At 48.3% G+C, this 144,179-nt stretch overlaps 2 long non-coding RNA genes across 2 annotated transcripts; one reads left to right on the forward strand and one right to left on the reverse strand.

Moving 5' to 3' along the window:
- Positions 1 to 14,948: 14,948 nt before the first annotated feature.
- Positions 14,949 to 50,709, reverse strand: LOC140409581 (uncharacterized). The gene is made up of 3 exons (XR_011940405.1): positions 50,656 to 50,709; positions 42,662 to 42,726; positions 14,949 to 15,179 (listed from the first exon to the last, which is right to left on the reverse strand). It is a non-coding gene; the product is annotated as an uncharacterized lncRNA (long non-coding RNA).
- On the forward strand, positions 43,272 to 120,842 carry LOC140409580 (uncharacterized). The gene is made up of 2 exons (XR_011940404.1): positions 43,272 to 43,628; positions 120,257 to 120,842. It is a non-coding gene; the product is annotated as an uncharacterized lncRNA (long non-coding RNA).
- Positions 120,843 to 144,179: the final 23,337 nt, after the last annotated feature.

A 144,179-nucleotide genomic window follows, 5' to 3' on the forward strand; every position in this document is an offset into this window, starting at 1 on the left:
AGGTTTCCCAATGGAGCACCGGATGAAAAACAGGATCGGTGACAGGCGCCAAACCCATTCTGATGTTCCGATTCTGTGCCGGCGACAGCAGCGAGCTACACAAATCGATCTGATTAACAGGCTGGAAACGCGAGTCTCCATCCCCTTGTTATGCACTGAACCCCACAGTCGGAAATCCTCCAGGCGGGGTTTGGTGCAGGTTTACCCAAATGTGGCCCTGATGCGGTGGGCCCCACAGGGAGTCAAGGGGGTCAGTGCATAACTGAGTTGGCCCCAAAGTCCATCGGAAGGCCCCCTCACCCCAACAACAGAAATCCTGACCCTTCCCACCGACGCGGTGCTGGTAGAGCGTTAAGGCCGCCAGCAGGTATTGGGAGGCGCCAAAACCGTCTGCCAGTCACTATCCACGTTGTTTTAAAAAGCCACGGAAAACATATGTGATCACCTTCATGCGGCGAAATCCGGTGCATTCGTGCCGTGCAAGGACACAGAGAATATGTAAAGGAAGTCAGTCAGTTGATAACAGTTTTGCTCATCCAGAAAGTCATGGGAATAAAAAGGTAAGACAGGAACCCAGAAAGATTGAGGAGGTTAAGGAGACAAAACCTTGGTAAAGTTAAGGAAAAAAGCAAACAGAGACAGGGCGCAAAACAACAAAAAAACTCGAGTACTCAAACCAAAATCTATGAGGCTGTTGGATTGGGGTTCACCCGATAAAACAAGGCAAAAAGAATCCAAAACATACGCACCTCTGCCTCAATAGTGACGCAGTTCTCCAACAACAGAAAATAACCAGAAATGAATGGATGAAAACACGCTGGTCGTGATGAGAGGCAAGTCAATGACAAAACACTGGGCAGAACACCTGATGCTTTTTCTACACTTGGACCTCTTTCTTCTTCCCTCTCAATGCTAGGCAGCTTTATAGTGACCTCATTCCGGTTTACCAGTCACAGGTTTGAATAGCCTCCAGTAACAATGCCACCTCGTTGTTCAGAAAGATGGACCAGCCTCCAGTAACGCTGCCACCTGGCTGTCGGGGGTCACTGATTGGCCTCCCGTTTCTAATAGTGGCTTGTAACTCTCCCTTGTCCCTTTCAAACCAATTGACAAATTCAGTCATAGTATCAACATCCTGAAGTTACCTTTGACTAGAAACTGAACTGGACTAGCCAAATAAATACTATGCCTATAAGGGGAGGTCAAAGGCGAGGAATACTGCGGTGAGTAACTCATCTTCTGACTCTCCAAAGCCTGTCCACCATCTACTAGGCACAAGTCAGGAGTGTGATGGAACACTCTCCACTTGCCTGGATGAGTGCAGCTCAAACAACACTCAAGAAACCCGATGCACGATCAATCACTACTGAAGCGAGATTGTAGTCCAATTGAAGGCTTTAATGAACAAGTAGATACCCCAGCAGCTCCGGTACAGAATGACTGCTGTGGGTGAAACACAGACTCTTATGCTCCGCCTGCTGGGCGGAACCAGCAGGCAGGTTCCACCACTCATACTACAGTATAAGCTACATCCCACCTAGGTACCGCGATATCCCTAATATAGCCTTCAACACCATCCAGGGCAAAGCAGCCCGCTTGATTGCTCTTCCTTCCACAAGCATTCAAACCCTCCACCGCCGACGAACAGTAGCAGCTGTGTGTACCTCTATAAGATGCGCTGCAGAAACTCACTACGGTTCCTTAGACTGCACCTTCCAAACCCACGGCCACTACCATCTTGAAGGACAAGGGCAGTAAATACCTGGGAACACCACCAACTGAAGGTTTCCCTCCAAATCACTCACCGCCCTGACTTGGAAATATATTGCCATTCCTTCACTGTCGCTGTGTCAAAATCATGGAATTCCCTCCCTAAGAGCACAGTGGGTGCACCTACACCTCAGAGACTGCAGCGGTTCAAGAAGGTAGCTCATCACCACCTTCAGATGGGATGGGCAATAAACGCTGGCCAATCCTGTGATGTCCACATCCCATAAAAATGAATTAAAACAATATATTGAGTGTTGTGTTCTTTATTATTCATGTTTGATTGTCTGTAGCATGTTCACTGTGCAGTGTGCTGTTAGTCAAGCCTGTGGGTGTGGCAAAACACAATATTATAAGTCACTATTTTTAAGATGCTCCCTTGCGTTCAGATTATTAACAAATTCTGGGGACTGTTACTCATCACAAAATTTAGTCTGACCTGTCTGCTTTTGTTTCTAAAGCATATCGCTCTAAAAAAAAACATCCGGAAAACATTTGAGAAATTCATTGCCTTTATTAGTTGAACTGTTTTACTTCTCCCAGTCATGTGAAAATAAAAGTTGACCATTATAACCAAATTATTTTAATTAATGCTTCCCAACTCTTACACAGGCCTGACTACATCACTTCACTCAGGTGGGCTGTAGACAACTCTTAGCAGAGTCTATGTGGTCTCTCAGACATTGACATCACCCTGCACAACATTGTTTTGTGTTCATGTCACTATCCAATTAGAACCTTGCATTTGCATAGGATTTCTGCTCTTTTGCATTAATGTCACTGTCCACATGGACATTCCCATGTTGAGTCTTTGAGACCTGGGTCGCGGCGCTGGAATAAAGTGAGAAGAAGGCAATCCTGGGACGGGTTTATGAGCCTTAGACTGTTTCGCATCATGTTGTTTTGTGTAAATGTCGCTTTTTCCAGGTAACAATTAACAATGTTAAACGACTTCCGAGACACCAATTGATTAATTAAACCCCCCCATTAAAAGGTGCATTAGAATAAGGAAGAATATTATCCTCGTTTTGGAGAGCACAAATCTCTGAAATAGCAAATGGATTGTGTCACGGATTTAATTTATCTTGTTGTCTTAATGTCCATGATCAATGTTTTTTGCATGTGAGATGTGTGTATTTTCTTAACCTCCAAGTGGTTGGCCCAATTTAAATAATTCCAGCAGAAAGCTCTTTAGAGATTTTTAAAATGAAGGTCATTTATGATCACACACTTGCCCCAAGGGTTTATAAACACAACATGTGGAATTTTCCCATCATTTGTCAGTATCAAGCTCTGACTGAAAACCAACATATATCTCTCCAGATGCACAGACGAGTTTTCAGGCCAGATTTTCAGCCATTCTGAGCAAAAAGAATCAGAGGGCGTGGTTTATGATGTCACTCAAATAAGGAGAAGAAAACTGTACACAGTACTCCAGGTGCAGTCTCACCAATGTCTTGTACAGTTGCAGCAACATTTCCTTACTTTAATACTCTTTTCCTTTAACTATAAAGGCCAAAATTCCATTTGCCTTCCTTATTACCTGCTATACCTACAAACTTGTTTTCTGTGATTCATGCTTGAGCACACCCAGCTCCCTCTGTACCGAAACACTCTGATGTTTCTCTCCATTTAGATAATTAGTTGTCTTTCCACTTTTCCGACCAAAATGGATAACTTCATATTTATCCACGTTAAACTCCATCTGCCAAATTTTGGCCCACTCAATTGACCTAACTATATCCATTTGTAAATTTCTTATTTCCTCATTGCAACTTGCTATCCCACCTATTTTAGTGTCATCTGCAAATTTAGCTGCAGTACCATCTATTCCTACATCCAGTTCATGAATATATATTGGGCGGGATTCTCCGTTGCCTGACGCCGATATCGTAATCGGTGATCGGACGGAGAATCGACTCCGATGCCCAAATCGGGGCTGTCATCGTTTTGATGCCGGTCAGCCACGCTCTGCCCCCTCGGAAATGGCATAATCACGTCACGTGCCTTTGCAATGGTGTTGGAGCGTCATCTGCTGGCCCTCCCTCGATGCTCCGCCCCCGGTGGGCCATCAGCGGTTGGGAACCCGGCGTGGCGGCTGAGGACTGTGTTCAGTGCCGCCACACTCTGCCGGGACCCGTGCCACTGGCCAGGGGGAGCTTCCGCGCGGACTGGCGGGACTGGTGGAGGGCGACCAAGGGGTGGCCTGTGGGGTCGTGGATGCCGGCGCCATGTTGTACGGCCCGACCACTGCAGGTCGTCAGCTGAGCGCATGTGCGGCCTGGGTCCCGATCATTCTCTGGCTGTTTTTGGGGAGGGAGCTGGGAGTTTCACCTGGCGCTGCCAGTAGCCTCTCACTGGTGCCAGAATCGGTGAGGGGTCGACACCGATTTTTTCATCGAGTTGGCACATGGCTGCTGAAACGGGGAATCCAGCCCATTGTAAATAGTTGGGGCGCGAGGACTGAACCCTGTGGTACTTCACTAGTTACATTTGCCAACCAGAAAAAGACCCAGATATCCCGACTCTCTGCCTCCTGGCGGTTCGCAACTCTTCTATCCAAACTAATAAATTACCCGTAATCCCATGTGATCTGGAGACATGCAGGACAATGGGCGATGGTGGGGTTGGAGAGTAGGTAGAAGAATAATGGGAACTTGGGGGACAATGGGCTATGGTAGCCAGAAATATAAAAACAGAGTTTATAAATATTTTAAAAAGAAAGGAGTTAACAAAGTGAACATCGGTCCGATAGAAAGTGAGTCTGGAGTATTGATAATGGAAAACAAGAAGCTGACAGATGAATTGAACAGGTATATTTCATCAATCTTTACTCTGGATGATACAAATAACATCCCAGAAGCAGCTTTAACCAGGGAATGGAAGCAAGGGAGGAACTCAGGAGAAGTGACACTGAGTAAGTTGTTGGTGCTGTGGGCTGTCTAATGCTCGGGTCCTGATGGATTTCATCCTCGACTCTTAAAGGAAGGATCTAGTGAGATAGATTTTAATTATCCAAAACTCCCTGCATTCAGGGAAGGTCCCATTAGGTTGGAGGATAACAAATGTAACTCCTTTGTTCAAAAAGTCGGGAGAGTTGGAAAGCAGGAAACTACAGGCCAATTAGCTGATCATCTGCCATGGGGAAAATGTTAGAGGCTATTATTCAAGAAGTTATAAAAGGGAACTTGGGTAAGCGCTAGGTAATCAGACCGAGTCAACATGGTTTTGAGAAAGGGAAATCATGTTTAACCAACTTATTAAAGTTCTTTGAGGAAGTAACCTATGCTGTGGGATAACATATTGCCATGGATTGATGATTAGCTGGTTAACAGGAAGCAGAGAGTAGGCTTAAATGGGTCTTTTTCAGGTTGACAAGATGTAACGAGTGGTGTGCCACAAGGATTTCACTGTTTACAATTTATTTCTTGGTAAGGAGGTGGCGTAGTGGTATTGTCACTGGACTAGTAATCTAGAGACCCAGGGTAATGCTCTGGGACCTGGGTTCAAATCCCATCACAGCAGGTGGTGAAATTCTAATTTGAAATTGAATTCAATTCAAAAAATGTTGGAATTAAAAGTCTAATGATGGCCATGAAATTCTCTTCCTGAAAAGGTGGTGAAAGTCTTTGAGCTATAACTTCCTCAGGGTGGATTGCCACTCCGTACCCACTTACCTGCATTACATTTCTTAAATGCCTGCCTCACCCAACCTTTCTCACTCAGGCTGGGTGAAATTCAGGCAGCGTAACAGATCACCAGGACCCACATTGGAGTCCAAAAGGAGCGAGCGAAGCAGGACACATCCCTTCTTTATGGCACTAGCTGTTGTAAAGGAGATGAGTTTAAATGTCCCATTGAAAATAGTAGGGCAGGGAGAATGTAAGTGTCTCAGATAAGTGGATGGGTTTTGTGGGAGGTGGTCAGGGCGAGTGGAGTTGGGTCGGGGTGGGGTGGGTGTCCAGCCAGGTCAGGTCGGGTTGGGGGGGTTCCAGCTGGGTCTGGTCAGGTCGAGGGGTGGGGTGGGGAATCTCATGCGGATGGGGTGGCGAATACAATGGGGGAGGTGCTTAGTGGAAGGGGGCGGTCGGGGAGACCCCTGGGGGTTCACGAGTGTGGCTCAGTCTGGATCTTCAGTTAGAAGTGCTTTTATTTCTTCTAACTCTTTGAGAGTAACTATTCGTGTAATATTGCCAGAATGATCTGAAGGTAGTTGTCATAATATACACCAGTATATCATGGTGCAGACACACACTGATGGACACACAGTGGGACCAATCAACATACACAACACCGCAGCCAATCACCAGTGAGAGCACACGTACTATAAAGACAGGGAGCATCAGAGTTCCCGTTCATTCGAGTAGCAGCTAGCTAGGAGCACAGAGCTCACAGCCTGCAACACAGACATTCACCATGTGCTGAGTGCATCAACTGGTTAGGACAAGGCAAAGGTCTTGAGTTAAAGCAGGTATCGTTTTTACCCACAGTTCAAGTATTTTTAAATAGTTAACCTTTTAATAAAATAGTGTTGCACTACTTCAAGTGTTGGTGACCTGTATGTGATCCAGAACACCCAACACATCATGATACCAGAAGTGGTTGCATACTAGCACTTCTTAGACCTACCTGCAAGTGATCTGCCTTCCGCCAGCATTCCGTCATTCTGCAACATGGACAACATCAGCCCGCCGCCGCTCCGCATCGCCGGCAACCTCGGGGCCAACTGGAAGATTTTCAAACAGCGCTTCCAGCTCTACCTCGAAGCCACGGACAGGGTGGGCGCCTCGGACACCAGAAAGATTGCTCTTCTCCTCTCCACGGCCGGGGACCATGCCATCCATATTTTCAACTCTCACCTTTGCAGATGACGAAGACAAGACGAAGTTCAAGACGGTTCTCCTCAAATTTGACACACACTGCAGCGTTGAGGTGAATGAAAGTTTTGAACGCTACGTGTTCCAGCAGCGTTTGCAGGGTAAGGACGAACTTTTCCAATCCCTTTTAACGCACCTCCGCATCCTTGTGCAATCTTGCAGCTACGGGCCCACCTCCGACTCCATGATACGCGACCAGATCGTTTTCGGTGTTCAGTCGGACACCCTACGTCAGCAGCTCCTCAAAGTAAAGCAACTCACCCTAGCGACCGCCATCGAGACCTGTGTTCCACATGAAAATGCCACCAGTCGGTACTCCCATATACAAGTGGCTGAAACGGCGCGGCAAGGTCCCCACGAGGCGGAACGGGTCCAAGTGATTGAACACCTCCAGGGCCTCAGCCTGGATGAGGGCAGCCATTTCGCATGCTTTTCGCGGACTCCCGTGCTTGTACGCACCAAACGAGGGGCGGCGACATGGAGGAACATAATGCGCAGGCGCGCACCACGCAGGACCGCACGGCGCAGCGAACGTGCTGACGTCACGACGTGCGGCAACTGTGGCTCCGCCCATTTAAAGCGGCAATGCACCGCAAAATCTCGACAATGCCTGCGATGTGGAAGACTTGGCCACTATGCTGCCTGCTGTCAAGCAGCTCAGCCTTCCAACTCATATCGCTTCAGCCAGCCTCGCAGGAATGTTCGGGCAATTCAACCCACGGTCACCGAGTCCGATTCCGACCTCCCACACAGCATTGACACCAAGGACCTGAAGGCGCCTTTTCGAGTCGGTGTCGTAACGAAAAACAGGCTGTCCCCGAAGCAAAGACACCAGCCGCTGTTGGTATACAGCATCGATCCAGACGATGAGTGGTGTGCCACCCTGACGGTCAACCGGTCCCAAATACGATTCCGCCTGGACACTAGTGTCTCCGCCAATCTCATGGCGTGGTCTGCTTTCCAAAGCCTTCGTGTCAAACCAACCATTCTCCCATCGGCCTGCCAGTTATTGGACTACAATGGCAACATCATTCCTGCTACTGGCTCATGCCAACTCGAAGTGATGCACAAGTCACGAAAAGCCATCCTTCCTTTCGAGATCGTGGGCTCCTCGAAGGATTCTGCTTGGCGCACAGACATGCAAATTGGTAAACCTCGTTCAAAGAATTCATTCTCTCCTGATGACACGTCTGCCTTCCAGGATGCTGACTTCAGGGCGCAACTCAACGCCATCATCGACCAGCACCGCGACGTCTTCAAAGGCATGGGCACGCTCCCATATACTTACAAGAGCATACTCAAACAGAACGCCACGCCTGTGGTGCATGCACCTCGCAGAGTCCCAGCACCCCTCAAGGACCGCCTCGAGCAGCAGCTGCAGGACCTCCAAGACCAAGGATGATCTCCAGAGTTACGGAACCAACCGACTAGGTCAGTTCCATGGTGTGCGTAAAGAAGCCTTCCGGCGAGCTCAGAATCTGCATTGATCCAAAGGATCTGAATCGCAACATAATGAGGGAGCATTACCCAATCCCCAAGCGCGAAGTGATCACATGCGAGATGGCTCGGGCCAAGCTCTTCACCAAACTTGACGCCTCAAAAGGATTCTGGCAAATTCAGCGATACAGATACAGCAGGAAATTGTGTACCTTTAACACCCCTTTTGGCAGATATTGTTACAACAGGATGCCGTTTGGGATCATATCGGCGTCAGATGTATTCCACAGGATCATGGAACAAATGATGGAAGGCATTGAAGGTGTTCGCGTCTATGTTGACGACATAATCATTTGGTCCAGGTGGAGCATATCAGTCGCCTCCAGCGCGTGTTCAAACGCATACGGGAGCAGGGCCTATGCCTCAACAGAGCCAAATGCTCCTCCGGCCAGACGGAACTCAAGTTCCTCGGGGACCACATCTCCCAGTTGGGTGTGTGGCCGGATGCGGACAAGGTGGCTGCTATCACAGCCATGAAAAAGCCAGAGGACAAGAAGGCGGTCTTCCAATTTCTGGGCATGGGCAACTTCCTAGGGAACTTCATCCCTAACCTCGCCTCTCATACCACAGCTCTCAGGAACCTGGTCAGGAAGACGACAGACTTCCAATGGCTTCCTGCCCACGAGCGCGAATGGAGAGAACTTAAAACCAAGCTTACCACGGCCCTGGTATTGGCCTTTTTTGCTACAGCGAAAGAGACAAAAATTTTGACCAATGCCAGCCAATCTGGCATTGGGGCAGTGCTCCTGCAACGCGATGAGGCCTCATCATGGGCCCCCGTTGCATATGCGTCACGCGCCATGACCCCCACGGAACAGCACTACGCGCAGATAGAAAAGGAGTGCCTGGGCCTGTTGACTGGTGTCGTCAAATTTCATGATTATGTGTACGGCCTTCCCCAATTCACCGTCGAGACCGACCATCGCCCGCTGGTCAATATAATACAGAAAGACTTGAACGACATGACGCCTCGCCTCCAGCGCATTCTGCTCAAACTCCGGCGATACGACTTTCAGCTCGTATACACCCCGGGCAAAGACCTGATCATAGCCGACGTTCTGTCCAGGGCAGTCAACACCCCGTGTGACCCGGCGGGATTCGTCTGCCAAGTTGACGCCCATGTGGCCTTCGTGGCCTCCAATCTACCGGCCACGTATGAACACCTCGTCCAAATTCGCCGCGAGACTGCGGCTGACGCCCTGCTACAGCGTGTAATGCGCCACCTAACAGACGGGTGGCTCAAGGGCCAATGCCTGCAGTTCTACAACATCAGAGATGATCTGGCAGTAGTCGATGGTGTTCTCCTGAAACTGGACCGCATTGTGATCCCGCACAGCATGCGCCAGCTCGTCTTGGAACAGCTACACGAGGGCCATCTTGGCGTGGAGGAGTGCCGCCGACGGGTCCGAGAGGCAGTGTACTGGCCCGGCATCAATGACGACATCGCCAACACAGTGCTCAACTGCCCCACTTGTCAGCCGTTCCAGCCAGCCCAACCACGTGAGACCCTACAGCCCCATGAGTTGGTCGCGTCTCCTTGGCCCAAGGTCGGCATCGACCTGTTCCATGCGTTGGGCAGGGACTATGTTCTGATTGTAGACTATTTTTCAAACTACCCGGAGGTGGTACGTTTGCACGACATCACATTGTCGGCAGTCATCCGTGCCTGTACGGACACCTTTGCTCGTCACGGCATCCCACTCACTGTGATGTCGGACAATGGCCCCTGCTTCGCGAGCCAATGGTCCAACTTTGCCAGGAGGTACAACTTTGTGCATGTGACATCCAGTTCCCTGTACCCCCAATCCAAAGCGGAGAAGGGCGTCCACATAGTCAAACGGCCCCTTTGCAAGGCTGCCGATGCGGGATCCGACTTCTACCTCACCCTGCTGGCCTATCGCTCGACCCCACTGTCCACTGGCCTTTCGCCAGCCCAGCTGCTCATGGGTCGCACCCTGAAGACGACGGTGACGTCCATTCACGTCCCAGACTTCGACCACGTTCCGGTCCTTCAACGAATGCAACTGTCTCATGCACAGCACAAGGCGGCTCATGACTCCCGTGCAGCTGATCTCCCTGCTCTGGCTCCAGATAACAACGTCCACATCCATCTTCCGGATGGTGGCTGGTCTGCAACTGCTGTGGTTCTTTGGCAGGTGGCTCCCCGCTCGTTCCTGGTTCATCTACCGGATGGTTCCATTCTGCGCCGTAATCGGCGTGCCCTTCATCTCATTCCACCCTCGCCCCGTGATCCTGGTGATCCGTGATCCGGGGCTGGTTTAGCACACTGGGCTAAATCGCTGGCTTTGAAAGCAGACCAAGGCAGGTCAGCAGCACGGTTCAATTCCCGTACCAGCCTCCCCGAACAGGCCCCGGAATGTGGCGACTAGGGGCTTTTCACAGTAACTTAATTGAAGCCTACTTGTGACAATAAGCGATTTTCATTTCATTTCATCCTCCGCCAGTGCCACGCCCTCCTGTTGTCCCTGACCTGGACTATGCAGAGATTCCGGTCGCTCTGCATCCTCCTCACTCTGACGCAGTCCAGCCCATTCCTCAGCTAGTGTCTCCTGACCCACCCTTGAGGCGGTCAACCAGAATTTGTCGCCCACCTCAGAGACTTAATTTGTGAACTTTGTACTAATGGACTCTCTGGTCTGTTCTGTTCTTCCGTTTAATCATTCAAGTGGTTTGCATATAGTGTTCATCTCGTTATTTGTGTGACACACTGTTTTTTTCTGCACCGGGCACCTTCCCATGTAAATAGCTTAGTTTTATGTACATAGTCCTGTAAATATTTCGCACACACGTAGTCAGGAACATTCACCACACACTATTTATTGTCACGCAGGCAAATTTTTTAATATAAAAGGGGGGATGTCATAATATACACCAGTATGTCATGGTGCAGACACACACTGATGGACACACAGTGGGACCAATCAACATACACAACACCGCAGCCAATCACCAGTGAGAGCACATGCACTATAAAGACAGGGGACATCAGAGTTCCTGCTCATTCGAGTAGCAGCTAGCTAGGAGCATAGAGCTCACAGCCTGCAACACAGACATTCACCATCTGCTGAGTGGATCAACTGGTTAAGACAAGGCAAAGGTCTTTAGTTAAAGCTGGTATTGTATTTACCCACAGTTCAAGTATGTTTAAATAGTTAACCTTTTAATAAAATAGTGTTGCTCTACTTCAAGTGTTGGTGACCTGTATGTGATCCAGGACACCCAACACATCAGTAGTGATTTTAATCGCTTTGCCAGATGTTCTCAGCACAGCTCAATTGTCCAGGGGAAGTTAGCTTCTGGACAATTGCCAGGTAAACCTTACCTGAGATCTTCTGAGAGGGATTCCCCAGCACATCTTTGGGGTGGCACAGTGGTTAGCACTGCTGTCACACAGTGCCAGAGACCCGGGTTCAATTCCGGCCTTGGGTGACTGTCTATGTGGAGTTTGCACTTTCTCCCAGTGTCTGTGTGGGTTTCCTCCGGGTGCTCCCGTTTCCTCCCACAGTCCAAAGATGTGCAGATTAGGTGGATTTAATTGATATAATTGCCTCTTAGTGATCAAAGGTTAGATGGGGTTTGGAGGATAGGGTGGAGGAGTAGGTCTAGAGTACTCTTTCAGAGTGCAGACCTGATGGGGCGAATGGCATTCTTCCGCATTGTAGCGATTCTATGATACCCTCCAAATTCGATGCTGGGGAACCAGGAAGTTACAGACCAACTTTGAATTTTTTTAGGGGACAGATGGATAGATTTTTTGTATGCAAGGGGGTTCTAGGTTATTGTGTATAGAGCAGATTTGAGCTTACTCTCAGGTCAGCCTGACATTATTAAATGGTGAAGCAGGCTGAAGGGCAGATGGTCTATTCCTGCTCCTTGTTCTTGTATTCGCAAGGTGGGGTTGGAGAGGGTGTGGAAGGATGACGGAGACATAGGGGACAATTGGCTATATTGGGGCTGGAGGGGTTTGGAGAAAGGAGAGATGGGGGGCGATGACAGGCAGCGAGGAGACCAAGGGTGGGAAAGCTGGAACCCGACATGGAAGACTGGCGCGCATGCACAGAAGGGGGTTGATGAGAAATGAAGTGCATGAATAGGGATTCCTCCCCTGCCAACTCGGTGACTTCCTTTTCGAATTTGGAGAGCTCCTGTATGTCGGCCATCCTTCCTCCAACTGGGATCTCTCCCTCTTGTTGTGGCCCCGATTGTCCTGCATAAAGACAAATGGATCAAGTGTGATGAGGTGAGATGGAGGAGAGGTTGGGAAGCATCCCGTGTTGCTGAGACCTCCCCATAAGGACTGGGGGTAGAATTAGTTCGGCATGGTAAATTAGATTTTTGGTGATTTAAAGTGCCCTTGAGGCCCCGTTGACTGGTGGGACCAGAAGATCCCACCGCTGGCCAATGGCGAGCCACTCCCGCCATCATCAAACACACTGCGAATTGCGCAGAAAATCCCGCCCAATATTTTTGGGTGTCATTTAAATATGGTGCTCGGTCCTTTGACCACCATTAGGTAATGAGGTGGTGGATGAATCAGTACCTGTCCCACCATGTGATTTAGAGAGCTACTCGCTGATGCATAATTAATTAGCTTCCAAACTGAAATCAGGCATGAATTCCCACCACACTGCCCAGCGGGAAACACACCACAGAACCCCACTGCCATCGCACTTCGCCTCAAAAACAGAAAACTCTTGTCAGTCGCTTCTTAGATGAGTTGATTCTTTTGGTTGACGTGAAGGTCTTGTAAGGAGAGGTTTCTCAGTAAGCTGCAATGCTTCTTGTAGTTGAATTTCCAGGAGGTAGGTTCCCCAGTGAAACCTAAATGGGAACAGTCCGCAGAGTCCTTTTCCCATTTTCAAGGTATTGATGTTTATTACCTAGCCTGCTTAGTTGACTGCAGCTGATTCAATGGTTTTCTGATGGTCTCGCTGTCTCTGCAGAGATTATTCTTGCCGCTTTAAAAGTAGGCACCAAACATGGCTGATTCACCCATGTGACCTGTTGCAAGTCCAATGTCCTTTTCCAAATAACGTGGGTGGTCAGATCAATAAACATCCTGGACGTCATTCTCCGCCGGCGGGAGTCTCCGTTTTGCCGGCGCCCGGGGGTTTACCGACGGCGTGGGGCTGTCCCACAATGGGAAACCCCATTGACCGGCCGGTGTTACGGAGACTCCCGCCGGCCGGTCGGCGCAAAAATGTGGCGGGGTGGGTAGGAGAATTTCGCCCCTCGTTTTGTCAGTTGACCCTTTGAAATTTTACTCAACCTAGGTTTGGATGAAGGATCACCATAATACAATGGGAGGTTGATGAGGATGCCTTCACATTCGTCTAACATATATTAAGTTTTATGTGTCTTTTGTCCATGTGAACCAAAAGGATGAAGTGGCTGGTTTGTTGCCCTTCCATCCTTAAAACAAAGGGATGTGCAGATTTCCCAAATGGCTGTGATGGTCCAAATGTAATAAGATAACATCAGCTTTCGTCTCAGGACTGTCTGGAGCTGATACTGCCAAAGGTCACATGATTGGCAGCAGCCATTTGAACAATCTGTTTGTGTTCAACATTTTAAAGTATTGTGTGAAAGTTCATGATATACTGGAACACGACAATCGGAAGATCTATTGGAAATAAAGCTAACTTTAACGATACTTGCTAAATTTTTCTTTGCTTTTCATAAAAGTTAATTTGATATAACACTTAGATTCCCAATATTCTTTTTTCCATTTTAATTACAAAAGCAAGTATTTTTACAGATTTCTTGGGCGCGATTCTCCACTCCCGCGCCGGTTGGGAGAATCGCCTGGGCTGCCAAAATTTCCAGGGATGCCGGTCCGACATCCTCCCGCGATTCTCCCAAGCGGCGGGAATGGCCCGGTCAAGTTCCGTGGGCCGCAGGCCGGAGAATCGCCGGAGACCCCCAAAATGGCGATTCTCCGGCACCCCCGCTATTCTCAGGCCCGGATGGGCCGAGCGGCCAGGCCAAAACGGCGGGTTCCCCCCGGCGCCGCCCACACCTGGTCGCTGCCGTCGGGAACAACGCGCGAACGCTGGGGGGGGCGGTCTACGGGGGTGCAAGGGGGGATCCTGCACCGGGGGGTACCTCAAATGTGGGGTGGCCCGCGATCGGTGCCCACCGATCATTGGGCTGTCCTCTCTGAAGGAGGACCTCCTTCCTTCCGCGGCCCCGCAAGATCCGTCCGCCATCTTCTTGCGGAGCAGACTTAGAGAGGACGGCAACCACGCATGCGCGGATGACGCCAGATATGCGGCGCCGGCCGCGTCATCTATGTGGCGCCGCCTTTACGCGAGCGACAAGGCCTGGCGCGTGTAGATGACGCGGCCCCGATCCTGGCCCATTGTCAGGGCCTGAATCGGTCAGGATCGGGGCCGTTTTGCGCCGTCGTGAATTTCGACGGCGTTCACGGCAGCGCGGCCACTTCGGCGCGGGAGTGGAGAATCCCGCCACTTGTGTCTTGAATAATTATACCACATGGTGTGTAAAGTGCAACTTTGAAAATATTGTTACTGGATTCCATTGCGTAAACCTCAAAACAAGGTGGCACATTATGCTTGCTATCAGAGAAATCTATTGGTGGTTAGTTATAGCCCTCTACTTCTTAAGAAATCTGGCGACCTCCTCATCAATATAGTCAGCAGATTGATTACTAAAGACACGTGCCAACTGACTGGGATGAACCTTGAATGTAAAGCAGTAACCAGAAAATATAGCTATAACAATGAACTTTATCAATATCAATATCTCAATTCCAGTGATGCAGGTCCTGGCAGAATCCCTATCTCTGGTGAGAAATAGGTAGCTTAAAGTTACAACCCATGACTCCAGTGGTGAAATGTCATTTCCAGTCTAGCAGGTGGGATTGTTCATGATAAGAGCTGCTGCATAGCCGTTTGCTAATAAAAAATCTGATCTCTTGAAAATTTCGACTGACTCAGCATCCACAACCTTTCAGTGCACGAATGCTGCAATACCATCACCGTCCAGATTTCACTCCTAAATGGCTCCAATTTAAAAACAGATATTTTTATTGAAAAGCTTTTCCTAATAAACGGAATAATATTATAATATTATAATATAAAACAGATACTTCAAATTACACCGTAAAGAGAACACAATCACCAATCAAGAACACATCCAACCTTAAACCCCCCCCGCCCCCAATATTAACCTAAAACTTCCTTAAAACTGACAGTGACTAACTCTTTGAAAAGTAAATGAATGGCTGCCAACTTAGGTAGAAGTTGGGCTATAAACGAGGCAAAGGTAAGGGCATGCGCCTTTACCCTCATCTGATACCCCGAAAATGGCCACCAGGGGACATGGCTCCAGTTCGACATTAAGTATCTCTGACGCGGTGTTGAAGAAAGAGACCCGAGGGATGGTGGTGGTGCCAAGAGAAAAGAGCAAAAAGCCTTACGCAAAAAATCATGAATCTGAAAATATCTAAACAGATTGGTCCCAGGGAGTTGAAATTTTTTCGACAGCTCCTCAAAACTGGCAAACCTTCCCTCCACAAACAAGTCCCCAAACCTCGCCAAGCCTGTCTCCCCACACGTCAAGTCTAAGCCTGCTGGCACAAAGAGATGATTACTACAGATGGGGGCCAACAACAACATGGAACAAAGTTTAAAATGCTGTCTGAACTGCTTCCAGATTCTCAGGATGGACACCATTACTGGATCCGAAGAAAATCTCGCAGGAGCGAACAGAAGCCAGGCAGTTACTAAAGCACCTAAACTCGAGCCACGACAAGGATTCCCCTCCATTTGTCCCAATACGGAACTCGGATCACCAAGTGACCCCGGCACTTTCTCAATATTGGCTGCCGAAAAATAATATAACAAATTGTGTAAAGCTAAACCACCTGACTGTCTATCCCTCTGGAGAAACACCCGACGGATTCTTGGGGTTTTACCCACCCAAATAAAAGAAGACACTAATTTGACAGAGAAGAATTTGGGGAGAAAAGTGGGGAGACACTGAAAAAGAAAAAAAAATCTCGGGAGGACATTCACTTTAATAGTCTGAACCCTGCCAGCCAAGTACAGGGGGAGGAGGCTATCCCATTTCTGCAAGTCAGATTTGACCCCATTCACCAGAATAGCATAATTTAGTTTATGGAATGAGGCTAAATCGTGGGCCACCCAGATTCCCGGATAATGAAAGTTAGATCTGGCCAGACGAAAAGGCAACATCCCTAGATAGTCTCCCTTCCCCTGGGGGGTTAACTGGAAAGTATTCGCTCTTGTCCAAATTCAACTTATACCCAGAGAAGGAGCCAAAATTCCTAAGTAACTTCATAATCGCTTCCAGAGTGGATACTGGGTCCATAATATGAAGAAGATCATCTGCATACCAGGACATCCGATGCTCCCTCCCTCCCCAATTTATCCCCTTCCAGTTACTGGAAGATCTTAGCGCTATGGCCAGCGGTTCAATTATTAAAATAAATAGAAGTGGAGATAATGGACATCCCTGCCTCGTATCCCTATTCAGTGCATTCATGCGAACACTAGCAGTGGGGGCTCCAAACAGTAAACAAATCCAGGATATCAGCTTTTGCCCAAAATCAAATCTCTCAAGAATCCTAAAGAGATATCCCCTCTCCACCATATCAAATACTTATACGGCATCCATGGAAGTAATCCACTCCGGTTCAGGCACTGGAGAGGGGGAAAGGACAGTATTTAATAGCCAGCATATATGGGCAGCACGGTGGCACAGTGGTTAGCACTGCTGCCTCACAGTGGAAAAGTCCCAGGTTCGATTCCCGTTTGGGTCACTGTCTGTGCGGAGTCTGCACTTTCTCCGTGTCTGCGTGGGTTTCCTCCGGGTGCTCCAGTTTCCTCCCACAAGTCCTGAAAAACGTGCTTGTTAGGTGAATTGGACATTCTGAATACTCCCTTAGTGTACTCGAACAGGTGCCGGAGTGTGGCGACTAGGGGCTTTTCACAGTAACTTCATTGCAGTATTAATGTAATAATAATCTTTTTTTGTCACAAGTAGGCTTATATTGCAATGAAGTTAAAAAGCCCCTAGTCGCCACATTCCGGCGCCTGTTCGAGTACACAGAGGGAGAATTCAGAATGTCCAAATTACCTAACAGCACATCTTTTGGGACTAGAGGGAGGAAACCGGAGCACCCGGAGGAAACCCACGCAGACACAGGGAGAACGTGCAGACTCCACACAGACAGTGACCCAAGTCGTGAGAAGAGATCTACCCACCACAAAAAGTCAATACCTGAGTAAACCTGATGGACATGGGAGAAAAAAGAAAAGTCTTTATCCCTCGCGTGTAGAAAATGCCATGGATCTGCCCCCCATCTGCTCCATGAAAGCCAACAACACCTTTCTATCCCTGATGGAGTCAGAGATTTGGGCCTGGATCGATCCATCCTGGGCTCCAGAACACAGTTTAGGTCCCCCCCCACAAGATTAGCTGATGCGAGTCCAAATCAGGAATGGAGGCAAGCACCCTGTTAATAAAACCCATATCGTCCCAATTTTCTTTTCCAATTAAGGGGAAATTTAGCGTGGACATCCACCTACCCTGCACACATTTGGGTTGTGGTGGTGAGACCCACGCAGACACAGGGATAATGTGCAAACTCCACATGGACAGTGACCTGGGTTGGGATCGAACCCGGGACCTCAGCACGGTGAGGCAGCAGTGCAAGCCATTGCGCCACGGTGCCATCCTATATGTCCCAGTTTGGAGCATAAACATTAACCAGGGGGCAGCACGGTGGCACAGTGGCGATGCTAAATTGCCCTTTAATTGGAAAAATTTAATTGGGTACTCTAAATTTATAAAAAAATAAAAATAAACATTAACCAGGACAAACGAGGCACCCGCCAAGGACCCACTAAGAATCACGGGTGGGATTCTCCGACCCCCCCGCCGGGTCGGAGAATCCCCGGGGGGCGGCACGAATCCCTCACCGCCGCTCTGACGGCGGCTGCCGTATTCTCCACGGCGGTTTTTGGATGGGGGTGGGGATTACGTCACGCCGGTCAGGGCAGTTGGCAGCGGGCCTCCCGGAAGTTCTCCGGGCCCCAATGAGCCGAGCGGCCTTTTTTCGCCAGTCCCGCCGGCGTGGATTGGACATGGTCCCACATGGCAAGACCTGGCAGGTAGATTGGGTGGTGTGATCCTCGGGGGAGGCATGGGGGGATCCGACCCCGGGGGGGGGGGGGTCCCCACGGTGGCCTGGCCCGCGATCGGGGCCCACCGATCCACGGGCGGGCCTGTGCCGTGGGGGCAGTTCTTCCTTCCGCACCGGCCCCTGTAGGGCTCCGCTATGGCTGGCGCAGAGAAGATACCCCGATGCGCATGCACCAGAACATGCCGGCGTTTCTGCGCATGCGCTAACTCGCGCAGTCCCTTTGGCGCGGATGTGCGGAGAATTCCTCTAATTCCGGTCGGCCCGATGCCGGAGTGGTTCGCGGCGTATATTACGTTGGCGTCGGGCCATTGCGCCAATTCGGGAGAATCCCGCCTCACATGTCTACCATTAGAGTCCACCAAGATCTCAGCAACCGAATGAAACACTTGTCTCACCCACCTTTCCTCCTGTCTGGTCCCTGACCCACAAATGAGTCTCCTGCAGAAACATCACATCAGCATTAAAACTTTTAAGGTGAGCAAATACCCTCAACCCTTTCATTGGGCTGTTCAAAGCACTTACATTCCAGGTGACCAAACGAATTGGGGGCCTCTCGCTGCCCCCCCTCGATCTGGAGTCAGCCATTCCCACCAAGAGGGATTGTTACTTAGAGAGTACAGACACCAGGCCCACCCAAGATGGCCACCAGCAAGACAAAACAAAGAAAAACCTGGAGTCACCATCAGCAAACTATCCCTGCCCCCATCCCCCTTCCCACCACCTCCCTGCCCTCAAACAATACCACACCCAAATATACACACAAAGAACAGTAAGGTGAACAAAACCATTAAAACGTACTTCGACTGACACTAACCCCAAACAAAACAAAAATACTAAGCTCATTATCTAAAACAAAACGAATATAATGAGCTGCAGTCACCCCCATTGCTCCGCTCCCATTAACTAACTCTTCGGCTAGCAGGGAGGCTCCTGCCCAGAGTGAAGAAAGTTGTTAACAGGCACAAAGTATTCAAAAAAAACTTTAAACATGGTACTCCAACAGGGAGCTATATATTTCTCATAACAGTTATAACACGTAGAACAAAACCCCCCCATAACTTTAAACCCCCCACTCAAATCCAACTTTTGAAACACTCAATTCACACAAGAACAAAGAGATGCAAACATGTACATGGAACCCCAACAACTCCTCTTTTCCACATGCCGTCCCCCAACATCCAAACATCTCAATCAACTAGCACCCAACCCAGGCGTTTTTACATATGAATCCGCCTCCTCCAGCGCATCCAAAAAATAATAATTCTCCTCAAAAGTGACTCTAAGCCACACTGGGTACATCACCCCAAATCGGACTCCACTTTTATCCAGATCCACTTTGGCCTTGTTAAACGTTGCCCACTCCCTTGCCCACGTTTGCTCCGCTCCAACATCTTAATAAAACCTGATAGCGTTGCATTCCCATTTATAGTCTCAATGTTCCTTAGCCCATCTCAGGATCCGTTCTTTTTCCTGGAAGCTTTGAAACTTCACATTGCTGTTCGCGGTGATTCATTGGGACGGGACTTCTGTCGGAGTGTCCGGTGGGCTCAATCCAGCCCAGGAGGGGATGTAAATACACCTTCTCCCACCATCTTCCCAAAGAACTTCTCAAATATTCAGTGGGAGTTGGGCCTCCCATCCCCTTTGCAAACCCCACAACTCGAATATTCTGCCTCCTGGAATTATTCTCTAAATCATCCACTTTGGCCTTCAGTGATTTATTCACATCAGCCATCAGAGACATCTCAGCTTTTGGAGAGGCAGTCATTCATTATGGCTCGAAAGAGTCACCGCCACACCCTGAATGGCAGCATCATGTACTTTTGCCATCTCGTTGGTCTTCTCTAACCCCAAGTGAGCCAGGACCTCCTCCATCGATGTACGGAGATCCCCTGACACAACCCGCCATTGCTTTTCAAATTCCACCACCAAGATGCCGTTAAGCATCTCGGCCGTTAGCGTGGTGGCTGGAGCCCCAAAAGCTGCCTCTGCCACTTTCTCCATGGAAGAGAAGAGAAGCCTCTGATTCAATCAACAAACCTCTGCCTTTAAGTTTCTTTGCCTTGGTCATTCTGGGCATTTCTCTTGCACCATCAATCAAGTGGGTTTTTAAACAAAAATAGACCCAGAAACTGAGCAAAAAGGGCTAAAATACAGAACCCTAGCGGGAGCCACCTTGTGTAGATCTCCCCCCCCCCGCCCCCCTCCCCCCACCCCACCCGCCAACATGCCGCCTTCAGAAGTAATGGCTCTAATTTTAAGATCGGGCCTCTTGATCTGGATTCTCTCATGAGAGGAAATAATTTCGCCCTCTCTATTTTATCAATTCTCAATTAAATCACCCCTCATTCTTCTAAATTCAAAGGAATACAGCCCAAGTGTATTTAATCGTCTTTACAATTTATTCCTTTAAACATTCGCATATTTCAATTATATCTGTGCTGTACCCCTTCCAGGACCAATATAATCCTCCTGAGATGCGGCAGAAAGCACTGAGCACAGTACTCTAGACATTAGATTGAGTATCGAAGACACTGTTGCAATCCATTTCTTTGCAATGAAATCTAGACAAATGAAACCCTCTCCAAACAAAACAGACAAGCTCAAGGAAGAAAAGCAGAGGCATGTGATTAACATAGCACATTAATTATGCTCTAATTCAGAGTTCATACCTGTTCATTTAATTCTGTTATTGCAAGTAGAGGCAATACTCACAAGCAATGTGTCTTAACGTGAATTTCAGAAGAGCTTCTCATATAAGTGTGATAATATCAGTTCCCAAACCAATCATCTTTGTGGCCAGTTCACAATGGAATCGTTAGGTTAGCAGCAGTAGCTCTGTGCTATGTCTCAACACTTGGGAAAACGCTGCAGGGAAGAGTACTGGCCAAGTGCTAGTGTTTCCAGTTCCACCACCATCCTCCACCAACCCCATACACACATTTTTATTTTGAACTCAATCGAAGACAATGACCCCAAATACTCTCGGTTTGAAAGAAACAGCGCAGTACAAAAACTCAAGTATTTATTTAAAATTGCAAATATGAACCAATTTAATATCGCATGAGGTTATCCCTCCTTTTTGAAAGTCACCATCAAAGTATAGATGATGGTGCAAGGGAATAGAATTTGCTTCAAAAGCTGCTTTGGACACTAGGCGTAGCTCTGGTCTTGGTAGGGGTAGATCTATAATTAAAGGCTGGACACCCAGGAGTGAAAGAAAAATATGATTCCTCTTGTCAGTATTCTAATTTCTCTTTATTAACATGAGTTGACTTGATACTGAAAAGTAATCATTTGCATTCCGCATGAAAAACCAATGGAATTACTGTGACCCTCTAGGGTAGATGCTGTGTAATGCACGATAGATGGGAGTGGGACTAGCAATCTAATGTGGACCACAAGTATGAATTTTAGCCCCACCTGACAGGAGTGTTTCAGGTTTGCAGGAAACAGCTTTCATCATCCAAGTTCTCCATTGTTTATGCCCCCAGGGAAAATATGTAATTATTGCTCAATTTCTGAACAACACCATGGTCTCGGCTGCTGGAAAAGGCCTACATTTTAAATTCTGATTCGTTATTTGCCTTCCATCAAATGAACGATATTTTTAAAACTGCAAACAGCTAAATAAGTCTTTCTACTTTGTGAAATTCACTATGAAAGTTATAGATGAGAGTTTAAATTCTGATCAGCAGCTCTGTGTTATCATCTGATTCAATATTTCTCACTGATTCCGAGATTTAGAACTGAAATACGTCAGGGTGTTAACAATACAGTTCAAAACAAAATTAACATTGAACAATCGGCACAATATGTTTTGCAAGTCAATCCACCTGCATGAATTTTGATTGGTCTCTCCAATGGAGAGATAATTTTACAGTCTTCTAAAAGATAGCTCCTTCTAGGATATACTTTGCATTGTTTGCATCACTTGCATTAACACTAATGAAGCAGGATTAAAAGCATTGGCAGAGATTAGGGAACATAGTCGGTTAGTATACTTCCTTTTGTGGTGGAATCTGAGACTGAATTCAGCTCACAACAATGTGAAAAAAGTCTGTTCTGTTTACTAGTTGTAAAGTTCCTAAAGTAAATGGGTTTGGATAGATTGGGCAGCACGATAGCACAAGTGGATAACACTGTGGCTTCACAGCGCCAGGGTCCCAGGTTCAATTCCCCGCTGGGTGACTGTCTGTGCGGAGTCTGCACGTTCTCCCCGTGTCTGCGTGGGTTTCCTCCGGGTGCTCCGGTTTCCTCCCACAGTCCAAAGATGTGCAGATTAGGTGGATTGGCCATGATAAATTGCCCTTGGTGACCAAAAAGGTTAGGAGGGGTTATTGGGTTACGGGGATAGGGTGGAAGTGAGGGCTTAAGTGGGTCGGTGCAGACTCGATGGGCCGAATGGCCTCCTTCTGCACTGTATGTTCTATGATTGAATCCTGTCCTTTTATAGACATGGCTCCATGAAACAGAACTGTTCACAATTTGATATTAAATTGATCATCGCCCCCATACAGCCCATAAGGATGTGCAGTGATAAAGTATCCACAAGATTTGCCGAATTTCCCCTGAACCCACCCGTATTTTCATTCTTCAAGTTATTACTAGCTTCCTGATGTTCTCCTGCACAGGTCTACCCCATAACAAAGTCTTGCACCTAAAGGCACAAGAGAAATACAAAGCCAGATACATGCCCAAGAGGCTATCTGTAGCAGTGGTGGCTATGGACTGGTGCCTTCTGGATGCGATACAAAAGCAGCCGCTGGAAGGTCTCCTCCTAGGGCGGCATGGTGGCACAGGCATTGCTGCCTCATAGCGCCAGGGAACCGGATTTGATTCTGGCCTTGGGTGACTGTGTGAAGTTTTCATGTTCTCCCCGTGTCTGCGCATGTTTCCTCCTGGTGCTCTGGTTTCCTCCCACAGTCCGAACATGTGCAGGTTAGGTGGATTGGGCATGATCAATTGCCCCATAGTGCCGTAAAAGGTGAGGTGAGGTTACAGGGATAAGGCAGGGGTATGGGCTAGGTAGAGTCCTCTTTCAGAGAGTCGGTGCAGACATGATGGGCCGAATGGCCTCCTTCTACAGTATAGTGTTTCGAAACCAATAGCACTGGCTTTTTGGAAAGGAAGTTTCTACATTCTTGATGGCTACAGGTTTGTACCCAGGTTCTGCTGGGAATGTGGAATTTAAATAGACTTGGGACCAGGAGTAAGGTTCACTTTCAATAGATGTCCCTACTTTTCATTATCCAATCAGCAGAGACCCAGGAAAATTAGGCAGTGAGATGTTCCTGCCCGCTTTTCATACCAGTTGCACTACTTGTCAGAGCGAGTACTCTGCTTTCCCCTTTTTATACCCTTCAAAAGTCCCCTTCAGCCAATAAGTAGTGAAGTCTTAGGTTAGATTCTCAGGTAGGATGGCAGCAGAGAATGAGAAGAGAAAATGTGGCAAGGTCCACTACCACCTCATTACGTGGGTGTGCCAGCCCTGACTCAGTTGGTAGTGCTCTGGCTATTTGAAAGCTCTCCAAGTGCTCTCACTCCCTTGTTCTTTGAAAAAACGATCCAATTTGTTCACTATGTGACGCTTTTCCTAAATCCCTGTATATTTCTCCATACTCAAGTTACATTCGCGCCACACAATTGCCAGGCAATAACCATCTCCTACAAGAGAGGATCTAACTATTGCCCCTTGACATTCAATGGCATTACCATAGCTGAATCTCCCACAATCAACATCCCAGGGGTTACTATTGATCAGAAACTGAACTGGACTAGCCATATTAATACTGTGGCTACCAGGGCAGGTCAAAGACTAGGAATCCTACGGTAAGTAACTCACCTCCTGACCCCCCCAAAGCCTGTCCACCATCTACAAGGCACAAGTCAGGAGTGTAATGGAATACTCTCCACTTGCCTGGATGAGTGCAGCTCCAACACTCAAGAAGCTCGACCATCCAGGACAAAGCAGCCCGCTTGATTGCTCCCCCTTCCACAAACATTCAAACCCTCCACCACCGGCGAACAGAGGCAGCCAAGTGTACCATCTACAAGATGCACTGCAGTAGGGTGCTCTTTCCAAGAGCCGGTGCAGACTCAATGGGCCGAATGGCCTCCTTCTGCACTGTAAATTTAATGATAATCTATGATTAATCTAGGACAAAGGTTCGGCACAACATCGTGGGCCGAATGGCCTGTTCTGTGCTGTATTTTCTATGTTCTATGACTTATCAAGGTTCTTTATACAGCACCTTCCAAACCCACTACCACTACCATCTAGAAGGACAAGAGCAGCAGATATCTGGGAATCGCACCACCAGGAGGTTCCCCTCTAAGTCACTCACCACCCTGACTTGGAAATATATTGCCGCTCCTTCACTGTTGCGGGGGCAAAATCCTGGAACTCCCTCCCTAACAGCACAGTGGGTGTACCTACACCTCAAGGACAGCAGCGGTTCAAGAAGGTAACTCACCACCACCTTCTGAAGGGCAACTAGGGATGGGTAATAAATGCTGCCCTAACCAGTGATGCCCACATCCCATAACTGAATTTTAAAAAATGATCTAATCCCTTTTGGAAAATTATTATTGAGTCTGCTTCCACCATATGTTCTGACAGTGCATTCCCAATCATAGTCACTGCTATGTAAAAACAATTTGTCCACACCACCCCCATGTTCTTTGGCCAATAATTTTAAATCTGTGTCCTCTGTTAATGTCACCCTGGCAGTAGAAACTGTTTCTTCCTATTTACCTTATCAAGATCATTTTGAGTATCTCTATTAAATCTCTCCTTACTTTTCTGTTGTAAGGAGCACAATTCCAGCAGCACTAGATTCTCCAGATAACTGAAGTCTCTCATCTCTACTACCATCCTAGTCATTCTTATCAGCACCTTCTCCAAGGCCTTACATTTCTGATCTTCAGGACATTTTTGTCCCTTGAGCGGCCCAACATTAATGCTGCAGAAGAAGTCATATTGGAGCCGAAACATTGGCCGAAATTTTCCGTCCTCTTTCGCGGCTGGGATTTTCCAGTGCCACTGAGAGGGAATGGAGTTTTGGCTGGAAAGTCAAGTTTTCCGTTCTCGCTCGCAATGGGTCCCGCCACTGACGAGTCCGGAGAATCCCACCCATGAACTCTGTTTCTCTCTCCACAGATGCTGCCAGAGCTGCGACGATTTTCCAGCATTTTCTGTTTTATCTCCTTTTCCTGCATCTAGTCATGTGATCCATGATTTGAAAGTTGTTTTGGCCAAGGTCAAGTCGAAAAGAATGTTTCATTCCCCTCTAATATACCTCACAAGTAAAACAAAGTCATAATTTGTAAAATTTAAAACTATTCAGAAACCATGGGGGATTATTCTACTCCATAACCTTTCAGGACTCTCAACAAATCTCCATTCTGTCATGGAAGAAAGACTCTACCGGAAGTATGCACATCTGCGTTAACTGAGGAGGTTGAGGGCTGTATCAAATTGAAAGAAAAGGCATGTTGCTAGTTTTGTAGTAGGCCAAAGTATTGGGAAAGTTCTAGAAACCAGAAAGGCGTGACTAAAGAAAAAGGAAGAAATTGGAGTATGAGCGAAAACTAGCAAGAAATATAAAAACTGGCAGTAAAAGCTTCTACTCATATGTAAAAAGGAAAAGAAAAGCTAAAGTAAGGAATTTCCCTTGGAGGATGTAACTGGGAAACTAACCAGGGGAAATAAGGAAATGGCAGAGAGAAAATAGAAAATCAAGGGGCAAAGGGGAGTGAAGACTTAAAATAATCACTATCACTAAAGAAACATAATGGGAGCATTAGTGGGGCTTAAAGATGACACATCCCCAGGACCTGATGGCTTGCACCCTCGGTTCTTAAAAAAGGTGGCTGCAGAGATAGTGGATGCATTGGTTGTAAATTTCTAAAGTTCCCTAGATCCGAGAAATTCCCGGTAGATTGGAAAAAAGCTGATGCGACCATCAATTCACACGAGACGGAGAGTTGAAGTGAACAGTGGCTTTAATCAGCTGGAACTGTGTCGGCCTGCGACTGCTCTGCACTGAGAGCCGCCTGCAGGGCAGCTATCTATATACCTCCCCCAAGGGGGCGGAGCCCACAAGGGCACCAACATGATACAATGCAGTGTAATACAATACAATGGTCCATAGGTGGAGTCCACAAGGGCAACAACATAGTACAATACAATACAGTGGTGAATGGCTCCCATAATACATTCACCACATTCACCCCCTGTTAAAAAATTGAAGTCCAGCGGGAGTGAAGTGACTCACAGGTTGAGTCTGTCCGGCGCCCTGATCGTGCGCTGCAATCGCCTGAGATCTGGTTTCGCTGTGGGCACGGGTGTTGAACTTGACTGTGCGGGCATGGGTGTTGAACTTGTCGATGCGGACATGGGTGTGGAATCCGGGAGTATCTCTTCTGGAGCTTCATCCCTGTAGGTCGGCGATGGGGGGAGGGGGTGTAGGATTGGCGGTGGAGGCTACGTAGGGGCGGGGGTGGTGTTCAGTGCAGGTTGGTGGGGGGGAAGGTGATGGTTATAGGGGATCCTGTGGGTGCCAGGTCCCGGAGGGAGACTGTATCTTGTCGGCCGTCGTGGTGCGCTACGTAGGTATACTGGGGGTTGGTGTGTAGGAGCTGGACCCTCTCAACCAGGGGGTCGGACTTATGGCTCCTAACGTGTTTTCGGAGGAGTACGGGCCCCCGTGTCATCAGCCAGGCTGGAATCGAGACCCCGGAGGTGGATTTCCTGGGGAAGACAAATAGGCGGTCATAAGAGGTCTCGTTCTTGGCTATGCAAAGAAGTGATCTAATGGAGTGGAGTGCGTCGGGGAGGACCTCCTGCCAGTGGGAAACTGGGAGACTCCTGGACCGTAGGGCCAGGAGGACGGCCTTCCATACCGTTCCGTTCTCCCTCTCCACCTGTCCGTTTCCCCGGGGGTTGTAACTGGTAGTCCTGCTCGAGGCGATGCCCTTACCGAGCAGGTACTGACTCAGTTCGTCGCTCATAAACGAGGAGCCCCGGTCACTGTGGACGTAAGTGGGGAAACCGAACAAGGTGAAGACACTATGTAGGGCCTTAATGACGGTGGTCGCGGTCATGTCGGGGCATGGGATTGCAAAGGGGAAGCGGGAGTACTCGTCAATGACATTAAGAAAATACACGTTGCGGTTGGTAGAGGGGAGGGGCCCTTTGAAGTCGATACTGAGGCGCTCGAAGAGCCGGGATGCCTTCACCAGGTGGGCTTTATCTGGTCGATAGAAGTGCGGCTTACACTCCACGCAGATTTGGCAATCCCTGGTCATGGCCCTGACCTCCTCGGTGGAGTAGGGCAGGTTGCGGGCCTTGATGCAGTGGGGAAGCTGGGTAACCCCCAGATGGCACAGGTCATTGTGGATGGCGTGGAGTCGGTCATCTTGCGCGCTGGCACATGTGCCGCGGGACAGGTGTAGCCATCTGGGATGGCCACTTTCAGTATATAAAATGGACACTCGCAGAGCATACAAAGAAAAATGGACAATGCAAAGCAACAAGCAGGCACAGAGCTTGAATGTATATTTGGAAGACAGACTGTAGACGGAACCGAAACCCTGGGCCAATTTACAAATTGATGGCCCATCTCCGAGGAACGAAGAATTAGTACTCAGGTAGCCGATACTGTCCCAGACATTCCGGCGCCACTACCCCAGCAAGAAGAAACAAACAAAGCAAGGCCAATGGCCACTTAGGACACGCCCAGCCATCAAAGCACCCGCCCCATTATTGGCTCAGATCGATGGCAGTGATCAAGAGGCTGCCCAATTAGTTGGGACCAAGTTTAAGGCCCGCCTAAAAGTGTGCAAAGCCCCTCCAGGTATAAGAAGGAACCCCCGCAAAAGGTTTACTCTCTTGGATTTGGCTCTCAAGCGGAGAGATCCTTCCATCTGCACCACCAGAAGCAAGTAAGTTCAAGTTCAACGCTCGCTACCAGACGGACGACCTTATCTGTACTCCTGTTACCTCTTCGAACCCAACAGCCTCAGATCCGAACAACGGCCATTGCTCCTCTGACCTAAGTGGGCATCCGAAGTTAAGTATAGATGTTAGTGATAGATATAGTTTAGCCTGTAGTGTTATTGTGCATGAGTAAATCATACTGTGTGTAAATAAAGTAGTATTGACTTTGAACCAACTAACTGGTGTATTGGCTCTTTGATCGGTATTCGGTCGAACATTGTGGCGGTATCGAGAGATACCTGCCGACGCTGAAAGCATACTCATAATTAGGATTAAGAAAGGCGACCTTATTAACTGCCATATTTATAGCAAGTAAACATAGCAACATTACTGGCGACTCCGCCGGGACTCGACCTAGAAGTGACTGTCACTCCGAGAGAACCCAATTGGAAAAAGTAAAAACCACAAGCGTAAGACTGATATCGATCAAACCTCCAAGATTCAGAAGTGTGTTATTTGCATGTGTACTAACAAGATATAAGATAACCTCGATATATTTTGTTGCGTAAAACTGTCAGGAGTTTTGTAGATCGGAAAATAGCTTAAGCCGTACCCATGTTTGCATCACCGCTTTATTCCTCCCGTTCCAAATTTACGGCAGAAACCCAGAGATTACAGTAGAAATGGCAATGAAGGCAATGGAACGCCTTATGAACCTCCAAGAATTTGTGGTCGCAGCGACCAATAGAGCAGAGCAGTGTCCCATATGGGAAAAGGAAATTCGGAAATATCTAAAAGGGGAAGGATGGCCCCTTTGGAGTGAATTTTGTGCAAATGAGGAAACAGGTCCCAGAGGTATAGGACATACTTGGTGGGAGAACCTGACCGAGATTCATAAGAAAAGCTTAGGAAAAGCTCGTAAGCTGATAGCAATCGTGTCCTGCTTGACACAATTGCGAGGCACAGAGGAGGTCATGAAGACGCTCCGCAGAGATTCAGGACAGAGAGAAGAATAGTGAGGGAGACGTTAACGAGTGCGAGAAAGTTAACAGGCAACTTAGAGAGCAGTTAGCGGCGAAGGACAAGGAGATGGCTGATGTCAAACGGGCACACCAATCTTGTCTCGCTCACCTAAGCAGCTTTCAGTCACAGTATGATAAGGCCTACCAAGTCATGCAACGCGCGGTGTTGGTACGCAAAGAGACAGAACTTCAAGTTGAGCAATTAAAGAAACAATGCCAGGATTTAAAAGCGGCCCTACGAGCACTCCACAGTTCCACGACGGAACAAAGGCAGAGTTCCGTGGACCACGCCAAATGCCGAAAGCAAATTGCAGACCTGCAATCCCTGCTCTCAGTACAAAACGGTTTCCAAAATACATTCAGACCTCAGTTAGATCAGGAAAATGGCCCCGATTGGCAGGGGTTAAATGAAATTGCCCACTGCTATGTACATGGAACATATACTCAGGATAAAACCCAGAAAAGGAAAGCACCCCCATCCCCGACTGCACAGGTAGAGCACAATCCCATGATCCCTGTCACCACACAGCACAGGGCCACAACAAACGGAGACCCCCATTTTCTGTACACCACCCCATTAACCGTCACTCAATTAAGGGACGCGTGCGACAAAATAACACCGTTCCTACCCACATCGGACCCACACCATTATTTTGCAAAGGTTAAACAACAGACGACCATGTATGGCCTGGACGAAAGCGAGCAAGTTATGCTCACAGTTTTGAGCCTCGACCCCTCAGTCGTGGCAGTCCTTCCCGACCCACAAAATGTAGGAGGTGGCACCCTCCAAGAAATGCTTGCAGCGATCCTAGATGCAATTGGCTACAATAAGGGAGATCCCGTAGAAGGACTCAATAAATGCAGGCAGAAAAAGACTGAGCACCCAACAGCGTTTGCTGGACGCCTGTGTGGACCCACTTCACAGCAGTATTTGGAGAGTTAGCCCGCGCCAATTTGACACCAGAAAATATGGCCAAATGGACTTGAATCCTAGTCTCCCACGCGACCGAAGCAGGACAGAGAGCTTGCGCCAATTATGACCCCTCAGACGATGCACACAATGAGAAATGGGTTTTAAAAAGATTATCCTGAGCTTGGGAACAGTCCCTTCAGGAAAAGTCAGAATACGGAAAAGCAGATGAAGAGCAGGCAGATGCTAACATGCATCCAGTCAGGTCACATCAAAACCCCGCATGGGTAAACGAGGGAAGAAACAGCCCACAGCAGCCTAAATCACAAGAATGCTACAATTGTGGTCAGTGAGGACATTACGCACGAGAATGGCAAGCCCCCCTGAAACAGCAACGGAATCAGCCCACAAATGTCCCCTGAACCAGAAATGACACCAACAGCCCCAACCCCTCACCCAGGGAACCATACCCAAGGGAGCAATACCCCAAAGAACCTGCTCCACCTTACGTGCCCTAGGAGTCATGTTACAACTGTGGGCAGTCAGGACACTTCACCCGAGATTGCAGGAGACCCCCACCACCAGCTAGACTAGCCCCCAGATATGAAAGAGAACACCACCCGCAGCAGCTACAAGGTCCCAGATGCCCCATGCAAACTGTGAGCGCTTACCCACCACTTCCCATGGCAGGGACACCTCAGCAACTCCACTTCATTTTTGTTTCTCTCCTCCTTCCTCTCTTCTTCGGTCACACTACACTGACTCCATATGCTAGTTACACTCCAGTCCAAATGTGATTTACGGTGTCCTTCTTTCTGATGGAGCCTGCCCGATTTTGTTATTTTAGTTTGCTATTTATAAATGTTGAATCTTTGTATTGTGTACGACCCTTTGATAAAGTTTATCCATGGCCCCACGCCACATTTTGATGCAGTCACAACTACTCTTTTGATGTCACATGGCAGTTAAAGGAACAGGTTTGTCGGCAGACACCCATTGATACAGTCATAACCACTCTTCTGATTCGACAGCGATCATAAGAGGCAGTTTTTCCAAGACGAACACAAATTCTTTCCGTTCTTGTCCGGTCATCCAGGCAGTGGTGTAACGGCACTGGTCCCCGCCCTGCCTAAGGACTCCCATCTGGTCAGCTACGCTCGGGTAGTGCACCTATGGCACAGGTCACCGTCCTACCCAGGGATTCCACCCATTCTTGCCCCGCCACGGCCCATATGCACCCCATTCGGAGCTTTTGGTTCGAAACTCTTTTACTGTTCTTTTAGTCTGTGGTTTAAAGAATGCTCTTTGCCACAAGTTTTGTTTGTTTTCCGTAGACCCTTAGGCCGCTATCCCACATGCTATTTACATCCTCAAACACTTGGATGAAACGCTTTGCTGCTGGATGGAGAAAGTGTCCGCCCACTCAGCACATCGACCACACAGGCTGCGAGACTGCTCGCACTGTGACAGTATTTCTTTTTCGGATGTCTTGTCCCCAAAAATATTTGGTTTAAAAAATAAAATGAGTGAGTCACATATGGTGACAATTCTAATGGGCAATTGATAATAAAAAGAGAGACAGACAGACATATGAGATCTTAAAGAAGGTAATAACAGATATTATGCTTGTGTCCACAGGAAATCCAGAACAACAGAAGACAAAGGAAGACCAAGAAAAAAAGAGAAAAATGAAGACGGACATCATGACCTACATTTGGATCTTCGTGGGATCACTACAGTTGCGCGTGGACACGATCCCCCTGACCCCTACCCCACAGGCCGTGAATGTTTCCCACCCCTGCCATACACCACACCCAGAGACAGCCACTGACACACCATCCTGCTGCGACACCCTTGTAAAATGGTATTCCCTTTCATACATCGTAGAAGCACTGTTAGTCACAGCAATACTCTGCAGTGTCATCCAGACACTGAGACTTCGGAAATGGTGAAGGAAAGCCTCCCGCACTCCGGTATATACACTCAGACTCCCTATTTTTGGACTCCAGCAAACCCCCCACTCTCTCTAAACAAATAAAGTGCATCGACTAATTTTTTGTTTGTTCTAATAAAGAAAGATGTGAAATTCTGTACTTGACCGCCAAGATACAGAGAAATATAATGCTGCTATTATATAGTTTATACTGTTTGTAAATTATTTTGATTGACTAAAGATAGTTTAGAGAAGGATAGTTAGAGGTTCACGTGTTTTAAATAAAAAAGAAATGTAATGCATGCTTGAATGTTATAGCGCCCCTTAGAATCTTGTAATGATGTGATGTAAATAAAAGCAATTTAGGTAAAGGTTCCAATCCATAGGACAGAGTAGGATAGAACCTGTCCTTGATTGCGGGTGCTTGACTTAGGCAGAGAACAAAGAAGATTCAGTAATGTGATCCTTCACGCTTCGTGTTGAGGATCATAAGGAGGGGGTGTAGCCATCTGGGATGGCCACTTTCAGTATATAAAATGGACACCCGCAGAGCATACAGGGAAAAATGGACAATGCAAAGCAACAAGCAGGCACAGAGCCTGAATGTATAATTGGAAGACAGACTGTAGACGGAACGAAACCCTGGGCCGATTTACATATTGATGGCCCATCTCCCAGGAACGAAGAACTAGAGCTCAGGTAGCCGATACCGTCCCAGACATTCCGGCGCCACTACCCCAGCAAGAAGAAACAAACAAAGCAAGGCCAATGGCCACTTAGGACACGCCCAGCTATCAAGGCACCCGCCCCTTTATTGGCTCAGATCGATGGCAGTGATCAAGAAGCTGCCCAATTAATTGGGACCAAGTTTAAGGCCCGCCTAAAAGCGTGCAAAGCCCCTCCAAGTATAAGAAGGAACCCCCGCAAAAGGTTTACTCTCTTGGATTTGGCTCTCAGCTGGAGAGATCCTTCCACCTGCACCACCAGAAGCAAGTAAGTTCAAGTTCAACGCTCGCTACCAGACGGATGACCTTAGCTGTACTCCTGTTACCTCTTCGAACCCAACAGCCTCAGATCCGAACAACGGCCATTGCTCCTCTGACCTAAGTGGGCATCCGAAGTTAAGTATAGGCGTTAGTGATAGATATAGTTTAGCCTGTAGTGTCATTGTGCATGAGTAAATCATACTGTGTGTAAATAAAGTAGTATTGACTTTTAACCAACTAACTGGTGTATTGGCTCTTTGATCGGTATTCGGTTGAACCTTGTGGCGGTATCAAGAGATACCTGCCGACGCTGAAAGCATACTCATAATTAGGATTAAGAAAGGCAACCTTATTAACCGCCATATTTATAGCAAGTAAATATAGCAACACGGGGCATCTGGGGGCTCATTGAGCTTCCCAGGACGATACACGATATCGTAATTATAGGTGGAGAGTTCGATCCTCCACCTCAAGATTTTATCGTTCTTGATCTTGCCCCGCTGTGTATTGTCGTACATGAAAGCTACCGACTGTTGGTCGGTGACGAGGGTGAACTTCCTACCAGCGAGGTAGTGCCTCCAATGCCATACAGCTTCCACAATGGTTTGAGCTTCTTTTTCGACTGAGGAGTGTCGAATCTCGGAGGCGTTGAGTGTACGGGAGAAAAAGGCCACAGGCCTGCCTGCCTGATTAAGGGTAGCGGCGACGGCAACTTCTGAAGCATTGCTCTCCACCTGGAAGGAGGTGGACTCATCCACCGCGCGCATCACGGCTTTGGTAATATCTGCCTTGATGCGGCTGAAGACCTGGCGGGCCTCAGCCGCCAGTGGGAAGATGGTAGCTTTGATCGGCTTTGTCCGCATAGTTGGAGACCCACTGGGCGTAATAGGAAAAGAACCCGAGGCATCTATTCAGGGCCTTGCGGCAGTGGGGGAGGAGGAGTTGCAGGAGGGGGCGCATACGGTCGGGGTCAGGCCCTAGGACTCCGTTTTCCAACACAATGGCCGAGGATGGCGAGTCGGGTTGTGCGAAAAACACATTTCTCCTTGTTATAAGTGAGGTTGAGGGCTTGGGCGGTTTGGAGAAACTTCTGAAGGTTGGCGTTGTGGTCCTGCTGGTCGTGGCCGCAGATGGTGACGTTGTCCACGTACGGAAATGTGGCCCGCAGCCCGTACTGGTCCACCATTTGGTCCATCGTTCTTTGGAAGACCAAGACCCCGTTGGTGACGTCGAAGGGGACACGGAGGAAGTGGAAGAGGCGGCCGTCTGCCTCAAAGGCCGTGGTAGTGGCGGACCTCCAGGCGGATTGGGAGCTGGTGGTATGCAGACTTCAGATCTATCATGGAGAACACCTGGTAGTATGCGATCTGATTCACCATGTCCGCTATCCGGGGGAAGAGGGTACGCATCGAGTTGCGTGTACCGGTTTATGGTTTGGCTGTAGTCTACAACCATCCGGTTCTTTTCCCCGGTCCTGACGACCACCACCTGAGCTCTCCAGGGGCTACTACTGGCCTCGATGATCCCTTCCCTCAAGAGCCGCTGGACCTCGGACTTGATAAAAGTCCTGTCCTGGATACTGTACCGCCTGCTCCTGGTGGCAATGGGTTTACAGTCGGCGGTGAGGTTCGCGAAGAGCGGGGGAGGGTCGACCTTCAGGGTTGCGAGGTTACATATGGTGAGGAGGGTAGAGGCCCGCCGAACTTCAGAGTGAGGCTCCTGAGTTTGCACTGGAAGTCCATTCCCAACAGGAGAGGGGCGCAGAGATCGGGGAGTACAGATAGTTTAAAATTTGCGTACTCGGCGCCCTGTATCGCGAGGTTCACGACACAGTACCCCCGGATCTGCACTGAATGCGATCCGGAAGCGAGGGTGATTGTTTGAGATGCAGGGGAGATTTGGAGAGAACAGCGCCTTACCGTGCCTGGGTGTACGAAGCTCTCCGTGCTCCCGGAGTCAAACAGGCAGGGCGTTTCGTGCCCATTGACCCGAACGGTCATCATGGAGTTCCTGAGGTGCTTTGGGCGTGACTGGTCGAGGGTGACCGCGCCGAGTTGCGGGTAGCCGGCATGGTCGGAGGTAGTGGGGAGGTCCCAAGATGGCGGCCCCCGATGGTCGCACGTGTCGGGCGGCGTTGAAGATGGCGGCCCCCACGGACAACACGAGGCGGATGACGCGTCCGAAGGGGGCGGAGCCGGCAGGCACACAGCTATGCTGCGGGGTCTGCGGGCCTGTGAGTCTGAGAGTCAGGCCTGTGATTTGGAGGACTTGGGTCTGGCCAGGCAAACTTTGGCAAAGTGTCCTTTCTTGCCGCAGTCGCTACAGGTCGCGTTCCGAGCCGGGCAACGCTGCCTAGGGTGCTGGTGCTGGCCGCAGAAATAACAGGGTAGCCCCCCGGGTTGGGCGGGCAGCCGCGCGGCACAGACCTGGGGTACTCTCTGGTCGGGTGTCCACGAGAGGGTCGCGTGGTCGGAGGGGAAAGCGTTGAGGCTCTGAAACACTACTTCTAGGGAGGTGGCTAGTTTTACCGTCTCTTCTAGATCAAGGGCGCCCTTCTCGAGCAGGCGCTGTCTGATGTAGTTGGACCGGACTCCAGCCACATAGGCGTACCGGATAACGAGTTTCATGTGTTGGGAGGCCGTGACGGCCTCGTAGTTGCAGCTTCGCGTGAGTACTCCTCCAGCGATTCCCCAGGGCATTGGCGGCGATGATGAGGAGATGCCGCGTGAACACCTTGTTCACCGGCCTCACGTATTGCCGCTTCAGGATCACGACTGCGTCTGCGTATGTGTTTGCTTCCTCGATTTGCACGGAGATTCGATGGCTCACCCGGGTGTGGAGGAGGCTCAGATTCTGTTCGTCGGTGACGAAAGGTGAGGAGGAGGCGGCGAAGTAGGCCTCAAAACAGCAGAGCCAGTGCGAAAAAATCCCTTTGGCTTCAGCGGCCTGTGGGCCGAGTTCCAGTCAGTCAGGTTTGAGGACTGTTTCCATCGCGATGTTGTAGCTGATTAAATTGATGCGACCAGTGGCTTTAATCAGCTAGAGCTGTGCCTGCCTGCGACTGCTCTGCACTGAGAGCCGCCTGCAGGGCAGCAGCTCTATATACCTCCCCCAAGGGGGCGGAGCAAGGGGCAGGGCCCACAAGGGCACCGACATGATACAATGCGGCGCAATACAATACAATGGTCCATAGGTGGAGCCCACAAGGGCAACAACATAGTACAATGCAATACAGTGGTGAATGGCTGCCATAATACATTCACCATAACAGCAAATGTAGCACTTCTATTCAACAAAGGAGGGAGACAGAAAGCAGGAAACTAAAGGCCAGTTAGCCTAATATTGGTAGGAGGTAATAGCAGGACATTTAGCAAATCAAAATACAACATGGTTTTGTGAAAGGGAAATCTTGGGTGGAATTCTCCCAGCCCTGCGCCGGGCCGGAGAATCCCCGCGAATGGGCCACGCCGCTGGCACTCGATTCTCCGTAGTGCGGAGAATCGTCGCCATTGGCGCCGGGGTGGTTGGCGCGCCGCCGGCCGCGGACTTCTCTACGCGGCCGGCCCGCCGATTCTCCGGCCCGGATGGGCCGAGCGGCCGTAGGAAAAGAGCCGAGTCCCGCCGGCGCCGTTCTAATCTGCTCTGGGTCAGCGGGACATCGGCGTGTAAGGGTCGAGTGGCGGCCTGTGGGGGGGAAAGGGGGTCCGACCCCTGGCGGGGCCTCCGATGTGGCATTGCCCGTGTTCGTGACCCACCGATCGGCGAGCCGGCCTCTGTGGCTGGAGGCCTCCTTTCCTACGCGCCAGCCCCTGTAGCCACGCACCATGTTGCGTCGGGGCCGGCATGTTGAAGGTGGTCACTGCGCATGCACGTGTTGGCGCTGGCGCAACTGCGCATGCGCGGATCCTACTGTGCACAGTTCATGCCAGAATCTGCAGCTGGAGTGGCGTAAACCACTCCAGTGCTGTGCTGGCCCCCTGTAGGGGCCAGAATTAGACGTGGGAGCGGCCCGTTCACGCCGTCGTAAAACGCGACGGCGTTTACGACGTTGTGGACACAGCCGCGGGATTGGAGAATCCCGTTCCATGTTTGACAAATTTCTTAGAGTTCTTTGAGGATGTTCTTTGTGGATGGAATGATAACTCGAGAGCCTCAAAGAATTATTCTATCCTCGCAGGTTCGGTCATCCCTACGGGTTAAGTAAGGCCTCAACTGTTCGCACCTCTCATGGTGCCAAACTATTTGTATTATTTGTTTCACCTTGGATTATACCAGATCTCACTCGGTTCAATTTTGTATATGCCTGGATGACACCAGCAAGGTGTCTAAGAAGTTCAGCGCCAAGAGGATTTCTCAGGGGACTGGCGGTGGCACCACCTGTTTTGATAAAGGGAGTCGACTCAGTGCATCCGCATTAGAGATTTGGGTGTCAGGCCTGTTTTGGAAAGTATAATTGTAGGTCGCTACCAGCTACGCTTAATGCTGCACCCTGGCGGAGGCAATTAAGGGGACTGCCTTGCTCCCTCTCAAAAGACCCAATAGAGGCTTTTGGTCAGTTATGGTGAATCGCCAACCATAGACATATTGGTGAAACCTCTAATCACCATGGGTGACAGCCAGTCCCTTCTTTTCGATGGTAATTTTGCTCCGCGTCTGATAGGGTTCTCAAGACAAAGGCAATTTATCATTCTGATCTGTCCTCCATCTTACGGGTTAGAATGAAAGGCGTCACATGTGGGAAAAATTGGCTTCCCAGATTTGAAATTAACTAAGAAGTTCAAAGATTGCAGCGCTTAATTTACTCAACAAAAAGCTTCCTTTTGCTGCTCCTTCCATTGTGAACGTTGTTATTTCCTTCGTATCTGATGAATGGTGCCAACGTCATGGCCAGGTATGGAATGAATCTGCCATAGTAGTTCACCATTCTCAGGAAACATTTCAGCTTGGCTATATTCCTAGGTTCTGGCACCTCTCATATGGCTTTGGCTTTTTCTTCGTATGGGTTTAGACCTGTGACATCCACTCGGAAACCCAAGTATGTGACTTTCGTAGGCTGGCTACATTCCTGGGTTCTGGCACTTCTGAGCCTCGTGAATGCCTCCCCCAAGCTTGACATGTGCCCTTCATGTGTGACTCCAATAACTAAAACATCGTCGAGGTATATTTTGTGATACCCTGAAGGAGATTTTCCATTGTACACTGGAAAATAGCACAGGCCGAGGAAATGTCAAAAGGTAGCCTCGTGTATTGAGTTACGTCCTTATGTGTATTGATCATGGCGAACAGACTCCTCATTTAGCTTCAACTGCAAGTATGCAGGCTGAGATCCAGCTTAAAGTAGGGAGCGCGGGGGTGTTTTTGCTTGCTGCAAAAATAGTATTGGAACCCCCCCCCCGGAGATCACTGGCTGCCGCATAGCGCAGGCATATTGGGTGGGTAGCGCCCCCGCTGGGGCGGCTGCATGTGGGGCCCATGAAGCGTAGGAGGAGTGGGCCGCGCGATTGGGGGCGTAGGACTGGACATTGCGCAGGGCGACCGTCATGGAGAGCGCTAGTGTTTTAGTCTCTGCGAGGTCGCCTTCTAGGAGCTGCTGCCTGATAACATCAGAACCAATCCCAGTTATAAAAGCGTCCCGCATAAGGAGATCTGAGTGCTCCTTAGTTGTAACATCCTGGCAGTCACAGTCCCGAACTACTGGGATCAGGGCCCTCCGGGAGTGCTCGATTGACTCACCAGGTTGTTGAGTACACGTTGCGAGCGCATGTCTGGCGAAGAGCATGTTCGTCTTCTGTTCATAATTTTCTTTGAGTCGAGTCATGGCATCAGCGTAATTGGGCGCATCCTGGATCAGCAGGAAGATTTTAGAGTTGAGTCTGGAGTACAATATTTGGATCTTCTGAGCCTCTGGAACAGGGGTTGGCGCCGCGTTGATATACGCTTCAAAACAAGCTAGCCAGTGCTGAAAGTCCTTTCTGGCGTCGCTTGAGTGTGGATCCAGCTGCAGGCGATCTGGTTTAATCCGGAGGTCCATCTTCTGAATCTGATACTAATAAATTGAGGCACGATCAATTTGACTGGAGACGAAGTTGAATCCAAACTGAGGCTTTATTACTATCAGATGTGTGGCCTCCCACAGCAGCTGGCGAAATGGCTGCGAGCTGGAGGCCACGCATATTTATAACCCGCCTCCTGGGCGGAGCTAGCATGCAGGGGCCACAGGTGAACCTGTAATGCAGGTTCTACCGTACAACCTCTAATATCAGAACACAGTGGTTTACCACAATCATCGCCCCCGTCTTTCTCAGTCCCTCTGACAGAGGCACTATTGGTGATGCCAGGTCCCCGTAAGGACAGCTTCCTCTGCAGGGATGTTGGCAGAGCAGTCCCAGGTGAGGCCCCAAAAGGTCCCTCCAAGATGAAGACAGGTATCTTGAGCTGCGAAGCCAGAGATGTGAGCAGGTTGCTCAATGTAGCGCACAAAGACTCCGTGAGACGAATAGAGTGAAGTCGATGAGGCTTTATTAAGCGTGTCTGTTCCCCCGCAGCTCGATAGTAGAATGGCCTGCGGGGGAGGACTCCGGCTTCTTATACTCCGCCTTCAGGGCGGAGCTAGAGGTCAACGGCCAACCAGGACCCGGGATCTGTCAGCCAATGACATTAGGGCTTCCAGTCCCACATGACCCCTAATACATACTACCACACTCAACCTCCTCCCAGGTAACAAGGAGAGCACTACATGCAGGAGTGTCCAAGGGCATTTTTCACCGGTGACATTGGAGAAAGCAGGCAGTAGTCCATCTCTCTGTAATGGTAAGCTTGCATCGACTGGACAGGGTTTGTCTTTCCCGTGCCAATGTATGCTTGCTGCATTCACAGCCACGTGGTTAGTCCCGCAGGCCTCAGAGTTCATCTGCTGATAATAATGTGCCTCGCTTTCTGGACAGACCTCATTGTGACACCCCCGGCCTGGCACTTCCAGGGTCATTCAAACCACATCATGCAGCAGAAGGCTCCCCCTCCACATCCCCTGCCCAATCTTCTCCCACGTCCTGCTCCTCCTCCTTCGATGACATCAATCCCACGGTCTTCACCTCTTGAAAGGCCACTCCCCTTTGCTGGACCATGATGTGAAGCATAAAGCAGACTGTGATCACCTGAGAAACTCTGGCCGTTATGTATTGCAGGGCACCATCTGAGTGGTCCAGACAGTGAAAGCGCATCATGAGCAGCCTGATGAACTGATCGATGAAGGTTCCGATGAGCTGTCAGCATGATGCCTTTGGGGCTCTTTTTGAAACACTCGTAAGTATTGGGGAGCCATCACCTCGGAGGGGAGCCATCCTTTCGAATCAATCCTGAGGGAGTGGGTTGGAAGAGCAGTGGAAGGCTGATCTGGCAAAGAATGAATGTGTCATGGCAGCTTCCAGGAAAGCACACACTGCCATGTTTTTATATTGGTTGTAGACCAGCATTATCTTCATGGAGTGGTAGGCCTTCCTGTTGATGAACCTCTCTGGCCTCTCACTGGGCATTCTGACGAGCTCATGAGTGCAAGAAATTATGCCCTGGACTTTTGGGAACTGAGTGACTGTAGAAAATCCAAATGTCCTCTGAGTCTGGGAGGCCCCCTTGGTGGAAATGTGATGTGGTCTCCAGCCTTAGCAAAGAGCGCATCAGTGATGTAGTTGTGTGCAGCCGATTGTGAAATGCAGCAGTGATCCGCAATTGAATCTGGAAATGGTCCACAGTCAGAGAACTTCAAGGCCACAGTTACCTTGACTGCCTAACTATGAGTGGAGTGAGGTGTGAGCTCTTCAATGAATGATGCCTGCGACCATCTGCCTCAAGAGTGGAGGTCACCTTCAGCATGTCCAGGTAGCGTTGCCTGTTCCAGTAAATTCTGTGCTCCAGCTATTACCTCCTTCTCCTGCGTGGCCTTCACCCCTCTGCTGCAGCCTCCTAGAGCCGTGAAGAAGGCCTATAGTGTGTTAGCGTTTATTAACAGGGGACTTGAGTTTAAGAGCCGTGGGGTTATGCTGCAACTGTACAGGACCCTGGTGAGACCATATTTGGAGTATTGTGTGCAGTTCTGGTTTTCTGGTGAAAAATGCCCTTGGACACTACTGCATGTAGTGCTCTCCTTGTTGCCTGGGAGGAGGTTTAGGCACCTGCTCACATCTCTGGCTTCGCAGCTCAAGATACCTGTCTTAATCTTGGAGGGACCTGTTGGGGCCTCACCTGGGATTGCTCTGCCAACATTCCTGCAGAGGAAGCTGTCCTTATGGGGACCTGGCATCACCAATAGTGACCTCATTATAGGAAGGATGTGGAAGCATTGGAAAGGTTGCAAAGGAGATTTACCAGGATGCTGCCTGGATTGGAGGATAGGTCTTATGAGGAAAGGTTGAGGGAGCTAGGGCTTTTTTCATTGGAGCGAAGGAGGATGAGAGGCGACTTAATAGAGGTTTATAAGATGATGAGGGAGATAGATAGAGTGGACGTTCAGAGACTATTTCCTCGGGTGGATGTGGCTGTTACAAGGGGGCATAACTATAAGGTTCGGGGTGGGAGATCCAGGAGGGATGTCCGAGGTAGGTTCTTTACTCAGAGAGTGGTTAGGGTGTGGAATGGACTGCCTGCTGTGATAGTGGAGTCTTTAGGAACTTTCAAGCGGTTAATTGATCCGGCACATGGAGCACACCAGAATGACAGGGAGTGGGATAGCTTGATCTTGGTTTTGGACAAAGCTCGGCACAACATCGAGGGCAGCACCATTTCCAGGGGCACTCTTATTCTTGATCAGGTGATGTTCAAGAAGCCTGATTCAATGACCCAATGCCCAGTTGATGTTAAGTTGGTACCCAGACCGAGGGTGACAAGGAGTTCACCCCTCAACCTTTCCTCATAAGATCTACCCTCCAATCCAGGCAGCATCCTGGTAAATCTCCTTTGCACCCTTTCCAATGCTTCCACATCCTTCCTATAGTGAGGTCACTATTGGTGATGCTCACCCCTGCCTCTTCTCTTCTCCCTTGATGAGCCCCTGCAACTTCTCAGTCCGTTCAGTGAACCCTTTTTAGCCAGTTGAAAACTGCCCAGAACTTCAAATGTTTCCCTGTCTTCTGACTGGGTTCTGTTTGTATTCCTGTTTGCCCCCTTGGGTCTAACTTCTGACTGCCCCCAATCCTAGCTGCCTACTGCACAGTTTCTTTGCATAGAAAATTGGACCTTTTATTGAGACCTTAATGGCTTTAATTGGCTGTATAATATTCACATGCTGCTGGAAATAGCCACGCTGGAAATGGAGACCATTTTGTTCTTTGCTCCACCTCCATTCCATCCCACTTTGGGATGGGGAAACCTAGCCCCTAGTGTTTGTCACATTTTATTGCTAAATACTTCTGAGCACTATAGCTCAATCTGACGAGCTGATGTAAATACTATTGTAATTAAGTACTAAGTTACTGTTCGCAGTCTGGTGTAATTCGAGTTTAATGGGGACTGGAGACTCACCTGTTACATCTGTTTTACTGATTGAATATATTATCAGGCCTTTTTTTTCTGGATTCAGGTGCTGCCTGTAACATTAGAGCAGGGAATTAGCCTCTCATGACAAGCAACCAAAATAGTAATCCTGACAGCTGTTCTTCTGCAGCTATAATTGCCATATTAATTCCCATAAATACATTTTATACAGATAAATGTGTGTGTGCCAGGATTTTTTTTCAACAGAAATCCAGTTCCAGGGACATCAGTGTGGATTCAACAATTCAGCTGATCGAATCCATGTGGCTCGCGGGTCTGCAAAAGCACAGGGGGTGTACAATACCAATAGGCTACACCATCACACGCACATCTGTGTCAACATGGTGTTGACTTCCCTTATGGCTGGAGTGCTAGCTTTTCCAGACTTTTTATCAATGTTTGTGGACGAACTCTGTTATCACAATCACCATCTGAGCAACAAAATATAACATTCTCAACCTCACCATTCTTCCTTTCTTTCCTTCCCTCAAATATTTTTGGAGGATATCCTGAGGATATGAATTGTCTGGTGGAAGTGGAGCTGTAATCTTTCTTCCTGGTTCAGCTTCAGCTGCTATACCCTGCTTGAAAAATAAGCTTCACATGATGGTGTTGCTTCACAGCTGACAGGAGCTCTCAGCTCCATGATGCTAATCCAACCAGGAGCGCCAGCACACGCTTTACTGTTGATAATGGAATCTGAACTGAAATCCTGAAGTACTGTTGATAATCGACGTACGTTCTGGCCCAGATCTTCCGATCAGTGCCCGAACTGCTTTGCCTGACGCTGATCAGGCAGAAAACTCCCCACTTACTCGGATATGATTTTTCTGGTCAAAATTCCAATCCCTGACGCTGAGGAATTCCTTCAGCACAAGATTCCACGAAGAGAACTGTGAAGAGAATGAACGCAGAAGCCAAGCCCATTTTGAATGGCACCAGCTGCCATATTCTGGTAAGTGTTTAAAGGTCCCCAAGCTTTTCAATGTGCTAGTGAATGATTGTATGAGTGAATGGGTGAGTGTGAAATTGGGTAAGGTGGCTGGGTGGCAAGGCGGCTGGTGGGTAATGTGGTAGATGGGTGAGGTGACACAGTAGCAGGTCAGTAGGGTGGAAGGGTGGGAGGTGGGTAGGCTGAGAGGTGGGTGAGGTGTAAGGGTGGCAGGTGGGTAGGGTGAGAGGTGGGTGAGGTGTAAAGGTAGCAGGTGAGTAAGGTAGCAGGTTGGCAGATGCGGTAGGGTGACAGGTGGGTGAGGTACAAAGAACAAAGAACAAAGAAATGTACAGCACAGGAACAGGCCCTTCGGCCCTCCAAGCCCGTGCCGACCATACTGCCCGACTAAACTACAATCTTCTACACTTCCTGGGTCCGTATCCTTCTATTCCCATCCTATTCATATATTTGTCAAGATGCCCCTTAAATGTCCCTATCGTCCCTGCCTCCACTACCTCCTCCGGTAGTGAGTTCCAGGCACCCACTACCCTCTGCGTAAAAAACTTGCCTCGTACATCTACTCTAAACTTTGCCCCTCTCACCTTAAACCTATGCCCCCTAGTAATTGACCCCTCTACCCTGGGGAAAAGCCTCTGACTATCCACTCTGTCTATGCCCCTCATAATTTTGTATACCTCTATCAGGTCGCCCCTCAACCTCCTTCGTTCCAGTGAGAACAAACCGAGTTTATTCAATCGCTCCTCATAGCTTATGCCCTCCATACCAGGCAACATTCTGGTAAATCTCTTCTGCACCCTCTCTAAAGCCTCCACATCCTTCTGGTAGTGTGGCGACCAGAATTGAACACTATACTCCAAGTGTGGCCTAACTAAGGTTCTATACAGCTGCAACATGACTTGCCAATTCTTATACTCAATGCCCCGGCCAATGAAGGCAAGCATGCCGTATGCCTTCTTGACTACCTTCTCCACCTGTGTAGCCCCTTTCAGTGATCTGTGGACCTGTACTCCTAGATCTCTTTGACTTTCAATACTCTTGAGGGTTCTACCATTCACTGTATATTCCCTACCTGCATTAGCCCTTCCAAAATGCATTACCTCACATTTGTCCAGGTTAAACTCCATCTGCCATCTCTCCGCCCAAGTCTCCAGACAATCTAAATCCTGCTGTATCCTCAGACAGTCCTCATCGCTATCCGCAATTCCACCAACCTTTGTGTCGTCTGCAAACTTACTAATCAGACCAGTTACATTTTCCTCCAAATCATTTATATATACTACAAAGAGCAAAGGTCCCAGCACTGATCCCTGTGGAACACCACTGGTCACAGCCCTCCAATTAGAAAAGCATCCCTCCATTGCTACCCTCTGCCTTCTATGGCCTAGCCAGTTCTGTATCCACCTTGCCAGTTCACCCCTGATCCCGTGTGACTTCACCTTTTGTACTAGTCTACCATGAGGGACCTTGTCAAAGGCCTTACTGAAGTCCATATAGACAACATCTACTGCCCTACCTGCATCGATCATCTTAGTGACCTCCTCGAAAAACTCTATCAAGTTAGTGAGACACGACCTCCCCTTCACAAAACCGTGCTGCCTCTCACTAATACGTCCATTTGCTTCCAAATGGGAGTAGATCCTGTCTCGAAGAATTCTCTCCAGTAATTTCCCTACCACTGAAGTAAGGCTCACCGGCCTGTAGTTCCCGGGATTATCCCTGCCACCCTTCTTAAACAGAGGAACAACATTGGCTATTCTCCAGTCCTCCGGGACATCCCCTGAAGACAGCGAGGATCCAAAGATTTCTGTCAAGGCCTCAGCAATTTCCTCTCCAGCCTCCTTCAGTATTCTGGGGTAGATCCCATCCGGCCCTGGGGACTTATCTACCTTAATATTTTTTAAGACACCCAACACCTCGTCTTTTTGGATCACAATGTGACCCAGGCTATCTACACCCCCTTCTCCAGACTCAACATCTACCAATTCCTTCTCTTTGGTGAATACTGATGCAAAGTATTCATTTAGTACCTCGCCCATTTCCTCTGGCTCCACACATAGATTCCCTTGCCTATCCTTCAGTGGGCCAACCCTTTCCCTGGCTACCCTCTTGCTTTTTATGTAAGTGTAAAAAGCCTTGGGATTTTCCTTAACCCTATTTGCCAATGACTTTTCATGACCCCTTCTAGCCCTCCTGACTCCTTGCTTAAGTTCCTTCCTACTTTCCTTATATGCCACACAGGCTTCGTCTGTTCCCAGCCTTTTAGCCCTGACAAATGCCTCCTTTTTCTTTTTGACGAGGCCTACAATATCACTCGTCATCCAAGGTTCCCGAAAATTGCCGTATTTATCTTTCTTCCTCACAGGAACATGCCTGTCCTGTATTCCTTTCAACTGACACTTGAAAGCCTCCCACATGTCAGATGTTGATTTGCCCTCAAACATCCGCCCCCAATCTATGTTCTTCAGTTCCCGCCTAATATTGTTATAATTAGCCTTCCCCCAATTTAGCACATTCATCCTCGGACCACTCTTATCCTTGTCCACCAGTACTTTAAAACTTACTGAATTGTGGTCACTGTTACCGAAATGCTCCCCTACTGAAACATCTACCACCTGGCCGGGCTCATTCCCCAATACCAGGTCCAGTACCGCCCCTTCCCTAGTTGGACTGTTTACATATTGTTTTAAGAAGCCCTCCTGGATGCTCCTTACAAACTCTGCCCCGTCTAAGCCCCTGGCACTAAGTGAGTCCCAGTCAATATTGGGGAAGTTGAAGTCTCCCATCACCACAACCCTGTTGTTTTTACTCTTTTCCAAAATCTGTCTACCTATCTGCTCCTCTATCTCCCGCTGGCTGTTGGGAGGCCTGTAGTATACCCCCAACATTGTGACTGCACCCTTCTTATTCCTGATCTCTACCCATATAGCCTCACTGCCCTCTGAGGTGTCCTCTCGCTGTATAGCTGTGATACTCTCCTGAACAAGTAGCGCAACTCCGCCTCCCCTTTTACATCCCCCTCTATCCCGCCTGAAACATCTAAATCCTGGAACGTTTAGCTGCCAATCCTGCCCTTCCCTCAACCAGGTCTCTGTAATGGCAACAACATCATAGTTCCAAGTAGTAATCCAAGCTCTAAGTTCATCTGCCTTACCCGTAATGCTCCTTGCATTAAAACATATGCACTTCAGGCCACCAGACCCGCTGTGTTCAGCAACTTCTCCCCGTCTGCGCTGCCTCAGAGCCACACTGTCCCTATTCCCTAGTTCTCCCTCAATGCTCTCACCTTCTGACCTATTGCTCCCGTGCCCACCCCCCTGCCATACTAGTTTAAACCCTCCCGTGTGACACTAGCAAACCTCGCGGCCAGGATATTTATGCCTCTCCGGTTTAGATGCAACCCGTCCATCTTATACAGGTCACACCTGCCCCGGAAGAGCTCCCAGTGGTCCAGATAACAGAAACCCTCCCTCCTACACCAGCTGTTTAGCCACGTGTTTGTCTGCTCTATCTTCCTATTTCTAGCCTCACTGGCACGTGGCACAGGGAGTAATCCCGAGATTACAACCCTCGAGGTCCTGTCTTTTAACTTTCTGCCTAGCTCCCTGAACTCCTGCTGCAGGACCTCATGCCCCTTCCTGCCTATGTCGTTAGTACCAATATGTACAACGACCTCTGCCTGTTTGCCCTCCCCCTTCAGGATTCCCTCTACCCGTTCGGAGACATCCTGGACCCTGGCACCAGGGAGGCAACATACCATCCTGGAGTCTCTTTCACGTCCACAGAAGCGCCTATCTGTGCCCCTGACTATAGAGTCCCCTATAACTATTACTCTTCTGCGCTTTGACCCTCCCTTCTGAACATCAGAGCCAGCCGTGGTGCCACTGCTCTGGCTGCTGCTGTTTTCCCCTGATAGGCTATCCCCCCCGACAGTATCCAAAGGGGTATATCTGTTCGAGAGGGGGACAACCACAGGGGATTCCTGCACTGACTGCCTGCCCTTTCTGGTGGTCACCCATTTCTCTGCCTGCACCTTGGGTGTGACCACATTTATATAACTGCGATCTATGACGCTTTCCGCCACCTGCATGCTCCTAAGTGCATCCAATTGCTGCTCCAACCGAACCATGCGGTCTGTGAGGAGCTGCAGTTGGGTGCACTTTCTGCAGATGAAGCCATCCGGGACGCTGGAAGCCTCCCGGACCTGCCACATCTCACAGTCAGAGCACAGCACCCCTCTAACTGACATTGCGTCAATTAATTAAAATTAAAATTTGTCTTTTTTTTTTTTTATAAATACTTTTTTAAAATTTCAAAGTTACTGTCAACTATCTTTGTCCTAGCACTAGATTTCTAATAGAAATGCGATAGCTAACTATAATATTCTCCGATCTCTGGCTTAGATATCCTCTAAATTATAATTAAGTTATTATGTTTAATTAGTTCCCAAATACTCAAAAAAATTTAGGTTAGAATCCCAACCAGCCACTCAGGTCACAGCTTTTCTGTGATGTCACTTCAGTTTCCCCCCGACACACACAATTTGAAAAACAGGTATAAAAGTAAAAATCACTTGCTTACCTTCTGAGATGTTCTCAGGTTCTCTCGCTGACAGAGACTGCTCCTCCACCTCCAATCCTTGACCTGCACAATGCTAATAATATAATATGGCACTTACCTTACACCAATGGGTCTTATTATTAGGTTAGAGGAGGAGGGCGGGTGGGAGACACTACACGTGTAGTGTCTCGGGTTTCCTCTCCACCAGAATTTATTGGTTGGGGGGGGACTTGCCAGAGGTCGAACTTCCGGTTCCCGCCGAAATCCAAAGGGCTGCTCCTGTAAAGGTAAGTGCTTTTAAACTAACTACTCACCTCCCAGAAGGCCCCTGCGCACCGCTGCCGCCGAAATCCAAAGGGCTGCTCCTGTAAAGGTAAGTGCTTTTAAACTAACTACTCACCTCCAAGAAGGCCCCTGCGCACCGCTGCCGCCGAAATCCAAAGGGCTGCTCCTGTAAAGGTAAGTGCTTTTAAACTAACTACTCACCCCCAAGAAGGCCCCTGCGCACCGCTGCCGCCGAAATCCAAAAGTAGTAGGATAGTAGGTCGGTATACTAGCAGATGGGTAGGTCAATGGGTGGGTGAGGTGCCATGGTAGCAGGTCAGTAGGGTGGTAGCGTGATGAGGTGTAAAGGTGGCAGGTGAGTAGGGTAGCAGAGTGGCAAGTGGGTAGATTGGTGGGTGGGTGAGGTGGTAGGGTGATAGGTGGTCGGGTAAGGTGGAAGGGTAGCAAGTAGGTGAGATGTTTGGGTGGCTGGGGGGCAGTGTGGGAGGTGGGTAGGGGGCAGTTGACTGAGGTGCCGGGTGGAATGTATGTAGGGAGGTAAGGTGGCAGGTGGATGAGGTGGATGGGGTATAGGGTGGTGTCGGTTCAGCTGTCGGGGGAGAGGAATGGCGGGGTGATCAGATAGTGGGAGCATGTCAGGTCTGATCGACAGGGTAGCCGGTTGGTGGGGACTAGAAGTTGTGGGGGTTTGAGGGGGATATCGGAGAGGCAGTGTGAGTGACTGGGGGGTCAGCTGTATAGTTACCCAGGAGTTACACCAGGATTTTTCTGTCCAACTATTCCTGGGTAACTATACGCTTAAGTAAGCTGGAACTGTCTTAACTCTAACTCTGAGTTGGACACTTTTCTGCAGGGTGCTGGGGAGCCAGGGATTTGGTTCAAACTTCTCAGGAAATTCCCACAGACTTTCTTAGGATACATGATCCGGGTATTGAAAGATCTGGGCCATTAAGTTTATCATTTAGTGTAATTTATTGTGTTGTTGATGTGATTAGCTCAAAATCGGCAAGGTTGAAACAAGAGTGCTGTACACATTCAGTGGGCCAGGCACCAACAGGCTGTCATTTCAAGTGTGGGTCCCTGGTTTCTTGGATTTGCTTTTTTTTAAAATTTAGAGTACCCAATTATTTTTTTTCCAATTAAGGGGCAATTTAGCGTGGCCAATCCACCGACCTGCACATCTTTGGGTTGTGGGGGCGAAACCCACGCAGACACGGGGTAAATGTGCAAACTCCGCACGGACAGTGACCCAGGGCCGGGATTCGAACCCGGGTCCTCAGCGTTGTTGGCAGCAGTGCTAACCACTGGGCCACCGTGCCGCCCCTATATGTGCTATTTTTATTTTCGTTTTTTAATTATCTGCAAGACTGTGGCTATCTCTTCAGTTCCTTCCAGGCAGTGTACACTGAAGGCATTGTTTCAATTACCCTTCCTGAGACTGCCCAGGCTGGCTTAGTGTAATGGTACAAAACTTTGGTGCCCTGATTAATCCTTGGTCAAGCTCAAAACCCTGCATCTATCACACCATTCAATGTCTATTTTTATAGCATAAGGGTATCTGGCATAGCAAGGGTTAATGTGGGGCTGGGAAACAGCACCGCCCACAGTATGATGTAAAGAGTCACGTGACCTGAGACTAGAGAAGGATGTGGACTGGACAGAGACCTGTGTGGAAGCAAGTACGGAGATAGCTCATAGCTTGGGCTGTACCCTGTATGTGTACATAGGTATATGTTATTAAAAAACACTGGGCGAGATTCTCCATTTGGGAGACGATGTTCTCCTGCCAGAGGTGATTTCCAGTTGATTTAAGTGCAGGTCAGGAAGCGATTCACTATCCCTTGCAAATTCTGAGCAGGCAGCCCAATAGCGGGGTCCCATGGCTGCCCCCCCCCCTCCCCCGCATCACAATTCAGCTCCCGCATTGCAATTCAGCCCCCACCCTTGGATTTTCCAGGCATCCCCTTCCCTGAAGTACGAGGTACCCGACCTGTCCCCCCCCCCCCCCCACCCACCGAGATCACCTAAATAAAGGGACACCCCAAGAGACCCCCTAAATGAGGAGAATCCCCACAGATCCCCCAGCAAAGAGAAACCTGTCAGGAATCTGTCCCCCCCGCCCCTGTCTGGAAGCTAGAGAGAAGTCCAGACAGGCTGTGAAAAACATTACTGCTGTAACACTCACCTGGTCAATACACCTGCTGGCTCAGACACTAGCTGCAGCACATGTCAATTCCTGGAAAGATAAATCAGTAACAGTGCTTAAATCCCTTAGATCCTTGAGCTGTAAGCCATTCGTTCATTTCCCTTACTGGGCTGTGATTGACAACTTCCACACACACACACACACACACACACACAGTTGTCAGTCTTGCTTCATTCATTTTCCTTAACCGTTGAAGTGTTCCAGCCACAATGTTTACAAACATCAGCCACTTCAAAGACAGTTAAGTGCTGTCAATTTCCAGCTGAGCACTTCAAAATCATTCAAGCATGATGGGGGGGAGGGGGGGGGGGTGATTGGAATGCACTGAACTCTCTTTGAAGTGATTGTTTATGTTCATATTGAAAGGCAGAGCAGGCTCGAAGGGCCGAATGGCCGACTCCTGCTTCTATTTTCTTTGAATGTTTCTATAAATATTATGGTCTTGCATTATGGAGGGGCGGGGTGATGGCCCTCGGATGGATTTTGGGGGCACCTCCCTTGAGGCCCACTGCGAGCACCACCACATCAGAGCCATGTTGGGAAATACCTGTAGTAAATCCTGCCCATGAGATTCCCAGCCCAGAGGACTGGAGAATACAGTGCCCGGCCTGTTGGTGTGGGACGTGAACCTTGATCCCGCTGCCAGGGAGAGGGCCCAGAGCATCAGAAACGGGTTGGCGCCCCAGCACTGATCCCGTTTGCTTCACTAACACGGGATTCTCCGCCTCATCTGGAAGTCCGCAAGGCAGAGAATCCAGCCCACTTAATGTTCAACCATACAAGGCTTAATCTCTTTGTAAAACCTACTGAACATGCAACAATTTTCACCTCCCCAGCAATTCCTGGTTACCATCTCAACCTTTTTGCCACAGAACTTTCAACCAACCATACCTTCATTGCCTCTGGCTTGATTGTTCATTACAGCCTGTAAACTGATCTCCCAGCTGAGCTGTCAAGTTTGAATCTACACAGGTGTGGAATGCTGCAACTGCTATCTTGCATTCACTCTTGGACTCCTAACAGCTCTACCCTTTTTGATTTCTATTGGCTGTTCATTTCCTAGTACATTGACCTTTTGAATCTTCGTCTTCATTTTAAAATTCCTTCAAAAACATTCAATTCTCCTTGCTCTTGTGCACTTTGCCAATTCAACATTGGAGAACAAATCTCCAAAGTGCCATATTCTTTGGGCGGGATTCTCCATTTCTGAGGCTAAGTGTTGACGCCAGCACAGAATTTGTGAACTTTCATGACAGCAAAACCGGCGCCACACCTGGACCGATTCCACGACTGCAAAGGGGCAAGCACCGGCACCACGTGGAACACAATCGATCCTAATGAGATACGGTGCCGGATTCGCCAGTTTCGCTGCCATCTTTTTGGCTGGGATGGTGTGTTTGGGGAGAGCAGTGTGTATGAAAAATGAAAATCGCTTATTGTCACAAGTAGGCTTCAATTAAGTTACTGTGAAACGCCCCTAGTCGCCACATTCCGGCACCTGTTCGGGGAGGCTGGTACGGGAATTGAACCGTGCTGCTGGCCTGCTTTGGTCTGCTTTAAAAGCCAGCGATTTAGCCCAGTGAGCTAAACCAGCCCCTGCGGCTGCAGCTTGTCAACCTCCTGTAATAAATCCTGCCTATGAGATTCCCAGCCCAGAGGACTGGAGAATACAGTGCCCAGACTGTTGACGTGGGACGTGAACCATGATCCCGCTGCCAGAGTGCTTGTTCGGATCACTGAGAGAGAATTCAGAATGTCCAATTCACCTAACAACACACCTTTCGGGAATTGTGGGAGGAAACCGGAGCAGCTGGAGGAAACCCAAGCAGACACAGGGAGAACATGCAGACTCTGCACAGACGGTGACCAAGGTCGAGAATCAAACCTGGGACCCTGGCGCTGTGAAGCAACAGTGCTAACCATTGTGCTATAGTGCCTCTTGGACACAGTGGAAGAGAGGCTAATGACCTTGTATCCGGCCTGTGAAGGAGGCTGCCAACTGCCGCCATTTGGAGTGCCTGAGCGCAGGCCTGGGCTCCCCACGCTTCCCACCGACCGTCCCTACTGCCGTCACCCCAGGGATCTGATGGGACCGTGTGATGGAATGGCCAGCTCGCATGCAGGGGTCACCTAGGTGGAGGTTGGAACGTGCTACCATAGGAGGTCAGACATTGTCAAATGATGTAGAGCACCAGAGCTCATCACAGAGCGGGTTGTCATCATCCTCAATCCTGGGACCAGACCCGCTGTTACTGCCAACCCAGGGCCCCCAGCTCTTAGCGCTGCAGGTATGTATCACAGAGGGGGTGCAAGCGAGGGGGTGGCCAGGAGGTGAGGGGGGGGTGCGTGGGTGGAATGCGGTGTCCATGCCAGTGTCCTCCCATCCCACCCCCACACCCAGTCGGTGAAATGAAGGCAATCAGAGCGTCCCGTGCACATTGGCCCTGGCGCACACAATGTGCGGCCTCCCATGACTGGTTAGGCCCCATGTCCTGCCCACCCTTGCCCTCCACCACATCCTCCTCGCCGGACGATGGCTGATTTTCATGCTCCTTCTCCAGGATATTGCCCCTCTGCCGCGCGATGTTGCAGACCACCACCACGATGCAGGCAACCCTCTCAGCTTCATACTGGAGGTCCAGGCACCTGAACCACATCTTCAGGAGACTGAAGCACCACTCGATCATTGACCTGGTTACTGCATAGGCGTCGTTGCAGAGGTTCTCCGCATCGGTCTGTGGATTCCGGATAGGCGTTATCAGCAACGACCGCAGTGGATAACCCCTGTCACCCAGGAGACAACCCCCCAGCCAGGGGGGCACCTCAAACATGTCACGAATTGTCCAGTGTGCCAAGTTGAAGGCGGCATGCACACTGCCCGGGTATTGGGCGCAGACATGCTTGATGCGCAGCTGATGGTCACATAGCAGTTGCATGTTCAGTGAGTTGAACCTCTTTCAGTTTGTATAGCGTGGCCTGTCATCTGCAGGTGGTCGTAGGGCGACATGCATCCCACCGATCACCCCCTGGACCGAGGCATGTCGGCAATTGCGACGAACCCCGCTGTCCAGGCATCCTGGTGGGCTCGGTCCGCATTGAAGTGCATGTATTGAGCTCCAGGGCATATAGGGGCTCTGTGACGACACGGATGCACCTGTATACCGAGATCTGTGAGATCCCGGACAGGACCCACTAGGCGCCTGGAAGGACCTCGTGGCATAAAGGTTCAGGGCGACTGTAATTTTAACGGGCGCTAGAAGCGGATTTCCTCCCCCATACCCCTGCGGTGCCAGGTGCGTCATGATCTGGCAGATATGTCGCACTGTGTAACTGCTCAGACGGAATCTTCAACAGCATCACCAGTCCGGCAAAACGCCGAATGACAGGCGGTGCCGGTTCGCGCCGCCTCGTGCAGCACCTCCTTGTCACCTCCTCCCCCTCGGCCTGTTGAGCAATTGGTTCTCCACCCTGGGCGGCTGCCTCCTGTTCCTCGGGGTGGGCTCCGCTGCTGCAGCTTCCTCCCCCTCGAGCAGCTCCCACTCGTACAGCTGCAGGGCATCCCCCAGGGCTGTGGTGACTAGCAGGACGGCCACCATTGTTGAATTACAATAACCATTGTTTACAGGGGTGAAAGACCAACATGTTAGCATGGTGTGTAGCCCGTGCCCAACCAGGTCCAACGGGCTTTACCGTGGCCCTGGGTGGCACTGTGCGCTCTGTCCACGTATGTTCCCTCCCCATCTCCACACACCTGGCCACATCGTTACCCAAAACCGTGGAGCCTCTGGGCCTGGCGTTTGTCCCTGCTGCCAGGGGAACCATAGGCTGGCACTGCCAATGCCAATGGTATGCTCTGCAGCCCCCGCCCAGCACCCCCATAGGGCCTACAGTGAGTGTAGTGCTGGATGGGCCACCTGATCCCTGCCAGAGGGTGGCGACTGGGTTGGGGGGGTGGTATGGTGGAGGGTGGGTGCGGGGGTGGGGGGCGGTTGGGGCACCCATAAGGTCGGTCTCTTTCTGCAGAACCACGGGCCAAGGTGGGTGGTCAATGGAGTGCACAGCAAGAAGGTGCAGGCCGCGGTGCATGACCCTGCTCCTGTCACTTGGGGGGTCACTCAGGCCACTTGGCCTGTTCCTCTTACCTCCCTCTCCCCCCCGGCTCTGGCAGGAAACCTACCCCAGCCAGCCCAGCCAGTGTCCGGCTGCCTCTCTGTGTCCTACCTCCTCTGTATCCCTCATCAGCCACAGTGCCAGTTTCACGATTTTTAAAAGTGAACTACGCCATCGGAGGCGGAGAATTGCAGAGGCCCCGGAGAATACTCGGTCAGGCCCGCTAATGATATGCAAACAGTGTTTACAGTACGTGCGTTCCGGAACGCATTGATGCCGCTGTCGAGCTGATGAAGATTTGCCGGCAAATCAGCACCCGTCGCAATTTTGGCATCGGAACCTATTCTCCAGCCAATCATGTTTCCCGATTTTGCCGTTAGCCAACAGAGAATCCAGCCCTTTGTCTGCACTTTCATTTGTCTCTCCTAATACCCTCCCTTTTTCTGCCTGGGTGACTATTACGCAACCCCAAAACCCCACCACCACACCCCTACATCCCCCTTCCACAAAGTGCACAGTCACATTCCAACACATGAAAAGCATTAGAAAGCTAAGTTGCAGGTTGTTGTTAAGAAAGAGCTGCTGGCAACTTGTTTGGTTCGTTACACTTCGCCATTCAGTTACCTTGCAAATATCTACTGATAGGTCAGATTTTTAGATTTAGGAGATTTTGAAATGAAGATTTAATAATGTATGTTCTTGACAACACTATTAGAAAATCTGCAAGACAAGCATTAAAAAGTGTTAAAAGCAAATTAAATATGAAATTGGTCTAATACTAGTCTATAATGAAGACTGCACAGTTACTAAATTAATGATGCCATTAACAATCATTCCCTGTTGCTAAGTTAGTGCCATAATAGGCCAATACCTGTTGCTAAGCTAATAATGTGCATTGTGAGCTTAAATTGCTACGTAAGGCATACCTGACACAATGAATAGGTTATGGGAATTCTGACTCTAGCTGTAAATAGTAGAAGAATTCTCAATATGGTAACTTGAACGTTCCAAGATTTGTGAACAAGGATAAACTCTTAGTAACCTTATATTTCAGCCTTCCGACTAGTCTGAGCCAATGCCTCTTGCTAGACGTAAGCAGCACAAATAAACTTAGATGAATTAAATAGCAGGTACCCAACTCAATTTGCTGCATATGAAATGCAAGCTAGAAAGATGTGTCTCAGTCACCCCCTTGTCTCCTGTGCTTTACAGCTGCTGGTTAGAGGCAGCTTGGAAGCAGCTGTGTTGTAAAGAGCACCCCCGCAGGTGACAGAATGAAGTTTCGCTTCAGTGATACATGAACGGGGAACAATGGGTTGTGGGCAGTGTTCCTCATTGTGACTCCACAATGGTCATGTATCAGGTTCATGCTGAGAAACAGATTAGTGCAAAAGCAACTACTCTCAAACGAGTACACTGAGTAAACAGTGCCTGGCCCTGGGCTTTCTCACCCTGGGGTTCCGGAGATGTTGGCTCATTCCCACTTGGGCACTCATTGGGGTGTTTATCATCATAACACACAGAGTTTACTTCTGCAAGGTAGCTATAGGCTATCCCATCTATCTTTCACTGTCATAGGATTCATTAGTATTGAATGATTGCTTACTTCATATGTTGTCTTACATACAGTATAGGCACATTTTACCATGCTTTGTTTATTTTGCTCAAATAAAAGACTTAAAATGAAAAAGTAAAAAGAATTGCCGGGCGGCACGGTGGCGCAGTGGTTAGCACTGCTGCCTCACAGTGCCGAGGTCCCGGGTTCGATCCCGGCCCCGGGTCACTGTCTGTGTGAAGTTTGCACATTCTCCCCATGTCTATGTGTGTCTCACCCCCACAACTCAAATATGTGCAGGGTACGTGAATTGGCCAATCTAAATTGTCCCTTAATTGGAAAAAATTATTGGGTACTCTAAATTTATTTAAAAATGAATTCCATCAAGGTCAATGCTTCAAGGTCAAATGTAATTCACTTCTAGCACAGAAACACCATTGCTCAATGGGTGTTGCACACGCCTTTAGTGCACATTGCTGACCATATTTTAAAGGAGACATTAATTTAAATGAATTATTGGCACTTCTGACGCACACTGAAAATATACAGGAATCAGAAGCCGAAACATTCAGCCTTACCACACCACCTTTTTAGTGGGATGTTGGTCACAAACAACAGAATTGACTTCATATTTGAAAAATTACAATTGCAAGGTAACATAGAGGTACTTATCGGGAACATATAAACATATTGTCACGTGAGAGTACCCTTTAAGAAATGGGGGTTTAAGAAATGTACCTTTAAGAAATGGAGCTGCTCATTTACTGGAGTGATGTCAGAGTGTGGGTGGAGCTGAGCTCCACTTCTGCTTTTTTAGTTTCAGTTTGAGAAAGCTTGGGAATGTCTGTGAGCTGCACTGCTGTTGATCTAAGCCATTCAAAGACTATTTATGGATCATTTGGAGAACTCAGAATTGTAAAAAGGTCTCAGTATTAAATATAAATCTAATGTGCTCCTGTTTGAAGGTTTGCTAAGTCGTTTGGATGGTAAAAAGGACATCATACAGGTTATTTAGTGTTGGATTCTTTGGGGTGTGTATTTGATTTACTGGTTGCTAAGATATTTACTGTTTGTATTAAAAAGGTTAACTTGAGTTCATAGAATAGACATTGTTTTGTTTTAAAAACCACTGGTCCATTTTCTGCTATACCATACCTGTAGAGTAAGCCGCCTGCTCCCCATACCACAATCTATTAAAAGTTGTGGGTCAGGTTAACTCCATGATACACTTTGGGGCTCTCTAAACCCTGGCCCATAACAATTGGAGGCTCGAGGGGTATAAAAGCCTATCTGTTGGATTGGCTTAGTGAACTTAAAGACAGTGAGGGGTGAGCATATTGTGGTTGCTTTTCAGGTGTGGTTTTTTAGTTTAAGTGGGGAGTGTGTTGTGGACAATGGCTCTTTCAGAGGTTCAGAAGTTTTTGGGGGTGGAGACGGTCCCATGCAGTACCTTACGGACAGAGACTAAAGCAGACTGTTAGATTTGGCAAAAACAGTGCAGTTATCATTAACTGACAAAATGCGAAAAGATAAGGTAATTATGGCGGTGGCTAAGCATTTAAAGTTGCCTGAGATACAGTTTGACTCATTGGAAATGGCAAAAATTCAGTTGCAAACTAAACAAATGGAACATGAGAAAGAATTAAAGCAGCTTGAATACGAAAGAGAGAGAGAGAGGAAAAAGAAAATGAAAGAGAAGAAAGGAGAAAAGAAAGAATAGCCCCAGCAGTACAAAAAGAAAGAGAAAGGGAGATACAGATCAGGAAAAAAGATAAAGAGAGAGAGTTTGAACTTCAGAAAATGGCCATGAAACACGACAGTCAGTTAAAATTGGCAGACGTAAAGGGAAACATACAGTTGGATGATAGTGATGAGGATAGTGAGAAAGAGCTTCAAAGTCGAAGGCTTGGTGGGAATCTATTTAAATATGTCCAAGCATTGCCAAGGTTTGACAAGAAGGAGGTGGAAGCCTTTTTCATTTCATTTGAGAAGGTAGCTAAACAAATGAAATGGCCACAGGACATGTGGGTATTACTGATTCAAACAAAGCTGGTAAGTAGAGCTAGTGAAGTGTTTGCATCACTACCGGAGGAGGTATCTGGGTCGTATGAGGACGTGAAAAAATCCATCTTGGGTGCGTTTGAACTAGTGCCTGAAGCTTACACTCAAAGGTTTAGAAATTTAAGGAAAGAATTTGGTCAAACATACATGGAGTATGAAAGGCTCAAACAGAGTAATTTTGATAGGTGGATAAGGGCTTTGAAAATAGACCAAACGTATGATGCTCTCAGAGAAATTATACTTTTGGAGGAGTTTAAAAATTCAATTCCTGATGTAGTGAGAACTCATGTGGAAGAGCAGAGGGTTAAAACTGCGAGATTCGCAGCAGAAATGGCAGATGATTATGAATTAGTTCATAAATCAAAGTTTGGTTTCCGACATCAGTTTCAGCCTGTGAGGGAGAGAAACTGGCGACATGAGAAATACTCAAGTGTTAAAGGTAAAGGTGATCTGATAGGAGATAATAAGGAGAGTGTACCTCAGATTAAAAAAGAAATCCAGGAGGGTGGAGTTTGTTAAAGTGGCAAAGGAAAGCCCAAGTGAAGCGAAGGAGGTGCGAAAGATCGTACAGCCTGTTCAAGAGGTGATTGATAAGAAGGTGCAAGATGTTTTTAAAGAATTTACTTGTGTGGGTAAAGTTTACTCATGTGTATCAGGAGGAACAGGTAAAGAAGTCACAATGTTAAGAGATATGGGAGCTAGTCAATCTTTAATGGTAAGAGATGAGGAATTATGTAGTTTGGGAAGAATGTTGCCAGAAAAGATGGTAATATATGGAATTCAGGGTGAGAGGAGTAGCGTTCCATTATATAAGGTAAGGTTGGAAAGTCCAGTGAAGAGTGGTGAAGTGGTAGTAGGAGTAATAGAGAAGCTATCTTGTCCAGGAATACAATTTATCTTAGGTAATGATATAGCTGGATCACAGGTGGGAGTGATGCATACTGTGGTTGATAAGCCAGTGGAAAATCAGACAACTGAAGTGTTGAAGGACGAATATCCTGGGATTTTTCCGGATTGTGTAGTAACAAGGTCGCAAAGTCACAGGTTAAAACAAGATGAGAAATCAAAGAGTGAAGAATGAAATGAAATGAAAATCGCTCATTGTCACAAGTAGGCTTCAAATGAAGTTACTGTGAAAAGCCCCTAGTCGCCACATTCCGGTGCCTGTTCGGGGAGGCTGTTACTGGAATTGAACCGTGCTGGCCTGCCTTGGTCTGCTTTCAAAGCCAGCGATTTAGCCCTGTGCTAAACAGCCCCTATAATAATCGCTTATTGTCACAAGTAGGTTTCAATGAAGTTCCTGTGAAAAGCCCCTAGTCGCCACATTCCGGCGCCTGTTTGGGGAGGCCGGTACGGGAATTTAACCCGCGCTGCTGGCCTTGTTCTGCATTACAAGCCAGCTGTTTAGCCAACTGTACTAGTGTACACCAATGAAGTTGAAGTGCAATTATCAGAAACGATTTTTGATCAGATGGTTGAAAAAGAACAAGAACAGGTGGAGGATGAGGCGGATATTTTTAGTTCAGGAAAAGTGGCGGAGTGACAACAAAAAGATCTAGAAATAAAACGGATGTATCAGAAAGCATACATGGAAGAGGAATCTGTGTGTATACCAGAGTGTTATTACCGTAAAAGTAATGTCTTGATGAGAAAATGGAGACCTTCACATATGCAGGCGGATGAAAAGTGGGCCGAAGTTCATCAAGTAGTATTGCCGGAAAGGTATAGAAAGGAGGTGTTGCGAGTTGCACATGAGGTACCAGTGGGAGGTCATTTGGGAATAAGGAAAACTCAAGCTAAAATCCAAAAACATTTTTATTGGCCTGGACTACATAAAGATGTAATTAAATTTTGTCAATCATGTCACACATGTCAAGCGATAGAGAAACCTCAAGCAGTGATAAAACCAGCACCCTTAATGCCCATTCCAGCATTTGAGGACCTTTTACAAGGGTCCTAATTGATTGCGTAGGACCACTTCCTAAAACAAAAAGTGGGAATCAATATCTTTTGACTATAATGGATGTGTCTACTAGGTTTCCAGAGGCCATTCCAGTACGTAATATTACAGCTAAAAAGATTGTGGAGGAGTTACTTAAATTCTTTACTAGATATGGACTACCCACAGAAATACAATCGGATCAAGGATCAAATTTTACCTCAAAGTTATTCAAAGAATTTATGGATAGCTTAGGAATAAAACAATTTAAATCAACTGCGTACCATCCAGAATCACAGGGAGCGTTAGAAAGGTGGCATCAGACATTAAAGACAATGTTGAGGGCGTATTGTCACGATTATCCAGAGGATTGGGAAAAAGGAATTCCATTTGTACTGTTTGCAATTAGGGATTCACCTAATGAGTCAACCAAATTTAGTCCTTTTGAACTAATTTTTGCTCATGAGGTAAGAAGACCACTTAAATTGATTAAGGAAAAATTGGTGAGTGAGAAATCTGAAATTAGATTATTGGATTACGTGTCAAATTTTAGGGAACGATTAAATAGAGCAGGTGAATTGGCTAGACAACATTTGAAAGTTGCACAAAATGTGACGAAATGGGTCGCGGACAAGAAATCCAAAGTTCGTAGTTTTGCCAGTGGAGATAAAGTTTTAGTGTTGTTACCAGTGGTAGGTGAACCTTTGAAAGGTAGGTTTTGTGGACCGTGTCAGATTGAAAGGAAATTAAGTGAGGTGAATTATGTGGTAAAAACACCAGATAGAAGGAAGACTCGCCGAGTGTGTCATGTGAATATGCTTAAAAGGTACTTTGAAAGGGAACGCGAGAAAAAGGAGGAGGTTTTAATTATTCTAACTCAAAGTGATGAACCAAATCCAGATGACTGTGAATTTGACATACCTCAAATTAAATTGGAAAACGAGGATGTTCTTAAAAATTGGGATAAATTGTTGAGTTATCTTCCAGAGGAAAAATGAACTGACCTGAAAGAGTTATTGATACCACATGGGCAAGTTTGTAGAGATAAATTAGGAAGTACTAAAATAGCTATACATGATGTAGATGTGGGAAATGCTGTTCCAATCAAACTACTTCCATATTGACTTAACCCTTTAAAATTGGCACAGGTTAACAAAGAGATTGAGAGTATGCTTAAAAATGGCATCATTGAAGTGGGTTGCAGCCAATGGAGCTCACCCATAGTGATGGTGCCTAAACCAGATGGTACCCAATGGTTGTGTGTGGAATATAGAAAGGTTAATGCAGTTACAAGAACGGACTCTTATCCTACCCCACATTTGGAGGATTGCATTGAGAAAGTGGGACAATCAGTTTTTATTTCCAAACTGGATTTACTTCAAGGTTACTGGCAGATACCTTTATCTGAAAGGGCGAAGGAGATTTTAGCGTTTGTGACTCCAGATGGTATATACCAATTCAAAGTTATGCCATTTGGCATGAAAAACGCACCAGCCACATTTCAACGGTTAACTAACAATGTCGTTTCAGGATTACCCTATTGTGCGGTATACATCGACGATCTGGTAAATTTCAGCCAGACATGGAAAGAACATTTAAAACATCTGATGAAGTTATTCGATCGACTTGGTGATAAACCTAGCCAAAGGTGAATTTGGAAAAGCCCAAGTCACTTTCCTTGGCCAGGGGATGTGAAAACAAAAGGGAGTTTCCGATACCCTTGACACGAAGGGAAATAATGCGATTTCTTGGTATGAGTGGATTTTACCGGAAATTTGTACCCAATTTTAGCAGTGGGGTCGCTCCACTGATGGACTTGCTCAAGAAGCGTAACAAATTCCATTAGACAGCAGAGTGTCAACAGGCATTTGACGGCCTGAAGGCGGTGTTAACCACTGCTCCTGTGTTAGCCATCCCAAATTACACCAAACCATTCAAAGTGGCGGTTGATGCGAGTGTTGTGGGTGTAGGTGCGGTGCTTCTACAGGACAACGACGAAGGGCTAGAGCGGCCTATTGGTTATTTTTCAAAGAAATTGAATTCTCACCAGAAAAAGTGTTCCACCATTGAGAAGGAGACTTTGAGTTTGGTGCTGGCTTTGCAACATTTTCATTTATGTAACCAGCAATCCGTCTGACACCGTTATATATACTGATCATAATCCGTTGACATTTTTGGAGTGATTCCGGAATAACAATGCAAGGCTGTTTTGCTGGCGTTTACTGTTACAGCCACTTCATTTAAAAATAGTATATGTGGCAGGACGAGAAAATGTGATAGCTGATGCTTTGTCACGAATGTGATGAACGGAAGCAATTTCAGTTGGAGGAAGAAGAAGGGAAAAAATGGACTATATTATTGTACCTGTTTGCGTGTGTTGTTCTTTTGAAACAAAAAGTATATTTACTGTGTGCATTTCTTAAAGGATAGTGCAAAGGTGAAAAATGAAACCATCTTGAAGTTGATGGTTTATTTTTTTCTTGGTGGGGAGGTGTCACGTGAGAGTACCCTTTAAGAAATGGGTGTTTAAGAAATGTACCTTTAAGAAATGGAGCTGCTCATGTTCTGACACACTGATGTCAGAGTGTGGGTGGAGCTGAGCTCTACTTCTGCTTTTTTAGTTTCAGTTTGAGAAAGCTTGGGAGTGTTTGTGAGCTGCACTGCTGTTGATCTAAGCCATCCAAAGACTATCTATGGATCATTTGGAGAATTCAGAATTGTATAAAGGTCTCAGTACTGATTATAAATGTAATGTGCTCCTGTTTGAAGGTTTGTTCAGTCATTTGGATGATAAAACGGACAGCATACAGGTTAGTTAGTGTTGTATTGTTTGGGGGGTGTATTTGATTTACTGGTTGCTAAGATATTCACTGTTTCGTTCATAGAATAAACATTGTTTTGTTTTAAAAACCACTGGTCCATTTTCTGCTGTGCCATACCTGTAGGCTAAGCCGTGTGCTCCCCATACCACAAACTATTAAAAATTGTGGGTCAGGTGAACTCCATGATACACTTTGGGGTTCTCTAAACCCTGGCCCATAACAATATGAATTAGGAGCAGTAGCACTCGGTCCCTCGCGCCTGCTCCACCGTTCAATGTGACCATGGCTGATCTAATTGCAACCTCAACTCCATGTTTCCACCTGCCCCCGGTAACCTTTCACCCCCTTGCTTATCAAAAATATACCTATCTCTGCCTTAAAAATATTCAAAAAAGTATCCCAGCCTTGGTCTCACAAGTGCCCTGTATAACTGAAGCATAACCTTTCTACTTTTGTATTCTATTCTCCTCGCAATAAACAATAACATTCTATTAGCTTTCCAAATTATTTTTTGTACCTGCATACTAACCTTTGCGATTCATGCACTCGGACACCTAGATCCCTCTGCATCTCAGAGCTTTGCAATCTCTTACCATTTAGATAACACAGTTTTTTTCCTAATCTTTCTGCCAAAATGGACAATTTTACATTTTCCCACATTATACTTCATTTGCTAAATCTTTGCCCAATCACTTAACTTATCTATATCCCTTTGTAGCCTATAAATGTCCTTTTCAAAGCTTATTTTCCTATCTATTTTTATATCATCAGCAAAACCTCTGTCCCTTCATCCAAGTCATTGATATAAATGATAAAATGTTTAGGCCCCAGCACTGATCCACGTAGCACACCATTTATTATATCTTGCCAATTGGAAAATTGACCCATTTATGGTTACCCTTTGTCTCCTGTTAGCTAACCAATCTTCTATCATCAAGCTAATATGTAACCCTTACACCAAGAGCCTTTACATTCCACGATAACCATTGATATCAAATGCCTTCTTGAAATCCAAGTATAGTTCCCCCTTATCCACAGTCAATATTACTTTTTTAAAATACTCCAATTTTTAAAAAAAATTCATTTACTGGATGTTGGTTTCGCTGGCTAGGCCAGCATTTATTGCCCATCCCTAGTTACCCTTCATAAGTTGGTGGTGAGCTGTCTGCTTGAACCACTGCAGTCCCTGAGGTGTAGGTACACCCACAGCACTGTTAGGGAGGGAGTTCCAGGATTTTGACCAAGCGATAGTGAAGGAACGCCGATATATTTCCAAGTCAAGGGGCAGATTCTCCAATAATGGGCCTATGTCACCATGCCAGTGGCAAAACGTGATTCTCCACCCTGCAGGGGGCTAGCAGGGACCCGGAGTGCTTCTCACAGCTCTGGCTGCGGATACGGGCCCTGCACTTCCGGGGTCGGGAGTCCGCATATGCGCACGGCGGCCTGTGGCGGCCGCACCGTGCGCGATGGCGGACCCGGACCGGAAGGGGCACCAACAATGTTGGCCCCCTGAGATCACGCTCACCCGCGGATTGGTGCCGCCCGATCGCCCCCCTGGCCGTCCATGAGGCCTCCTGGTGAAGGACCACCCTGTCCCCCACCAGGGCAGCCGCAGACTGAGCCCACAGCCGCCACCTGCCATTCCCGACAGGCAAAACGTGGTTAGAACCACGCCATCGGGAACTCGGCCAGTTGTCCCCGGAGAATCACAGCGGGGGTCTCTGTCAATGGTCCCCTATCCATGCTGCGTAGATCGCGCGTGGGCGATTCGCAACGATTCTCCGGTGACTGGTGAATCGCGGGAACGGCGTTGCACCGGATTTTGGCGTCAACGGCCATTCTCCGCCCCCGCGCCGATCGCGGATGTTTAGTGACTTGCAGGGGATTCTCCAGGTGGTGGGGTTCCCAGGTATCTGCTGCTCTTGTTCTTCCAGATCAGTGTTTTTCAAACTATTTTGCCCGGGACCCATTTTACCAACCGGCCATCCTTCGGAACCCACGCCGGCCGACCTTCGGGACCCACGCCGGCCGACATCCGCGACCCACCATTTACTCTTACTTTTAATGCGAGAGGTGAGCCTGGGCTTGTATTCTATAGTCTAGAGTAGTGTAGAATGAGAAATGACCTCATTGAAACAGGCATTAGTCTCTCAGGATTCTACAGAGCTGATGCAGAATCTAAGTTTTCCTCAGATGGGTGGTTTACAGCCTGGGGGTATCATCTGCAAATTACAATGCGACGATTTTAGACATAGATGAGGAGGAATTACTTAACTCAAAGCATTGTGAATCTTTTTAATTTCTAAAATTCACCATCAAAGAGAGGTCTGCAGGCTCAGCCATTGAGCAGGAAGACTGAATTTAATTTTTTAAAAATCTTCTCCTTGGTCAGTGAGCTGATGTCAGGAGGAGGCGGTGTTTCTCTCTGGGCTCCGGGCATGAGCACTGATGAGCGAGCATGCATGCGCAGCGCGCCCGCATTTTTAAAGTCGTTTGCAGCCGGCATTTTTAAAACCCGGCTGCTACGGCCGTTGCGCCTGAATTCCTGTGATTGGGAACACCGCGATGGATAGCTCCATGACCCTCCCGACTGCTGCCCACTTTGAAAATGCCTGTTCTAGATGGTAGTGGTCATGGATTTGGAAGGTGCTGCCTAAGGAACCTTCGTGAGTTACTGCACTGCATCTTGTAGATGATACACATGCTGCCATTGTTCATCCGTGGTGGAGGGAGTGAATGTTTGTGGAAGGAGTAGCAATCAAGCGGGCTGCTTTGTCCTGGATGTTGACGAGCTTCTTGAGTGTTGTTGGAGCTGCACTCATCCAGGCAAGTGGAGAGTATTCCATTACACTCCTGACTTGTGCCTTGTAGATGGTGGACAGGCTTTGGGGCTGTGGGGTGGGGGAGGTGGGGGGGGTGGGGGGGGGGGGGGGGGGGGAGGGGGGGGGCGGGCGGTGTCAGGAGGTGAATTACTCACCGTAGAATTCCTAATCTTTGACCTGCCCTGGTAGCCACAGTATTAATATGGCTAGTCCAGTTCAATTTCTAATCAATGGTAACCCACCCAAGTTGTTGATTGTGGGAATTCAGCAATGGTAATGCTATTGAATGTCAAGGGGTATTGGTTGGGTCCACTTTTGTTGGAAATGGTCATTGCCTGGCACTTGAGTGCTGCGAATGTAACCTGCCACTTGTCAGCCCAATAATTTGATTGAACATGATTTCCCTTTCACAAAACCACATTCACCCTGTCTGATTATCTTGAATTTGTCTAAGTGCCCTGCTATAACGTCTTTAAAAATAGCTTTGAACATTTTCCCGATGACAGATGTTAAGCTAACTGCCTGTAGTTTCCTGCTTTCTGTCCCCCTCCCTTTTTGAATAAAGGAGTTACATTCTCTATCTTCAGCTGATTCCTCAATGACCTCCCTTCCATCATTAGGTCAGAAGTGGGTGTCGTGTTGGGTGCTCTGCTACACAGACGAACCAACACGGTTGCGGATGGTACAACTCAGTTTTATTACGAACAATATTTACAATGGTAAACTGGTTACTGTGGTTCGTTCATTACCCTTGAATCTGTGGACCTATCCCTAACACTATCTTGGAGTGGCATTCAGCACATGGTGGATGTCTGAGTGGCTTGCTGTGAGCTCTGTGCCTGAGCTGTCTCCTGCTGGAATCTGCGGGAAGTGTCGTGTTCCCCGTTTTATAGTGTGTATGCTCTTGCCTGTGATTGGCTGTTTTGTTGTGTGTGTATTGATTGGTCAGTTGATCTGTCCATCAGTGTGTATGTATGTTTGCACCATGATGTTTACCTGAATATCATGACAGTGGGGATGTTTGCGGATGACTGCACAATGTTCAGCATCATTCGCAACTCAGATAATGAAGCAGTCCATGTCCAGATGTAGCAAGACCTGGACAATATCCAGGTTTGGGCTGACAAGTGGCAAGTTACATTCACGCCACACAATTACCAGGCAATGACCAACTCCTACAAGAGAGGATCTACCCTCCGCCCCTTAATATTCAATGGCATTACCATCGCTGGATCCCCCACAATCAACATCCTGGAGATTACCATTGATCAGAAACTGAACTGGGTTAGCCACATAAATAGTGTGGCTACCAGGGCAGGTCAAAGGTTAGGAATCCTACGGCGAGTAACTCACCTCCTTACCCCCCAAAGCCTGCCCATCTTCTACAAGGCACAAGTCAGGAGTCTGATGGAATACTTTCCACTTGCCTGGATGAGTGCAGCTCCAACAACACTCAAGAAGTTCGACACTATCCAGGACAAAACAGCCCGCTTGATTGGCACCACATCCGCAAACATTCAAATCCTCCACCACCGGCGAACAGTGGCAGCCATGTGTACCATCTACAAGATGCTCTCCAGTAACTCATCAAGGTTCCTTAGACAGCACCTTCCAAACCCACGACCACTACCATCTAGAAGGGCAGGAGCAGCAGAAACCTGGGAACGCCACCACATGGAGGTTCCCCTCCAAGTCACTCACCACCCTGATTTGGAAATATATCACCGCACCTTCACTGTCGCTGGGGCAACATCCTGGAACACCCTCCCTAACAGCACAGTGGGTGTATGTACACCTCAAGAGCTACAGCGATTCAAGGCTTCTACTTCCAGGCACTTGCAGCTGGAGCTTGTTACTTAGTTAATTGGATTAGGCCAGTTTTTCAGAGGCTAGATTCACAGTATAAAAGTGATCCCCTACAGTGCAGACTTTGTTTGCACTGAGTGCTGAATTTGGTGCTTTTTGAGTGCGATAGTGAGAGTTTGGTGACCGAGGGAGTTAGGTGAGGAGGGAGTAAGGGGCTCCTTTCATTTTGTTTCCGACATTTCCGCAAAGAGTGCGAAGAGAGCCAGGAGTTTACAGGAAGTGTAGCTGACTGGGAGCAGAGTCGGAGGGCGGAGATCTAGTTAGTCCACACAGCAGCTATATTCTGTAAGGTAAGAGGGGATGGAGGCTAGGCCAGTTACATGCTCCTCCTGTAGGATGTGGGTGGTGAGGGATACCACCGGTGTCCCCACTGACTATACCTGCGGGAAGTGGACCCAACTTCAGCTCCTCAAAGACCGTGTTAGAGAACTGGAGCTGAAGCTGGATGAACTTCGGATCATCCGGGAGGCAGAGGGGGTGATTGAGAAGAGTTACAGGGAGGTAACCACACCCAAGGTACAGGACAAGAATAGATGGGTTACAGTCAGGGGGAAAAAAACAAACAGGCAGACAGTGCAGGGATCCCTCGTGGCCGTTCCCCTTCAAAGCAAGTATATCGTTTTGGATGCTGTTGGGGGGGATGACCTACCGGGGGAAGGCCCTAGCGGCCAGGTCTCTGGCGCTGAGTCTGGCTCTGGGGCTCAGAAGGGAAGGGGGGAGAATAGAAAAGCAATAGTTGTAGGAGATTCAATGGTTAGGGGAATAGATAGGAGATTCTGTGGTCGCGAGCGAGACTCCCGGAAGGTATGTTGCCTCCCGGGTGCCAGGGCCAGGGATGTCTCGGATCGTGTCTTCAGGATCCTTAAGGGGGAGGGGGAGCAGCCAGAAGTCGTGGTGCACATTGGTACCAACGACATAGGTAGGAAAAGGGGTGTGGAGGTAATAAACAAGTTTAGGGAGTTAGGCTGGAAGTTGAAAGCCAGGACAGACAGAGTTGTCATCTCTGGTTTGTTGCCGGTGCCACGTGATAGCGAGGCTAGGAATAGGGAGAGAGTGCAGTTGAACACGTGGCTGCAGGAATGGTGTAGGAGGGAGGGCTTCAGGTATTTGGATAATTGGAGCGCATTCTGGGGAAGGTGGGACCTGTACAAGCAGGACAGGTTGCATCTGAACCAGAGGGGCACCAATATCCTGGGAGGGAGGTTTGCTAGTACTCTTCGGGAGGGTTTAAACTAATTTGGCAGGGGAATGGGAACCGGATTTGTAGTCCAGCAACTAAGGTAGCCGATATTCAGGACGCCAAAGCATGTAATGAGGCAGTGGGGAAGGGAACACTGACAAAGGAGAGTATTTGCAGGCACGGAGATGGGTTGAAGTGTGTATACTTCAACGCAAGAAGCATCAGGAATAAGGTGGGTGAACTTAAGGCATGGATCGGTACTTGGGACTACGATGTGGTGGCCATCACGGAAACTTGGATAGAAGAGGGGCAGAAATGGTTGTTGGAGGTCCCTGGTTATAGATGTTTCAATAAGATTAGGGAGGGTGGTAAAAGAGGTGGGGGGGTGGCATTATTAATTAGAGATAGTATAACAGCTGCAGAAAGGCAGTTCGAGGAGTATCACCCTATTGAGGTAGTATGGGTTGAAGTCAGAAATAGGAAAGGAGCAGTCACCTTGTTTTCTATAGGCCCCCCAATAGTAGCAGAGATGTGGAGGAACAGATTGGGAAACAGATTTTGGAAAGGTGCAGAAGTCATAGGGTAGTAGTCATGGGCGACTTTAACTTCCCAAATATTGAGTGGAAACTCTTTAGATCAAATAGTTTGGATGGGGTGGTTTTTGTGCAGTGTGTCCAGGAAGCTTTTCTAACACAGTATGTAGATTGTCCGACCAGAGGAGGGGCAATATTGGATTTAGTACTGGGTAATGAACCAGGGCAAGTGATAGATTTGTTAGTGGGGGAGCATTTTGGAGATAGTGACCACAATTCTGTGACTTTCACTTTAGTAATGGAGAGGGATAGGTACATGCAACAGGGCAAGGTTTACAATTGGGGGAAGGGTAAATACGATGTTGTCAGACAAGAATTGAAGTGCATAAGTTGGGAACATAGGCTGGCAGGGAAGGACACAAGTGAAATGTGGAACTTGTTCAAGGAACAGGTGCTACGTGTCCTTGATATGTATGTCCCTGTCAGGCAGGGAAGAGATGGTCGAGTGAGGGAACCATGGTTGACAAGAGAGGTTGAATGTCTTGTTAAGAGAAAAAAGGTGACTTATGTAAGGCTGAGGAAGCAAGGTTCAGACAGGGCATTGGAGGGATACAAGATAGCCAGGAGGGAACTGAAGAAAGGGATTAGGAGAGCTAAGAGAGGGCATGAACAATCTTTGGCGGGTAGGATCAAGGAAAACCCCAAGGCCTTTTACACATATGTGAGAAATATGAGAATGACTAGAGCGAGGGTCGGTCCGATCAAGGACAGTAGCGGGAGATTGTGTATTGAGTCTGAAGAGATAGGAGAGGTCTTGAATGAGTACTTTTCTTCTGTATTTACAAATGAGAGGGGCGATATTGTTGGAGAGGACAGTGTGAAACAGATTGGTAAGCTCGAGGAAATACTTGTTAGGAAGGAAGATGTGTTGGGCATTTTGAAAAACTTGAGGATAGACAAGTCCCCCTGGCCTGACGGGATATATCCAAGGATTCTATGGGAAGCAAGAGATGAAATTGCAGAGCCGTTGGCAATGATCTTTTCGTCCTCACTGTCAACAGGGGTGGTACCCGGGGATTGGAGAGTGGCGAATGTCGTGCCCCTGTTCAAAAAAGGAACTAGGGATAACCCTGGGAATTACAGGCCAGTTAGTCTTACTTCGGTGGTAGGCAAAGTAATGGAAAGGGTACTGAAGGATAGGATTTCTGAGCATCTGGAAAGACACTGCTTGATTAGGGATAGTCAGCACGGATTTGTGAGGGGTAGGTCTTGCCTTACAAATCTTATTGAATTCTTTGAGGAGGTGACCAAGCATGTGGATGAAGGTAAAGCAGTGGATGTAGTGTACATGGATTTTAGTAAGGCATTTGATAAAGTTCCCCATGGTAGGCTTCTGCACAAAGTAAGGAGGCATGGGATAGTGGGAAATTTGGCCAGTTGGATAACGAACTGGCTAACCGATAGAAGTCAGAGAGTGGTGGTGGATGGCAAATATTCAGCCTGGATCCCAGTTACCAGTGGTGTACCGCAGGGATCAGTTCTGGGTCCTCTGCTGTTTGTGATTTTCATTAATGACTTGGATGAGGGAGTTGAAGGGTGGGTCAGTAAATTTGCAGACGATACGAAGATTGGTGGAGTTGTGGATAGTAAGGAGGGCTGTTGTCGGCTGCAAGGAGACATAGATAGGATGCAGAGCTGGTCTGAGAAGTGGCAGATGGAGTTTAACCCTGAAAAGTGTGAGGTTGTCCATTTTGGAAGGACAAATATGAATGCGGAATACAGGGTTAACGGTAGAGTTCTTGGCATTGTGGAGGAGCAGAGAGATCTTGGGGTCTATGTTCATACATCTTTGAAAGTTGCCACTCAAGTGGATAGAGCTGTGAAGAAGGCCTATGGTGTGCTCGCGTTCATTAACAGAGGGATTGAATTTAAGAGCCGTGAGGTGATGATGCAGCTGTACAAAACTTTGGTAAGGCCACATTTGGAGTACTGTGTACAGTTCTGGTCGCCTCATTTTAGGAAGGATGTGGAAGCTCTGGAAAAGGTGCAAAGAAGATTTGCCAGGATGTTGCCTGGAATGGAGAGTAGGTCTTACGAGGAAAGGTTGAGGGTGCTAGGCCTTTTCTCATTAGAGCGGAGAAGGATGAGGGGCGACTTGATAGAGGTTTATAAGATGATCAGGGGAATAGATAGAGTAGACAGTCAGAGACTTTTTCCCCAGGTGGAACACACCATTACAAGGGGACATAAATTTAAGGTGAAAGGTGGAAGATATAGGAGGGATATCAGAGGTAGGTTCTTTACCCAGAGAGTAGTGGGGGCATGGAATGCACTGCCTGTGGAAGTAGTTGAGTCGGAAACATTAGGGACCTTCAAGCAGCTGTTGGATAGGTACATGGATTACGGGAAAATGATATAGTGTAGATTTATTTGTTCTTAAGGGCAGCACGGTAGCATTGTGGATAGCACAATTGCTTCACAGATCCATGGTCCCAGGTTCGATTCTGGCTTGGGTCATTGTCTGTGCGGAGTCTGCACGTCCTCCCCGTGTCTGCGTGGGTTTCCTCCGGGTGCTCCGGTTTCCTCCCACAGTCCAAAGATGTGCGGGTTAGGTGAATTGGCCAATGATAAATTGCCCTTAATGTCCAAATTGCCCTTGGTGTTGGGTGGAGGTGTTGAGTTTGGGTAGGTTGCTCTTTCCAAGAGCTGGTGCAGACTCAAAGGGCCGAATGGCCTCCTTCTGCACTGTAAATTCAATGATAATCTATGATTAATCTAGGACAAAGGTTCGGCACAACATCGTGGGCCGAAGGGCCTGTTCTGTGCTGTATGTTCTATGTTCTATGTTCTATGTAAGAAGGCAACTGACCACCACCTGCTGAAGGGCACCTACGGATGGGCAATAAGTGCTGGCCTAACCAGTGACGCCCACATCCCGTAACTTTTAAAAACAAATTCTAATCTAATGGAACCTTCCCCGAATCTAATGCATGGCCAGCAGCGCGGGTTCAATTCCCGTACCGGCCTCCCCGAACAGGCGCCGGAATGTGGTGACTAGGGGCTTTTCACAGTCACTTCATTGAAGCCTACTTGTGACAATAAGCTATTATTATTATTATTATTTTAGAAAACTAAAACTAACGCATCAATTACCTCACTAGCCACTTCTTTTAAGACCCAGGGTGAAGTCCATCTGGAACCGAGGACTTTTCAACCCGCAACTCCAACAATTTGCTAAGTACCACTTCCCTGGTGATTTTAATTTTCTCGAGTTTCCCCCTCCCTTTTTTTTAAAATATCTAGATCGTAAGGAGAAAGGTGGACCTTTTTGGAGCAGTGTGCACCCTCAGAAGAATAAGCAGCCTTGGTGGAAATAGTAGAGTGAGTCAGTCCGCCGTAGCAGAGCTTTGGCCAGGGAGGAAGGAGGGTTCCAGCATTAACTGAAATGATTAGACCCTTGAATATCGGAGAGATACCTTTTTTTCTTTAGGTAATTGTGGCCCCTTTACTGTGGCACATCAACCAAACCAAAGTGAATTTGAGCTGAGACAGAATTATTTCTAAATTATGATTTGCAAGAAAGAAGAAAGACTTGCATTTATACCTCACCTTCATGACAATTAAATATGTTTTCTTTCCTTTGGCCCCTACTACAATCTCCATTACCTAGTCACTGACGCCAGCTCTCTCACTACCCTCTTTGAGGCTGAACCAGATTTTTAAAATAATTTTTTTAGTTTTATTTTCCCAATTAAAGGGCGATTTAGCGTGGCCAATCCACTGTACCCTGGACATATTTGGGTTATGGGGATCAGACCCACGGTGAGAATGTGCAAATTCCACATGGACAGTGACCCAGGGCCATGATCAAACCCGGGTCCTCGGCGCCATGAGGCAGCAGTGCTAACCACTGCACCACTGTGCCGCCTGAGAGGCTGAACCAGACTTACTTGAACTGGAGTTGAGCTTTCAACACCATATCTTCTCTATCTCCTAGACCACTTATTTCAACCTGCATAACATTACCAGTCTCTGTCCTTCCCTTAGCTCATCTGTTGATGAAGCCCTATCTGCTTCTCCTTCTAATTGGTAATGGTCTTGGATTTGGAAGGAGAGTCTAAGAAAGCTTGGTGAATTACTGCAGTGCATCTTCTAGATGGTGCACATGGCTGCTACTGTTTGTCGGTGGTGGAGGGTTTGAATGTTTTTGGAAGGAAGAGCAATCAAGTGGGCTGCTTTGTACTGGATGGTGTTGAGCTTCTTGAGTGTTGTTGGAGCTGCACTCATCCAGGCAATTGGAGAGTATTCCATCACACTCCTGACTTGTGCATTGTAGATGTTGGACAGGATTTGAGGAGTCAGGAGGAGAGTTGCTCACCGCAGGATTCCTAGCCTTTGATCTATTTTTGTATTTATATGGCTAGTCCAGTTCAGTGCCTGGTCAATGATAATCCCTAGGTTGTTGATAGTGAGGGAGTCAGCGATGGTAATGCCATTGAATGCCAAGGAGCAATGGTTAGATCCTTTCTCGTTGAAGATGGTCATCGCCTGGCAGTTGTGCGGTGTGAATGTTATTTGCCACTTGTCAGCCCAAACTTGGATATTGTCCAAGGCGCTCTGCATTTGAATAGGGACTGCTTCAGTATCTGAGGGGTGGTGAATGGTGCTGAACATTGTGCAGCCATCAGCGAACACCCTCACTTCTTCACCTTCCTTCACCAGGTTTGGCACACAAGTAGTCCAATGTTGTAGCTTCACCAGGTTGACGCCTCATTTTTGGTATGTTGGGCCATGAGGGTACAGATTGTGGTTGAGTACAATTCTTCTGCCGCTGATGGCCCACAGCACCTCATGGATGCCCAGTCTTGAGTTGCTAGATCTGTTTGAAGTCTATTACAGCACAGGAACAGGCCCTTCGGCCCTCCAAGCCTGCTCCGATCCGGATCCTCTATCTAAAACTGTCGCCTATTTTCTAAGGATCGGTATCCCTCTGGTCCCTGCCCATTCATGTATCTGTCTAGATACATCTTAAATTACGCTATCATGCCCGCCTCTACCACCTCCGCCGGCAGTGCATTCCAGGCACCCACCACCCTCTGCGTAAATAACTTTCCACGCATATCTCCCTTAAACTTTTCCCCTCTCACCTTGAACTTGTGACTCCTAGTAATTGAGTCCCCCACTCTGGGAAAAAGCTTCTTGCTATCCACCCTGTCTATACCTCTCATGATTTTGTAGACTTCAATGAGGTCCCCCCTCAACCACCGTCTTTCTAATGAAAATAATCCTAATCTACTCAACCTCTCTTCATAGTTAGGGCCCTCCATACCAGGCAACATCCTGGTGAACCTCCTCTGCACCCTTTCCAAAGCATCCACATCCTTTTGGTAATGTGGCGACCAGAACTGTATTCCAAATGTGGCCGAACCAAAGTCTTATACGACTGGAACATGATCTGCCAACTCTTGTACTCAATACCCCTTCCGATGAAGGAAAGCATGCCGTATGCCTTCTTGACCACTCATCGACCTGCGCAGCCACCTTCAGGATACAATGGACCTGAACACCCAGATCTCTCTGTACATCAATTTTCCCCAGGGCTTTTTCATTTACCGTATAGTTTGCACTTGAATTGGATCTTCCAAAATTCATCACCTCGCATTTGCCCGGATTGAACTTCATCTGCCATTTCTCCGCCCAACTCTCCAATCTACCTATATTCTGTTGCATTCTCTGACAGTCCCCTTCACTAGCTGCTACTCCACCAATCTTAGTGTCATCTGCAAACTTGCTAATCAGACCACCTATACCTTCCTCCAGATCATTTATGTATATCACAAACAAAAGTGGTCCCAGCACGGATCCCTGTGGAACACCACTGGTCACAGTTCTCCATTTTGAGAAACTCCCTTCCACTACTACTCTCTGTCTCCTGTTGCCCAGCCAGTTCTTTATCCATCTAGCTAGTACACCCTGGACCCCATGAGACTTCACTTTCTCCATCAGCCTACCATGGGAACCTTATCAAATGCCTTACTGAAGTCCATGTATATGACATCTACAGCCCTTCCCTCATCAATCAACTTCGTCACTTCCTCAAAGAATTCTATTAAGTTGGTAAGACATGACCTTCCCTGCACAAAACCATGTTGCCTATCACTGATAAGCCCATTTTCTTCCAAATGAGAATAGATCCTATCCCTCATTATCTTCTCCAGCATCTTCCCCACCACTGACGTCAGGTTCACCGGTCTATAATTACCTGGATTATCCCTTCTACCCTTCTTAAACAAGGGGACATTAGCAATTCTCCAGTCCTCCGGTACCTCACCTGTGTTCAAGGATGCTGCAAAGATATCTGTTAAGGCCCCAGCTATTTCCTCTCTCACTTTCCTCAGTAACCTGGGATAGATCCCATCCGGACCTGGGGACTTGTCCACCTTAATGCCTTTTAGAATACCCAACACATCCTCCCTCCTTATGCCGACTTGACCTAGAGTAATCAAACATCTATCCCTCACCTCAACATCCGTCATGTCCCTCTCTTCAGTGCATACCGATGCAAAGTACTCGTTAAGAATCTCACCCATTTTCTCTGACTCCACGCATAACCTTCCTCCTTTGTCCTTGAGTGGGCCAACACCCTTTCTCTAGTTACCCTCTTGCTCCTTATATATGAATAAAAGGCTTTGGGATTTTCCTTAACCCTGTTTGCTAAAAATATTTCATGACCCCTTTTAACCCTCTTGATTCCTCATTTCAGTTTGGTCCTACATTCCCGATATTCTTCCAAAGCTTCGTCTGTCTTCAGTCGCCTAGGCCTTATGTATGTTTCCTTTTTCCTCTTACTAACCACATTGCTGTGGATCTGGAGTCACATGTCGGCCAGACCAGGTAAGGAGAGCAGAATTTCTTCCCTAAAGGACACAAGGACTTCCATCGACGCTCATATCTCATGAAGGAATTATTTAAAAGCTCTGAAATTCCCTCACTAAACATCTCTGTGATGGGGGTGGTTCCATTTAATGTGTCAACTAAACGTTGGCACCTCCGAAGGTGCAGCATTCCCACAATAAAACATTGAAGCCTAGATTATGTACTCGTCATTGCACAGCCTCTGGCCCAACAACAATGAATAAACCTGTGCCTCCTTAACTATTGCCTGAATTCCCAAATTCTACATGCCGTTATATTAATGGGAGATGCAGTGACTATGATGTTGAGCCATTGATTTCTGAGTATCCCGGTTACAGCAGTGATAAAGGCATTGGCTTCCAATAGCTTTCTTCCCAAGGAAATCTTCCTGCCCTCTGTCTAATAAAACTCTTGAGGGACCAACAGATTAGAAGAGGGCAGGCCCCAGAAAGGGCCCCATAACCCACATTGCGCTCCTCCGACACAGCGTCAGGCTCCTTCTTATCAAAATTGCTTCTACTTTTACTTTATAACTGGGCTATAACTCCAAACATGCAAGATGGTTCTGCATTACTATTTAGAAACAAACTTCAATGCTCACTCTTTCTCTGTCCATGTTCCAAAAATCTATCTGGAACCTCACGATGGGAACATTCAAACAAGGAACATACAAACATACGAACAAGGAGCAGGAGTAGGCCATTCAGCCCCTCAAACCTGGCCCACCATTTAATAGGATCATGGCTGATCTGACTTGCATCTCGCCGACCCTCAATAGTCTATCACCCCCTTCCTTCCCAAGAATCCGCCTCTGCCTTAAAATATTCAAAGACTCTGCTTCCATAACCTTTGCAGGAAGAGAGTTCCAAAGACTCACGATCCTGAGAGAAACAAATTCACCTCATCTCTCTTTTAAATGGGCGATTTCTTCTGCCCAACACCCCCCTCCCCCCCCGCCCACCTCCCACCCAGCCGAGATGATGGTTTCCAAGTGTTCAGCCCAGTATGAATACTGCTGCACGGTGGTGCCCTTCTGACTACAAAGGGTCAGGAGGAGGCCAAACCTGCAGGCCTAGCAGTGTGGCACTCATCGCAATGAGACTGGTGCTGTGCTGGGGCAGGTAGACTATGTATGTTGTACTCACCTCAAAGTCACGAACGAAGTGGGGTATGACCTCTGCACACCATCATTTTTCAAATGGGCTTCAAACTGATGTCATTTCCCACCGACAATATTGGACAGTGGTATATTACTCCAGTGAGCAGCTGTTTTAATAAGCATTCATGAGATGGTAATACATGCAAATGCTGTTCTTGTCACTCGGCAGCAGGATTCCCGACTTGCCATCGCAAATTATTTTGTTTATTTTGATTGGCATCAATGAATTCCTACATCCATAACTTTTTTCCATTGTCTTTCTCATCTCATCATGGCACTTTTCTTCAAGTGAAATACCTTATGGGGATCTTTCTTCAGCTTCAGATTACATGCCCTTTAATTCATGGTGTGTTGTACATGTTGTTGCTCTATACTGTACAGATGATTTCTATGAACCCTCAAACCAACTGTTATCATTTATAGATCTTTGCATTGCTATGGACAGTGGTGGGAGAGACCGAAACCTTTGTTCCTTTCCCCTTACTTTCCATTATCATTGTGTTTTTGGAGAAGAAGGCGTGTGTGTTTCTCAACCCCTGAGTCTGATCAATTTTCAATAATCAGCAGCAAGCTTTCATGGGTTTAAATAAAGAGGATTATTTATTCACACAAGCACCCCAATATCAAACACTGCGGGCACGATCAACTGGCCATGCAGCGCCTGAAAAACACCATGCTGCAGCACAATGTGGACAGTAAATGTTGGGCGACCCCGCTCCCAGGATCTACCCGCTCACTATGCCTCACGAGATCTAATGAGATGTGGGTGGGATCACTTTTTGGCAAATCTGCATATTAGACCAATACAGCTAGTGTCTCTCTAATGTGCAGTTCCCTGAGATAATCACGGTGTTGGCATCTATCCCCTTCGCCTTGGAGAACTCGGGTGAGTGCTGTTCAGTCCTGGTCTCCAAAAACAGAAACCGAATGGAACGGCACTCATGGGGGTCTCCCGGGGGATCGGAGATCCCCAGATGCTTGCTGTCTGGGAATAGTGTCACCCTGGCACTGCTAGTGCCAGCATGGCACCCTGGCACTGCCAGCCCATCACCCTGGCACTGCCACCTGGGAGCCAGCCTGGCACTGCCAAGGTGCCCTGGTGGCACTGCCAGCTAGTTGGGACACTGCTAGTGTGCCAGGCTGGCATTTGTGCACAGTGGTGATTGTGCCAGGGTGGTGCACTGCTTAGCTGTGGTGGGTGGGGGTGGGGGAGCCCCCTTATAGTGAGTTGGGGCTCACGTCGATAGCTTGAGAGATTGAAACACCATTTTTAAGTTCCGGGGAGTGGAGCTCCTCAGTGCAGTAAACTAGGATGTGTGGCCTCGAGCATGCATTCCACACTGAGGCCTCGTAACTAACCAGGTGGGCGTTAGATAGCGGAGTGTTTCTCAACATTGCGAGCACCAGGAAACATGCAGCTAAATGCGCTCGCTATGGGACTCAGCCATTTGTTTAGATTGTGTCACATACACTCCATAAAGATACAGTTCAAATGCAATTTTAGCACTTAAAAATGAATGTGTTTGTCACGTCTTTGGTTCCGGGAGTCGTTGTGGGTCTGTCAAAGTAGGTGTTTTCATTTTGACCTGGTAATCTAGGTAGTTTCAATAGTTGGAGACATATATCAACATTGTTGCCTCAAAGAGATGGCTTTTTCTGAAGATCACAAAGTTCAAGAGGTCAGGTTGCTGTATTGGTGGTCTTTGTAAAGGAATGGCTGGGGAACTTTCAGATGGAGCCATCTCCAGGTTTTAACAACAGCATTGATGTTACTGCCTTTTTCTGCAGTTTCTGTTTCTTGCTGTGATCTCTGCAGACTGACCAGTTTATCCCTGATTCTTTGGATAATAGATTTGTGATCTGAAGACAGTTTCAGTCAGGTGGCCACCTGCCCATATACTTCTATTGTCCACCTGGTATGGTCTAAAGCTAGAAGCCATTGCTGTACAATGGAGAATAGATGCGCACCCACGTATGATAAACTGACGCCTGCAGTTTCCATCTGTTGATTATCAAGCTCAGAGTCAGGAAATCATGGCAGCTATAGATTTTGAGTTTCAGGTGAGCCCATAAATAATAGACATAAGTCCCGCAGGTGGGTTTCATCTTGGTATGTCAATTCAAAGATTAACCACTCATGATTACTCAATCAGAAACGTGCCAGAGGCTTGAGGCAATAATTGCAAAAGTCACCTTAATGTCCTGAGGTGAGGCCATCGTAACAGTCTTGTTAGTGTCCATTTTCAAATAAAAGACAGTTCCAGAAAATGATATACTGCATGCAGTCCATGTTTAAAGTTATGAATAGGACATGCCTTCCCTGGGCATGACAGTATGTAAATCATCGTTTTCACCATTTGTGACTTTCCTTTGTTTTTCCACCATAATTGTGTACTCTGGAGCTGCATTGGCTCACAGTGCACTATTTAGATCAGTCAACTGACTGGTCAACTGGCTGAACAGAATTTTAGCAAATACTTGTGGACTGGCTCCTCAGTTCTGCACTGCTTTTAACACAGTTGATATTCTCAAAAAGAGCCTTTGTTAGGGCAGCATGGTGGCGTAGTGGGTAGCACTGCGGCCTCACAGCACCGAGGTCCCAGGTTCGATCCCGGCTCTGGGTCACTGTCCCCGTGTGGAGTTTGCACATTCTCCCCGTGTTTGCGTGGGTTTCGCCCCCACAACACAAAGATGTGCAGAGTAGGTGGATTGGCCACACTAAATTGCCCCTTAATTGGAAAAAAATGAATTGGGTACTCTAAATTTTTTTATTTTAAAAAGAGCCTTTGTTTTAGTTTCTGTGAGTGTGTAAAAATAAGTAAAAATATAACCCCCATTTAATAAGGGATATTTAAATATTTTGTACTGATCTATTGTCAAGAAGAAAAATCCCTCACCTTATAAAAAATCATTGAAATGGAGGCTCATCAATGCTGAGGACTGATGAAGTATTTCCATTTATTCTTGCTATATGTCAAAGTCTCTTGCAAGCTGAAGAAAGCTGTTACCTTGTGTTCTAACCACCGTAAGACCCAAGGGGGCATCCTGATTAATCTCCCCATGAGCCTTGTGCAGTCTGAGCTCCTCCGCTGAGGGCCGGAGTCCCATCAACGGGATAGTTAACTCAGGACATTAAAAGCAGGCCCAGGTAGGAGCTGAGCTGTCGAGTAGTCCCGGCTGGGGCTGGGACTGTTCCTTGTATATACTTTACTTTTGGTAATAAACCATTCATTTGACTCTCCTTTCCAGACTCCTCTGTGACTACTAAACACTACCTGTCATATAAATTTTAAAAACTTTAGAGAACCCAATTAATTTTTCCAATTAAGGGACAATTTAGCATGGCCAATCCACCTATCCTGCACATCTTTGGGTTGTGGGGACGAAACCCACACAAGCAGGCGGAAAATGTGTAAACTCCACACGGACAGAGCAGGGATCGAATCTGGGACCTCGGCGCCGTGAGGCAGCAATGCTAATCTCTGCATAAATGAGAATTATTAATTGGTAGGAAAATTTCTGGGTTGTCACAAGTAATAGAGTGAACTGAAGATTTTTGTTTTAAAATAAAAATCTTCTAGTTCTCCCTCTAGTGTTTGGATGAATACCCTATATGGCCCAATGTTGGTGTGCAAACATTCTACTTTCGACGCTCCAAATCAAATATTCACCAAGTTTAAACTTTTTAAATGTTTTTTATAAGTAGAAAAAAAAATATTTTGTTTCCAATCCTGCAGTCTTCCTGTGATACACTTTCCTTGACTGGGATGGGGGCCTTCAGACATGTGGGGTGACTGGGAAATCTGGGATTGTTCTCCTGAGAGCAGGGAAGGTTAAGGGGAGATTTAAAGAGGGTTTTGATAAGGGGGACAACGTTTTCACCAGCAGATGAGTCCATTGCCAGAGGATACAGATTTAGGATAACTGGCAGGGTGGAAATGAGGAGAGCCATTTTAAAAAAACATATTGTGGTTATGGTCTGGAATGCATCGCCTGACAGAGCGCTGGAAGCAGATTCAGCAGTACCTTTCACAGCTAAGTAGGACTTAGTAGGACCACCACTTGAAATACCCACAGTTAAATAAGGCAGTTGCTTCTACAATCCTACAAGTGATAACTATTATCCATTTTCAATGCATCAATTTCAAAGTTGCTGGTTATGGCATACAAGTGCTCCTTTTTATTTCTGGCAGAAACAGCTGCAAATTTATCAAATTGCAAAAACCAATAGGAAAGGACTCACCCAGTTTTAGACAGTGTTTGATAATTTCCTCTCCCAAACACCCAATTTAACAACAACAACTTGTATTCGTATCGCCATTGTGTGTACTAATGACCCACATGGATCAAAGTACTTAGGAAATCAGATGGTACAGCCCAGGAAAACCACTGATATCCATTGCTTGCATCCCATAAGCCACAAATCCATCAGCTGTAGATGTCCTTACATCTGAAAAATGCGGGTCAAAATTAAACAGGGAAGATACCACACCCATTGGGAAGCACACGCACTGTGAGAGTACATAGAAGATTTGTCATTTTGGTTTTGCTTCACTTTTATCAGAACTGTAGTAATGTACAACAGGTCCACTGAGTATAGATTCCACTGCTGCACTGTTACATTCAAAAGAGTCTGATAGTCCAGCATTTACAGCCCTTGAACAGCAGGTTGCAGACAATCTTCTCCTTGGTTTTGGGCAGGAGTATTAGTTGTTTCAGTAGATTTGGATTTTTGTTTATTGTCACGTGTACCGAGGTACAGTGAAAAGTATTTTTCTACGAGCTGCTCAACAGATCATTAAGTACATGAAAAGAAAAGGAAATTTAAAAAAATACACAATACGGCAACACAAGGTACACAATGTAATTACATAAGCACCGGCATCAGGTGAAGCATACAAGGGTGTAGTGTTAATGAGGTCAGTCCATAAGAGGGTTGTTTAGGAGTCTGGTAACAGCGGGGAAGAAGCTGTTTTTGAGTCTGTTCGTGTGTGTTCTCAGACTTTTGTATCTCCTCCCGGTGGAAGAAGTTGGAAGAGTGAGTAAGTCGGGTGGGAGGGGTCTTTGATTATGCTGCCCGCTTTCCCCAGGTAGTGGGAGGTGTAGATGGAGTCAATGGATGGGAGGCAGGTTCATGTGATGGACTGGGCTGTGTTCATGACTCTCTGAAATTTCTTGCTGTCTTGGGCCGAGCAGTTGCCATATCAGGCTGTGATGCAGCCCGATAGGATGCTTTCTATGGTGTATCTGTAAAGGTTGGTAAGAATTAATGTGGACATGCCAAATTTCCTTAGTTTCCTGAGGAAGTACAGGTGCTGTTGTGCTTTCTTGGTGGTAGTGCTGGCGTGGCTGGACCAGGACAGATTTATAGGAATTAGAAACTGCCAACCGTCTCCACCTCGGCCCCGTTGATGCTGACAGGGGTGTGCACAGTACTTTGCTTTCTGAAGTCAATGACCAGCTCTTTAGTTTTGCGGCATTGAGGGATAAATTGTCATCGCTGCACCACTCCACTAAGTTCTCTAGCTCCCTCCTACATTCTGACTCATCGTTATTCGAGATCCAGCCCACGTATCGTCAGCAAACGGCATTCCCCATACCAGAATGTTACTTCAAAATGCTAGTCATTTTGTATAGTAGGAAAATTATATTCATATTGAATTGTCCAGTCTAAACAGTGGTAACTGTAAAATTGAAAGGGAAACATTTTGACGGCTATGGGGAAAGAGCAGAAGGGTGAGCTAATTTGGATATCTCTTCTACTGGACCAGCTCATGCACAATGTTTCGAATGGCGTCCTTTTGTGCTGCTTAATTCTCTGATTGAAAAAGGAAAATGGACAGAGCTCTACTCACAGACCTCTAAAGGCTAAAGGCTATATTAGGTTGCCCTGGGCAACCGGACCTCTGACTTTCTGCATCTCTTTCCTCATATCTGTTCAATTCATCACCTTAAAAATCAGGCACTCACTGTGTGCAGAATTATAGGTGACAATGTTAATGGGCAGAGTGTCAGAGCTTCAGAATCTCCCCCAAATCCCAAATCGGAACCAAGCTAAATGCTCACTGCAACCACAGTACATTATCTATAAAGGAAATGGTTATTCAAGATTGTGCCAATCGATTAGGCTGCTTTGCCTTGGACATTGTTTTCAGCTGTGCGCATCCAGGAAAATGGAGAGTATTTCTTCACACTGACTTTCAGCTTCTAAGTGGATGAAACACTTTGGAGAATCAGGAAATGATGAGCCTCTGGCCACAGAATACCGAGTATCTGACTTTCTCAAGTAGCCATTTTGCGTGGCTGGTCTAATTGAGTCTCTGATCAATTGTAACCCCAGGATGTCAGATTCCACAAGTAGATTGATGACAACCGCCCTACTTCACCATCGTACCTCTATTACCTCTGATATATCATGTTGGCTTTTCGCATATCTGGCACAGAAAAATCAGAAATATCTTCAAATTAAATATTGGAAAGACTGAAGCCATAGTTTTCGCTAGCCATCGACTCCACCTCTGCCCTGACCACTTCTTGAGGCTGACCTGGATGGTTTGCAGCCTTGCTGTTGTGTTTGACTCCAGGGATGAGATTCCATTACTAAATCAACTCAAGCACAAAGATGGCCTTCTTCCACCTCCATAATATTGTCTGTCTCCATCCCACTTCAGCTCATCTGCTTCAGAAACCAACTGATGAGCAATTCCCAATGGAGGTAAACAGTGAGTAATAATTGTCAATGAAGGAGAGAAAGAGATGCGGGCAGAAACTACCAGTGGTGTTTACTGGTGGAAGGAGGAGGAGAATGCCAACAGTAACAGAGAGTGATGGGGAGAAAGATCATTCAAGCATGAACTGAGGGTGAGACTGCTAGCTTGAATTAAATTGCAGAATTCAACAATGTCAGCTGATTTGATGGGACAAGAGCAGAATGGCAACATGAACTGGAAGAGTTGGAGGTGGATAGGGTATCATAGAATCCCTACAGTGCAGAAGGAGGCCATTTGGCCCATTGAGTCTTCACCGACCCTCTGAAAGAGTACTTCACCCAAGCTCACTCCCCGCCCTGTCCCATTAACCCCTTAATCTAACCTATACATCCTTTTGAACACTTAGAGGCAATTTAGCAAGGCCAATCCACCTAACCTGCACATCTTTGGAATGTCGGAGGAAACCAGAGCACCAGGAGAAATCCCACGCTGACATGGGGAGGAAGTTCAAACATACAAAGACAGTGACCAAAGCAGGAATTGAACCAGGGTCCCTGGCACTGTGAGGCAGCAGTGCTAACCACGGTGCCACACATATCCTGAGTGGACAGTTTAAAGAATGGTGAGCTGACTGCAATACCTTGTCTCTATGAACTGGGTCTTATTGGGGTAACTGGAAATAGAGTTGGATGTAGTTGGAGGGGCTGTTAAAATAACGTTTGGATTTATGATGATCTAGTTGGAAACCCAAATGTCACTTGTTTATTTTAAAGATTAAGAGCCTATCAATTGTGAAATATAACACTGCCCAAACTACCCAGAATGCATCATTAAAATCCAAATTATTCCTCATCAGGAGTTGCCCAAATAGTATATCAGCGCACTGACTATCTCTTAATTTTTGATAAATGATTAATTCTCAGGACATGGTCATTGTTGGGAAGGTCAATATTTATTGGAATTCCACAATTGACCTGAAAAAATGTGGGCCATCTTCTTGAACCACTGCAGTCCATGTGGCGTTGATGTTTTTACAATGCTGCAATGTGGTTTGTTTGACTATTTCATTGGGTACTTTAACTAGAGACACGAAACTAATGACAGCTGGGCCTGAATTTTCAGGATGGGAAGCGTTCAGCACCCTCCACCCTGAGAGTCAGCAGGCCCGCTGCCATTGAGTGTTGATTTTCAGCAGGCAGGACTTAGGTCTGCCCTTGGATGGAAGTCCTGCCTTGCAGAGCTTACAGCCAACCAGAGTGGCCAGCAGCACTTCGGCCCATCCAGGCGCAGCACTGTAGTCGCCGGAAGAGCTGCTGCAGCGCCGTGCCTGAGAATAAGTCCCGGGTTTGCACTTTCGGTAAGTACCAGCAATACTGGGGAGGGGAGGGTTTTCCCTGGGGGTGTCAGGAGGGGGACGATCTCAGTGTCGGGGGTAGACTAGGGGGGAGAGGCAGGGCCGGACCTCCCAGGTCCATTAGGGGAGGACAGCCACTGTCTGAAGACATCCTCCCATTTCCCATCCGAGATCAAGTGCGAAAATCTATTCAGCCTGGCATCCTGAGCCAACTGGCACCCACCAACCGATAAATTGAGACTGGGCGGTAAAAGTCCATTAGGTGGCCACTTAGTGTCTTTATTGGAGCATTTGTGAGCTTCCCCTTTGAGACCATGTCCAGCCCACGATATCATCACCTCTAGGTCGGGGCAGGCAGGATCCCTGCGGGAATCCCGTCCATGCAATTTTATGTTCCCCTTCACCTCAGAACCCTCAGTAAGGGGGGGGGGAGTGATGGCCCAAGTTTACATTCCGAAAGGGCATTAATGAAGCAATTTAATTTTATGACAACCAAATAGTTTCCCAGCCACTTTAATTCATACCGATTTTTTATTTCCAGATATTTGAAAAATGGAATTAAAATTGTCAAAGTACCAAGGCGAGGTTTGAACTCGTTCCCTGGATTATTTGTTTAGGTCTCTGGATTACTAGCTCAATAATGAAACCCCTGCTCTTCTGTACCACATAATGATTGATTCAGCTTAAAAGCTGATGCATGTGAATAAGAATATTATCACTTTATAGGAAGTTTCATCTCATTAATTTTGTAAAGCTATTTTTGAAACTCCTATGTTATTAATTGGACATCTGTTGGGAAACAAATTGGAAAATATTGCTCTACGGAGCTTGCTTGCTACTAGATCTTGTATCTGATATGAGCCAAGTATCTCCTTCCTGGTTCTATAGAAACGTAGAAACGTTACAGCACAGACAGAGGCCATACAGTCCATCGTGTCTGCGCCACCAATAAAAAGCAACCCACTTTTCTAATCTCATCTTCCAGCACGCGATCCAAATCCTTACAGGATACAATACTTCAGAATCACGGAATTGTTAAGGTGCGAAGGAGGTCATTCGGTCCATCAAGTCTGTACTGGCTCTCCAATTGAGGATTATGACTTACTGCCATGCTCCTGCATTTTCACCCTAACTTGCACATTGTTTCTATTCAAATAACCATCTAATGCCCTCTTGAATGCCTCGATTACCTGTCTCCACCATACTTCCAGCCAGTACAAACCCGAATCACTCGTTGTGTGAAAAATATTTTTCTCACATTACATTTGCTTCCTTTGCAAATCACTTTAAATCTGTGCCCTCTCGTTCTTGACCCTTTTATGATTGGGAACCATTTCTGCCTATCTGCTCTGTCTACCTATCTCCCCCCTTCCCCTCTTATGATCCCTATAAAACCTCCTTTTTCTCTCCAAGGTGAACAGTCCCAACCTCTCCAGTCTATCCTCATAACTGAAGTTTCTCATTCCTGGAACCATTCTCGTAAACCTCTTTTGCACTCTCTCCTAAACATTCTTCCTAAAGTGACACCCAGAACTGTCCACAATATTCCAGCTGAGGTCTAACCAGTGTCTTGTATAAGCTCAGCTTAAGCCCCTTGCTCTTGTCCTCTAGGTTCCAATAAGAAAGCATAGGATACTGTGTGTTTTATTAACTGCGCTCTCCTCCTGCCTGGCTAGCTTCAATGATCTATGCACATATAGACACAGGTACTCCCTTACAGATTTTACCCCTAATTTTATATTTTCTCTTCACGTACGTCCAACCAAAATACATCACTAAGTATCACAGAATTTACAGTGCAGAAGGAGGCCATTCAGCCCATCGAGTCTGCACCGACCCTTTGGAAAGAGCTCCCTACCTAAACCCACACCTCCACCCTATCCCCGTAACCTAGTAACCCAGTAGTTCCACCCAACCTATTTGGACACTAAGCGGAATTTAGCATGGCAAATCCATCTAACCTGCACATCATTGTTGCTTCACAACACCAGGGACCAGGGCTTGATTCCTGCTTGGGTCACTGTCTGTGTGGAGTCAGCATGTTCTCCCCCTGTCTGCTTGGGTTTCCTCCGGGTGCTCCGGTTTCCTCCCACAAGTCCTGAAAGAGGTGCTGTTAGGTGAATTGAACATTCTGAATTCTCCCTCAGTGTACCTGAACAGGCGCTGGAGTGTAGCGACTTGGGGATTTTCACAGTAACTTCATTGCAGTGTTAATGTGAGACGATTTGTGACACCAATGAAAGATTATTATTATCCATGCTGCTACTGTCCTTTTTATTGCACGAGCTATAACTTTTCTCACAAGTCTGTTGTGTGGCACTGTATCAAACACCTTCTGAAAGTCCATATAAACCACATCAACTCCAGTACCCTCATCGACTCATTTTGTTACCTTCTCAAAAAACTCCAGCAAGTTCATGAAACATGATTTCCCCTTTAGAAATCCATACTGACTCTTGTAATCAACCCACATTTTTCCATGTAACCACTAATTCTATCTTGAATAATTGTTTCTAGAAGATTCCCCACCATTAACTTGCCTGTAATTTCTGGTCTTATCCTTACAACCTTTTTTGAACAAGAGCATAATGTCTCCAATTCTCCAGTCCTCTGGCACCTCCCCTGAATCTAGGGCGGACCAAAAGGTTATGGCCAGTGCAATTTCCACTTCCACTTCCTTCTCCACATTGAATTCCATTCGCCACTTTACCGTCCAATCAACCAAACCACTGATATCATTCTGAAGTCAACTGTGGATAGGTTGGAAGTTGGAGAGGCTACCTAACACCTCTAGGGGAGGCTCTTTTCTTCTTAAATGATCTAAATGCTTCCACAGGATCTTATTCTGGGTATGCACTTCTTCTAACATCGGTCCCGCCTTGACCACAACAAATCCTGAGACTCAGCTGGGTCCATTTCCAAAGTTCCTTCTGAAAACTGGGTCATTTACTTCAAACGTTCTCTCGGCCTTCGACGAGTCATGGTATCTTTTTTGAAGATCTTGCCTGGACTCCACCCTCCCTGCCACATTTGGGAAATTAGGCTCTGCCTGCTTCGTAAATGACGTGCCATCAGTAGCACTGCTGGGGCAACTCCTGTCGTTGAGTGTGGAGTAGTCCTATACAACAACAACAATTGTGAAGTCTTGGTATCCAAGGAGGCTGGCGACCTTTTCCTCATTCTGTATTTGAAGGTCTGTACGGCATGCTCTGCCAACCCATTTGACGACGGGTGGTACGGTGCTGATTTTGTGTGCTCCCATCGAAAATCAGAAACTGCTGGAACTCTATACTGATAAAAGCAGTACTGTTATCTGAAACGAGGACCTCAGGCACTCTATGAATGCAAAAACACTGCCATAGGCACTCGACAGTCGCAAAAGACGTACTGGAGTTAATTTCATACACATCCATCCACTTCGAGTGGGCGTCCACCAACAAAAGGAACATTGTCCCCATGAAAGGCCTCACAAAGTCTAAGTATACCCTCACCCAAGGCCTACTGGCCATTCCCAGGGGTGCAGAGGGGTGGCAGTGGGCTGGTTCCGCTGTCCTTGACATTGGTCACAATACAAGTAATATCACCGTGGATGCCGGGCCATCACATGTAGCTCCATGCCAACATCTTCATTTTAGATATGCCTGGGTGGGCATTATGAAATTCCTCCAATAACAACTGTCTACCAGGTTCAGAAACAACGACACACGAACCCACATGAGCATACAACTCTCACAGCTCAGCTCCTGCCTCCTGGTCAAATAAGTTTTCAATGCCTCAGAAACTGGAGCATGGAAATCACCATTCAAAATCATATGCATGACTTTTGACAGGACAAAGTTCTTTTGTATCCAACACTGATCTGTCTGCAGACACTAGCAGCGTCACCAAGGAGTTTAAAGTCATTACGAATTCCTCAGGCACCGGTGGGGCTACTGGTAATAGAAGATGGCTCAAAACACCAACGTGACATATTTGGGCCCCAGGTCTATACTCCAAGGTGTATTAAAATACTGACAGTAGCAACACCCAGCATTGTATTCAGGCACAGGCAATGGGAGGAATTGTCTTATCCTACTTGAATAATCCTAATAAAGGTTTGTGAACTGTCACCAAAATGAAATGCCGCCCATGTACATATTGGAGGAATTTCTTGATGCTGAACTCGACTGCCAACCCCTCCTTTTCAACTTGAGAATAACCCTCTCTGGCTTAGAGAGGGCCCTTAATACATAAATGATGGGCCTGTCTGTTCCATCGGTCAATAGATCAGCTCGAATCCCATATGGAGACGTGTCGCAGGCGAGGACAAGTTCTTTTGGGGTCGAAATGGATCAGTAAACTGGGGCGAAATTCTCTGGAAACGGCGCGATGTCCGCCGACTGGCGCCCAAAACGGCGCCAATCAGACGGGCATCTGTATAGAACGTTAGTTAGGCCACACTTGGAGTATAGTGTTCAATTCTGGTCGCCACACTAGCAGAAGGATGTGGAGGCTTTAGAGAGGGCGCAGAAGAGATTTACCAGAATGTTGCCTGGTATGGAGGGCATTAGCTATGAGGAGCGGTTGAATAAACTCAGTTTGTTCTCACTGGAACGAAGGAGGTTGAGGGGAGACCTGATAGAGGTATACAAAATTATGAGGGGCATAGACAGAGTGGATAGTCAGAGGCTTTTCCCCAGAGTAGAGGGGTCAATTACTAGGGGGCACAGGTTTAAGGTGAGAGGGGCAAGGTTTAGAGTAGATGTACGAGGCAAGTTTTTTACGCAGAGGGTAGTGGGTGCCTGGAACTCGCTACCGGAGGAGGTAGTGGAAGCAGGGACGATAGGGACATTTAAGGGGCATCTTGACAAATATATGAATAGGATGGGAATAGAGGGATACAGACCCAGGAAGTGTAGAAGATTGTGGTTTAGTCGATCAGCATGGTCGGCACGGGCTTGGAGGGCCGAAGGGCCTGTTCCTGTGCTGTACATTTCTTTGTTCTTTGTATCGCGCCGCCCCAAAGGTACGGAATGCTCCGCATCTTTGGGGGCCGAGCCCCAACATTGAGGGGCTAGGCCGGCGCCGGAGGAATTTCCGCCCCGCCAGCTGGCGGAAACAGCCTTTGTTGCCCCGCCAGCTGGCGCGGAAATGACATCTCTGGGCGGCGCATGCGCGGGAGCGTCAGCGGCCGCTGACAGTTTCCCACACATGCGCAGTGGAGGGAGTCTCTTCCACCTCCGCCATGGTGGAGACCGTGGCGGAGGCGGAAGGGAAAGAGTGCCCCCACGGCACAGGCCCGCCCGCGGATCGGTGGGCCCCGATCGCGGGCCAGGCCACCGTGGGGGCACCCCCCGGGGTCAGATCACCCGCGCCCCCCCCAGGACCCCGGAGCCCGCTCACGCCGCCTTGTCCCACCGGTAAGGTAGGTGATTTAATTTGCGCCGGCGGGACAGGCAATTTATCGGTGGGACTTCGGCCCATCTGGGCCGGAGAATCGAGCGGGGGGGGGGGGGGGGCCCGCCAACCAGCGCAGCGCGATTCCCGCCCCCGCCGAATATCCGGTGCCGGAGACTTTGGCAACCGGCGGGGGCGGGATTCACGGCAGCCCCCGGCGATTCTCCGACCCGACGGGGGGTCGGAGAATGTCGCCCCTGGTCTGAAGGTAAAAGCAAATTAATGCGGATGCTGGAATCTGAAACCAAAGAGAAAATGCTGGCAAATCTCAGCAGGTCTGGCAGGATCTGTGGGGAGAGAAAAGAGCTAATGTTTCGAGTCCAGATGACCCTTTGTCAAAGCTCAGCTAACGTTTCGAGTCCAGATGACCCAAAAGTTATCTCTTTTCTCTCCCTACAGATGCTTCCAGATCTGCTGAGATTTTCCAGCATTTTCTCTTTGGTTAGTGCACTGAAGATGCTGCTTCACTTGTTTGAAGGCCTCCTCCTGGGGTGCTTTCCAAAACCACTTCTGGTGTTTCTTCAACAAAGCATGCAACGTTGCCAAAACGGTGGCAGAATCCGGTAGGAATCTACCATAATATTTAATCATCCCCAAGAAGAACTTCAATTCTATAGTGTTATTCGGGGCAGGCGCCTCTCTGACGGCTTTTATCTTCTCCTCCAACGGGTGCAACCCTTTAGTGTTTACCCTGTAGCCAAAGTGGTCACCTCGTTAGCCTAGAACTTCTCCTTTTTTAAGCATATGCCAGCGTTCAAGAGTCTTCTTTTTTTAAAAAATATTTTTTATTCTCCTTTTTGCACATTTTCTCCCAAATTTACACCCACCAACAATAAACAATAATCAGTACCAAATATGTCAATCTCCATATCAATAACAACGATCCCATCCTCCCACCAAACCCCAAACATTAGCCCGCATGTTCACATAAACAAATGACAATCAGGAATCAGGGGGCGCGATTCTCCGATCTGGAGACTAAGTGCCGACGCCGGAGTGAAAACGGAGTGTTTTACTCCGGCGTCGGAGGCCGTTCCCAGACCCCGATTCACACTCCCCCGGGGGGCTAGGAGCGGTGCCGCGTCATTTACGCGTGCCAGGCCTTGGCACCGCGTAAAATCGGTGCCGCATAAATGACAGGGCCGGCGCCACGTAAATGACGTCAACCGCACATGCACGGGATAACCGGCGCCAACCCGCGCATGCGCGGTTGACGTCCTCCCCGCGGCCGCCCCGCAAGATGATGGCGGATCGATCTTGCGGGGCAGCAGAGGAAAGGAGGTCCTCCTTCAGAGAGGCCGGCGCGTCGATCGGTGGGCACCGATCGTGGGCCAGACCCCTTTTGAGCCCCCCCCCAGTGCAGGAACCCCCCTCGCCCCCCCACAGGCCACCCCGCCCAACGTTCCCGCGGTGTTCATGCCGGCAGCGACCAGGTGTGGATGGCGCCGGCGTGAAGCCATCGATTTGGGCAGGCCGCTCGGCCCATCCGGGCCAGAGAATATCGGGAGAGCGGAGAATCGCCATTTTGGGGGTCCCTGGCGATTCTCTGGCCTGCGCCGCGCAGACCTCGACGGGGCCGTTCTCGCCGCTGGGGTGAATCCGCGGGAGGGCGGCGGACCGGCGTCGCAGGTAAAAATGGCGCCCCAGGCGATTCTCTGAAACGGCGCGGGAGCAGAGAATCGCGCCCAGGAATCGCCCATAGTCACCATTTACACACACCGCCTCCCTCCCCACAACCATCAACCCCCCCCCCCCCAACTAATGTTGGATGTTATCCAGTTCTTGAAAGTGCATAATAAATAATGCCCATGAATTGTAGAACCCCTCCATCCTTCCCCTCAGTTCAAACTTAACCTTCTCAAGAGTCAAGAATTCCAACAGGTCCCCCCGCCACGCCAGGGCACAGGGTGCAGAGGTTGCTCTCCAACCCATCAGGATCCGCCTTCGGGCGATCAACGAGGCGAAGGCTACAACATCTGCCTCCGCACCCGTTTCCAACCCTGGCTGGTCCGACACCCCGAATATGGCCTCCTGGGGGCCCGGGTCCAGTTTCACGTGCACCACTTTAGAAATTACCCTAAAAACCTCCTTCCAGTAATCCTCTAGCTTTGGACAGGACCAAAACATATGAACGTGATTAGCGGGGCCCCCTCCACAACGTTCACACACATATTCCATTCCCTCAAAGAATTGGCTCATCCTCGCCCTCGTGAGGTGTGCTCTGTGTACCACCTTCAGCTGTATCAGCACCAACCTCACGCACGAGGTGGAGGCATTCACTCTCCGGAGCACCTCACACCAGAACCCCTCCTCCATATCCTCTCCCAACTGTTTCTCCCACTTTGCTTTGATCCCTTCCGGAGCAGTGGTGCATTCTCCTCTTCCAAAATAGCCCCGTAAACCGCCGACACTACCCCCTACTCCAGTCCCCCTGTCTTCAGCACCTCCTCCAGCAATGTGGAGGCCGGCTCCCCCGGGAAGCTCTGTATCTCCTTTCTGGCAAAATCTCGAACCTGCATGTATCTAAACATTTCTCCCTGCTCCAGCCCATACTTCGCTTCCAGCAACTTCAATCCTCAATTCGACCCCTAGGAAACTAATCTTTTAGTGTCATAATCCCCTTCTCCTCCCATATCCGAAAATTTCCATCCCACCTCCCTGGCTCAAATCTGTGGTTCCCCCGAATCGGCATTTCCCTTGACCCTGCCCCCAACCGAAGTGTTGGCGAAACTGCCTCCAAATTCTCAATGAAGCTATTATTACCGGACTCCCTGAGTATTTCCCAGGGGCTATTGGGAGCGACGCTGTTGCTAGTGCTTTCAATCCCGACCCCCTGCACAAACTCTCCTCCATTCTGACCCACTGGGAATCAACCCCTCTGACCCAGCTCCGCACCTTCGCCACGTTCGCCGCCCAGTAGTAATACATCAGGTTCGGAAGACCCAAACCCCCTGCCTGCCTTCCCCTCTGTAGCAGCACCTTTCTAACTCTGGCCACCCTCCCTCCCCATATGAACGGCATAATCCTTCTCTCAATCTCTCTGAAAAGAGCCTTTGGCAGGAAAATCGGCAGGCATTGAAAAATAAACAGAAATCGCGGCAACACGTTCATTTTAACCGCCTGTACCCGACCCGCCAGTGACAGAGGGAGACCATCCCACCTTGCCAGATCAGCTTTCACCCTCCCCACCAAACTAGAAATGTTGTACCTGCGGACCCCCCCCCCCCCCAACTCCCGGGTTACCTGCACCCCCAGGTACCTAAAGTGAGTCCCTGCCCTACGGAATGGCAACCCCACCACCCCTGCCCCCACACCCTGCCGAGACACCACAAAATACTCACTCTTGTCTAGATTTAGTTTGTACCCTGAGAAAGACCCAAACACTCAAAGCAGCTCCAATATTCCCCCTATCGACACACTCGGTTCCGACACGTATAACAGCAAGTCATCGGCATATAAGGACACTATTCCTTTCCATACCCCCGAACTTCTTAATGCGATGGCCAGCGGCTCAATCGCGAGTGCAACCAGCAGGGGGGACATAGGACGTCCCTGCCGAGCCCCACGGTGGAGAGAAAAGTATCTCGAGCTGATGTTGTTTGTGCGGACACTCGCCCTCGGCTCCTTATATAATAGCTTTACCCAGTGTACAAATCTTGGTCCAATCCCAAACCGCTCCAGAACTGCCATCAAGTATCCCCATTCTACCCAGTCAAACGCCTTCTCAGCATCCAATGCCACAACCACCTCTGTTTCCTTCCCTTCTGTCGGTGCCATAACGATGTTCAATACCCTTCTAATGTTTGAAATGAGCTGCCTCCCTCTCACGAACCCCTTCTGATCTTACCTATCACCTTCGGGAGGCACTCCTCCAGCCTACCCGCTAGCACCTTCGCCAATATTTTTGCGTCCACATTCAGAAGTGATATGGGCCTATACGACCCACACTCCGTCGGATCCTTATCTTTTTTTAGCAACAGGGAAATCGAAGCCTGCCCCAAGGTTTGTGGCAACATCCCCTTTCCCTATCCCTCGTCAAACATCCCCATCATCAGGGGTGCCAGCTTGTCCTTGAATTTTTTATAGTATTCCACCGGAAACCCATCCGGCCCTGCCACCTTCCCCGACTGCATCCTATATAGCATCCTTTTCTTCCTGCCCCACTATCGCTCCTTCTAATGTAGCCCTGTTCCGCCTCCCCTAACCTCAGGTACTCCAACTCATCTAGAAATTCCTGCATCTCACGATGTCCTCAGGTGGCTCTGACCTGTACAACCTCTCATAAAATTCCTCAAAAACCTTGTTAATCAGATCTGGAGCCACCACCAACTTCCCTGTCCTATCCCTCACCTGAACAATTTCCCTTGCCACTGCTTCCCTCCAGAGCTAATGTGCTAACATATCTCCATGTTCGCAAACTGCCCCCCTTGCTTGTCTCAGTTGGCGCACCGCCTTCCTGGTACATAGTCGGTATAAGCTCGTCTGTAGTTCCTTCCTCTTTTCCAGCTTTGCTGGGTCTCCATCTTCTGCATAACTCCTATCAACCTCCAACATCTCATCTATTACCCTCTGCCTCTCCAACCTCACCTCGTTGTCCACCCTAGCCTTAAACAAAATCACCTCCCCCCCTCACCACCGCCTTTAGAGCCTCCCAGACAACTGCCTTCGACACCTCACCCGTACAGTTGAAACCTACATATTCCTTAATAACCTTTTCAATTTTGTAGCGTTCAAGCGTCTTCTTAGCACCTCTTCCAAGTTGGCTAAGTGTGCCTCTCCCGTGGAATATGCAATCAGGGCGTCATCTAAATAAACTGCAACTTTGGGCCGTCCCTGCAACAAATTGTCCGTGGTGCGTGGTAAAATTGTTCACGCTGATGAGACCCCAAATGGTAAATTAATATAATCCTACAAGCCTTTCTGTGTGTTGATGATCACGAACTCTCAGGATGATTCATCTAATTTGAATCGCACGTAAGCGTGGCTCATGTCATGGTGAATGACAAACATCCAGTAAGTCTGGTGTACAGGTCCTTAATCTTGGATATGGGGTATTCGTCTAATTTGGCTGCTCGATTCACTGTCAGTCTATAATCCCCAGAGGTTTGGACCATCTTGTCTGGGTTGAGGATGGGTATGATGTGTACAGCCCACTCTGTGGGTGGGATTCTCCGACACGCCGCCGGGTCGGAGTATCCCCGGGGGGCGGTGCGAATCCCGCCCTGCCGCCCCGATGCCAGCTGCCATATTCTCCAGGGCCGGTTTTTGGGCGGGGGCGGGGTTCACGCCATGCCGGTCGGGGCAGTTGGCAGTGGGCCCCCCGGCAATTCTCCGGGCCCCGTTGGGCCGAGCAGCCGTCGGTTTCTGGCCAGTCCTGCCAGCGTGGATTAGATATGGTCCCACATGGCGGAGCCTGGCAGGTAAGTCGGCTGGTGCGGCCCTCGGGGGGGCGCGGGGGAATCCAACCCCGGGGGGGGTTCCCACTGTGGCCTGGCCCACGGTCGGGGCCCACTGATCTGCAGGCGGACCTGTGCCGTGGGGGCACTTCTTCCTTCCATGCCGGCCCCCGTAGGGCTCCGCCATGGCCAGCGCAGAGAAAACAGCCACCTGCGCATGCGCCAGAGTATGGTGGCGGTTCCGCACATGCGGGGAATCACGCCGGCCCTTTGGCACATGGACGGACTCGCGCAGTCCCTTCGGCGCCGGCTGGCGCGGCGCCAACCCCTCCAGCGTCCACCTAGCCCCCCGCAAGTGCGGAGAATTCCGCTACTTACGGTCGGCCCGCGCCGGAGCGGTTCGCGCCGTTTTTGACGCCGGTGTCAGGCCATCGTGCCGATTGCAGAGAATCTCGCTTTGTATATTGTACCAGTCTTCAAGGTGCTGAAGCTCCACTTCCACGTTTTCTAACATGGATTAAGGGATGAGTCTGGTCATATAAAATCTTGGTGTGGCCTCAGGGTCTGTATATATTTTGGCTTGGAACCGTTTTAATTTTCCCTAATTCGTCCCAGAAGACCTCAAAATATCTCCAGATGACTTGTGTCATGTGAGAGTACCTTTAAGAAATGGATGTTTATTAATGGGTGTGTATATAAATATCTGTAGTGAGAGTACCTTTAAAAAATGGGTGTTTATTACTGCAGTGATGTCAGAGAGGGGGAGGAGCTGGGCTGTCTGTCAGCTTTTTACTTTGCTGCAGGGTGGGTTTGGTTTCATTTTAGTTTTGGAGAAGCTGAAATCACAGCAGGATATGTAAGAATCTCTGCAAACTCATGAATGTTCATTTGCTGATTTCAACGTGGTAACTGTTCTCAACAGTGAATTTAAACCTGATCTTTGTGTACAAAGGGTATTTTGTCTTCTGAATGTTGTTTGGGAATTTATGAAGGATTATTTAGTGTTGTATTCTTTGGGGGTTGTATTTGAATTGATGGTTGCTCAGATGTTCACTGTATGTTTTAAAAAGGTTAACTTGAGTTCATAGAATAAACATTGTTTTGCTTTGAAAAATACTTTTCCATTTCTGCTGTACCACACCTGTAAAGTGGGCTGTGTGCTCTCCATACCACAATCTAGTAAAAGTTGTGGGTCAGGTGAACTCCATGATACACTTTGGGATTCTCTACACCCTGGCCCTTAACAAATTGGGGGCTCATCCGGGATAAAAGTCTATCTATTTGATGGGCTTAATGAACTTAAAGACCTTGAGGGGTGAGCATATTGTGGTTGCTTTTCAGGTGTGGTATTCTAGTTTAAGCGGGGAGTGTGTTGTGGACAATGGCTCTTTCAGAGGCTTTGAAGTTTTTGGGGGTGGTGACGGTCACACACAGTACCTTACGGACAGAGACTAAAAGCAGACTGTTAGATTTGGCAAAAACATTGCAGTTAACATTACCTGACAAAATGCGAAAAGATGAGGTAATTATGCCGGTGGCTAAGCATTTAAAGTTGCCTGTGATACAGTTTGACTCATTGGAAATGGCAAAAATTCAGTTAAAAATCAAACAAATGGAACATGAGAAAGAATTAAAGCAGCTTGAATACGAAAGAGAGAGAGAGGAAAAAGAAAGAGAGAGAGAGGAAAAAGAAAGAGAGAGAGATAGAGAGGACAACAAAAAGGAGAGAGAAGAAAGGAGAAAAGAAAGAATAGCCCCAGCAGAACAAAAAGAAAGAGAAAGGGAGATACAGATCAGGGAAAAAGATAAAGAGAGAGAGTTTGAACTTCAGAAAATGGCCATGAAACATGGCAGTCAGGTAAAATTGGTAGGCGTAAGGGGAAACGTACAGTTAGATGATAGTGATGAGGATAGTGAGAAAGAGCGTCAAAGTCGAAGGCTTGGTGGGAATCTATTTATGTCCAAGCATTGCCAAGGTTTGATGAGAAGGAGGTAGAAGCCTTTTTCATTTCATTTGAGAAGGTAGCTAAACAAATGAAATGGCCACAGGACATGTGGGTATTACTGATTCAAACAAAGCTGGTAGGTAGGTCTAGTGAAGTGTTTGCATCACTACCGGAGGAGGTATCTGAGTCGTATGAGGAGGTGAAAAAAATCAATTTTAGAAGCATATGAACTAATGTCTGAAGCCTACAGACAAAGGATTAGAAATTTCAGAAAAGAATTTGGTCAAACATACATGGTGTTCGAAAGGCTCAAACAGTAATTTTGATGGGTGGATAAGGGCTTTGAAAATAGACCAAACGTATGAAGCTCTCAGAGAAATTATACTTTTGGAGGAGTTTACAAATTCAATTCCTGATGTAGTGAGAACTCATGTGGAACAGCAGAGATTTAAAACTGCAAGATTAGCAGCAGAAATGGCAGATGATTATGAATTAGTTCATAAATCAAAGCTTGGTTTCCGACATCAGTTTCAGCCTGTGAGGGATAGAAACTGGCGACATGAGAAATACTCAAGTGGTAAAGGTAAAGGTGATCTGATGGGAGATAATAAGGAGAGTGTACCTCAGACTAAAAAAGAAATCCAGGACGGTGGAAAAGAAATGAAAAATGTCAAATGTTTTCACTGTAATAAACTAGGCCATGTAAAGTCACAGTGTTGGTGGTTGAAAAAAAGCACTGGGAAGGCTGATGTGGTAAAACAGGATAAGACAGTGGGGTTTGTTAAAGTGGTAAAGGAAAGCCCAAGTGAAGCGAAGGAGGTGCAAAAGATTGTATAGCCTGATCAAGAGGTGATTGATAAGAAGGTGCCAGATCTCTTTAAAGAATTTACTTGTGTGGGTAAAGTTTACTCACGTGTATCAGGAGGAGTAGGTAAAGAAGTCACAATTTTAAGAGATACTGGAGCTAGTCAATCTTTAATGGTAAGAGATGAGGAGTTATGTAGTTTGGGAAGAATATTGCCAGAAAAGGTGGCAATATGTGGAATTCAGGGTGAGAGGAGTAGTGTTCCATTATATAAGGTAAGGATGGAAAGTCCAGTGAAGAGTGGTGAAGTGGGAGTAGGAGTAATAGAGAAACTATCTTGTCCAGGAATACAGTTTATCTTGGGTAATGATATAGCTGGATCGCAGGTGGGAGTGATGCCTACTGTGGTTGATAGGCCAGTGGAAAATCAGACAACTTAAGTGTTGAAGGACGAATGTCCTGGGATTTCTCCGGATTGTGTAGTAACAAGGCACACTGGGCTAAATCGTTGGCTTTGAAAGCAGACTAAGGCAGGCCAGCAGCATGGTTCAATTCCTGTGCCAGCCTCCCCGAACAGGTGCCGGAATGTGGCGACTAGGGGCTTTTCACAGTAACTTCATTTGAAGCCTACTTGTGACAATAAGCAATATTCATTCATTCAAAGTCACAGGTTAAGACAAGAGGAGAAATCAAAGCGTGAAGATGAAGTTGAAGTGTAATTATCAGAAACGGTGTTTGATCAGATGGTTGAAAAAGAACAAGAACAGGTGGAGGATGAGGTGGATATTTTTAGTTCATGAAAATTGGCGGAGTTACAACAGAAAGGTGTAGAAATAAAACGGATGTATCAGAAAGCATATACGGAAGAGGAATCTGAGTGTATACCAGAGTGTTATTACCGTAAAAGTGATGTCTTGATGAGAAAATGGAAACCTTTACATATGCTGGCGGATGAAAAGAGGGCAGAAGTTCATCAAGCAGTATTGCAGATAGGGTACAAAAAGGAGGTGTTGCGAGTTTCACATGAGGTACCAGTGGGAGGTCATTTGGGGATAAGGAAAACTCAAGCTAAAATCCAGAAACATTTTTATTGGCCTGGTCTACATAAAGATGTAGTTAAATTTTGTCAATCGTGTCACACATGTCAAGTGATAGAGAAACCTCAGGCAGTGATAAAACCAGCGCCCTTAATACCCATTCCAGCATTTGAGGAACCTTTTACAAGGGTCCTAATTGATTACGTAGGACCACTTCCTAAAACGAAAAGTGGGAATCAATATCTTTAGACTGTAATGAATGTGTCCACTAGGTTTCCAGAGGCCATTCCGGTACATCGTATTATAGCTAAAAAGATTGTGGAGGAGTTACTCAAATTCTTTACTAGATGGACTACCCACAGAAATACAATCGGATCAAGGATCACATTTTACCTCAAGGTTATTCAAAGAAGTTATGGATAGCTTAAGAATAAAACAATTTAAATCAACTGCGTACCATCCAGAATCACAGGGAGCATTAGAAAGGTGGCATCTGACATTAAAGACAATGTTGAGGGCTTATTGTCAAGATTATCCAGAGGATTGTGATAAAGGAATTCCATGCATACTGTTTGCAATTAGGGATGCACCTAATGAGTCAACCAAATTCAGTCCTTTTGAACTAATTTTTGGTCATGAGGTAAGAGGACCACTTAAATTGATTAAGGAAAAATTGGTGAGTGAAAAATCGGAAATTAGATTATTGGATTACGTGTCAAATTTTAGGGAACGATTAAATAGAGCAGGTGAATTGGCTAGACAACATTTGAAAGTTGCACAAAATGTGATGAAACGGGTAGTGGACATGAAATCCAAAGTTCGTAGTTTTGCCAGTGGGGATAAAGTTTTCGTATTGTTACCAGTGGTAGGTGAACCTTTAAAAGCAAGGTTTTGTGGACCTTATCAGATTGAAAGGAAATTAAGTGAGGTGAATTATGTAGTACGAACGCCGGATAGAAGGAAGACTCACCGAGTGTGTCATGTGAATATGCTTAAAAGGTACTTTGAAAGGGAAGGAGAGAAAAAGGAGGAGGTTTTAATGATTCTAACTCAAAGTGACGAACCAAATCCAGGTGACTGTGAATTTGACATACCTCAAATTAAATTGGAAAAGAGGATGTTCTTAAAAATTAGAATAAATTGTTGAGTTACCTTCCAGAGGAAAAACGGACTGACCTGAAAGAGTTATTGATATCACGTGGGCAAGTTTGTAGAGATAAATTGGGAAGTACTAAAACAGCTATACATGATATAGATATGGGAAATGCTGTTCCAATCAAACAACATCCATACAGACTTAACCCTTTAAAATTGGCACAGGTTAACAAAGAGATTGAGAGTATGCTTAAAAATGGCATAATTGAAGTGGGTTGCAGCCACTGGAGCTCACCCATAGTGATGGTACCTAAACCAGATGGTACCCAACGGTTGTGTGTGGACTATAGAAAGGTTAATACAGTTACAAGAACGGACTTTTATCCTATCCCACGTTTGGAGGATTGCATTGAGAAAGTGGGACGATCAGCTTTTATTTCCAAATTGGATTTACTTAAAGGTTACTGGCAAATACCTTTATCCTAAAGGGTGAAAGAGATTTCAGCTTTTGTGACTCCAGGTGGTATGTACCAATTCAAAGTTATGCCATTTGGCATGAAAAATGCCCCAGCCACATTTCAACGGTTAACTAACAAAGTTGTTTCAGGATTACCCAGTTGTGTGGTTTACCTCGATGATCTGATAATTTTCAGCCATTCATGGAAAGAGCATTTAAAACATCGGATGGAGTTACTCGATCGACTTCAAGAGGCGGGTTTGGTGATAAATCTAGCCAAAAGTGAATTTAGAAAAGCCCAAGTCACTTTTCTTATCCATACAATCGGACAGGGTCAAATGGTCACACGAGATGTGAAGACAACAGTTATTTAGGAGTTTCCAATACCCTCATCACAAAGGGAAATAATGCAATTTCTTGGCATGAGTGGATTTGATCGAACATTTGTGCAAACGTTTTGTAGCGTGGTTTCTCCACTGACAGACTTGCTGAAGAAGCGTAAAAACAATCAGTGGACAACGGACTTTCAACAGGCATTTGACTGCCTGAAAGTTGTGATAACTAATGCTCCTATTTTGGAGAATTACAAGGGACTCTGTGATCAGATTGAACTAAAGTATCTGACTTTAAAGAGAAATGCCGAGGTGTAGAGAAATGGATGGATCATGCAGAGACCTTCTTGTCCAAAGAGACTGTCAATCGAGAAGGATTCCAGTTCGAGGAAGAAGAACAAAAATGGACTATATTATTTTATCTGTTTGCATGTGTTGTTTTTTGAAACAAAAAGGTATATTTACTGTGTGCATTTTTTAAAGGATAGTGAAAAGGTGAAAAATGAAATCATCTTGAAGTTGAAGGTTTTTTTTTCTTGGGGGGAGCTGTCATGTGAGAGTACCTTTAAGAAATCGGTGTTCATAAATGGGTGCGTATATAAATATCTGTAATGAGAGTACCTTTAAGAAATGGATGTTTATTACTGCAGTGATGTCAGAGAGTGGGTGGAGCTGGGCTGTCTGTCAGCTTTTTACTTTCGCTTTAGGCTTTTTGCTGCAGGGTGAGTTGGTTTCATTTTCGTTTCGGGGAAGCTGAAATCACAGCAGGATGTGTATGAATCTCTGCAAGCTTATGAATGTTCATTTGCTGATTTCAACGTGGTAACTGTTCTCAATGCTGAATTTAAACCTGATCTTAATGTACAAAGGGTCTTTTGTCTTCTGAATGTTGTTTAGGAATTTATTAAGGATTACTTAGTGTTGTGTTCTTTGGGGGTTGTATTTGAACTGATGGTTGCTAGGATGTTCACAATGTTTTAAAAAGGTTAACTTGAGTTCATAGAATAAACATTGTTTTGCTTTAAAAAATACTTTTCCATTTCTGCTGTACCATCGCTGTAGAGTGGGCCGTGTGCTCCCCATACCACAATCTATTGAAAATTGTGGGTCAGGTGAACGCCATGATACGCTTTGGGGTTCTCTACACCCTGGCCCATAACACTTGGGACAGATCTCCCTCACCCAGTTCCCTCTGTGGGTGAACTTACCCCTGTCTGCACCATAAGCTTCACTCCTGGTACTGCTACTTGTAGCCCTTTGCTCCAACTGGTGGACCTTGCCCTCAGGTACATTTTACAATTCCTAGGTGCCTTTCTCAGCCCCCCTCCATGCACAAGGCTATTTCCATTGCCCTTTTTAAGTCCAGCTCTGATTCCACCAGCACCTTCTTCTGATTAGCCGTGTTATTCACACCACACATCGGCCTGTCCCGTAACATGTCATTGAGGGATGTCCCAAAACCACAATATTGTGTCCTCTTCCTCAACTCAGCCATAAAAACTGCAATAGATTCTCCTGGTCCCCTCCCCCTTGAATTAAACATATACCACCGAAGGATAATAGAGGGCTTCGGGTGATAATGATCTCTAACTAATTCCACAAGATCATTAAATGATTTGGAATTAGGGGCCTCAGGGTAGGTCAAGCTTTTTTATTACATTGTAGGTCAGGGTGCCACAGGCGATGAGCAAGATAATTCTTTGCTTTTCACCCCCTTCTATGCAGTTTGCTCTAAAAAAGTAACAAATATGCTCCAGTTGCATCCAATTCTCCTCATCCAAATTGAAACGCCAGGAACGAAGCGGGAGAAAACCGTAGAGGAGCCTGGGAAGGTGAGTGATATAAAAACCTTACCTCGGGAATTTGCGGCCTTCACATCAGGAGTGGAGCGGGAGAAAACCAGCGAGCAGCCTTGGAAAGGGAGTGATATAAAACCTTACCTCTGTAATTTGTGGCCTTCGCATCAGGAGCAGAGCAGGAGTAAAACAGAGAGCAGCCTGGGAAGGTGAATGATGTAAAAACCTTACCTCGAGGATTTGCGGCCTTCGCATCGGGAGCACATCGAGAGAAAACCGGAGAGGAACTTTGGAAGGGGAGTGATATAAAACCTTACCTCAGGGATTTGCGGCCTTCGCATCAGGAGCAGAACGGGAGAAAACTGGAGAGTAGCCTGGGAAGGTGAGTGAAAACCAGAGAACAGCCTGGGAGAAGGTGAGTGAAAACCGGAGAACAATCTGGGAATGTGAGTGATACACCCTGAGGATTCCAATTGAGGGGAAAATACTGAAAGATTATCACAGGAAGGCTGTGACTTGATTCGCTAATAGGGAATTTGTGCTAAATTTGAAAATCCATTTTAAATTACTGATTATAAGTTGCTTTCTGATCAAGGAGAGATATAAAATCCAGTTGAAATTTTTTTTTAAAAATTAAAAGCTAATTTAATAAAATATGGATGGAGGGCCAGGTGATGTGTTGTTCCTGCATGATATGGGAGTTGGTGGACCCCATTGTGTTTCCTAGTGACCACATCTGTAGTAAGTGTTGGTTACTGGAGGAACTGCAGCTCAGAGTTGATGAGCTGGAGGCTGAGCTTCGGACACTGTGAGACATCCGGGAGGGGGAGAGGTACCTGGTCACTGTGTTTCATGAGGCAGTCACACCCCTTGGACTGACTACCTTGGATTTGGCCAGTGTTCAGGGACAGGAGGGAGTAGCTGTAAGTGAGGTAGCTAGAGGGATCCAGGAGGTAGTGTTGCAGGAGCCTCAGCCCTTGTCCTTGTCCAACAGGTTTGAGATTCTTGCTCCCTGTGTGAGTGGGAAAGGGGACTGCAGGGAGGATGAGCAAAACCAAAATTAAAGGAGGAGGTAGGAGTGCAGGCTAGCAATGAGGCGGATGGTTACCAGAAAATAAAGATGAGGGACAGAACGATTGAATATCTTTTTGCAACGAGGAATTGTAAAAGAGTAGGGAAATTTGGCAATGGAACAAATTTAAAAGCCTTGTATCTAAATGCACCAAAATTCAGGACAAAATTAATGAGTTATCAGCGCCAATAAAGACAAAAGGGCATGAGTTGGTCGCGATTACTGAGACATGGTTACAAGGAGACCAGGTCTGGAAATTGAATATCCAAGAATACTCAGTATTGGGGGCGAGAAGGTGGGGACCCACACTAGCGTTCTGGAATTAAACAAAGGTAATTAACTAGGCATGAGGAAGGATTTGGCCTGAGTACAGTGGGCAGGAAGGCTAAAAGTTAGGACAGCTGATGAGCAGTGGCAGCTGCTGAAGGAGATACTCAATTCCTCACAGCTAAAATATGTTCCAGAGAGGAAAAAAGACAGTAAGAAAGGTACAAAAAAATCCATGGCTAAGCAAGGAGGTTAAGACCAATATAAAAACAAAAACTAATGGGCGGGATTCTCCGTCCCGCTGGCAGCGGGATTCTTCATCCCACCAGCCGGCCAGTGTGGTTTCCCATTATAGGCAGCCCCACGCCGTCGGGAAATCCCCAGGCGTGGGTGCGATGCCTGCGCAATGGAGAATCCCACTGCGGCGAATCCAGCCCTAGTGTACCATGTTGCAAAGGCCAGTGGCTGGCTAGACTATTGGCAAACATAAACAAAGGGTTTAAAAAAAAAGTAATAAAAAGTGTGAAAGTAAATTATGAAAGAAAGCTAGTGCAAAATTTGAAAAAGGATAGTACATAAAAGAGAAGAGAGTTGCAAAGAGAATGTTGGTCCCTTGGAAGATGAAACCGGAGAGTTAATAGTTGGGAAATCAGAAATGGCGGAGATGCTAAATCAAGATTTTGCCTCAGTTTTCACAGTGGAGGGCAGTCGTTCCATCATTGTAGGAAAGGGCAGTTCACAGGTAATAGAAAAGGTGGAACACAGGACAATCAACATCGAAAGGGAAACAGTCCTCAACAAACTATTAGGATTCGAGGCACACAAGTCCTCAGGGCCTGATGGCCTATATAAGATATGGACAAAGTAGACGTGCAGCAGATGCGTCCTCTTCTGGGGCATTTTAGAACGAGAGGCCATAGTTTCAGGATAAGGGATAGCAAATTTAAAAAAGAGATGAGGAGAAACTACGGGCGGAATTCTCCGACCCCCAGCCGGGTTGGAGAATCGCCCCGACGCTGGGACGCAATTCTCCACATTGCGGAGAATCGGCGCCTCGTGGCGCCGGTTGGGGTATGCGCCGACTCTCCGGCCTGGGCCAGCACGGGCTGGCGCGCCGATTCTCTGGCCCGGATGGGCCGAGTGGCCGTCAACAAAAGGCCGGGTCCCACCAGCGCCGTTCTAACATCCTCTGAGCCAGCGGGACCTCGGTGTTGAAGGGTCCAGGGGTGGCTGTGGGGTGGTTAAGGGGGGTCCAACCCCAGGGGAGGCCTCCGTAGTGCCCTGGTCCGCAACCGGGGCCCACTGATCAACTGGCCGGCCTCTCTGCCCCCCGGCCTCCTTTCCTCCACGCCGGCTCCTGTAGCCCTGCGCCATTTGGCGTCGGAGCCGCTGCAGGGAAGAAGGCCACTGCGCATGCGCTAGTTGGCGCCGGCCCAACTGCGCATGCGCCAATTGACGCCGGCTCAACTGCGCATGTGCGGACCCCGTGGTGCCGGGTTCAGGCCGGGATCGGGAGCTGGAGCAGTGTGGGCCGCTCCAGCGCCGTCCTAGCCCCCTGTGGGCCGCAGAATAGAACATAGAACATAGAACAATACAGCGCAGTACAGGCCCTTCGGCCCACGATGTTGCACCGAAACAAAAGCCATCTGACCTACACTATACCATTATCATCCATATGTTTATCCAATAAACTTTTAAATGCCCTCAATGTTGGCGAGTTCACTACTGTAGCAGGTAGGGCATTCCACGGCCTCACTACTCTTTGCGTAAAGAACCTACCTCTGACCTCTGTCCTATATCTATTACCCCTCAGTTTAAGGCTATGTCCCCTCGTGCTAGCCATTTCCATCCGCGGGAGAAGGCTCTCACTGTCCACCCTATCTAACCCTCTGATCATTTTGTATGCCTCTATTAAGTCTCCTCTTAACCTTCTTCTCTCTAACGAAAACAACCTCAAGTCCATCAGCCTTTCCTCATAAGATTTTCCCTCCATACCAGGCAACATCCTGGTAAATCTCCTCTGCACCCGTTCCAAAGCCTCCACGTCCTTCCTATAATGCGGTGACCAGAACTGTACGCAATACTCCAAATGCGGCCGTACCAGAGTTCTGTACAGCTGCAACATGACCTCCTGACTCCGGAACTCAATCCCTCTACCAATAAAGGCCAACACTCCATAGGCCTTCTTCACCACCCTATCAACCTGGGTGGCAACTTTCAGGGATCTATGTACATGGACACCTAGATCCCTCTGCTCATCCACACTTTCAAGAACTTTTCCATTAGCCAAATATTCCACATTCCTGTTATTCCTTCCAAAGTGAATCACCTCACACTTCTCTACATTAAACTCCATTTGCCACCTCTCAGCCCAGCACTGCAGCTTATCTATATCCCTCTGTAACCTGCTACTTCCTTCCACACTATCGACAACACCACCGACTTTAGTATCGTCTGCAAATTTACTCACCCGCCCTTCTGCGCCTTCCTCTAGGTCATTGATAAAAATGACAAACAGCAACGGCCCCAGAACAGATCCTTGTGGTACGCCACTTGTAACTGAACTCCATTCTGAACATTTCCCATCAACCACCACCCTCTGTCTTCTTTCAGCTAGCCAATTTCTGATCCACATCGCTAAATCACCTTCAATCCCCAGCCTCCGTATTTTCTGCAATAGCCTACCGTGGGGAACCTTATCAAACGCTTTGCTGAAATCCATATACACCACATCAACTGCTCTACCCTCGTCTACCTGTTCAGTCACCTTCTCAAAGAACTCGATAAGGTTTGTGAGGCATGACCTACCCTTCACAAAGCCATGCTGACTATCCCTGATCATATTATTCCTATCTAGATGATTATAAATCTTGTCTCTTATAATCCCCTCCAAGACTTTACCCACTACAGACGTGAGGCTCACCGGTCTATAGTTGCCGGGATTGTCTCTGCTCTCCTTTTTGAACAAAGGGACCACATTTGCTATCCTCCAGTCCTCTGGCACTATTCCTGTAGCCAATGATGACATAAAAATCAAAGCCAATGGTCCAGCAATCTCTTCCCTGGCCTCCCAGAGACTCCTAGGATAAATCCCATCAGGTCCCGGGGACTTATCTATTTTCAGCCTGTCCAGAATTGCCAACACCTCTTCCCTACGTACCTCAATGCCATCTAATCTATTTACCTGGAGCTCAGCATTCTCCTCCACAACATTATCTTTTTCCTGAGTGAATACTGACGAAAAATATTCATTTAGTATCTCGCCTATCTCTTCAGACTCTACACACAACTTCCCATCCCTGTCCTTGACTGGTCCTACTCTTTCCCTAGTCATTCGCTTATTCCTGACATACCTATAGAAAGCTTTTGGGTTTTCCTTGATCCTTCCTGCCAAATACTTCTCATGTCCCCTCCTTGCTCATCTTAGCTCTCTCTTTAGATCCTTCCTCGCTACCTTGTAACTATCCATCGCCCCAACTGAAACTTCACACCTCATCTTCACATAGGCCTCCTTCTTCCTCTTAACAAGAGATTCCACTTCTTTGGTAAACCACGGTTCCCTCGCTCGGCACCTTCCTCCCTGCCTGACCGGTACATACTTATCAAGAACACGCAGTAGCTGATCCTTGAACAAGCTCCACTTATCCAGTGTGTCCAACACTTGCAGCCTACTTCTCCACCTTATCCCCCCCAAGTCACGTCTAATGGCATCATAATTTCCCTTCCCCCAGCTATAACTCTTGCCCTGCGGTGTATACTTATCCCTTTCCATCCTTAACGTAAACGTCACCGAATTGTGGTCACTGTCGCCAAAGTACTCACCTACCTCCAAATCCAACACCTGGCCTGGTTCATTACCCAAAACCAAATCCAATGTGGCCTCGCCTCTTGTTGGCCTGTCAACAAACTGTGTCAGGAAACCCTCCTGCACACACTGTACAAATAACGACCCATCTAATGTACTCGAACTATATCTTTTCCAGTCAATATTTGGAAAGTTAAAGTCTCCCATAATAACTACCCTGTTACTTTCGCTCTTATCCAGGATCATCCTCGTCATCCTTTCCTCTACATCCCTAGAACTATTTGGAGGCCTATAGAAGACTCCCAACAGTGTGACCTCTCCTTTCATGTTTCTAACCTCAGCTCATACTACCTCGGAAGATGAGTCCCCATCTAGCATCCTCTCCGCCACCGTAATACTGCTCTTGACTAGCAGCGCCACACCTCCCCCTCTTTTGCCTCCTTCTCTGAGCTTACTAAAACACCTAAACCCCGGAACCTGCAACATCCATTCCTGTCCCTGCTCTATCCATGTCTCCGAAATGGCCACAACATCGAAGTCCCAGGTACCAACCCATGCTGCCAGTTCCCCTACCTTATTTCGTATACTCCTGGCATTGAAGTAGACACACTTCAAACCACCTACCTGAACACTGGCCCCCTCCTGCGACGTCAAATCTGAGCTCCTGACCTCTATACTCTCATTCTCCCTTACCCTAAAACTACAATCCAGGTTCCCATGCCCCTGCTGCATTAGTTTAAACCCACCCAAAGAGCACTAACAAATCTCCCCCCCAGGATATTTGTGCCCCGCAGGTTCAGATGTAGACCATCCTGTCTGTAGAGGTCCCACCTTCCCCAGAAAGAGCGCCAGTTATCCAGAAATCTGAATCCCTCCCGCCTGCACCATCCCTGTAGCCACGTGTTTAATTGCTCTCTCTCCCTATTCCTCATCTCACTATCACGTGGCACGGGCAACAACCCAGAGATAACAACTCTGTTTGTTCTAGTTCTGAGCTTCCATCCTAGCTCCCTGAAAGCCTGCCTGACATCCTTGTCCCCTTTTCTACCTATGTCGTTAGTGCCAATGTGGACCACGACTTGGGGCTGCTCCCCCTCCCCCTTAAGGACCCGGAAAACACGATCCGAGACATCACGTACCCTTGCACCTGGGAGGCAACATACCAAACGTGAGTCTCTCACGCTCCCACAAAATCTCCTATCTGTGCCCCTGACTATCGAGTCCCCAATTACTAATGCTCTGCTCCTCTCCCCCCTTCCCTTCTGAGTAACAGGGACAGACTCCGTGCCAGAGGCCCGTACCCCATGGCTTACCCCTGGTAAGTCCCCCCCCCCACAAGTATCCAAAGCGGTATACTTGTTTCTCAGGGTCCCAGAACGGGCGCTGATGCCGGAGTAAAACACTCCCTTTTTACTGCGGCGTCGGCACTTAGCCGCCCGTTGGGAGAATCCCGCCATACTTCTTTCCAAGGGTCGTGGAATTCGCTATCCCAGAGTGCGGTGGATGCCGAAACATTGAGCAAATTTAAGGAGGAGTTAGACTGATTTTTAATTAGTAATGGGTTGAAGGGAGCAGCACGGTGGCACAGTAGTTAGCACTGCTGCCTCTCGGTGCCGAGGTCCCAGGTTTGATCCCGTCTTTGGGTCCTGTTCATGTGGAATTTGCACAATCTCCCCGTGTTTGCGTTAACCCAACGATATGCAGGATAGGTGGATTGGCCACGATAAATTGGAAAAATGAATTGGGTACTCTAAATTTACTTTTTTTAAAGTAATGGGTTGACGGGTTACGGAGAACGGACAGGATGGTGGGCTTGAAGCCATGATGAGATCGACCATGATCGTCTTGAACGTCTCTAGAGGCTAAATTGATGACTCCTGCTCCTAGTTCTTATGTTCTAAGAAAGAACTATTCTGTCTAAGTCCACCTTCCAGCTCTTGGTTTGCAGCCCTGTAGGTAACAGCACCACAAGCACAAATCTGGTGTTCTTGATTAGTAAGGGGATTTCTTGATTAATAAGGGGATCAGGGATTATGGAGAAGAGGCAGGAGAATGGGATGAGGAACATGTCAACCATGATTAAATAGCTGAAGAGACTAGATGGGCCTAATTCTGCTCCTACATCTTATGATTATGAAAGGCTCGATCTTCCCAAAAAGCGTATGTTAGCACTCTTCCCGCCTTGCACTGGAAATAACTTGGAACCTGTCCTGAACAGCCTACCGTGCTTGTCCCGCAATCGGGTCTTTTTTCCTCATCGTCAATATCGTAACAGGATCTCCAGGCAACCACCAGCAGATGAAAATAAAGCACTGGATGGTTCATTTAGAGTCAAAATGTTATTTAGAAATTACACTTTACACTACCAGACAGTGAATCCAACCCTTCTTCCAGGCCAGACCTGGTCTGCAGGTTTTAAAGGCCCCAGGCCTTTGTCCTGATTTGTCGTGGCATCATGTGGCCTCCGAGGTTTGCTGTGGCCTCGGCCAGGGAGGTCATGGGATCTCCAATGTTCGCCGCAACATAAAAACCAATCAGTACTACGACATAAGGTGGGTAGTTTTGAAATGCAGCCCTAAATCAGAAACAAGTATAGCAATCACTACAGAAGCATCTTGGGGAGTAATGACAACATCAACCATGTGATTGAAAGGGACATTTGTGCACACAGGGATGGACTGCACAACAACTACCAAATCCAGAGAAAATGAATAACTCCCAACCAGTCATTTTCAGTACTGAAGGGTTAACATCCGGAAATGTTTTCCTCCTGAGTTCCTGTTGAAACCACAGGAAATGACAGTGAAGTCATGTAATGTGCACCATTTGGGATGGGCAAAAAATTACAGAGATTGATTTGCATGTAACAGCTTATTTACCATGTCAGTTCTGAAAGTGCTGAGGAGCAATTTGGGAACATTACACTTGCATTACGTGTGTTTCTTATTTGCAAGAGATTTAAGTATATGTAACATTTTTGCCTGCTGCAAGGATTCTTGTCCACAAACCATGCTGTGAGTGGGAGACAGAATTAAAAGCAAGAATAAGCATGTTGTGAAAAGCTAACCTTGCACGAGCTCTTTCACAATTTCAAGTCTAATCAAAAGTTTCAAAAATTAAAAGTGTATTTTGCATTTATATACAGGCTGATAAAGGTCCGGAGTCTGCTGCGGGATACAACTGAGAGGAGTGAAGTTTACAAAGAATAATGTTTGAATTTTTTATTGATAGCTTTGCCGTCACTTTGAAATGAGACAAAAAAATCTTTTTTAACAGATTGGAAACTTTGTCTGCCAGCTCAAGCTTCTTTAGCCAAAAATCCTAACTGAATGATCTTGCGGTCTCCTCTTGAGATCTCCACTAAGACGTAATATGTTCACTCTGAGTGAGATTTGGAAGTAGTTAAAAGCATCAGACACAGCAAAAGCTATGATAGGCTCCACACAGCAGGCTCCACACAGACAGTGACCCAAGCCGGGAATCGAACCCGGGACCCTGCCGCTGTGAAGCAACAATGCTAACCATTGTGCTACCATGCCGCCATCCTAGGTGGAATGCTGAAGACCCATATATCCACATAAAGTAGGTGACTCTCACAAGAAGTCTTTCTGCCTGGCTTTTAAGGCTGTCTCAGAGAACCCTGTTTCAGAACGAAAGGACATTTCTCAGCAGCAAGCCTTCACTCTCCACTCCCAAACTGATAGGTTCACTTACAGTAGCCCTTTTACCTACTGCAGACCTTTAAATCCCACAGCAAAGTGCCATTTCCTGATGTCAAATGGGCAGGTTCCCAATGAATCAGAAGGTAAAATTCAACTTCAGTCGGAATGTAAAACAGGTAGTAGCACATCAGCTCCCATTGCAGACTCTGCCTAATTCTCCTTTCAATTGAAGTCAGTGACAAGCTACTGCCATCTGCTTGTGCTTCCAGTTAAAATTTTGAATTTTATTGTCAAAAGGTCCATTGAACTGTGTAATTCTGAAAGAGCTTTCTCCACTCCATTCCTTTCATCATAACCGTCTCAGATTTCCTTTTTTTAAGGGTGGCATGGTTGCACAATGGCTAGCGCCAGGGACCCGGGGTCGATTCTGACCCCGGGGGACTTGTGGAGTTTGCACGTTCTCCCTGCGTCTGCGTGGATTTCCTCCCACAGTCCAAAGATGTGCATGTTAGGTGGATTGACTATGCTAAATTGTCGCCAAGGTGGGGTTATGGAGATATGGTAGGGTTTGAGTCGAGATAAGGTGCTCATTCAGAAGGTCGGTGCAGACTTGATGGGCAGAATGACCTTCTTCTGCAGGGATTCTATGAATAGTTATCTATTTTATTTTAAGAGATTTAAGGATTCTGCTTTCCTCGCTGTTTATGGTATGTAAATACATCTCATGATATCTCCCTTAATTTTTTCATTGATGATCTTAAATTTCTGTCCCCTAGATACTAACACGTCATTTTGAACACTTCCATCAGATCTCTTCTTAACTTACCTTGCTCTCAAGGTCTAGTCTCTCCTTATAACTAAAGCCTCTCATTCTTGGTCATTAATGTGATATTCTTGCCTTCATTGTAATAATGAAGATGTCTGGAGCCTTTGGTAGGGGTCAATCACATTGCAGTTGGGCAGGCAGAATTCCCGGTTCTGGTGAGTAATCTTGCCCTGTCAGAAATTCTGCACTTTCCTGATGCGTTTAATGGCGTTTTGATTAATAATGCCTCTTTATTTTAGTAAATTGCTTCCCTAAAAATTGGAGCTCGCACCCCTTTAAATGTGACCAAAGCCATTCTCAGGCTTTTACATGTTTCCATGCTTCCGTTGCAGTGATCAAGAATAAAGTCTGACCCCGCTAACAAAAGGTTGAGTGGTTCATTTCCCACTGTTAAGTCGTTACAATTGCATGAATGCAGCTAACATTTTATTTGGCAGCTTAATTTATCATTAACAGAAAATTAAAGGATTACTCTGGGGAAGGTTGATAGAACTAATATTGGGAGTAACTGCCAGCTCCGAAGGTACACTGACCTTGGCTTCTCGTTCATTGTTCTGTTTTCTTGTGCACTGGAGGCACTATAGCCAGTAAAAATAATTCTGCACTTTCTTTGGGAGGGGATGAGGAAGCCTATTTCCTAACATATAAATTTGATGCAATTAGCATGAATGATTAATAAAATGATAACTACCTTTTATATTTTAATAAGGTAAAACATTTTTGACTTTCATTGATCATGTGAATTAAACATAATCAATTAAAATTATGGCACTAAACATATGTTATTGCAGCTGACAAACAAACTGGCAGACTATTTTTTGCCTTTTCCCATTTACGTTACATGAGATTTTGCACAGCAAGTTGCTGTAAATGGGTGTTTGAAATAATGCAATGCCCTCTACAGGGCATCTGAGACCTAAGTGAACAGGATAAGTAATTGTATCTCGTCAATCAATCACGTTGAAGCACTGTAAAATGAGTGGAATTGTCTGAATCAGCATGTATATATGCAAATAGTAAATTCAATATCAAATCAGGTACAGAATGTCAAAAAAGAGGGGAGCACCGGGTTCAATCCCGGCCCCGGGTCACTGTCCATGTGGAGTTTGCACATTCTCCCCATGACTGCATGGGTCTCACCCCCACAACCCAAAGATGTGCAGGTAGGTGGATTGGTCACGCCAAATTGCCCCTTAATTGGAAAATTTAAAAAAAGAATGTCAAAAAGGATGGAACGAAACATTGGATTAACAGAGATAAGAGAGACAGAAGCTTAAGTAACAAATGGTATTTATATATATATTAGGGCAGCACGGTGGCGCAGTGTTTAACGCTGCTGCCTCACGGCACCGAGGACCCGGGTTCGATCCTGGCCCTGGGTCATTGTCCATGTGGAGTTTGCACATTCTCTCCGTGTCTGTGTGGGTCTCACCCTCACAACCCAAAAAGATGTGTAGGGTAGGTGGTTCTTTAAAATTCATTTACGGGATGTGGGCATCGCTGGCTAGGCCAGTATTTATTGCCCATCCCTAGTTGCCCTTCAGAAGGCGGCGGCGAGTTGCCTTCTTGGACCGCTGCAGTTATTGAGGTGTAGGTACATCCACTGTGCTGTTAGCGAGAGACTTCCAGGATGTTGCCCCAACGACAGTGAAGGAACGCCAATATATCTCCAAATCAGGGTGGTGAGTGGCTTGGAGGGGAACCTCCAGGTGGTGGAGTTCCCAGATATCTGTTGCTCTTATCCTTCTAGATGGTAGTGGTCGTGGATTTGGAAGGTGCTGTCTAAGGAACTTTGGTGTGTTACTGCATTGCATCTTTTAGAGGTACACATGGCTGCCAATGTTCGTTGGTGGGGTGGAGGGTTTTCCCAGTTGTAAATTTGTGCAACTATTGCACTGGGAGACAAATGTGCCTAAGGCCTTTTCACTTGATTTGTCAGATCCCACTTGCCCAATTTACATCAGCTTAATTGGTAAAGTGAACCAGAAGATCCACATCCTTGTAGGATGACTGAGGTCAGCTTTTATTTAGCGCCATCTCGTTAATTTGATTACATAAAGTTAAAAATTAGGTTAATGCAATGAGAATTGGCCTATTCAGGCTGAATTTTCATCAGGGAGGCAGGAATGGGGAGCTTTTTCAATCTTGTGAACGTGCCTCCTACCTTGCAATGTCTGCAATGGTGAGAAGGTGGGACAGGCTGGAGTCAGGCCTGGCAAACACCCAAGGAGGAGATGAAGGCAGAGCAATGCTGAGATGCCAGATTAAAAGGCATGCCACCATTTGTTGAGGCATTGGTCCAGTTCAAGAGATGAATGAGAGTCTCACTGACCCTCATCCACTATGGCCCCGATAGCCCCATATGAATATCTAGAAACTCAAAACTGGGCAACCAAGAGGCACTGTGGTCACCCAGCTCCTGAGCTCATTACAGCTTTGGTTCAAATATGGACAAAAGAGCTGAACTCCAAAGGTGAGGTGAGAGCCACTGCTGTTAACATCAAGGCCTCATTTGACCGAGTATGGCATCAAGGAGCCTTAGCAAAACTGGAGTTAATGGGAGTCAGGGGAAAAAGTCTCCACTGGTTGGAGTCATACCTAGTACAAAGGAAGATGGTGCAGTTGTTGGAGATTAATCATCTCTGTTCCAGAACATCATTGCTGGAGTTCCTCAACCTAGTGTCCTAGGCCAAACCATCTTCAGCTGTTTCATTAATGACTTTCCTTCCATTATAAGTGGGGATGGTCATTTATGTTCAGCACCATTTGCAACTCCTCAGAGATTATTGAAGACAATGTCCCAACGCAGCAAGACCTGGACAATATCCAGGCTTGGGTTGGCAAGAAGCAAGTAACATTTGTGCCACACCTGTTTAGCTTATTATTTTACCCGTAAGTAAGATTTTTTTTTTCAAATTTAATGCACCAGCAGATGAACCATTACAGTAGTATTTTGTATGTCATCGAAACATACCATGCCAAAAAAATCCAACTAAAAGTATCTGCAAGTTAAAAAAAATGTTGACAACTGCTCCATTTCAGGCATATCTTGTTGTATGGGTGAATTTATACTGGTGTAGATTTTTTTGTAGACTTAATCGATTCAAATTCTTTAACATGATGTTTATGATTCAAAGATGATATATCAAATCATGATGTACCAGGCCTGTTGGCTAAAATCAAATCAGGCCAATCAGCTAAATAATAATGGAGCTATATGTTGTCATAACTGGCTGGGCACTTCTCATTTGTCTTTCAACTACCAGTGGAGATTATTAGTCAAAAAAGATGCATAAGGTGGGCATATGGTGGTGCATAAGATGCAAAGCGTGGACGTCTTAGAGAATACTGATCATGTATCTTCAATATTAATTGCAGTATTATTATGTAGCACTAATATCTATATTTCAAATCTAATTGTTAAACATTTGTTAATGTAGTTCTGTTTGATCCTTAATGGAGTAGAGTCATGCATATCCATTTGCCAAATTGTGCTGAGTAAAAGCATTCAGAAGTTAATAGTGAATGTTTAATGATGCTGATATGTAAATGAAATTGGATGAATCACCTTGCACAGTGCATGAAAGTCTTTTTTTTTTTCAAAATCTTTTTATTGACATTTTCAACATTATGTACATTGGCGTTGGGTTTATTTATTGTACAGCGTAACTCAAAAAGGCTTTTGTCTTATTTTACTTTATTTTCAGATTGCTACCGTCTAGTTCGGCGTGTCCTCCTCCCCCCCCCCCCCTGCAACCTCCCCTGCACCCCCCCTTCACTAACCCCTCCCCGTCTCCCCCCTCCCACCCACCCTTGCTATCCTCCTTGGTTGATACCTTTTTTTTGGTGGATGAGTGGGGGGGTTCCTCCCTCCCCCGTGTTGTCCCTCTTTGCCTGTCTCAGACTCTCTGCCCCCTTTTTCCCCTCCCCGCTGGAATGTGCATCCCTGGCGTTGCTTCTTGTCTTTTTTTTCCCCCTCTCTACTCCTTCCAGTTCTCCCTCTATTGGTTGTTGCTGGCCTCAAACAGGTTTTGTAACAGACTGACAAATTGCCCTTACAGGAAGGAAGCCTTCCTCCCACCCTCGGATGGCATATTTTATCTTCTCCAGGTGAAGAAATTCCGAAAGGTCAGCTAGCCAGTCTGCAGCTGTGGGTGGTGCTGCTGATTGCCAGCCGAGCAGGATTCTCAGTGCATGTAAATCTGATGGTGTTGTAGAATATTAATAAAGTGATCTCACATAACTACTCTTCAATGCTGATGGTGTTGCAGAGATATAAGAAACAATGGTCTCACATAACTGCAGAGCCAATGTCACACTCAGGAACAGGTGTTACAAAAAGTCCCTCCTCAGCAATTATTGACAATTAACTCGTAAAATGATAAACCACACTCAAATCTGTTCATTCGGGCTTTTATTGCACCAAACTGTGTATAATTAATGCTCTGTAACATTGAGGTGGTAGGAGTACAGAATTGAACTTCCTTGTCATGCCATCATAAAGGGTCCTTGTTCAGGATGACAATTAGCCCGCATTGTTAGAACATTCTTGAATTTGCACTAAACTACAACATAACGTGGTCTCTAGTGAGAGAAATAAATAAAATGAGAGAAATGCGGAGAAAGAAATGAAAAGGGAAAAAAAATGTCATTTGAGAATTATAAATTAGATTGAAATAATAAAATCAAACAAAATCCATTTAATGACAACCAGTCTTGCTGGAAAAATATATTTTTTTGTGCCAGAAGAAAATTACTTGCTGATTGGGAAGTCCAAACTAGTGGGGTATGGAAGAACTGCAACAAGCAACAAAAAGTCTAATTCATGATTGGATTGGATTTTGTTTATTGTCACGTGTACCGAAGTACAGTGAAAAGTATTTTTCTGCGAGCAGCTCAACAGATCACTAAGTACATGAAAAGAATAGGAAATAAAAGAAAATACATAACAGGCAACACAAGGTACACAATGTAACTACATAAACACCGGCATCAGATGAAGCATACAGGGGTGTAGTGTTATTGAGGTCAGTCCATAAGAGGGTCGTTTAAGAGTCTGGTAACAGTGGGGAAGAAGCTGTTTTTGAGTCTGTGCATGTTCTCAGACTTTTGTATCTCCTGCCCGATGGAAGAAGTTGGAAGAGTGAGTAAGCCGGGTGGGAGGGGTCTTTGATTATGCTGCCCGCTTTCCCCAGGCAGTGGGAGGTGTAAATGGAGTCAATGGATGGGAGGCAGGTTTGTGTGAACAACGTTAAGAAACAATGAAGGTCTGGGGATGGTAAAGTCAATGTTCTCGTCATAATTATTTTATTTGTAATAATGTTACCACCTAATGTGTTCATTGAAGGTAATTCTTTCTTTGTAATAATTTGACAAAGTCTGACACAGAATATAACCAAGGTTAACACATTAGTGTACAATGCCTAAAGTCTTAATGCATCCAATTATCAAGGGGTGGATCTATCAAAAATAAACCAAGCTGTCAGTTTCTGCATTTTTTATGTGCTTAACATTTGTGCAAGTCTGAATTAAGGTGTAATAACTCCTACACAGCTTAATTGATAACTTAGTCAACTAAGTAGTGAGTCTGTGGTTTCAACAACAATAAGGATCCATTTCATTGGTCATTGCAGATAAAGACTCCAGATGATTTGTTCCAGTTATTTTGGCTCAGAAATCTGTTCCATTCTTTATGATGCAAAACTGGCCCCAACTTGACACTAAATTAGCGATATGATTCACAGAAGTCATGCGATAACTAGCATGAGAATTATGAAATATCAAATTATCCAACATTGTGAGATTGAAATGCAGCCACATTGTTGAGAGGCGTGGAGCTGATTAATTTCTTTCTGTCTAACCATGACAGACTTGGTTACTTGGTCAAAATATGAATTATCTGCACTAACGTTTCTTTCTCCGACCTCAATGAATATAAAAATCACCAATATTGTTTTCAAAATATACGCAGAGGGTAGTAAACAAACTCAAAGAAATACATATATACAAAGCAACTGGACCAATAAGATAGATAGGTCCTCTGGCAGCACAGTAGCATAGTGGTTAGTACAATTGCTTCACAGCTCCAGGGTCCCAGGTTCGATTCCCGGCTTGGGTCACTGTTGTGTGGAGTCTGCACGTTCTCCCCATGTGTGCTTGGGTTTCCTCCGGGTGCTCCGGTTTCCTTCCAAAGATGTGCAGGTTAGGTCGATTGACGATGATATATTGCCCTTAGTGTCCAAAAAAGTTAAGTGGGGTTGCTGGGTTACGGGGATAGGGTGGATGTGTGGGCTTAAGTGGGGTGCTCTTTCCTAAGGGCCGGTGCAGACTCGATGGGCGAAATGGCCTCCTTCTGCACTGTAAATTCTATGATTCTATGAAACACCAAGAAAATGAGCAGATAAATGGCCTAGAATAGATTTTGAGCACATTTTTAAACACAGAAGCTGGGCCTCAGGAATTGAGGATGATCGATATTCCAATCTTCAAAAAATGGAGTGAGACCACACGCATTCTTATGGTTCCGCAGCAATTATGTGATTATTCCCAAAGCATCAATAATGTTTAGAGTGCACTGAGGTTACCTGCAAACTGTTTCATTGATTTGTTTTTCTTGCAGGTCACCAAAGCTGGAAAGTAACAAGGCTTAGGAACGAGACGGAATAGAATTTTCCTAACCTTGCATGAACATATGATATAGGCACTGCTCATCTGATCAAACTAAATAGCGACAAGAGCAAAATACTGCAGATGTGTGAAATCTGAAAGACAAAACGCTGGGAATACTCAGCAGGTCAGGCAGCATCTGTGGAGAAAGACGCTAAGATAATGTTTCAGGTCAATTACCTTCTTTGTCAGAACTAGTTCTGCTAATTGTTTCTCTCGGCACAGATTCTGCCTGATCTGGTGTTTCCAGCATTTTCTGCTTTTGTTTTAAGCTAAATGGTGAAATATTCTGTAATGAAAGAAGAAAGTTTGTACATTTCCGGTATTTGGAATTTGCCAATTGGCAGCATTCTTCAACCTTACCTTGTTTGCCAAATCCCATCAGGATTATGTTGCCATTGCATGGGCACCGTCAAGATGGGCTGATACAGATGAAATCATCCTACCTGTCTTAGGCACTGCCCAACATTTTTATTTAAATGAAGCAGTAAAGAATTGCAACAGTTCACAAGTAATAAAAGCTGCTGCTGGCGATTCAACTTGTGTCTAAATCGTTTTCTCTCTTTTTCTTACAAAATTTCTTTGATACAACAGACAATCCAAGTACTGTGTCAAGTTGAAATGTTTCCGGCTGATTGTCAAATTTTCCCATCACTAACAGTGGCACGCTCTCCCAGCCTTGACTTTCTGTCCCTGTGTTTACTGACACATATCTACTTGTTGGCAAACATTTTGTTCCTCTGATTTTTGAGGTCTTCCATGATTGATCTTTCTCTGTCTCCCTCCTCCAGTTTGTTACTGAACATATTTTACACTGAGTTGGCTGCGCCGTTTACTTTCTCAGGCTGCTATGCAGCACTGGCAGCTTTGTGTTGTCTCCCATCTTAACAGAGATCCTTGAATCAACAGTGTGCCTCCGAGCTGGTTAACCATTTCAACTCACTTAGAATTTAGTTTTAATTCATGTGTCTATCCTCTCAAGAAGTGTGTCTAGATATGGTTAAAACTACAGTCTGGATCCTCCACTGCCTGACAGCAGCAGCGATTGGGCAGAGAATGCTGGGTGGAGCAAAAATCGGGATTTGTGCCCAGCGCCAAATTAGACGTGATGCTCCCGGCCCCCGCTGGCGGCAGCAATGAGATTCCGGCTCTGTGCGGTGGGCCCATGTAAATCCGTCTTTTGTATGGATTTGACTGTGATTAGGGAGCTGGAAACCACGGGCGGGATTCTCCGGTCTCCGACGCCGAAACCGCATTTGCCGATCAGCGGGAGAATGTACATTGGTGGCGGAATCGGGGGCGGTGCTGCCTTTGCGATGCGCAGCCCTCTTCAGAATGTCGAACTCTGTGAGTGCGCCGCACGCCGTCGGGACGGCCTCAGGACGTTACCTGAGGCCCTCCCCCCCCCGATGCTCCGCCCTGATGGGCCGAGTTCCCGGCGGCGTCGGTCACGTGTGTTATTTATTTTCAGGAACTCGGCATGGCAGCTGCGGACTAAGTCCAGCACCGCCACAGTCGGGGGGGGGAGGGAGCCAATCCTTGGGCAGGGGGGGCTTTGGCGGGGGCTGGAGGCATTGGTAGGGGGTGATCCGGGGGTGGCAAGCCTGGTAAAAAGGGATCATTATTTGGCAGGCCGGGTCTGCGCGCAGCTGGCGCCATGTTGCACGGCACGGCGGCTGCAGGCCACCACCGTGTGCATTCGTGGCCACAGACCCGGCCATTCTCCGGCATTATCCACAACTAGAGCCGGGGGTTCTACGCTGCGTGCCTGCTAGCCCCCACCAGACGGAGGATCGGTTACCGTTTTACGCCGTTTTTTCGGTCGTAAAACGCCACCATTCCCACGCCGGCGTCAGCACTTAGTCTCAAAATCGGAGAATCCAGCCCCACATGCTCCACCTCTCCGCAATGCTCCAGCCCTCTCAGGCAGGGGTCACACGGATGTGAATTGATCCAAGTATTTACGAGCGAGGACTGCGTGCCACAGCTGTTTAGGGGGAGCGAGAAGGTGTGAGAACTCTCTAAACTTGTCGGGCTTGCTGGGACTTGGCTGCCTGGACCACAGGGAGTATTGGAGAATGATTTGGTGGCAGGTCCATGCACTCGGGGTGTCCCCCTCGGGATCGGGCTGGCCTGGCTCAGAATGCCATTGCAGCAGTATGGTATTTAAACTCATCCCTTTGCTGCAACATACAGTCCCTGCTATTGGCACTGCTGTCTGCTCACTGTAGCCTGTCATTGCTCAGAGGGCTTCTGGTCATGTGGGAATCCATCCAGCTGTGCACCTGGAAACCCTCACACCCCAGTATTATCATCAAGGGGACGGGTGTGGCCATGCTCAAAAGCCAGCCTATAGGGTGTTGATAGTCCTCAGTGCAGTCCTCAAAAGCACAGACCCACTGCAAAGGAAGCAAGGGATAAACCAAGCTCACCACACACAAAGGACACATGCGTCGTGGCTTTTGGCACCCACCATGGAACACTGCCTCCCCCCCACCCCCCGAGAGTCATTCCAGCATCACCACAGGGTGTTAGCCCAGGGCAGGCAGTATCAGTGGTCTTGACTGATGGAAGATGACGACGACTCATAGAACATTACAGCGCAGTACAGGCCCTTCGGCCCTCGATGTTGTGCCGACCTGTGAAACCACTCTAAAGCCCATCTACACTATTCCCTTATCGTCCATATGTCTATCCGACCATTTGAATGCCCTTAGTGTTGGCAAGTCCACTACTGTTGCAGGCAGGGCATTCCACGCCCTTACTACTCTCTGAGTAAAGAACCTACCTCTGACATCTGTCCGATATCTATCTCCCCTCAATTTAAAGCTATGTCCCCTCGTGCTAGACATCACCATCCAAGGAAAAAGGCTCTCACTGTCCACCCTATCTAATCCTCTGATCATCTTGTATGCCTCAATTAAGTCACCTCTTAACCTTCTTTTCTCTAACGAAAACAGCCTCAAGTCCCTCAGCCTTTCCTCATAAGATCTTCCCTCCATACCAGGCAACATTCTGGTAAATCTCCTCTGCACCCTTTCCAATGCTTCCACATCCTTCCTATAATGCGGCGACCAGAATTGCACGCAATACTCCAAATGCGGCCGCACCAGAGTTTTGTACAGCTGCAACATGACCTCATGGCTCCGAAACTCAATCCCTCTACCAATAAAAGCCAACACATCGTACGCCTTCTTAACAACCCTCTCAACCTGGGTGGCAACTTTCAGGGATCTATGTACATGGACACCGAGATCTCTCTGCTCATCCACACTGCCAAGAATCTTACCATTAGCCCAGTACGTTGTCTTCCTGTTATTCCTTCCAAAATGAATCACCTCACACTTTTCTACATTCAACTCCATTTGCCACCTCTCAGCCCAGCACTGCAGCTTATCTATGTCCCTCTGTAACGTGTAACATCCTTCCGCACTGTCCATAACTCCACCGACTTTAGTGTCATCTTCAAATTTACTCACCCATCCTTCTACGCCTTCCTCCAGGCCATTTATAAAAATGACAAACAGCAGTGGCCCCAAAACAGATCCTTGTGGTACACCAGTAGTAACTGGACTCCAGTCTGAACATTTCCCATCAACCACCACCCTTTGTCTTCTTCCAGCTAGCCAATTTCTGATCCAAACTGCTAAATCACCCTGAATCCCATGCCTCTGTATTTTCTGCAGTAGCCTACCGTGGGGAACTTTATCAAACACTTTACTGAAATCCATATACACCACATCAACTGCTTTACCCTCATCCACCTGTTTGGTCACCTTCTCAAAGAACTCAATAAGGTTTGTGAGGCACGACCTACCCTTCACAAAACCATGTTGACTATCTCTAATCAAATTATTCCTTTCCAGATGATTATACATCCTATCTCTTATAAACCTTTCCAAGATTTTGTCCACAACAGAAGTAAGGCTCACTGGTCTATAGTTACCGGGGTTGTCTCTACTCCCCTTCTTGAACAAGGGGACAACATTTGCTATCCTCCAGTCTTCTGGCGCTATTCCTGTAGACAAAGATGACTTAAAGATCAAAGCCAAAGGCTCAGCAAACTCCTCCCTAGCTTCCCAGAGAATCCTAGGATAAATCCCATCCGGCCCAGGGGACTTGTCTATTTTCACACTTTCCAGAATTGCTAACACCTCCTCCTTATGAACCTCAAGCCCTTCTAGTCTAGTAACCTGAATCTCAGTATTCTCCTCGACAACATTGTCTTTTTCCTGTGTGAATACTGACAAAAAATATTCATTTAGCACCTCTCCTATCTCCTCGGACTCCACGCACAACTTCCCACTACTGTCCTTGACTGGCCCTACTCTTACCCTAGTCATTCTTTTATTCCTGACATATCTATAGAAAGCTTGAGGGTTATCCTTTGTGACATATCTATAGAAAGCTTTAGGGTTATCCTTGACTCATTGTGAGATGAGCTCTTGTGTTCTCATTGTTTGACAAGGTCTGACTCCTGTCTTTAGGATAACATTCCACTGTCCACCAGGGTGCTGGCCAAACATTCTCATGGACCCATATGGTGGACACTCCTCCTTCCCACCCGGCAGACAGAGGTTAGAGGCACGTCGGACTGGCGGTGTAAAGTGTTTAATGGTGACTGTGTGTAGTGGTGTGCCCTAACCCCTAACTATCTTCTATGTTCTGCACTCGTGCCATCTACCTTCTTTATCTTACGAGCTCTACCACGCCTTCTAGGTGTGACCCCAGACAGGACATCAGACGTGGAGGCAGCCAGCTGAGTGTCCTGAGGTGCCTTTGGCGACCGTCCTCTGGAGGGTCTGGACTTGGATGGGCCCGGCTGACTTTCAAATGTCACAGGTGACAAGATGCCACTCTATTCTGCCCGCTGCACATGAGATGCGCCAGTGCCAGGTGGGGGAGATTCAAAAGCGCTGAGGTGCATGGGCCCCATCATTTCCTCCTTCCTTGGGATGCTCGCTGGCCCCCGGGATGGATGGGGGGCTGGAGTGAGCACCTAGATGGAGCGGTAGATCAAGGAAGGCGAAGCATGTTGAGGATCACTGAGGGCACTGAGCGAGGGGGGAGAGGGTGGGGATGGGGTAGATAGGCAATAAGGGTGGATGAAGGGGTGGTGGGGAGAGTGGGGCTGCACCATCGGAAGAGGAGGGCATTGTTGGACAACTGTGACAGGCAAAAGCCCTTGACTACAACCAATATGATGCTTCTGTCACTTTCTTCTGCTATGCGGGCTGACTTCCAAACCCTTGGCCCATCTCTCCAGGCATCTCCCTCTTCCCAAAGCACCCACCCACCCTCCGGCCGAGGACTTGTTCCCAGAGCTGTGTCCCATCCCCGAGCCTTTGAAGGTTGGATGCTGCATGTGTGGTGTTGCCTCCCGCAGTGTTCAGGCACAGTGTCCAGGCATCAAGGTTTGATTGAATGAAATGAAAATCGCTTATTGTCACAAGTCGGCTTCAATGAAGTTACTGTGAAAAGCCCCTAGTCGCCACATTCCGGCGCCTGTTTGGGGAGGCTGGTACGGGAATTGAACCGTGCTGCTGGCCTGCCTTGGTCTGCTTTCAAAGCCAGCGATTTAGCCCTGTGTTAAACAGCCCCAGATTGGGATGCTAGGTGTTGACTCCCACATGCTACATGGCCCGCCTACCCACAGGAATCCACTTGCGTTGTGTGAAGTGCTCACTTAATCACGATTGCCAATTCCCCATTAGCAATATCCTTCAGTCGCATGGCCAGAGGCCTCGGCAATTGGTGGGTGTTATGGGTGGTCGGTGGGGCAGATGGGCAGGGACTAGGATTGCCCACGAAATGGGTACACATGATCCAGGGGTTGGCCCCACCCCCAAAGCCACCCACATTCGCATGGCAGCCCGACCTGCAGAGGGTGCCCCCCCCCCCCCCCCCCCCCAGGCGAGGATCCCCCACCCCCCACCATGCACGGGAGCGGCAAGCCGAGCACCCAGGGGCTCTTTGCCGTGAGCAAAGATGGCTACTCACCTCCTTGGCTCCCCACGGAAGCCCTTCCACCAGGTTCACGTTTTTCAAAAGGAGTACTGATTGGCACCAGCGTGACCACTTGCTGGGGAGGCCGCTGAATGACGGGAGGCCGTTGGATAAGGATTGGCTCCCATTAATTGTATGGGAATAGGGGTTAAGAGGTGATAATTTGTTTCTTACCATGTTACGGCGAGATCCCAATTTTGCCTTCGGGAGTGGGCTGGTTGCATTGCAAACTGTTTGGCGCAGGGCGCCGTTCTTGTTTTCAGCATCTCCCACTATCGCTCGAGCGTGAGTGCAACCAGACCGGAGAATCGCACCCAGAGTGCTGTTCGAATATGGGGTCATTTCCGGCACTACACGATTCCCACCCAGAATGGACTCTATTTGTTTTAATTAAATTTCGCCCATAGACAAGTTAAATAAATGGGCAAGAAGATGGCAATGAAATATAATGTAGGGAAGTGTGAAGTTATTAATTTGGTTTGTAAGAATAAAAAACAGAATGTTTTTTCAAAGGTATAAAACTTGTAAGTGGGGTGTCTATTGAGACTTGAGTATGTTCATAAAAGGAACCCAGAAAACTAGTCCCTGTGGTGCAGCAAGCAATGAGGAAGGCAAATGACATGTTGGCCTTTATTATAAGGAGATTGGAGTGCAAGAATAAAGAAGTCTTGCTGCAAGAGTACAGAGAATTGGTGAGACCACATCCAGAACATTGGGCGGGATTCTGTGGGAATCGGTGGGGTGGGCAACTCCGGGGTGAAGGAGTGGCGTGAACCATTCTGGCGTTGGGCCGCCCTGAATGTGCGGAATCCTCCACACCTTCAGGGGCTAGGCCGGCGGTGGAGTGGTTTGTGCCGCCGGCCGGCACGAGTTGGCGCATGCATGGGAGGGCCAGCGTGTACTGGTGTCAATCCAGCGCATGCGCAGGGGGGGTTCATCGCCACGTTGGCCATCGCAGAATAGAATGCCCCCCATGGCACAGGCCCGCCCGTGGATCGGTGGGCACTGATAACGGGCCAGGCCATCATGGGGGCACCCCCAGGGGCCAGATCCCCCCGCGCCCCCCCCCCCAAGGACCCCGGAGGCTGCCCGCGGAGCCAGGTCCCGCCGGTAAATACCTGTTGTAATTTACACTGGCGGGACTGGCCGAAAACGGGCGGCCACTCGGCCCATCACGGGCTGGAGAATTGCCGGAGGGGCCGATGCCAATGGCCCCCGACCGGCGCGGTGCGATTTCCGCCCCCGCCAAATCCCCTGCGCCGGAGAATTCGGCAGCCGGCGGGGGCGGGATTCACGCCGTCCCCCGGCGATTCTCCGCCCCGGGGGGGGTCGGAGAATCCCGCCCACTGTGTGCAGCTTTGGTCTCCACATAAGAAAGGACATGCTTACATTGGAGGTGGTACAGTGAATGTTCACTGAATTAGTCCCTGGGTGAGGGGGTTGTCCTATGGCGAGAGGCTGAGTAAATTGGGCTTCTATTATCTGTAGTTGAAAAGAATGAAAGGCAATTTCATTGAAACTTACAAAATTCTAAGGAGGTTTGATAGGATGGACACTGAGAGATTGTTTGAGCTGTTCAGACAATCTAAAACACGGGGGCACAGTTTCAGGATAAGGGGCTGATCACTTAGGACTGAGGAAAAATGACTTCAGTCAAAGAGTTGTGAATCTTTGGACTTCTCTGCCCCAGAGGGTGCTCGATTGTTGAAAATATTCAAGGCTGAGATAGACAGTGTGGTAGTCACCACTAGTCGTATATTATATGTATTATCTCACTGCCCGTATATTAGAGGTACAAGGGTAAATCCCTGCCTGCTGGCTCCGCCCAGTAGGCGGCGTATAAACGTGTGTGCTCTTCTGTGCTGCAGCCATTCTGGTTCCAGCTACAGGAGGCACAACATCTTGCTCAATAAAGCCTCGATGGTTCCACTATTCTCGTCTTTGTGGTAATTGGTAGTGCATCAATTTATTGCGCAAGATTTTTTTAAACGATGGATCTCCGTATCAAGCCTGATCGCCTGCAGCTGAGCCCTCAAGCAGCCAACGCTACGTCTGGCTTTGACCACTGGCTAGCCTGCTTGGAAAGCTACCTCAGGACAGCCGCTGAAGAACCATCGGACTCGTACAAGCTCCAAGTCCTCTATACACGAGTGAGCCCTGACATTTTTCCTCTCATCCGGGACGCGCCCACGTACTCCGAAGTGATGGAGCTCCTGAAGAGACATTATGTTCGACCAGTAAATCAAGTATACGCCAGGCACCACCTGGCCACGAGACAGCAACTCCCCGGGGAGTCCCTAGACGATTTCTGGCATGTCCTGCACATCCTAGGTAGGAACTGTGACTGCCAGGCAGTTTTGGCAGTCCAGCACACCGAACCTTTAATTCGAGATGCTTACGTTACGGGCATGAGGTCTGCGTGCGTCCGCCAGCGGCTACTGGAAGGGGGTACGCTTGATCTTGCGGGAACTAGGCAGCTCACTAATTCATTGGAAGTGGCCCTCCGTAACATGCAGTCTAACGCCCCTAACGCGGCACCCTCGTGGGCATCGTGGGCCCCACCAGCTGCCGACACCAGCTCACCGCAAGCCTGCGCCGCGTGGCAGCCATCCAACTCTGGGGGGTCCAAGTGTTATTTTTGCGGGCAAAACAAACACCCCAGACAGCGCTGCCCGGCGCGGAGCACGACCTGCAACGGGTGTGGGAAGAAAGGACACTTCGCTTCTGTTTGCCAGGCCCGGTCAGTCGCCGCTGTTTCAGGCCCGGCGTTCCTACAGCCCCCACGTGCGGCCCGTGGGCGCCGCCATCTTCCTCACCGCAAGGGCAGCGCGGTAGCACAAGTGGATAGCACTGTGGCTTCACAGCGCCAGGGTCCCAGGTTCGATTCCCCGCTGGGTCACTGTCTGTGCGGAGTCTGCACGTTCTCCCCGTGTGTGCGTGGGTTTCCTCCGGGTGCTCCGGTTTCCTCCCACAGTCCAAAGATGTGCAGGTTAGGTGGATTGGCCATGATGAATTGCCCTCAGTGTCCAAAAAGGTTAGGAGGGGTTATTGGGTTACGGGGATAGGGTGGAAGTGAGGGCTTAAGTGGGTCGGTGCAAACTCGATGGGCTGAATGGCCTCCTTCTACATTGTATGTTCTATGTTCTATTAAGCCACCTGCGGCCCGTGGGTGCCACCATCTTTGATGTCGCCCGCCATGTGCACCCCGTGGGCACCGCCATCTTTGCCACCATTTTGGACGGCGCCTCAGGACTCCTGCTCGTCTGGCCGTTCTTCGCCTGCCGCTACCTCTGCCACCGCTGACCAGCCTGGGACCTCCCAGCATCTGCCGTAGCTCGCCTCTATCACCCTGGATCAGTCCCGGCCCAGCAACCTCGCGACCGCGACGACGACGGTGAAGATCGATAGGCACGAGATGACCTGCCTTTTTTACTCCGGGAGCACAGAGAGCTTCATCCACCCCACTACGGTAAGGCGCTGCTCCCTCCCGACACCCCGTCAGCCAGAAAATCTCCCTGGGCTCTGGATCTCATTCCGTGGCAATCCGGGGGGTACTGCATCGTGACCCTCACTGTCCACGGTGTAGAGTTCAGCAACTTCCGGCTCTACGTCCTCCCCCATCTCTGCGCTGCCCTGTTACTGGATTTTCAGTGCCATCTCCAAAGCCTAACTTTAAAATTTGGCGGACCCCTACCCCCTCACCGTCTGCGAACCTCACCCCGGATTGCAAACCCGTTGCCACTAGGAGCAGACGGTACAGTGCCCAGGACAGGACTTTCAGGAGGTTGGACGTCTAACGGCTTCTGTGGGAAGGGGTCATTGAGGCCAGCAACAGTCCCTGGAGAGCTCAAGTGGTGGTAGTGAAGACTGGGGAGAAGCATAGGATGGTCATTGATTACAGTCAGACCATTAACCGGTACACGCAGCTCGATGCGTACCCCCTCCCACGCATATCTGACATGGTCAATCAGGTTACGCTGTATCGAGTCTTTTCCACATTGGACTTGAAGTCCGCGTACCACCAGCTCCCCATCCGCCTGGAGGACCACCAATACACTGCGTTCGAACCAGATGGCCGCCTCTATAACTTCCTCAGGGTTCCCTTCGGCATCACTAATGGGGTCTCGGTCTTCCAACGAGAGATGGACCGAATGGTTGACCGGTACGGACTGCAGGCCACCTTCCCGTACCTAGATAACGTCACCATCTTCGGCCACGATCAGCAGGACCACGACGCAAACCGCCAAAAATTCCTCCAGATTGCCAAACTCCTTAATCTCACATACAATAAGGAGAAATGCGTGTTCTGCACCAACCGCTTAGCCATCCTTGGCTATGTCGTGGAAAATGGAGTCCTAGGGCCCGACCCTGACCGCATGCGCCCCCTCCTGGAACTCCCTCTCCTCCACTGCCCCAAGGCCCTGAAGCGATGCCTGAGGTTTTTCTCCTATTACGCCCAGTGGGTCCCTAATTATGCAGACAAGGCCCGCCCACTCATTCAGTCCACAGTTTTCACCCTGGCGGCTGAGGGCCTCCAGGCCTTTAACCGCATCAAGGCATACATCGCCAAGGCCACGATGCACGCGGTCGACGAGTTCCTCCCCTTTCAGGTGGGGAGCGATGCATCGGACATAGCTCTGGCTGCCACCCTCAACCAGGCAGGCAGGCCCATGGCCTTCTTTTCCCGCACCCTCCATGCCTGCGAAATTCGGCACTCCTCTGTCGAAAAGGAGGCCCAAGCCATTGTGGAAGCAATGCGACATTGGAGGCATTACCTGGACGGTAGGAGATTCACTCTCCTCACTGACCAACGGTCAGTTGCCTTTATGTTTAATAATACACAGCGGGGTGATGCGACCATCAATTCACACGAGACGGAGAGTTGAAATGAACAGTGGTTTTAATCAGCTAGAACTGTGCCTGCCTGCGACTGCTCTGCACTGGTCCTAGGTGGAGCCCACAAGGGCATCAACATAGTACAATGCAATACAGTGGTGAATGGTTGCCGTAATACATTCACCACACGGGGCAAGATCAAAAATGACAAGATCTTGAGGTGGAGGATCGAGCTCTCCACCTATAATTACGAGAATTTGTATCGCCCGGGGAAGCTCAATGAGCCCCCTGATGCCCTATCCCATGGTACAAGTGCCAGCGCACAAGTGGACCGACTCCAGGCTCTCCACTATGACTTCTGCCACCCGGGGGTCACCCGGTTCTTCCAGTTCATCAAGAACGCAACCTGCCCTACTCCATTGAGGAGGTCAGGACCATCGCCAGAGACTGCCAAGTCTGCGCAGAATGCAAGCCGCACTTCTACCAGCCAGATAGAGCGCACCTGGTGAAGGCCTCCCGCCCCTTTGAGCGCCTCAGCATGGACTTCAAAGGGCCCCTCCCCTCCACCGACTGCAACACGTACTTTCTGAACGTGATTGATGAGTACTCCCGGTTCCCTTTCGCCAGCCCATTCCCCAAATGACTTCTGCCATGGTAATTAAAGCCTTGCACAGCATCTTCACCCTCTTCGGTTTCCCCACTTACATCCGTAGCGATCGGGGATCCTCATTTATGAGCGATGAGCTGCGTCAGTTCCTGCTCAGCAAGGGCATCGCCTCGAGCAGGACAGCCAGCTACAAACCCCGGGGAAACGGGCAGGTGGAGAGGGAGAACGGGACAGTCTAGAAGGCCGTCCTGCTGGCCCTGCAGTCTAAACATTTCCCGCTGGCAGGAGGTCCTCCCCGACGTGCTCCACTCCGTCCGATCGCTCCTCTGCACCGCGACTAACGAACGTGTGTTTGCCTTCCCCAGGAAGTCCACCTTCGGGGTCTCGCTCCCAACATGGCTGATAGTTCCTGGACCCATCCTCCTCCGGAAGCATGTGCGGACCTATAAGTCGGACCCATGGTCGAAAAAGTCCACCTCTTACATGCTAACCCGCAGTACGCCTACGTGGCACACCTCGACGGGTGCCAGAACACAGTCTCCTTCCGGGACCTGGCATCCGCTGGATCCCCACCCACGGCCCCCGAACTGACCCCCCCCCCCCCCCCTACCCCCCAACCCCACCCCCGGCTGCCTCATTCACCCCTGCGCCACTCATCCTCTCTCCAGCGAACCTCACCGCAGCCCCCACCCCAGCAGGGTCCGTCCTCCCACTGGGTCCACTCAGGGGTGGGGGCACTGCCCGTATATTAGAGGTACAAGAGTAAATCCCTGCCTGCTGGCTCCGCACAGTACACACACACACACACACACACGCACATGCACACGTACACACACATACACACACACACAAACATACACACACAAACATACACACAACAGCAGCACGACTCCTTTGCTGCTGCTGACTCCTCTCTCGCTGGTTCCATACTGGCCAGCCCTATTTATGCAGGGACTCCACTAATGATTTGTACGTGCCCCCCTCACTGGGAAAGCTCATACTTCCTAAGGATTGTGGGATTGCCATTAGTCCCCAGCCAGTGGTCTCCTGTGTCTCCATCTCGGAGTTGAAGTCCACTGCCTCCGTCATTTTGGCGTCCCTGTCTCCACGCGGTTCTGCAACGGCCTGTGCAGACTTTGAGTTCGGCGCCAGAGGAATACCCTCCGCTGTGTCTGATCTCTGCTGTAGAAGTGAGCTCCGGGGGCAGGGAATCTGAAGCGGCCTTCTGGACCGAACGTGGTCTACATGCTTCCGCTGGAGACGACCCTGGGCTTGCACCTGGTGAGAGATAGGGCCCGTTCGGCAAAAGATAACACCAGGGACCCACTGGGCACCACCAGTAAAATTTCGAATGAACACTGGGTCACCGGGCGCAAACTGCCGAATCGGCCAATGTCGAGAAAAGGCCATGTCCCTGCCGTTCTTGAGTGCGGCGTACATTTGCGCCAATGTCCGGGAAAATCATGTTAAGACGGGTGCGAAGTCCCCAGCCCATTAGTCCTGTAGTATCCACTCCTGTCCTTTTTCCGGGACGACCACATGCGTCCCCCACAAGAGGATTCCATGCTAAATTCTGACAGCTTGGAGGAAAATGCCCGCACCTCGCCTGGGAGCTGTCTATGTTGCCCACCATACAGGACTATGTGCCAAACCTTTGACAGGACTGGCTCCGTCTGGGTCCACTCACGGATCTGTGATGCTGTGACAGGCAAGGAGTCCTGTGGTAAACCACTGTGTTGCATTGTGTTGTGTTGTACATGCCTGGGCTTGTCCCGGCTGGCTCTGCCTGTGGCTCCTCCCCTCGGACTCATGTATAAAGGTGGCTAGTCTCCGCCTCCACCCCAGGTAGGGACCAAAGGCCAAGAGGCTTGCTGTTTAGTGTATTAAAGCCTCAGTTACGTTCATCACTCGTCGTGTGCTTATTGATCGTGTATCAATTTAATACACTAAACTTTACGATGAACTCATCACTCAAGCCTGATCGCCCGGAGCTGGACCCACAAGCCGCTGATGCCGCAGAAACTTTTGAGCACTGGCTAAGCTGCTTCAAAGCGTACCTCGCATCCTTCACCGAAGACTTCACCGACCTGCAGAAGAAGCAGATCCTCCATGCACGGGTGAGCCCGCAAGTCTTTCTTCTCATCAGGGGCGCCCCCTCGTATGCGGAGGAATAATGCTGCTGAAGGGACAATACGTGAAATCCGTTAACCAGGTATATGCTAGGCACCTCCTTGCCACAAGACAACAACGCCCTGGGGAATCACTTGCAGAATTCCTGCGTGCTTTGCGTGTACTCTGCCGCAACTGTGATTGCCAGGCGATATCGGCTACCCAGCATGCGGAGCTGCTGATCAGGGACGCTTATGTCGCGGGCATGAAATCAAAATATATCAGCCAGCGATTACTAGAAGGGGGTACACTCGGCCTCCCAGAGACAGTGCAGCTCTCACTGGATGAGGCCTCCCAGAACATGGAGGCCTATACCTCCGACCGCACGGCACCCTTGTGGGCCTCGTGGGCGCAGCCATCATCCGACCAGGATGATGTGTGTCGCGCAGCGGCCTGCCAACACTGGAGGCCCAAGGTGCTAATTTTGCGGCCAGGGCAGCCACCCCAGACAACGCTGCCCTGCACGGAACGCAACTTGCAACGGCTGTGGGAAGAAGGGCCACTTTGCAAAAGCCTGCCAGGCCCGTTCTTCCCCTAAAACTTCTAGGCCCAGCAGCGCTGCCTGTCGGGGCCGCCCCCAGCTGCCGCACCACCCACCATGTGCGACCCGTGGGCGCCGCCATCTTCAATTTCGGCAGGTACATGTGACCCATGGTGGCCGCCATCTTTAACGCGTCCTGCAACCGCCACGCGCAACCCACGGGGGCCGCCATCTTGGACACTATCGCCGCTGCCACCTACCACGTGCGACCCATGGGGGCCGCCATCTTTAACACATCCTCCAACCGCCTCGCGCGACCCACGGGGGCCGCCATCTTGGACGCTATCGCCACTGCCACCTGCCACGTGCGACCCATTGGGGCCGCCATCTTGAACGCCGTCGCCGATGCCTCCTGCCACATGCGACTCATGGGGGCCGCCATCTTGGGACCACTCCACTGCCTCCTGGGAACCCTGCTCACCCGACCCTACGCTGGCCACCGCTACCTCAGACCGGCCTACCGACCACCATATGAAGCTCGCCTCCATCACGCTTGATCAGTCCTGGCCGCACCACCTCGCGAAGTCTACGATGACCGTCCGGATCAACAGGCACGAGACGGCCTGTCTTTTCGACTCCGGGAGCGCAGACAGCTTCATTCACCCAGATACGGTAAGGCGCTGCTCCCTCCCAATTTTACCCACGACCCAGAAAATCTGCCTGGCTTCCGGATCCCATGCAGTAGAAATCCAGGAGTGCTGTGTCATGACCCTTACTGTACAAGGCGTAGTGTACGCTAACTTCAAACTCTACGTCCTTCCCCATCTCTGCGCTGCCCTATTACTGGGGCTCGACTTCCAGTGCCACCTCCAGAGCCTTACTTTAAAGTTCGGTGGATGCCCTGCCCCCCTCACCATTTGTAGCCTCGCGACCCTTACGGTCGACCCACCCTCGCTCTTCGCAAACTTCACCCCGGACTGTAAGCCCGTCGCTACGAGGAGCAGATGATACAGTGCCCGGGACAAGGCCTTTATCAGGTCGGAGGTCCAGCGACTCATGCGAGAGGAGATCATTGAGGCTAGTACCAGCCCCTGGAGAGCCCAAGTGGTGGTCGTCAAGACTGGGGAGAAGCACCGGATGGTCATCGATTACAGTCAGACCATCAACCGGTATGCACACCCCCTCCCCCGCACATCTGACATTGTCAACCAGATTGCGCAGTATCGAGTCTTCTCCACAGTTGACTTGAAGTCTGCGTACCACCAGCTCCTTATCCGTCCGGAGGACCGCCAATACACTGCCTTCGACGCAGATGGCCGCTTCTACCACTTCCTCAGGGTCCCCTTCGGCGTCACCAATGGGGTCTCGGTGTTCCAAAGAGAAATGTACCGAATGGTTGTCCAGTACGGGCGTGGGTCACTTTCCCGTACTTAGACAATGTCACTATCTGCGGCCATGACCATCAGGACCATGACGAAAACCTCCGGCGCTTCCTCCACACCGCTAAACTCCTGAATCTCACCTATAATAAAGAAAAATGCGTTTTCTGCACAACCCGCCTAATCATCCTCGGCTACGTCGTGGAACACGGAGTCCTAGGGCCCGACCTCGACCACATGCGTCCCCTCATGGAACTCCCCCTCCCCCACTGCCCCAAGGCCCTGAAGAGATGCCTGGGGCTCTTCTCGTACTATGCCCAATGGGTACAAAATTATGCAGACAAGGCCCGCCCACTTATCAAATCCACCGTTTTTCCCCTGACGGCTGAGGCCCGCCTGGCCTTCAATCGCATCAAGGCAGATATTGCCAAAGCCACGATGCACGCTGTGGACGAGTCCATCCCATTCCAAGTGGAGAGCGATGCGTCGGTCTTTGCACTGGCCGAAAATCTCAACCAGGCAGGCAGGCCCGTGGCTTTCTTCTCCGGTACCCTCCATGCCTCCGAAATTCGACACTCCTCCGTCGAAAAGAAAGCCCAAGCCATCGTAGAAGCTGTGCCACATTGAAGGCATTACCTGGCCGGCAGGCGATTCACTCTCCTCACTGACCAATGGTCGGTTGCCTTCATGTTCAATAACGGGGCAAGATCAAGAATGACAAAATACTGAGGTGGAGGATCGAGCTCCCCACCTACAAGTACGATATCTTGTATCGCCCTGGGAAGCTCAATGACCCCCCCAGATGCCCTATCCCGCGGTACATGTGCCAGCGCACAAGTAGACCGACTCCGGGCCCTCCACAATGACCTCTGTCACCCGGGGGTCACACGTTTTTTTCACTTCATCAAGGCTCGCAACCTGCCTTATTCCATTAAGGAGGTCAGGACCGTGACCAGGGACGGCCAGGTCTGCACGGAGTGCAAACCGCACTTCTATCGGCCAGACAGAGCACACCTGGTAAAGGCCTCTCGCCCCTTTGAGCGCCTCAGCATCGATTTCAAAGGGCCCCTCCCCTCCACTGACCGTAACGTGTACTTCCTCAACATTGTCGACGAGTACTCAAGATTCCCCTTCGCCATCCTGTGCCCTGACATGGCCACCGTCATCAAGGCCCTGCACAGTCTTTTCACCCTGTTCGGGTTCCCCGCCTACATCCATAGCGATCGGGGTTTCTCCTTCATGAGCGATGAGTTGCGCCAGTTCCTGCTCAGCAAGGGCATCGCCTCCAGCAGGACCACCAGCTATAACTCCCGGGTAAACGGACAGGCAGAGAGGGAGAACGCGACGGTCTGGAAAGCCATCCTCCTGGCCCTACGGTCTGGGAGCCTCCCAGTCTCCAGCTGGCAGGAGGTCATCCCTGATGCGCTCCATTCCATCCGGTCGCTCCTGTGTAAAGCCACCAACGAGACCCCTCACGAACGTATGTTTGCTTTCCCCAGGAAATCCACCTCCGGGGTCTCGCTCCCATCCTGGCTGGCAGTCCCAGGGCCCGTCCTCCTCAGGAAGCATGCGAGAAGCCATAAATCAGACCCCCTCGTCGAGAAGGTCCTGCCCCTCCATGCCAATCCACAATATGCCTACGTGGCACATCAGGACGGGCGACAGGACACAGTCTCCCTTCGGGATTTGGCACCTGCAGGTTCCCCAGCGACCATCACCACCCCCCCCGACCCTACACCGTCTTTCCCCACCACGCTCCCGGACGCGCAGGTCTCGACACCGGTGCCCACACCACAGCAGGGACTGAGGCGATCACGGTGGAAGGTCAAAGCCCCCGACAGACTTGACCTTTAAGACCACTTCAACCCCGCCGGACTCTTTTTTAAACAGGGGGTGAATGTGGTAAACCACTGTGTTGCATTGTGTTGTGTTGTACATACCTGGGCTTGTCCCGGCTGGCTCCACCTGTGGCTCCTCCCCTCGGGCTCATGTATAAAGGTGGCTAGTCTCCGCCTCCGCCCCAGTTCGGGACCAGAGGCCAGGAGGCTAGCTGTTTAGTGTATTAAAGCCTCAGTTACATTCATCACACATCGTGTGCTTATTGAAGGCATATCAAGTCCATAAAATTTAGGGTTGCAACCACCTCACCGGTCGTCGGGGTTGACATGGGGCCGGTTGACAAAGGCAATCGGCTCAGTGCGTCGGCATTCGCTATCTGGGTCCCTGGTTTATGCTCCAGAGAATATTCGTAGGCAGCGATCAACAAAGCCCAGCGCTGGATCCGTGCAGAAGCAATGGGCAGTATTGGCTTATCCTCTCGGAAAAGTCCCAGCAGAGGCTTATGACCAGTCACGATAGTAAAGCGGTGGCCATACGCGAACTGGTGCAAGCATTTCACCGCAAAGATCACCACCAGGCCCTCCTTCTCGATCTGTGCGTACTTCTTTTCCGCTGCAGTCAATGTGCGGGAGGCGAAAGCTATCGGCCACTCGGCCCCGTTCTCCATCTTGTGAGACAGGACGGCCCCAATACCATACGGGAATGCATCACACATGATAAGCAAAGGCTTTCCAGGATCATAATAGGTTAGTAACCCAGGCGACGACCATTGTTGTTTTATCTGCTGGAAAGCCGTTTCTTGTGGCTGACCCCAAACCCAGGTGTGATTCTTATTTAGCAGGAGGTGCAACGGGGCCAGCGTAGTTGCCAGATTGGGGAGGAACTTCCCGTAATAGTTTACGAGGCTGAGAAAAGAACGAAGATGCGAAGTGTCAGTCGGGGCGAGGGCCTGTTGAATTGCGCGCACCTTCTCTGCGACGGGGTGCAAAGCTTCGCGGTCCATCCGATAACCAAGGTAGACTACTTCCTTCGCCTGAAAGACGCACTTTGTACGACGTAAACGGACTCCAACCTCAGAGAAGCGTCTAGGAACAGCCTCCAAATTTTCCGAATGTTCCTGCTCCGACGTCCCTGTGATGAAAACATCGTCTAAGTAACCAGTGACACGCGGTAAACCTCTCACGATGCCCTCCATGATGCGTTGAAAGATAGTGCAGGCAGAGGATACCCCAAAGGGCAACCGTGTATATTCATACAGGCCCCTGTGTGTATTAATCGTTACACATGGCCAGGAGGCAAGGTCCAGCTCCAACTGTAGGTAGGTGTAACTCATATCTAATTTTGTGAATGAGAGTCCGCCTGCAAGCTTCGCGTAGAGACCATCTATGCGGGGCATTGGATATCGGTCGAGTCGGGAAGCCATATTCACTAAGTTTATAGTCGCCGCACAAGTGAATTGTGGCATCTGGCTTCATTACAGGTACAATTGGTGCTGTCCAGTCAGCAAAACAGACGGGCCTGATAATACCCAAGGACTCCAAACGAGTGAGCTTCCCTTCTACCTTCTCGAGCAAGGAGTAAGGCTTGGGCGCGCCCCGAAATAGCGCGGCAAGGCTTATCTTCCCCAAACCGGGCTGGAATACATCTGGGTACCGTCCTAGTACCTCCGTCAACCCTCCAGAACCTGTTTGGAGGATGTGTTGCCACTGCAGCTGCAAATGGCGCAACCAGTCCCGACCCAACAGGCTGGGCCTGTGGCCGCGCACCATGATAAGGGGGAAACGCCCCTCCTGGCGTCCATAAGCAACAGGGGTCATCGTAGTTCCAGCAATGTCCAATGTTTCCCCCGTGTAGGCGGCCAATCTGGCCTGTGTGTTGGTTAATGTAAGGGTCTGTATACCCTGCTTGATGCGGTCGAATGTCCTCTGGGCGATCACGGAGACCGCTGCGCCAGTGTCCAACTTCATTTCAAGCGGGTGACCATTGACCCGTACTGTCACCTTAATGGGGGCCACACGGGGAGCTGCCACACACTGCAGCTGCAGGCAGCCGTCCTCCGTCTCCACGTCCTCAGGAGTAGTCGCCACAGGTTCATCCACATGGAAGGTACGGCCCCTGGGCTGGCCCCAGTTTCGGTCGGAACGACGGTGCCTCTGGTGCCCCCAGGACTGCCGTCTGCGACGGGGTCGGTGCCCACAAATCCGACACTGACATGGCTCCTCATCCATCGGTTCTGGAGAAGGCTCCCTTCGGGGAGGAACGTCCGGCGGCCACTGGCCATCCCAAGGTCCCGCAGGGGTGTGGGGGGAAGCTTTTGGATGGAAGGGGCTGCGCTCCAAGACGTGCACCTCCATTCCCTGTAACTCCTGCACTCCTCGTTCTGCGCTCTCTCGGGAGAATACTATCTGAATGGCCTGTTGAAAAGTCAATGTTGGCTCCGCTAACAACTTTCTCTGGGTGGCCGCGTTGTTAATACCCCAAACCAAATGGTCGCGTAACATTTCTGACAAAGTCTCACCATAGTCACAGTACTCCGCAATCCTGCATAACCTGGATAGAAACTCTGCAAGGGATTCTCCTGGGGTCCTCTCAGCGGTATTTTCCTGTAATGCTGGACTATCGTGGACGATAGGGGTTGGGTTAAAATGTTGCCCCACTAAGTTCATCAAACGTCTTGGTGTCCGGCGCAGCTGGGTGCGTAAGGCTCCTAATCACCCCAAACGTATGCGGCTCACAGGCGGTGAGCAAAATGACCACCTGGCGCTCGTTTTCAGTGATGTTGTTTGCCCAGAAATAGTAACGCATCCGTTGTGCGTACTGGTTCCAACATTCCAGCGCAGTATCAAAGACATCCAAATGTCCATAAAGAGGCATAATGCAACAGAAAAAAAACTTCCAACCTGTATCCAACAAAAATCCAGGAGGTGGCTTCAGCAACATAGACAGCTATCCACTTTAACCCTCGTCACCAGTCTTGTGAGGGCCACGAAGTATCCAGCATGAGTTTGTAGAATAGAATGAAACAACTTTATTTGCAATTACACACACACGCACGCACACACACACACACCAGCAGTACTACCGTGCTGCTCACTCCTCTCTAGCTGGTTCCATACTGGCCAGCTCTATTTATGCAGGGACTCTACTAATGATTTTTCCATGCCATTATTCCCCAGCTAGTGGTAAGCAGGCAGGTTATAACAGTCAGCTATGTTTGTATTAAATGGCAGAGCTGGTCTAATAGACCATATGGTGAACTCCTTCCTGCTCCTATTTCTTCTGTTCTTCCATTTCCCAAATACTCAGACAAAAGGTGTCACCAAGTGAGAGATTAAGTGGGTATTTCACACATCTGATCTGTGGTATTTTGCATCAGTGTATTTTTGTAGTCAGCCACTCAGACCACTATGCATTGCTTTTTGAAGCAAATGACGGTGAATACATTGATTGAAGAATATTTACATCTTGAAAAACCTGCAGATGAGATATGTGAAGAATATTTTTTGCAAATGACCGATGTCACTGAACAAGGCTGTATTCATGCATGCATTCATTGACACTATGCTAAGCCATCCCTTGAGAACCCTTTGAAGATAATGGCCAGAAGTTGGCTCTACAAGTGGAAGCCTGTTGTCTCACTGAAATCAGACACTTCTCCATTCCTGAACGAATGTTTACTAGTTTGCCAGATTTGTTTAACTTTGACCGAAGGCATGCACATCTTTCTTTAGCTGAATTCTAAACAGTGTAATAGCCTCACAAAATCCAAACATCAAGGGCTTGACTTTTAGGCCCACTGGGACCAGTAACAGACGTGGCAGGGAGCCAGTTCCCTGGTGGTTGAGGGAAGTGGCAGGGCACCCCACACACATGTGGCTGTAGCTGATCCAAGTAATTAAGGACATTAAAGGAGACAGAGTGAGATTTCTCAGTCAGCCTCTGGGTTCCTGCAGGCGACAGGGGCCATTATAACTGCCTGGGAAGGGCCTCCCAATAGCAGACCCAGGTGTCCAATATCCCAGGCAGGCTGAGAGGTTCTCCCCGTCTCTCTGGGTACAGTAGCAGCTGCAACAGTGGTTGCAAAAGCCATTTTTTTTTTGTTTTAAAGTTAAAAAGTTGGAGGGAGGGTACCACTATTTTGAAATGCCCTCTCCCTCACTTACCCTTCCATTGCATCCTGCTGCTGCTTTCAAGCTGGGTGGGGGGCATCCTGTAGGCTTTTCAGATTCAAGGGCCTGCCACCATCCTTAATTGGACGGCGAACCTGCCCTCTGACTACTAACTGATTGCTGCATGAAACATCACATGGAGTGGCTGTTTCCCACAAAGTCTGTGCTTCTGATCCACATTTGAGTCTGATGGCCTGGTTCAGAAGCCTACAGGAAAGTCCAAGTAAGGTTTCAGACGTTTTTTTTAAAAACAACTGCTGAAATGTTTAGCTAGCCATGTGCCAGAGGATGATCTTGGAGACTGCAAAGACTCAAGGAATAGGAAAGGTGGTTTCCTTGGCAATCATTTCAGAAGTCATAGAAACATAGAAATTGGAGCAAGAGTAGGCCCTTCAGCCCATTGTTATGACTGATATCCAGCTCAGTGACCTATTCCCACTTTCCCCCCATATCCTTTGATCTCTTTAGCCCCAAGAGCTATATCTAGCTCCTTCTTGAAAACATAAAGGGCACAATTCTGTGGCCCAGATGATATGAAATGAAAATGAAATGCAACAGAAATCGCTTATTGTCACAAGTAGGCTTCAAATGAAGTTACTGTGAAAAGCCCCTAGTCGCCACATTCCGGCGCCTGTTCGGGAGGCTGGAACGGGAATTGAACCGTGCTGCTGGCCTGCCTTGGTCTGCTTTAAAAGCCAGCTCTTTAGCCCTGTGCTAAACCAGCCTCTGGACTTGGCGCCAATCCCGCTATTCCCGGTGAATAGCAGGAGAGCCCTTTAATGGATTTTGAGCCAGGTGGCAAAACAATCCTGACGCTCCTGACGTGCAGCACCTTATGCGATCTGGATCACGGCCAGCATATGTTAAAATTCATTTAAATATGTGCGCCCAGCTCCCAGGATTCACCGTCGCAGCGGGAGGCCGACGTGAATCAGTACTGGTTTCCAAAATCAGAAAGCAGGTTTGATGGCCACGCTGGGAGAGGGGACGCTGGCAGGTCACTGGAGCCCCGGGTTGGTCAGGAATAAGGCAGAGCAGCAATAGGGTGCCAAGGGTCACTGCCAATGGATGGGGCCTGAGAGGGGCCATGACCAAGAAAGGGGAGGGGTGAAGGGGGAAGGCCTGAAGGTGTGTATGAAGGGTGGAGGCGTGAAGGGTATAAACGGTGGTGAGGTATGAAAGGGGGTATGAAGGGTGGGGCCTTAAGCAGGTGCATGAGGGGGGCTGAAAGGGGGAGTCGCCTTAAAGGTGGGGGGCCCTCAGTGACTGCATGCTCATTTGGGAGATGGGCCATGCCGATGAGGATGGATGGGGGGTGGGATCGGGGACCCCGTGCATGGGTGTTGTGGCAGAGGTGATGTGGACCTTTGGTGATTGGGGGGGAGGTTGCCCCTCCGGGATCGAGGGTTGGGGATGTTGCCTATGTCTGTGGGGGGGTGGTAATGTCCATTGGTGGGGGATATTGGTGACCTTCTACTTAATTTTGAGATCTGGGCACCCTTTAAAAAACATGCCCCTGATTTCTGAGGAATCGGTCTTGCCGGCATCATTAGTTCCCCACAACAGGACAAATTCTAAAAGCGCGATTCTCTGGAAAATGTCTAAGTGTGCTAGCGAGCGGAAATTGTCGCAAATTTCCCGGCTCTTGGCCCAGCGAGACTGGCAACACTGTTCAATGTTAATTGGTCCACTTGGCTGAGTGAGAGTGCATTTTGGAGTTGGGTGGAAACAGTGGCATAGGTGGAGCTGGAAGAAGGTGAAACTGGCAGCGGAGGCTACAAGGGAGAGAAGTGACTGGCAAGTCTCCAGGGAGCAGAGTTGGAGAGAGGAATTCCAGGCACCGCAGCGATAAGGAGAACAACTGACCGGAAAACAAACAGATTGCGCTTCAGGAAGGTGAGGAAGTTTAAATTCCGAGCAGGGATCTGAGACAGAGTTAATAAGGAGAGATTTTTTTAAAAAAAATTTATAAAATAAAAAAATAGGGTTTAAAAACCAAATTAAAAGCTAATTAAATAAAATAGAGATGGAGAGTCAGGTGATGTGTTGTTCCTGCGTGATGTGGAGCTGGTGGACCCCATTGTGGTTCCCAGTGACCATATCTGTAGTAAGTGTTGGTTGCCTGGGGAACTCTGGCTCAGAGTTAATGAGCTGGAGTCTGAGCTTCGGACACTAGGACACATCCGGGAGGGGGAGAGGTACCCGGACACTGTATTCCAGGAGATGGTCAAACCCCTTAGAATAACTAACTTAAATCCGGCCAGTGGTCAGGGACAGGCGAGTGTGACTGCGAGTGAGGTAGGTCGAGGGATCCAGGAGGTAGGGTTGCAGGAGCCTCAGCCTTTATCCCTATCCAACAGGTTTGATATTCTTGCTCCCTGTGTGGACGG

This window comes from Scyliorhinus torazame, chromosome 3 (assembly GCF_047496885.1).
Source record: "Scyliorhinus torazame isolate Kashiwa2021f chromosome 3, sScyTor2.1, whole genome shotgun sequence".
Lineage (NCBI taxonomy): Eukaryota > Metazoa > Chordata > Chondrichthyes > Carcharhiniformes > Scyliorhinidae > Scyliorhinus > Scyliorhinus torazame.